The 144,179-nt window shown below is 37.0% G+C and overlaps 3 protein-coding genes across 5 annotated transcripts; 2 read left to right on the top strand and 1 right to left on the bottom strand.

Moving 5' to 3' along the window:
• Positions 1-36,599: 36,599 nt before the first annotated feature.
• Positions 36,600-55,421, bottom strand: CUNH9orf85 (chromosome unknown C9orf85 homolog). Of its 2 annotated transcripts, none has more exons than XM_070935601.1 (4): positions 55,300-55,421; positions 42,673-42,779; positions 40,549-40,662; positions 36,600-38,028 (listed from the first exon to the last, which is right to left on the bottom strand). In XM_070935601.1, exons 1-4 carry the CDS (start codon positions 55,399-55,401, stop codon positions 37,887-37,889), a joined length of 465 nt encoding a protein of 154 aa, XP_070791702.1. In that variant the 5' UTR covers positions 55,402-55,421; the 3' UTR covers positions 36,600-37,886. The 2 variants fall into 2 exon arrangements, with proteins under 2 accessions (XP_070791702.1, XP_070791703.1); XM_070935602.1 differs by lacking the exon at positions 55,300-55,421 and adding an exon at positions 55,232-55,298.
• Positions 55,422-55,634: 213 nt separating this feature from the next.
• On the top strand, positions 55,635-75,725 carry ABHD17B (abhydrolase domain containing 17B, depalmitoylase). 2 transcript variants are annotated; one of them, XR_011599922.1, is made up of 6 exons: positions 55,635-56,040; positions 63,516-63,990; positions 68,965-69,144; positions 70,339-70,651; positions 74,978-75,045; positions 75,485-75,725. XR_011599922.1 is itself a non-coding variant. In XM_070935600.1 (4 exons), the coding sequence occupies exons 2-4, from the start codon at positions 63,524-63,526 to the stop codon at positions 70,556-70,558; spliced, it is 867 nt and encodes a 288-aa protein (XP_070791701.1). In that variant the 5' UTR covers positions 56,444-56,483; positions 63,516-63,523; the 3' UTR covers positions 70,559-70,742. The 2 variants fall into 2 exon arrangements, 1 of the variants encoding a protein (XP_070791701.1); XM_070935600.1 differs by lacking the exons at positions 55,635-56,040; positions 74,978-75,045; positions 75,485-75,725 and adding an exon at positions 56,444-56,483 and having other exon boundaries at positions 70,339-70,742.
• An 8,744-nt stretch (positions 75,726-84,469) lies between these two features.
• Positions 84,470-143,647, top strand: CEMIP2 (cell migration inducing hyaluronidase 2). The gene is made up of 24 exons (XM_070938637.1): positions 84,470-84,613; positions 89,301-89,640; positions 92,378-92,518; positions 95,858-96,419; positions 103,515-103,684; positions 105,095-105,283; positions 112,710-112,879; positions 114,610-114,819; positions 115,587-115,792; positions 116,479-116,548; positions 120,668-120,796; positions 123,652-123,740; positions 126,180-126,311; positions 126,670-126,705; positions 127,085-127,240; positions 128,534-128,711; positions 129,146-129,361; positions 130,584-130,792; positions 131,271-131,453; positions 132,016-132,235; positions 134,560-134,640; positions 136,307-136,455; positions 137,116-137,219; positions 143,302-143,647. The coding sequence occupies exons 2-24, from the start codon at positions 89,313-89,315 to the stop codon at positions 143,496-143,498; spliced, it is 4,125 nt and encodes a 1,374-aa protein (XP_070794738.1). The 5' UTR covers positions 84,470-84,613; positions 89,301-89,312; the 3' UTR covers positions 143,499-143,647.
• Positions 143,648-144,179: the final 532 nt, after the last annotated feature.

The raw sequence follows: 144,179 nt of genomic DNA, 5'->3' as shown, positions 1-144,179 counted from the left end.
GTTTTGTCTAGACTCTCTCAATATTTATTTGGCAAAAGTCTGATCCAGAATTTAATTTGTTTTCTAGACTGTTTATTGTTCTCTTTATATTTCACCACCTTTGTTCTACTATGGGACATAACCCCTATTTCCAGAACTACTGTCATCTATCCATCCATCCATTCAATTTATGTAGCCATCTATTTCATATATGTGACTTGGTGGCTTACAAAACTAAAAACACAAAACAATGCAACCCACCCCATAACCACAAAAACATTAAAACAATAAAACTTTACAAATATAATCAGCAAGGACAGTGCAGTCAATTCACTAAGAATATCATTACTTTATAGCTGGGATGGTGAACCTATGGCACGTGTGCCCGAAGTGGCCCATGGAGCCATGTTGCCTGGCACGCATGGCATCACCTGTTCCTCTTCTGGGTTTCTGGCATGCATGCGCGCGCACGACAATCAGCTGGCCTTTTTGCGTGTGGCAGTGCTGGAAACTGGAGGAGCTGGTCTTCCATTTTCCTGCGTGAGCATCAGTAGTGGTTTTCACTTATCTTCGCTACTGGTTTGGAACTGTGAGAGCGTGCGTGCACTCGCTTCACTCACACACAGTGCTTCTGTACATGCGCAGAACCTTCTGCACATGCGCAGAGCATCCATGATGATGTCCAGGTGGGTGGGTGGAGCCTCCCGCTGCCACCGCTACCGGTAGAAGTGCCATTTTTCCTCCTTCATAGCTGGTAGAAACCCACCTCTGGTGAAACATGTGCGCCAGCCAGCTGATCATTGTGAGCGCATGTGCGCCAGAAGACTAGCTGGCCGGCGCACATGCGAGCGCAGGAAACCAGAAGTTCATTTTTGGGTATGCCCATGCACCCTGGGTTGTGGCTCAGACGCGCACACTCCCTTTTCAGCACTCGGTGCCAAAAAGGCTCACCATCACTGCTTTATAGGCTCAACACCATCACTACCTGATCCCAAGGCCAGAAGGCAAAGCCATTGTTAAGTATGGGCTGAAAAGAAGGACTGGACACTCGGTTAGCAACAAATACTTTATTTAAGCCCGTAACTGCATTGGGGAATCCCAGTCGCGGCAGCTCCTTTTATAGCCCGGAGCTGTCCGCAGCTTCAGCCACTGACGCTTGCTTAAGTTTCCCGCTCTCAGGTCTCTTTCATTGATTGGCTCGTTTGAATCTGCCATTCAATACTCAACAGCCATGTCTTTTTTCATCCTCTTTCAAAAAGCCAACAAGGTTTAGGCCAATATGACAGCAGGGGGAATGTAGTTCCATAGGACCGGTGCCACAGAAAAGGCTCTCCTCCTGGGGCCCATCAGAGGAATTCTTCTATGGTAGACCAAAATAAATCCTTTTGGATTTTCGTCTTAAGCTCATTTAAGTTCTGACACGTAAAGATCCCAGTTTATAACTCTACCTCGTAAAATACCCAGGAAATTCTGATCTTTTTATGTACAGTTGTTATTAAATCAATACCAGTTAGTGTTCTTGAATGTAGCTAAATTTTGCTATACTATTTATAAAAGTAGATATGCCTTGATTGTCCACCAATGAAACCCACTACCAGTTGTAATGTTCTTACCCTGGTTTGCTTTATTTTATTTTTAATGTGGGATTTATTTATTTATAAAAATTTATCAGACTCCCATCTTATAACAAAGTAATTCTGGGTAGCTTATAATCATAAATGGTTTGTGACCATAATAACATTTTCCCCTTTCATTTTTTTTTCTTGATCTGGTGCCTATTTGCTTTTGGATCCAATTCAAAGTGTTGATGAATGCTTATAAATTCCTATAATAAGGGGAGGTCTTATTATTTGGGGGCATGTGGAGCAGGACGGGGTTCCACTTGCCATCTTACCTGATATCCAGCTCTGTCTCCCTAACCCTAACCAGAGGAAATGGCGGGGACCGGCTGCCCATGCCGTTAAATATTTTCAGGGAGGGCTTATTTTTGTGTGGGGGCTTATTTTAGCACTCAAAAGCCTGATTGGGATTATTATCAGGGGATGTCTTACAGGATATTTGACGTGATTCTTGTCAAGCCCCATCCAGATGGCAAAATCAAGGAAGCAAAAATGACATGAACGTCAGGAAGATATCTTTAATGCTAGTATAGGGTGTACAGAAACTTGAAAACTGTAAGAACTAATTCCCACACTTCTATTATATAATAATAGAATGTCTGACAGTGTTATTTATTTTGATTTCATGCTTTTATGGAAATGTTAACCTAACACTTAATTGCTGAAAATGCCAACAATTTCTTTGACTGCAGTGCAGAGTGTGTGAGAGAGAGATGATGCTACACAGACAGATGGACAGATAAACAGCTTAATCCTGATTCCTCTCTTAAACAAAGATTCCTCTCTTAAACAAAAAGCATATAAAAGTTTAAAAATATAATGTAACATCAAAATCAGTTTATCAATATAAATGACTGTAAAAGGAATTATAGCATTGTCAGTGTTCAGGACAACTGTGGAAAAAAACTCTTTTGTTATTCTATATTGCTATTGGATTTACTAAAGGACAGTGTTTTTCAGCCTTGGTGACTTTCAGATGTGTGGACTTCAACTCTCAGAATTCCCCAGCTAGCCATGTGGCCAAGGTGGAAAAACACTGCTATAGGATTTTTAATAGTATTATACTTGCTTTCTTTCATGTTCTATTTCAGGACACTGGGTGGTTTCTATTTACACTGTAGTATTTTTGCTGCTTGTAATTGGTCCTTATTTACAGAGTTATTTTGCACTTCTTTGTGTCTGTGATACTGCCTTCAGATGCATTCTGTTCTGTTCTTTTTCTAAGGATGTTACATGTCAGACCAGCCTGCTCCGAGGTAGCAATCTCCAAATTGATGAGACTGCCAAAGCTATTTCTCAGAATGTTTGATCACAGTATGGGCTAGAAATTCTGGAAATTGCAGTTCCCTACACATCTAGAGGATTACTGGCAGGAGACAATTTTTGTTTTCAAGAAATTATATCTTGCCTTTATTACAGGTAATCCTCAACTTACAATCGTTCATTTAGTGATTGTTTAAAGTTACAATGGCACTGAAAAAAGTGGCTTAGGACCATTTTTCATACTTATGATCATTGCAGCATCCCCATGATCACATGATCAAAATTCAGATGCTTGGCAACTGGTTCATATTTATGGCGGTTGCAGAGTCCCAGGGTCATGTGATCAGTTTTTGCAACCTTTTGACAAGCAAAGTCAATGGGGAAGCCAATTTCACCTAACAACCATGTTACTAACTTAACAATTGCAACGATTCATTTAAGAACAGTGGCAAGCAAAGTTGTAAAATGGGACAAAACTCATTTAAGAAATGTTTCCTTTAGCAACATAAATTTTGGGCTCAGTTGTGGTCGTAAGTCAAGGACTACCTGTTTTTTATAAGTAACTCGAGGAAGGTGGTGAATATATCTAATACTCCTTCCTCCTCCCATTTTTCCTACAACAACAAGCCTGTGAGGTGAGTTGGGCAAGACAGAATGACTATGCCAAAGTTACCCAGTCGGCTCTCATGCCTAAGGCGGGAATAGAACTCCTTGTTTCTAGCCTGGTGCCTTAACTACTAAACCAGTGTTTTCAACTTTAGCAACTTTAAGATGTCTGGACTTCAATTTCCAGTATTCTCCAACCACCAAGCTGGCTGAGGAATTGTGGGAGTTGAAATCTACACATCTTAAAAAGGAGCTCTGGTGGTGCAGTGGTTAAAGCAGGGGTGAAATCCAGCAGGTTCTGACAGGTTCTGGAGAACCAGTAGCTGAAATTTTGAGTAGCTCAGAGAACTGGCAAATACCACCTCTGGCTGGCCCCAGAGTGGGGTGAGAAGGGAGATTTTGCAATATCCTTCCCCCAGGAGTGGAGCGGGAATGGGGATTTTGCAGTATTCTTCTCCTGGAGTGGAGTGGGAATGGAGATTTTGCAGGATGCTTTCCCTGGAATGGGGTGGGAATGAAGATTTTGCAGGATCCTTCCCTTGCCACACCCACCAAGCCACACCACGCCCACCAAGCCACACCCACAGAACTGGTAGTAAAAAAATTGGATTTCACCACTGGGTTAAAGTGCAGGCAAACTCTGGAGTTTGATCCTGAAGGGGCTCAAGATTGATTCAGCCTTTCGGTGCAGCGGTCAGGGTGAAGGATTGGCATGGCGTGAGCTCCGTGGTGCCAATCTAATTTCTTGAAACTCCGCGGTGTTGTTTAGCCTCTTCCAACCCCGGAGAGGCAAGAGGAATAGAGGGGCTTCCTTCGGAGGCGAGGAGAGGGTGTGCGACCCCCTCGCTGCAACGAAACGTGAGCCCCGAGGATTCGGAGAGCAAGAAGAAGGCCGCGTATAAGCGGCCCCAAAGCCAATGACGCTGCGGTTTTGACGGGCTCGGGGAGGCAGGACAAAACGGGAAAGGAGAAGAAGACGGAAGAGAGACAGATTTGAGAATTGCAGGGCTGTGCAGCGACTGGAGAGAATAGCGGCAGCCCAGATAGGAAAGAGAAGGAAGTTTTTATTGACAAATTGTTTGGCGATCTCGCTGCTGAGAATATGGAGAGAACCGGAAGGGCGAGCGAACTGGATTAAATATTGGTGACTCTTGGAGCGAGTGAAGACTTCTAGCTGAGATAAGAACTAAAACTCAGTGGATTAAGGAACAATATATAGTGTTCATCATTATAAAGCCAAGGATGATTTGGGGGTGAATATCTATTCTCCGGACCCCCCCCTTCCCTACTAGGAACTTAGCGCGACAGTGAGCCCTTTCCTGTTTATATTAATTAGTTGGACAAACGGAAATAAGAATGGGGACTAAAGAAGCTCTCCTTTTCTCTTTGAAGACTTAATCAACTCTTAGTACAAGTGTATATACCAATTATGATCTAATAGCTTGAGCAATTAATTATTTACTAAGATTTATTTATTACTTAACATAAATTGATATAATAATTTGTATATATTGTCATATAGAGTTTACTTGTGTATTGTAATAGGAATGAAATAAGGGAGAAAGTGGATTGATTGTGTATATTTAAATAGATTTCATAATAATATTTAATATTTAATAATAATAATATGTAATAATAGTAGTGTATGATAATTTGGAAAAGTTTTCTTTGTTTAGCAAACATGTCAACCACAGTAACCGCCACCAAAGTAGTCAAAAAGTATACACCCTCTACAGCGGCATCCTCACCAATCACAACGCCTCCAGGCTTAAGGAAATCAGTGGAAAATTTACCAACAGCAGAGAAACCAATCACAATGCAAGGAATGCAGACAATGTTCCAAAATATTCAAGAGTTAATTGAAAAGTACCAAGAAGTTACATCTAAAAACTTCGAGGACCTGAAAACAGAAATGAGTGAATTACGAGGAGAGATGAAACAAATTAAAGAGACACTGGGAGAGATGAAATCAACTCTGATGAAACATGAGGAGAGATTGACTGAGGTTGAAAAATCTACCGAAAGAATTGAAACTCAAATAGACATTTGTGAAAGGAGATGTGCTCAAGCAATCGGGAAACTTGAAGAGGAAGTAGTATTTTTAGAGATGGAGAAGTCTGCTTTCTTCTTACGTTTGCAAAATGTGGCGGAGGACAGAGAAGAACGGTTAGAGGAAATTGTGGGAGAAGTGATTGCTGAAGCAGTGGGGAGGAACAAGGAAGAAGTTTGTGGCGAGATAGATGAGGCCTATCGTGTTTATACCAACTATGCGAGGCGGCATAATCTGCCTAGAGAAATACGTATAAGACTTACTAAAAAGGCGCTTAGAGACGAAACCCTTCATAAGGCCAGGGATCAGAATATTACATATAAGGGACGGCAAATCACATTTTTAAAGCAGATCCCTAGAAGGGTGCGAGAACAGAGACAAAGTTATCAGTTCATAACCTCGCAATTAAGAAAACACAATGTGCCTTATCGATGGTTATTGCCGGAAGGACTTTTGGTGACCTGGCAAGATTGAAAGATAAAAATCGAAAATATACAGGATGCACAGGACTTTTGTGAAAACTTTTTTGGACCCAATGAAGGGGAAAGAGAGAAAGAAATAGATAAAAAGAATCAGAAAGAGCAGAAAGAGGCGTGGAGAAATGAGAGAGGAATACAAGCATATCAAGGAAAGGGGAAACGAAATGGGGGGAAGGGGAAGGAAGGAGAAATAGAAGAATACGGGATTGAAACTCGCTCAGTAGCTAAAATTAAAGGGACCAATAAATAGGGATGGATCAAGGAGTGAGACTATTGACAGTTAATGTCAATGGCCTCAATGCTCCGGCTAAGAGGAGACGCATATTAACCAAAATTGTGAAAATTAATGTGGATATTGTTTGTATGCAAGAAACGCATATTAAATTGTCACAGGCTAACTTATTGAAATGTCCTAAAGCAGGGAAATTATTTGTAGCGGCCTCAGAGGAGAGAAAGAGAGGCGTTGCAATGTATGTAAAAGAGTATCTTTCCCCAAAACAACTTTTCGCAGATGAAGAGGGACGAATATTAATGTTAGAGGTGGAAATATCTCAGAGTAAAGTTTTACTGATAGGAATTTATGCTCCAAATTCTAAACATAAATTGTTCTTCCGAAAAATACAAAGAGAAATCCGTGACTTGGACTATGAGCAGGTATGTCTTCTGGGAGATTTCAATGCAGTTGTTAATAGGATACAGGATTATAAAGCTGGGGAAAATCAAAAAGGAAAAGGAGGACAAGATAGGATAATCTTACCAGTCATTTGCAATGAAATGAGAGAGGAATTAGGACTGAAAGGCACATGGCGTGAGCACAATCCGACCAAAAAACAATTTACTTATTACTCATCCAGACATAAATTGTGGTCCAGGCTGGATATGATTCGGTTGACACAAGAACTTAACTCCCTAATAACAGAGATTAGAATTATGCCGAATGACTGGGCAGATCATAATCCAGTACTAGTTACATTAAAGAAGGAAGAGAAAAATAGAAGAAGATGGATGATGAGGCCAGAGATTTTAAAAGAGACTGAGTTCATACAGAAGCTTAAAATAGAAATACCCCGGTTTTTCCAAGAGAATAAAACACCGGGAATGTCATTGCAAATAATATGGGATACCACTAAAGCCTTTATAAGAGGGATTAGTATCAAATATATGGCCAATAACCACAAAAAAGAAGAACAAGAAAGAGGTGAGCTCATAAGTAAATTAACAAAGGCGGAGGAAAAATTACAAGATAACCCACTCTCTGCAGGAGCAAAAGAACAAATAATTTTACTAAGACATCAGCTTAATCTCCTAGAATTGGATAAGATGAAAGATAAGATAAGGAGAGCAAAACAAAAACACTTTGAATCAGCCAATAAATTAGGAAGATGGCTGACATTTAGATTAAAAAAAGAAAAACAGAGTAGACGAATAGACCAATTGGAAGATAAGGAAGGGAATTTATTAAAAGACAAAAAAGGAAAGAAAAAAATTGTGGTGGACTTCTATAAAGAATTGTATAAAAGGGAGGAAATTTCATCTGATGCAATAAAAAATTACATAGAAAATTCGGATCTACTTAGGATATCTAATTTAACGAACGAGATACTAGAGGAGGAAATTACTTTAATGGAGATGGAAAAAGCAGTAAAGAAACAGGGGAATCTTAAAACCCCTGGCACAGATGGACTTCCAGCAGAACTATACAAGACAATGTTTGAGGTTATGGGAGAGCATATGAAGGATCTATTTAATGAAGTATTGGGAAAAGCGGAAATCCCCCATTCATGGAGAGAAGCAAATATTAGTTTGATTCCTAAGGAAGATCCCCCCCATCTGATATAAAAAATTATAGACCGATTTCCCTGTTGAATTCAGATTATAAAATTTTTACTACAATTTTGGCAAATAGATTAAAAGGGTTTCTGAATGAGTTTATTCACATGGATCAATGGATTTTTACCATCACGACAATTACGGGACAATATGAGAATTATGTTAAATATATTAGAATACTATGAAGAACACCCAGACAAACAGGTCGCACTAGTTTTTATAGATGCCATGAAGGCATTTGATAGAGTTAATTGGGATTTTATAATAGCACAACTAGAATATATGGGATTCGGGCAGAGGTTTATAAGAGAGAGCTACAGGTGGCAACTGGATTAAAAGTAGTCAATAAAGTTAAATATCTGGGAATTTGGCTAACCAATAGATGTTCGAGTATACAGGAGGATAATTACAATAAATAATTCAATTAATAATTCAAATTTAAAAAGATTTAGAGAGATGGGGTAAAATACAACTCTCACTACTTGGGCGAGTTACAACTGTGAAATCCTATGTCTTACCAAAGTTTAATTTTTTATTTCAGACTGCACCAGTGAGCTTAGCTAAGAAATTTTTTATAGAGCTGAATCAAATAATATTGAAATTTGTTTGGCAGGGGAAGAAACCATGGATTAAAAGAAAGATGATGCAAGAAGTAAAGGAAAGAGGAGGCTTAGGACTTCCATGTTGGGAGATGTATTATTCAGCTGCTTTATTAACCTGGGTAAAAGAGTGGATTACTTTATCCAATAATTGGCTCCTTAAGTTAGAAGGCTTTGATATACAACAGGGCTGGCATAAGGCGCTTTGGCATGAGAATATCCCATTGAGTAAATGGTTTACCCGACATTATCTAAGAAAGATCTTAATTCAAAATTGGGAAAAGATCAGTAAAAAATACTACGTTAAAACACCCGGTTGGTTAGCACCTTTAGAAGCAATGACATATCCCAATTTATATAATATGGCTAAAAAATTAACATACAAGGACCTACTGAATTCACAAGGGAAATTAAAATCCAAACAGGAATTATTCGCCCAAGGAGTGCAGATGGATTGGTGGAGTTATCTCCAGATCCAGTCTAAATATCAAAAGGATAGGGATGGAAGAGGGATTGATGGAGGATTACAAGAATTAGATAAAATTTTGATGGGTCAAGAAAAGGGTATGATCTCAAAATCTTATAAATTGCTTATGAAATTAGAGATAGGTGAAGAAATAGTCAAAGACTCTATGATTGCCTGGGGGAAGAATTTTGGATATCCAATATACCTAGATAAATGGCAAGAGATCTGGTGGGATAATATAAAACTTGTTGTATCTACGGCCTATAAAGAAAATATCTATAAAATGATCTATAGGTGACATTTACCGCCTAATAGACTAGCAAAAATGTTCCCAGGGCAATTGTTGGAAATGTGGAGGGGATCATGGTACTTACTATCACCAATGGTGGTCATGCCCAAAGGCAGTGATATTTTGGGGGAAAATCAAAAAATGGCTTAACGAAATATTAGTGTTAAAGATTGACTGGCGACCAGAGACATGCCTGCTCGGCTCCAAACCGGAAAACATAAAAAAGGACCTATGGTATTTGGCATTACATATCATTACAGCGGCGAGAATGATATATGCTCAATTTTGGAAGAACCAAGATATCCCAACAGAGGAGGCTATTATAAAAAAATTTTTGGAATGTGCGGAAGTGGATACGCTAACTAAAAAGTTACAGGATAGAGAGCAATCACAAGTAGGTTTAGTTTGGGACAAATTCTATAATTGGTTAGAAAAGAGGAATTTATAACCCACATTAGGTGAGGACTGAGATTGGAAGAGAAATATATACTATATAAGATAAGTGTGGTCGGATAGACCTAAGTGATGCATTAAGAGATATAAGATGTTCTGCCTTCTCTGGAATATAACTTAAAGTTATAGTACCAAATACGTGTGTATTAAGGTGCTATATGGAAGTCTATATATTTATTGTTGTATTGTTATGTTTGTCATTTTATGTTGTTTGTCTTTTCTTTTTAAATGAAATGTAAATAAAGACTATTTAAAAAAAAAAAAGATTGATTCAGCCTTTCATCCTTCCGAAGTTGGTAAAATAAGGACCCAGATTACTTACATTGCAAACAGCACAGAGAGTGCTATGAAGAATATTCATTAATAACTCACTATTTTCCAACAAGTTTAAAAAGTTTATGCCTACCTCAGTGTACCTAATTCAATCAGGTTCCTAAAGAAAATGTTTTCAGGATATTATAGAAAACAACATATTATAAATTTCTTTATTCTATAATTTTCACAGGCTGAAGTAAGGAAATGCCAATTACTTTGAAGAGATTGTTGTCAAAAAAATTTCAATGTGTTCCTGTAGTTTTATTTAACATACTATTGTAAAAGATTTAATATTATATTGTAATAATGTGTGTTTTAGAACATTTGATTATTTCTAATACTATTCCTAATATTCTGCTAGAGTTTTTCAACATGAGCTTTTGTATGTATACTTAGAAATAAGCAGTACTTAACTGTATTTTATTCCCAAATGATTATGCTTTGGATTGAAATGTTCAGGTATGAATCATACCTAAAAACCTCACTGCTTTTAACAGGAGTATTTTTTTCAGCAAAGAAAAAATATTTCTTTTCAGGAATGGGAAGATATATTTTGAAATTCACCAGAATTCCCTAGCTCAAATTACTTTCAGATAGGGAAAGAATCTATTTTAAACAGAGATGCAGAAAGTACCGTAATGATTACAAAGGGATCATTAAAATCATACAGAGAGGAACCTGAGCTTGGATGTCAGGAATAACGCATTGGCTTTCTATAACCAATTTGGGGTTGTTCCAATGCAATTAATTCTGTTTCTTTTTAATAGACTTCTCTACTTGCATTCCCTTAAACTGTGTAGTACTTCGATTTTCATACTTCTATCATCATAGTTACTGCCATTATGCAAATTGAAATCTAAAGGGAAACATGGGATTTATGAAAATTCAACTCTAAAGCATCTGGAGGGAACCTATCCATTAATACAGGTAGTCCTCGACTTATGATCACAATTGAGCCCAAAATTTCTTTTGTTAAGTGATTTTCCCCCATTTTACAACCTTTCTTGCCATAGTTGTTAAATAAATCACTGCAGTTGATAAGTTAGTAAGCCGGTTGTTAAGTGAATCTGGCTTCCCCATTGACTTTGCTTGTCAGAAGGTCGCAAAAGGGTGATCACATGACCTTGGGATACAGCAACAGTCACAAGTATGAACCAGTTGCCAAACATCTGAATTTTGATCACATGACCATGGGGATGCTGCAAAGGTCATAACTGTGAAAAAGGGTCATAAATCACTTTTTCACTGCCGTTGTAGCAATAGAAATAGCAATAGCACTTAGACTTATATACCGCTTCATAGTGTTTTTACAGCCTTCTCTAAGCGGTTTACAGAGTCAGCCTATTGCCCTCAACAGTCTGGGTCCTCATTTTACCCACCGGAAGGATGGAAGGCTAAGTCAACCCTGATCCGATGAGATCTGCCAAACTGCAGCTAGCAGTCAGCTGAAGTAGCCTGCAGTACTGCACTCTAACCACTGCACCACCTTCGCTCAGGGTTGACTCAGTTGTAACTTTGAACGGTCACTAAATGAACTGTTGTAAGTCGAGAACTGCCTATATTGAGGATGATTATCTAGAGCATAGTTTTCTTACATACTATGAACTGATGTATTTTACATACAGAAACTTAAACAGTGAAAAATACTCCTCACAAAGAGGGAAAATGAATGACTCCTAATTCTTCACTTATTGCTTTCTTGCCAGAATAGGCTGATAACTATTTTGGAAGGCAGATATAGTTAACAGTTCACTCTGTCAGCCCCTCACTCATCTCAATGCACCTTTTTCTTCTAAAGCATACTTTTCCATCTTACATTGCCTCAAGATTTTCTGTCCATTTCAGAAAGTGCACTTCAATTCGTTGCAGCCAACCCCAATAGTGGATTAGCAACTTCACTGAGGCAGGGACAGTTTTTCAATAGGTACCATGAGTTATTTGGGACCTCAGGTGACTGGAAACAATGAAATGATACATCGTTGGACATTTAAAAAGAGGGAAAAATAGATAGCCTGGGTAAGAAAAAAGTTTTTAAAAGCCAGTTCAGACCATCAACTTTTTATTAACAAGGCAATGGCTCTAAACAAGAAATTATTACAACATTCCTGATAAAGCTCTCAAAGTCATTACAGACCAGCAAGTAATTTGGAAGGAATATTTATTTTAAAGCTCATTGTGCCTGTAAGTAATACATATTTTGATGCTTTGATTTTCTGTACATAAATTCATTTTAACTTTTTGTATGTAAAGTATATGCATACCGGTCCAGCAGCACCTATCTATATATTACTAAAACTCTTATGTCTATTTGTTTGTAATCTTCAATTGGGAGAAATTGGAAGGTAGAGGGCATCAGTTATTAAACCAAAAATGGGCTGACTTACAGAATGCCAGAACACATGACTTCCATGGTAATAAAATTTGGGAATTTTATTTGCCTGCTTCAGTGCCCCTGCTGTGGTACCATGGTCAGTTCTGGTCAAGTGGTCCTCATTTCCAAGGCTCCCTGACACTTTCCCACAAGGAAACTCAATGGTAAATCCAATAAGAAGTTGGAATTTGCTCTCACTCTCACTGATTTTTTTGACTGCCCATTTAGATAAGGAAATATGAACAATGACCCAGTGGTTCATGGTTTGTCTAGTATTTTGATGAAATTAATCTTACATTTAATTGTCCTGTTTGTTTAGGGTCTCTTGATCTACTGTATATTGGATGCATCTATTCATATGTGCTGTAAACAGATGTCTCCAACAAACAGTAGAAACAGCTGAGCAGTAAAAATCACTTATTCTGTTTCTATGGGAGCAGAGGATTTATTTTATATAGTTTTTTTTTCTCTGAGTAATTGCAGTATGAAAAGGAGAGGTGTGGCAGCTGAGAAAATACTTTAATGTAATGAGCATTGATATTGATCACAATGTTGACTTGCTATTTAACCTAGGTAAAAATAAGATTATATGTAGATTACAAAATTGTATTAGTTTGAATGAATAGAATAATTTATTTAAATGGATTTTAGGTACTATTCTATTCAACAAACAGTTCCACATATACATACATACTTTATAACTTCAAATTATTCTATTTTATACTTTTACTAAATTAGTTTTAATATACAGAAGGAGAATTGTGCATTTTTAGAAATATTGTTATAGTTATGTTGCAAATCATTCCACTGTCCTTGCTTTTCTCTGTTTTTATAGGCACTTAAAAAGAAATAGATTTTCCAAAATACTGGCACTTGGGATTTATTTTTCCCTTTCTCTTTAATGAATACTGATAATCACTATTGGAGTTTGAGTGGGCTGTATCCTTCCTTTCTGAATGCAGTGGTTCTCAGTGCAGTGGCCTTTTCAATGGCTTGTCCCACTGACTGTCCAAAAATCGTAGTTGCCAAAATTTATTTCTGGCAGAATGTGACAAATAAAGTATTTGCCATATCTATTCTGGCAAGCCTTTTCTCATGTTTACAAAACTGAATTCTCCCTTTCTGCACTGTATGATAACTTAAAAGTTAGCCATTTAAAAGAAGAGTGTTTACCAAGATTAACTCCCATATGCTTTGCTTAATTTAAATATATTTCAATATGAAAGAAGAAATCAATTAATTATCTCAGTTGAAGAGCCGATGCCTGTTAACAGAATGAAGACCAGTTTGGACCATGTTCTGTCAACACTGTATATAGAAGTATTGCTGTATAGTCACTATGGTTACATACTCTGCAAACCCAATGTAGAGCTTCTGGAATAAAACATGGTCTGCCCACACAAGTTGCTTCACAGATTTTGTCTTAGATTTCTTTACTAGATTTATTTTAGACATCACAGATACACCAAGAAAAAAGTGAAAATGATGGAATAGCGGGATAGCGAGCATGAAAACCCATTTTTGGTACATATGAATATTCAGCATGTTTAAAAGGGATCAGTGGAAGTAGAGTTATACCATATCTCATTGAATCACTTGTAGCAACTAGGCACTGCCATCCTTTCTGACATATGTTTTGTTGCATTTTTAACACACAATCACAACCTTGTTCCAAGATGCTGAGAGTTACAAATTTTGTACACAAAACTCATAAGTAACAGAATAAAAGTATAACAGAGTTGGAAGGGACATTAGAGATCTTCTAGTCCAACCCCCTGCTTAAGTGGGACACCTACACTATTTCACTCTCCCTTCTCAGTAAAGTTCATCCCAGTTTGTTCGTCTATTCAGTTAAGACCACAAATTCAGTACTCAGACTCCAAATAGTCCATTTATATGTCTGCAGAAACTGATCAATCATTTAGCAATGCTTTCAAGCTAAAAGCTCCCCGCCACCATTAAATACAGATTATATATCTATTTTACAGGAAAAAGGAGTCTCAAATTACAAATAATGTATTGGTTGCAAACTAGGTTACAAGCATTCTGTTCTCAGAAACAGATAAAAGTAAGATAAACATGGATATTAGAAAAATATTACATTAAGCACTCTTTAATTATTCTGTGTTTTGTGCTAAGCTGTACAGCTGTACAGCTGTAGCAAGTGAACAAATTTATTCACCTACAATATGCAATATATCTTCACAACAAGCCTGTGAGCAGAGATAGGCTGAGAAATAGTAATCTGCTCAAGCTCACCCAGGGATTTTCCTATATGAAGAATACCCTGAACATTTGCAGTATCTGACATACTAATCAATATGTCAGAATTTTACCAGAATTAGCATTGTCAGGTTCTGGTACTCTTGAATTGAAGACTTTTTGACCCATATACTTAATCCAGCTTTGGTAGGTTGAACCATCTTACCCACCAAGCCTCCTGTGATGTCTCTTGATCCTATTTTTAACTTCTTTTGCAGAAGAAAGATGAGGAATGAGTAAAGCCTTCCCTGAAATCATAAGAAAAAAAAACTTTTCTGACTTTCCCTCAAATACATGCATACTATGATTTTCAGCCCAAATGCAGGATGAAAGTTTTTCCATTGATGGTATGGATCTAATCTATTAAAAGGTAAAGGTTCCCTTGCACATATGTGCTAGTTATTCCCGACTCTAGGGGGCGGTGCTCATCTCCGTTTCAAAACCGAAGAGCCAACGTTGTCTGAAGACGTCTCCGTGGTCATGTGGCCAGCATGACTAAATGCCAAAGGTGCACAGAACGCTGTTACCTTCCCACCAAAGGTGGTCCCTATTTTTCTACTTGCATTTTTTATATGATTTCGAACTGCTAGGTTGGCAGAAGCTGGGACAAGTAACGGGAGCTCATTCCATCATGCGGCACTAGGGATTTGAACCGCTGAACCGCTGACCTTTCAATCAACAAGCTCAGCATCTGAGCCACCGCGTCCCTTTCTAACCAGATCCAATTACAAGTTGGTAGATGTTTTCCATCTTCTCAGTCCAGAGCTGAAAGAGATGAATGACCCAAAGTCACACACACCAGCTTCTAAGCCTAAGGGCAGACGAGAACCTGGTACTTCCCGCTCCTAGTTCATTCCTTTACTACCCACAGCACGTTGGCTCTTGGGCTCAGAGAGACTGACTGACTTGAAATCCTTCATGGTTGAAGGGGATCTCAAGCCAGAGTCCGAGTCTGACTAGTCCAGGAATCTGCAACCTTAAACACTCAAAGAGCCATTAGGACTCGTTTCCCACAGAACAGAAAATACCGAGAGCCACAAAACCTGGGTGGGCATGGCCAACTCGATGTCAATCACTCCCACCCAGTCACATGACACCCCCCCCAGCAACAGGTATCTCTTTTGCTCTGTGTCTCTCTCTTTCTCTTTCTTTCTCTCTCTCTCTCATCTCTCTCTCTTGTGTGTGTGTGTGTGTATTCCCTCTTGGACCATATCCAAAAACAGGTGAGAGTCTGTTGTTGTTTTGTTGATGTTGTTCTTTCTTCTTTGGGTGCTTTTTACTATATGATTTAAATCAAGAGTCATTTCAGGTTCCCAGATAAATGAAGCTCTTTTGTCCCCCTGCTGTGGCTCTCTGTCGCTGGCTGGCCACGCCCCTTGCCCTCTCCTCCCAGTCACTCCTCTCCTGGCCTGAGAAGGTAAGGGCGACAACGGGGGATGGAGACTCGCTCCATATTCCAGAGCGGGAAAATAGCTTAACGGCAACAGCTTGTAAGAATGGTATGCAAAGTAAAAGCATGATCAGGTAATCTTATCTTCCTAGGACAGCAGGAAATTCTAACCGAAGCAATGGAAACTAAATTTGTGGTTATAAAGTGCTACATCTGCAAAAATTAACCAGGGGGCCATGCTATAAAAAGGAATAAATAAATAAGGGTTGGGGGCACTTAAAGCATGGTAGTGGGAGATGTAAACAGGAGTGGAGATTCACGTGGGATTGTTAGGCATTTCAGATAGTACTGCAAACCTTGTAGTACTCAGCCAATGGGGAGACAAGGGAGAAATCATGCAGACGGGGGGGAGGCATAAAAAGTTGGATCTTTTCAATGCTTGGGTGTGCCTGCTTGTCGGTCACTTGCTCTTGCAAGGGCGCATTTTACAATAAATTGTTTGCTGCTTCACTTTATGTCTCTGTCAAATTTCTGAATGATGAGTGTGTTTCTCAGAGTTATTTATGCTAATTAGTATATTGATAAACTGAAATAAGGCTATACAGTATTAGAAACTTTTTGATTAAAATAGAAATTGTTGACTTTGTAAATGTGAAGTTTGTGAAAAGAAGCTTCTAGGCCTCATAGAAACTTCACAAAGCACAGACAGTTTTACTTTAGGCATCACAATTTCAGCACATCAAAACAGAAGTAGATACAAGCAGAACTTAGTTTTTGTCATACTTGCTGCCAGTAAAGAAATATTCTAGATTTAGTTTCCTGCTGAATTTACTATTTTGACATCTGGCTCTGAAATAAGGCTTTAAAATGATTTTATGAAACTAATCATATATGCACACACATATAGATATTGCTAAATAAGTAGTGTTTGTGACATCATGTTGGTGATTGCTCTAGTAGTATTTGAGAGTGAGCATTTTTATGTTATTCTGGACTATAGGACAAACTGAGACTCTTGATGGAGTACTGTTCTCCTTAGTGTCCAGCAGTGGGTCTATCTCAGTTCTTGGATCTCATGATGACACTGGTGATGGAGCTCAGGATTTCATGGCCAATATGGCAACCATAGGCTTTTCCCAGGTTATATCACTTCTGTTGTGGCCTGTCGGTCACCAGCCCCTCCAGAATGAACAGCCCTCAGGTCTGGAGGTGGCTGATGAGGAAGAGGAGGAACAGTGGGGTCCAGTGCCTGACACATGGATGTGCAGAAGGTAGAGGAGAGAAGTGGAAATCCGTGGGCCAATCCTTGGGAAGGAAGAGCCATCGCTGCTAGCGAAGCCTCACCTGGGAATAAAAGGCAGGAGGCGGAGATGAATAGATGTGGCAGACAACTATTCACTTCCGGCCGCCTGGACTTGTTAGTCTGCATTGAGAGAGAAACTTTTTGCCGGGGCTGCTGGCACTCCTAATAAAGGAATCTTTGAGTTAACTTCAGAGGGTTTGTCATGTTTGGGTAACTGGGTCAGAACAACTTCTATCCCATGTTTGACCTTGGTATTTTCTTTGGTGCAAACAGCATGTGATCTAAAAAGCCAGGACATTGTCCTCAGTCCTTTGTTGCATTCAGGTCTCTTTATGGCCAAGCTGAATATCACTGTCATCCCCAATCTGTACAGAGGTGGGTGTCCTATTTGAATGGTCCACTTCGGGTGCATCTTGGCTCCAGATGGTGCTACAGGAGCGTGGTGAGCAGTTCAACAACACATCTAGTTATCCTCTGTGAACTTGAAGTTACAAAGGGCAATGGTTAAAATTGCTCACCAATCCTGGGCTGATGATAAATTCTGAGATATGATGCAAGTAAAAAGAAGACCAAAGTTATGGTAGTCAAAGACCAAAGTAGAAATGCAGGATCACAAATAGCTGCCCATGTTTGAACCTATGTGATAATAAGACCAATGAATCATATTGTTGTGCCTGCTGACTTATGTCCAACAATCTGCTTGGGATAACCTGTTCCCCACTGAAAATTAACAGATGGGACAATGCTCCAACCGGCTGTTGTGTTATGTTTATGAATTTCTTTGCTCATATTTTTTTGGAGTTAGATGCTATTTGGAGATGATCTAATGTGATAATGATGGCAATGCCCTTCCACTGTTATCTGGGATTTGTTTGACCTTGTGGAAACCAGCACAGATATAAGAGTCTGTGTAGGTAAACTCTATCACCTGTGAGCCAAACCCATGCTCCTCTTGATTCACTTGGCCAGGAAAGGCTGAGAGACTAGAATGAAAAATAGTAAATCCTTCCATTCCCCACCATCCAGTCAGAGCAAAAGAAGCTTCTTGGATGAGAAGCAAAATGTCTTCAAAGAAAAACAAGAAAGTCCAGTGGTCTCTAGAAAAAGCACCTTTGGGAAAGGTTCATGGATTCCTTATCTGATCTATTTTTCCACAAAGGACAAAAGGCAAAATATTAATTGTGTGCACCTCTCAGAAATTGAAACATATTGATAAGAACCGGTTCCTTCATAAAATGATTTTTCTTTTCTTCTCTGGAATGTTGATAAGAAAGTAAACCTCAGAACCACTCCCAATCCTGTCACCTGAAACAGGGCTGGTTGGATGGCATCCACAGTTGCAATAACAAGGGAGAAAGCATTTTGCCATTCTTAGCAGCCACAATGAAGACCATGGAGTTAATTTATCCCAACACTGACATTTTGGACAGTTTTTAGTGGAGGTTAGGGCTTTACAATGAAGCATTCCAACATAGGCTTTTGTTGGAACCAGTGACAGATAGGTTCTATAGCTTTTTTCTTGAAGGAAAAAAGCATTACATTTACTTTGGAAAGAACCGTACTGCACACATGTACATCACAGCTTCTAGCAAGATCAACTTTCTTTACATTGCAATCACAGAAATGGCATGGCAGTCTTGACAGTTGGTAATCTAGTGCCAGAGGGCTGTGCTGGTTTGGATAGGTAAATACATAGTCTAATAAAAAATATTTTGTTTAACTGGCAACATGGCCTGGTGATAGCTAGATAGCCGCTGGAATAGCTGGTGGAATTCATGTTAAGAGGCACTTTCATCCAGTTTAAGCTTGTGCACATTGTATCCCTATTTGGACCCTGAAGCTGTGCAATTATATTTCACATGCTCATCACCACATGACTGGATTGTAATTCATTTTGTATGGGACAACCTTAGAAAAATACCAAAATTTAAAATAGATGCAAATTGCACGTCAAGACCAGCAGGTGCAAACAATTATTGCTAGCTTAATCACCTGTTTTTCATGTTGTAAATTTTTACTAAACAACCTGTGTCCTACTGTATTATCCTTTCCTTGAGACATTTCCTTACCTAAGCAGAGAAACAGAATCACCACAGGTAGCCAAAAAAAGCAGTGTGAGCAGGAGTGACTTCTAGCTTTCTGCCTGCTTGGCCACATCTGACCACCTTGGGGTGAGACCAATATACTGAACTAAGGTAGTAGTGTGGCAGCACAGCAGCACTGAAGCAATATATTTGCCAAATTTCTATCCCACAGGTGTCACAGGCCCTCAATTTTGGACATGTTAGTCCATTTCAGCTATGGTGGTTCAGAAACTGTTGCCGTATGATGCATTGCTTTGCCCAGTTAAAGATTATAGACACAAGAGTTTCAGTAGTACATAGATATGGCTTCATTCCAAAGTTCCTCAGTATATGTAGGTGATATACAAGATGGCCTTGAAGGAAGATCCGTTACCTAGGCAACAAAGAGATAAATATGAATTAAGCCCATATAAAGATAGAAATATACAAAAACACCAAAGCAGGTGCCTCCTTAATTCACATGAAGGCAAAAAGCACAACCAGACTTGCAAGATTCTGTCAGTATTGGCCATTCCAGTAAAAGTAGTTTTAGGCCTACATGATATCTGTTCCTTGACCTGATCTACCTTGCAGGTCTATGAGTGTGGTTCAGTGGTGAAATCCAGATTTTTTTACTACCGGTTCTGTGGGCATGGCTTGATGGGCGTGGCTTGGGTGTAGCAGGGAAAGGATACTGCAAAATCCCCATTCCCACCCCAATTGAGTAGTTTGGAGAACTGGCTGGCCCTAGATTGGGGTGGGAATGGGGATTTTGCAGTATCCTTCCCCTGCCACGCCACCAAGCCACATCACACCCACCAAGCCATGCCAACAGAACCGGTAGAAAAAAAATTTGGATTTCACCACTGAATATTATATATGTATAAGTCAACTTTGTTGATTACATAGGAAAATGCTGGACATCCTAATCTGTCTATAGTGATAATCTGTGATTATTTCAGGACATTTCACTTATTCTATCAATCTTATGGATCATCTTTCCTTCCACTTCACTCAGTCTTGTCAACCATAGTCATTTTTAGTCCATCATTCTTCTCCCAAAGTATATTAATTTTTGACTGCTGATAATCATCCTGAGAGATCATTTGGGACCAGATGGGTTGATTGCTTCTTCCTACATTTTTCTTGAAGTCTATGGTAGTCTTAATAACTATTTACAGTGCATCATTTGGAAAAAGTCTTACATATTTCTCTCATTCTTAACATCCGGGTTTTACAACTTTACCTTACAATATTTTTTAAAGTTCCATGTTCCTCTAGTTCTTTAACTTTGGTATTGGCGGTACTACTAATATAGTAGTATGAACTTAGTAGTTTGGCATAGAATTGTTCAACATCTTCAGTATCTACTATAATACCTTAACTGCATTCACTTGTACAGTATTGAAGTACATGAGATATCCAGTAACTCTAATAGACATAATCTGTTATTTACTGGGTTATAGTCAAACACATAGTTAACCACAATCTTCTTTGTATCATTGCTACTCCATTTCTTCCTATAGTTTCATGCATTGAAAGCTATATCACATAATCATCTGATTTATTTATTTCAGTCCCCTAATTTATTATTGCTAAAGCATCCAACCTAGTATGCTCCATGTTCATTTTCATGGTTTCAGTTTACCTTTATTCATGCTTTTTATATTCCATGTTTCAATACTATGCCTTTTTGTAAGAAAACAACCCTTGGTTTAATGCTTGCACCATCAGACTTCCATGAGTAAGCATACTTCCCTGAAACATTGGTCTGGCATTGTCATCATTTTCACATTTCCCATAACAGTTTGCCTAGGAACCGGACGTGTGATCCTGGCTTGGCAATTTCATTGTCTTAATATTCAAATTCATTTATATATTAGTCATGTCTATATAATTTTCTCAGCAACAATGCAGAAGTGGTTTACTGTTGCCTTCTTCTACGTTCAGTTTCAACTTTTTTGGGGGGCGATGTGTTTTTTTGAAGATGTGTGTAATTTCCCTTGTGACTTCAGAGCCAAACCTGTACTCAAATTGTGAATTATCATAGCTTCATCTCGCCTCTTTTGACCCTATGACAGATGCCATATCAATCAATCCTTTATTATGGTCATAGACCAGTCCCTATCAAGGAATTTGTGTTCCTACCAGCATTGCTGTTCATTTATGTGAAGAAAAATGCAAACATAACCTTGTTGAAGATATGCAGGAGCCATTAGGGAAGGATATACAAATACACACAAACACACACACACAGAGAGACCATCTTAATTCTGGAAAAGGAAAATGCATGAGAAAGTACCCCGAAACAACACTGCCTCGATTCTGTTTGTTGTAAGAAAGGACAGAGAGAAACTCTGCCAGGCTTTCAAAATTATCCCAGTTAGTCACCATTTTATATTTTACATATCGAGTTGTTCTGTTTTAATGTTATCTGTTATTTTCTTTGTTATTGGTTTTGTTTTGTTTTGTTTTGTTTTTTTGTATATTAGCCAACAGTTTGCCAGCCCAGGGGTGAAATGCTCTCAGTTTGGACCAGATCACCCAATCCAGTAGCGATGGCGGCAGGTGGTTCGGAGAACCGGTAGCAAAAATCCCTGCGCGCCCCCCCCCCATTCCCAACTGAGCCGCGCGATCATCAGAGGCTGTTTTCTTTACTTTTAAAAGCATTTTTTCTACAACCTCTTCGGCCGAAAAAATGCTTGTAAAAGTAAAAAAAAAAGCCTCTGATGATCGCGCGGCTCAGCTGGGATCATCAGAGGCTTTTAAAAACATTTTTTTTTGCAACCTCTTCAGCCGAAGAGGTTGTAGAAAAAAATGCTATTAAAAGCCTCTGACAATCCCAGCTGAGTTGCCTGATTGTCAGAGGCTTTTAAAAGCATTTTTTTCTGCAACTTCTTCAGCCGAAGAGGTTGTAGAAAAAATGCTTTTAAAAGTTAAAAAAAAAAAGGTTAGCCACGCCCACCCAGTCATATTACACCCCCCCACCAAGCCATGCCCACAGAACCAGTAGTAACAAATTTTACATTTCACCACTGTGACAGCCCCATACAGTATTTATCCATTAAATAATTGAATTTCTGCAATTATGCCCTACAAAAGGGCTGTCAAACTCCCAGCCCACAGGCCGTCATGCGCTGGCCATGCTCACGCCGGTTTAGTGAAGGGGGAAAAAGCCCTGATATGTCACGTGACACCACCGTGACAACGTGAGTTTGAGATCCCTGCTCTATAACAATAATGTAGTATTTCTGTTGTCTTGTGGCCATTTTTTATCTTCTATTGTCCATTTCTAGTCTGGCCTACCTCAAATGGCTGACAAAGGCTCATCAGGGGTGGATAATTCTAGAAATGGTGAACAGCTTGTATTTATAAGAAACTATTAGTCAACTGATGGAGTTAGTCTTAAGCAATCTCATGAAGTTGCCTTTTCCTAATTTTGGGTTTTTTGGTCTCGGAAATGTTAATTCCTGTTTTTTGATTACAAAAAGTTCTGGTTTTCTCTTTCCTCTTTTGTTAAGTTACACATTAAATCTTGCTTTAATAACTGTTTTCTTTTGTGAATTTGCCTTAATGAAACTGGGCAGGAGTCATGGCTATGCTGATGTAACACCTGTATCCTAGCCTTGAATCCTGGACCAGATCTATACTGGTCTAGGGAAGGTAGAAGACATACATAGAGTAGACCTGGGCATTTTACGGCTCTCGGGCCACATCTGGTCCTTTGGCTGTCCCTGCTCAACCCATGTAAGGTAAATCAGAAATTATAGATCAAATGTAAATTAGTGTACACCATGCACACAATACAACTGCACTGGCTCCTTATTGGTCTCCGGGCACAATTCAAGGTGTTGGTTATTACCTTTAAAGCCCTACATGGCTCAGGGCCAGGCTATCTTCGAGACCACCTTCTACCGCATAGCCCCCAGCGACCGGTAAGATCCCACAGAGTTGGTCTCCTCCGGGTCCCGTCAGTTAAACAATGCCGGCTGGCGGGCCCGCGAGGGAGGGCCTTCTCTGTGGCTGCCCCAGATCTCTGGAACCAGTTACCTCCTGAGATCCGGACTACCCCCACCCTATTGGCCTTCCGGAAAGCGGTGAAGACCTGGCTTTTCCGGCAGGCCTGGGGCCGTTGATCTCGCTGTTGCAATCTTGCGAGATCCGGTCATGAATGGTGTGCATGGGCTTTTAATGTTTTAAAAATGTTTTTATAATGTTTTTAAATAATTTTTCTATGTTCATTGTTCGCATTATTTTTGCTGTAAGCCACCCAGAGTCCCTTGGCAGTTGGGCGGCATAGAAATGCGATAAATTAAATTAAATTAAATTAAATTAAATTAAACTACATTGCTTTTATTTTGAAGGCAAACACTTTTTTCAATTTATGCATGTGCATTCATGCATGCCTGTGCACCTTCATAGCACTTTTGGTTTGACCCTCCACAGCAGTCCCAGTTTCTCATATGGGCCTTTGGAATAATTAATTGCCAACCTTTGACATGGAGTATTATCCTATCTCCACCTGTTGGATATATAATCCAATACAGGTAATCCTGGACTTGCATCCAAAAACGAGACCAGAATTTCCATTGCTAAGCAAGGCAGTTAATTAAATAAGTCACACCTAATCTTACAACTTTTTTTGCTATGGTTGTTAAGCAAATCATTGCAGTTGTTATCATACAATCATTAAACAAATCTAGCTTCCCTATTGACTTTGCTTGTCAAAAGCAAAGATGGGGAAAGTAGCAAATGGTGATCACATGACCTTGGGATGCTACAGTTCTCATAAATACATGCCGGATGCCAGTTGCCAAATTTTGATCATGTGATTGTGGGAATACTGCAACAGTTATAAGCGTGAGGATATGCTGTCCCACTTGCACATACACATAACAATGTTTTATTAATATTCCCCAGCAATTCCCTTCACCAAAAATCCAGAACTGTCCCAATTAAATCCAGTCAAAAGCAGATCAACACTAGTCAACAGAGCAATGGCCAATGAGTCACAAGGCACTTGAAAGTTTCCCAAACAAGACAAATCCACCAGGAAAAATTAAATCCACAACACAAGAGAATTCATGAGGCAAGAATATTCCAGAGTTAGATACAGATTAACAGAGTTGGAAGGGACCTTGTAGGTCATCTAGTCCAGCTCTCTGCCCAAGCAGACCCTACACCATTTCTGACTGTTGGCAGTCCAGTCTCTTCTGGAAAGCTTCCAGTGATGAAGCTCCCACAACTTCTGAAGGCAAGCTGTTCCATTGGTTGATTGCTCTCACTATCAGAAAATTTCTCCTTATTTCCAGGTTGAATCTCTCCTTATTCAGTTTCCATCCATTATTCCTTGTCTGGCCTCCAGTCCCCTAAACATCTTTGTTGCTCTTCTGTGCACTCTTTCTAGAATATCAACATCTTTTTTATAGTGTAGTGATCAAAAATGGATGCAGTACTCTAGGTGTGGTCTTACTAAGGCTTTATAGATGGTATTAGTACCTCACGTGTTCTTGATTGTATCGCTCTCTTAATGCAATTTAGGATTGCATTGGCTTTTTTGGCTGCCGCCACAGACTGTTGGCTCATATTTAATTGGTTGTCCACTAAGATTCCAAGATCCCTCTCACAGTTACTGCTTTTAAGCCTGGTTTCACCCAGTCTATGTGTGTACTTTTGGTTTCTCTTGCCTAAGTGTAAGACTTTACTTTTCTCTATACTGAATTTCATTTTGTTGGATAGGGCCCAGTGTTCAAGTCTGTCAAGAACCATCTGGATCTTCAGCATATCATCTAAGGTGTCAGCTATTCCTGCCAGCTTAGTATCATCCCCAAATTTGGTAAATTCCCCTTCTATTCCCTCATCCAAGTCATTTATGAAGATATTGAAGAGTACTGGGCCTAAGACGGAACCTTGTAGTATCCCACTGCTTACTTCCCTCTATGTTCATAAGGCACAATCTAAAGTCAAAGCAGGAATCACAACTACCAGGAAACATGCAGCTAAGGAATACACTGTTTAAATAGCCAGCTTCTGGTGCAGCCCGTCGAGAGGGATGAGGCTGCCTGCTCTTGAATAGTCAGACTGATCTTCACTGTTCCTGCCTTTTCTCTGGCCTACATGTTCTCGGATCAGGGGCAGAAGGCAGTTCCTCTGCCTCATCGCTGACTGGCTGCAGCTGTGTGCTTTTCCACCTGAAGCCTCCGGGTTGTCCTGCTGTAGCTGTGCTTCAGCGAAATCACTCTCAGCTGGCTGCTTGGAGCCATTGATCAAATCCCCTCCTGAGTGCCTGGGACTGATTCATCCTGTTTAGAATTAACATCTGAAAAGTGTCTGGGAGGGAGTCATTTTTTTCAATGCTGTTGTAACTTTGAACCATTACTAAACTAAGGGTTGTAAGTCAAGGATTACCTGTACCTCTGGACAAGAAGCTGTCCAGAAAATGTTGTACCATGAGATTCCTTTCATTGGGCAGATTGGCTCTAAACTGTTTCCCTTTAGTTTCTGTTTGTGAGTGGCCAAACAGGATATGTCTATAATTAGTTAAGGATCTCTTTCAGCTTAGAATGGCAAAATAAAACATATTATGAAAAACAACAAGTATTTTCTTATATCTCACTTATACCATTCATTTGTATGAAATAGGACAATTGTAAATAGGAGCATTGTCATATATTACATAGTCTATACCAGAGGTGGGTTTCAGCAGGTTCTGACCAGTTCTGGAGAATTGGAAGTGGAAATTTTGAATAGTTCGGAGAGCCGGTAGTAAAAATTCTGACTGGCCCAACCCCCATCTCTGCCTCCCAAGTCCCAGCTGATTGGGAGGAAATGGGGATTTTGCAGTAACCTTCCCCTGGATTGGGGAGGGAATAGAGATTTTACAGTATCCTTCCCCTGCCACGCCCATCAAGCCATGCCCACCAAGCCATGCCATGCCCACCAATCCACACCCACAGAACCGGTAGTAAAAAAGTTTGAAACCCACCACTGGCCTATACATTTTGTTTTTATGTGGGGGGGGGCAGGAGAGAAATATTTGTGTTAGTGAGGACATATATAGTGCTTCACCATTTAGGCATTATCATACCAGTTTTCACAAAATAACACATAGTTCAAAGGAATTCTGACTGTCTTGAGTCTGTCATTAATCTTGAAATTAATGAATTTTTACAGTTAGACAGTCTTAAGCATAAGTTTTCTTGCCTTTTAGTGACATCTAGTGTCCCAAATGAAATTCTGCACAATATATAGAAGAAAAAGGAAGGTGGGATGGGGTGGGAGGAGAAAACATGAATTTCATAAGACAGGGGGACGGGAAGCCATATAATGTGAAATGTTGGATCAAGACAATAGGTAGACTAAACCTGCAAACAAATAAACAAAAAACAGTTTTCTCTAGAAACTATATTTTTATTTTATTATTATTAAATTTATATGCCGCCCCTCTTGTTTTGAAGTAACTCTAGAAGCTATATAAAGAAATGGATATTTATTAAATGCATCAGTTAAGCTTTTCACATGCAAGAAATACATGTCTAGTTTTCCCAATCCTTAATTATTCATCAACTATGCAAAAGGAAAGAGTAATTATTTTATATCTGCTTGTACCAAACGTTTTTATTTTACTCAGTAATGAATTGCTCATTTTCCACTTGAAGGAAGCAGTTCAGGGAACAAATGAGATGAAAGCCACAGAGATTGCAAGCCAGTACCATTGAACAATCACAATTAATTAGAGATTTATCAGAGGTTGATTAAACTGCAACTCCAACTAGCATGACCCAAAGTGAGGGCTCCTGGGCATTTTAGTTCAGAAATATTTGGAGGACGATGTCTGATTCATCCAATGTAGGTTAATCAAGCTAGTCCTGAATTGGATTAGTTTATGGCAAAAAGAGACTGAGTGGGCCCTGATTTTATATGAAGCTATGGTTTATTTGACTATTACTTAAATAATGTAAAAGACAGATTTTCTTGATATGAGATAAAGATGGATGCAGCAAGCTGCATTTCTTCAAAGGATGGTTTCTTTCTCAGTGCACATCACAGGAACACAAGAAGTAGTTGCAAGGGAAAAATTAGTATTTTCATCCATCTGCAATTTATTTAAAGAGCAGAATAAAGGAAGAAAGTTGATAGAGAGGGTAATTGTATGAGACCCCACTGTAGGCTGCATTTAGCTAATTGACAAGAACTTCTATTGCCTCTGTTCAAATTATTTGGCTTCTCGTAATATTGAGACACTGAAACACAGTTTTTCTCTAGTGTAGAAACACACTTGCCTGATACAAAAAGATCATTTTTAAACTCCCATGGTATAGATATCTACAATATTTATCTAGTTTCTAGGGAAAATGGATTGTTGTTCATTTTTTTCTAACTATTGCCCTAATTGTCTCTATACAATAAATGCTCTTCTCTCCCTATCACCCCCATTGTTTTTCTTAATCAATACTGAATTGGATGGGGGAAATACAGTAATAGATGTTGTTGTATCCTTATAATCTCTCTCTCCCCCCCCCTCTCGTGTTTGTGTGTGTGTGTGTACTGCTTTATACCAAACTCAATCTCTTTCAGACTATGTTCAATAACCTACTTGCAGCATTTGCTGTGTTATTCTTAACTTTGTCAGAGTAAGCACATACCAAAAGTAGCTGCTAGGGCTTATTATAACACTGTATAACCCATATAAATGCCATGCAAGAGATTGGTCACTGAGTGGAAACCTTTAAAAACAAGAGTTCAGTACTAAATGTCTACTAGAACTGGCACAGGACTGAACCAAGAAAATGTGCTTAAGACTTCTGATTCAATTACAAATGCTTCAGCAATAAATATTATTTTCTCCTCATGTACTATTCAATAGTATATCACCCATAATACAATCACCCAGTCTTTTACAGAATACAAAAGCCAATATAATATAAGAAATGGGACAATGTAAAAACGGAAAGCTGGCATGACACATACCATAATATTATAAAAGAAACAGATTCTGTGGAAATTCACAATATATTCCCCCTTCTCTAAACAGTTTTGGGGAAGAATGTAATTATTTAGTAACAACTGTCCAAGTGCATATATATATATATATATATATATATATATATATATATATATATATATATATATATATATATATATAAATATAAAATATGTGCAGAAGCAAGAATAGTGCTAAGATTTATATATTTGTTCTTGTATTTTCTAAAAAGGTAACTATTGGATAAAATGATATTTTTTCCTCAGAGATCAGGAAAAGTGATCAAGTGACAAATAATTGAGGTTCAATATCTATTTTAAATAAGGGCATCAATAAATGTCTCAAAGGTGCTTTTTTCTTCAAAAGGTTTTTTCTTTGAGGAAGAAAAATCCTTCCATTCCCACCCCCCCAATCTTATTAGAATCTATCTTTTCTCCCCATCATCCAATCTCATCTGTCAGTACCTATCCTTCCATCTCTCTGCCATCAGAACTGATGAAGCTTCTTGGATGAGAAGTAAAATGTTTTCTTCTTCCTCCTCAAAGAAAAAACAGCCCAGTTTTTAAAGTAAAAAGCACCTTTGAGATAACTATGGCCTGGATGACAGAGGATTTCCACAGACATTTGGCATCAATAAATATTTCTTCAATTCACCAAATTGTTCAAAATATCAGCAAACAATTAAAAACAAGAAATGGTGATATCAGTCAAAGCCCTTTTAAACAAGTTTGTTTAATAATTTCCTAAAACTAAGAAGAACTGATAAGATTATAGGGAGCAGGAATTTCTATAAACTTGCCCTGTCAAAGAGAAACAGTTTGCAATCTCTGTCCTCTTAATTTCACAACAATATGAAACTATAATAAATTATCCTGGGAGCTAAATAGAGACACATCAGAACTGGATGGGGCACATGGTCATGGGGGATACCTACAGCTAAACCATGTAGGGCTTTAAGGGTGTCCCAGTTGAAGCTGGGCAAAGACAATCCTGGCCATAGCCTCTACACCACTGGTGGGTTCCAACCGGTGTTACCACTGGTTCTCCTCACGCATGCGCTTTATGCGCGATCGCCGCGCAATGCTCTCTGCGCTCGCACGCATGCCAAACTTGTGCTACACGCAAACACGTTAGGTTTCTGCCCAGCTGAGGTGCAGCAATCCATTCTGCCGTGCCTATCAACTGGGCTAAAAACCAAGAAATAAAGGTAGGAATAAAGCGGGGGTGGGCGGAAGGGCCCAGCTCCCAGTCACAAGAACCGGTTCGGTGACGTCACATCGTCACCACTACTGGCTTGGCCGAACCGGGCCGAACCGGGAGCAACCCACCACTGCTCTACACCTATCCATTCAGCAGGAGCTGTGAGTTCAGAAAGATCAATTCCTAAATTTGTTTCTTCAGGAAGTGCTACCCTATCAAGAGACACTACTGAAGCCATGAGGAATAAACAAACAATAATTCTGTCTTGTCATGTTTCAGCCCCAGCCTTTTCTTTCTTACCCCAGCCTCCAAATGCTGGGGTAAGATATTAACAGAATCACCTGAGCAGCCCAAACTAAGTCAGGCCCTGGTCACTTCCAGAACTGTAATCCACACTACATGGGGCTGCCCTTGAAGAGCATCTAGAAGCTTGCAAACGAATGCAGAATGTGGTTGCATGGACAGTTATGTGTGTCCATGGTCAGGTTAGGGTGGTCAGCATTTTACTTCCATTCCACAAGCCTCATTGGTTGCCAATTTGCTACTTGGTGCAATTCAAGGTGCTGGTTTTAATCTTTAAACCCCTTCATGACATGGGAGCAGGTTATTTGAGGGACCTTCTATTCCTATAGTAGTTACATCTACCCATCCCATCAGATCTAGCAGAAGAGGTATGTCCTGGGTCTTGTGTATTAAGGAATTCCATCTAGTGTGACCTGGCAGATGTGCCTTTTCTACTTTTCTCCACCCTCTGGAACACCACTCCACCCCAAGATGAAGTTAACCTAATCTCTGTTAGCCTTCTGGAAGGCCTTGAAAAATAGTTCTTCCATCAACCTGAGGATCTGATGGCAAGCTGCAGAGGGGTTAAGTGAGGCTGAATGAGGGCTGTCCTGCTATCTTGAGTTTTTTATGTTTTTACTCCTTTATGCGTTTTTTATATTGTGATATGATTTTGTTATTTTGCTTGTAAGTAGCCCCAAGTGACTTTTTGTGAGATTGGCAGCTATATAAATTTGCCAAATAAATAAAAAAATAAATGCATAACATTAGTCTATTGTTAATATGCTAAATCAGCTTTTCCAATGTTTCAAATAGATTTTAAAGATTATGGGAGAGACCAAGTCTTGTGACACTTCACAAACAGGTGGCTGTTTGGACCACCACTTATTTCCCACAATTTGCCAATTGAGCAAAGGAGTGCAATGCAATGCCTCCAATTCCAACATGGATAAGGATAACATGGACTATGTTCAATTGTATTAGAACTATTTCCCCCCGCCCCCATCCCACCTAAACCTGCATCCTAACCAGAAAAACTACAAATAATCCACTTCCTCTAGATGCTCTGTACCTAAACTGAGACTCACTTCAATAGGCTTTCTCTGAAAGGAAGATTAGAGACTGGGTGATAATTATCTGTAGGTAGTATGCAATAGTCTCAGGATTAAAGAGTTTTTTTGTGGGACCAAAATCAGGCTTAGAGGCTTGAGGGTTGATTAAAAGACCTAAATGCAGGCATGCTTGACTTCTTCTATCTGTAAACATGCACAAGCAGACTCCATTAAATAGAGAAGGAGGAAGAGGTTTATGAGCATTCCTAGAGTTGTTTTTGTATAGTGTGGTCTGGGGAGATAGCGTGTATCAAGGAATAACCCAGAAGTGAAACCACAGAAAGAAGTGAAACAGAAGAGACGGGGGGGTGGGGGGACACGTCAGTTTGAAATTGTCTGTGTAATACTGAGCAGGCAGTTTGTTAAGCTAAGGCTGTTTGTATATAGTAGAGCAGGGGTGTGTAACCTTGGCAACTTTAAGAGTTGTGGATTTCAACTCCCAGAATTCTCCAGCCTTTCTTTCTCACTTGTCCTACTGTTCGTTAAACTGAAAAAAAGAGAATTTCATCATCTCTTGTTGTGTAGATATAAATAACGATTCTCTGTCATCCTGTATTTTCTAATCAAGCCACTTTTTATTCCAAATATAACTTTCTAATGCTGGCCACTGATAGCCTTGGATACTCTTTATCCAAGACGGCAATATTATGAATATTTATTTTTAAATGGGACAATCTGATACTGAATTAATATTTTAACTCTGTTGCTTACAATTCAGAGAAATCCCTTTAAGAAGGGCTCCTGTATTCAAATCTCTATCAGCTGCCTCTTAAACTGTATGTGATTGTTATCTTAAATGGTTGTGTGTGTGTGTGATGAGGTTTCAGCATCATGAAATCCATATTGTGATTGGCTTTCCCATTGGAGAGGTAGAATATGAGGTTAAATTACTTAAGGTCAATATAAACAAGTGGTCATGTTCAGTTGTTTGTATGTTGAGTTGTCTACCCATTTGTTGCTTAAATGGACCACAGAAAAATTTTGAAAAACTGGAAGAGCTGGAAATCATTCAGTTAAGGATGAGCAACCTCTGCAAACAGGCAGAACATGGTCTCCGTCTCTGTTCATGATTGTAGATAATCCTCACTTAATGTCTGCTGTGTTTAATGACCAAAGTTATAACAGTTGAAAAAAAGAATAGCTTTGCATTTGCAATCAATCCTCCCATTTATGCCACTGCAGGGTTTCTGTAGTTACACATGATGAAGATTCAGGCACTTCATAACTGGGGGATATTTACAATCATTACTGCATCCCATAGTCATGTGATCACCATCTGCGCACTTCACAACCAGCTTCTGTCAATGGAGAAATTGGCAATAAAATTGCAAGTTGTGGTCATGTGATGTTTTGCTTAACAACTAAAGTGATTCACTTAACAACAGAGGCAGAAATGTTGTAAGTCTGGGATGGTCAAATGGTTTTCTTGCTTAGTGACAAAGTTGACAGTCCCAATTGTGATTGGCAAGCGAGGACTAACTGTTTGAAGAAAGGCTAACCATATCATTGTAAACATAAAAATAGGGCTGTGATAATGCAGTTGGAATGAGCTGAACTGAACAATTCCCGCTGTTTCCCTCTTAATGACTATAAAAAAAGCTGCTTGAACATTTTGAACTGGCCTTATGCTATATGTCACGTGCGGCTTCCCCAGTCAACAATGGTGGAAACAAGAAACAACTTTTAATGGAAAGTTTGTGCCGGACATAGGTAAGGGATGACAAAAATGTCACACCACAGGAAGAAGAAAAATCATTATTCTTCCCCTCCCAATTCCTGTTTTGTCCTGCTTGGTGTGCCATCTGCTTGCTCTGCTTTGCCATCTGAACTATTAAGTTTAGTCACTCGTATTGTAGCAAAAGCTGCCCTTTATTTCTCAGAGATTGCTTGCTCTGTGACATATTTTTCTGACCTTGTCAGGATTTCCTTTCACCTTTAGTGTATTAGACCACGTCTTTAGCCATTTTTTCCAGCAGTATCACTGCTTGTTAGGAGGAAGTTTGTCAAATGTATATGAGCCTCTAGAATAAACATCACTGCATAGAACAGTAAAGACTAGTTTCTCAGCTTGTCAACATTTCTAGTTAGATGTGCTTGTTCTCTATTAATACCTGACATAAAGATGGTGAAGAGATAAGTTTCCACCCTTGTTTTCAATGTCTAAAGAGGCCCAAGGGGAAAAAAAAATAATTGACCTTATTCTTTAAGGGCAGTTTTCCAATATTCCCTTTTTATTTAGCCAGATATCCAAGCAATAAACTACTAGCATTGTCTTATTTAAAAAAATAATTCTGAAAACGATTGAAAAAAGTATTTTAACTTGATTGTGTCCCAGCTGCTATTACTCTGGTTCAACATGGCTTTGCATAGTGGAATATTTTTAGCTGTGATTCTAGAATTTTTGCCTAATTGAACATTGGAATTAGCAAATATTGTAATTTCATGGATTTCTATGGTGCTTTGTAAGAGGCTGGTACAAAGCTCTCCTTAGACCTTTAAGGCTAAAAACTATTGTCAATAACACTCCTTTTTAGTTACAATGCTTGAGTAGGTGGGTGGTGTTTCAGACTTGCCACTTCTGAAGGCTGACTGAAAATGATCCAGAAAATTCTTTTTCAGACTTCAGGCCAGGATTTGGCCCAGAAAATGCCTCAGTCAGTGTAATAGATATCCTAAGCCACGAGAAGAGGAGCGATTCTCCTGGTGGCATCTGGTACCAGCAGCTAAATTATATCCTGGGTAGGCTGGCAGGCTCCCACTGAGAGCACTTTGTAATGCTCCAAGGATTGTTGATTTCACAGCTCATGTTCTTTTTGGGGAAGGAATGTCTGCATCTGTTAGTTTCATAGCATTTATCTCATTCCCATGATGATAACATCCAGTTCTATTTTGTCTTAGATAAAAAAGAACCGGAGCACTGGAAATGCTTTACTCATGCCTGCCATTAGTAATGAGCTAGGTAGTTTAATCAGCCAAACCTTAGTGAATCCAGGGAAGACAAAGGCTGGTGGTTAAGAGATCCATATTTCTGACTAGTGTAGGTTATGTTTGTTCTCCTTGGGTTAAAGGTGGTTAAAATATAGTTTTGCCTCTGGAGATTCAAATCTATATCTCTATATATTAAGTAGCTTATCCTGGAGTGTCAGCTGTAACAATAGCACAAAAATCCCAATAGCTTACTCCCATTAAGCTAATGAGATACATAAGACTGCAACAACATGGTTCAAACTTTCAAATTATGAATTATAACATAGCCGTGATCAAATTAAACATGATTAAGAAACAAAACCTGGCGTTATTTTGTATTTTCCTATTACTAATATTTCTATGCCGCTTCATCTTGCAGACTCTGAGTGGCATTCAATCATTACAAAAATGTTTTTACACTCCTTTTAAAATTGCAACCACATAAACAGAAGCAAGCAAGCAACCATCATCTACCAGCAAGCCAGATCTTAGCAAAAACCCCAAAGATCTTGTCATAACCCAGCAAAAAACCCAGCAAGAGATAACCAATGTTTGTGAGTTATTTCTGATCCTTGGCTCATTTCCAGGTACAAATCAAGTGGTGTTGCTACTTATCTGTAAAGGCAGGGATAAGAAGCTAAAAGCCAGATATAATCTGTCCCTTCAGTAAGGTTTCTATTTAAAAATCTCCTAGGAAGCAGAGAGATAACTGGGGTGGCCTAAACATGGAAAGCAAAACACTAAGCATGTATCTGCATAGATACTAAAGTGTAAGAATGAGAAATACACTGACTTACATTCCTTCAAATAATCACCTCTGCATTCATATCTGGTTGATAGATCTTCACAAAGCCTTGAGAACTTTGCAAGACAGAAGGCTGGTAGGAAAAGTGCCTCTTGAGTGCTCACACCACTTGATATGGATCCCTTGTTCCTTCTATCCCCAAGATTGATAGCCAATATTTCCTGCCCCGTTTATTTCTTCTGTTCCTCCTTATATCCAGCAAAAGCTACAACTATGTGTTGGAATGTTTCCATATGTCCCTTGGTATGCTGATTTCCTATTTCATGAGGCCTATAGCAAGTGATAGCAAGTTGCCTCCTACAGACATAAATTCCCTTGGTCTCCTTTGTGTGGGAGAATGAGGATTGCACAGGAGAAAGATCTTTCAGCCACAGGACGATCTCCATCAGTTACTGGTCTGACTGCAGTGCCAATCATTCAAGGACGTTTGAGATTATGGCACAACTTCCATCCGCCTAGCTTCTGGCTCCAAGTTATATCAAGTCACTACCAAAATCGATTCCTTTGGCTCTGTAGTGCTGGCTATGGAGTATAGAAGCATCTGGATGCTGCTGCTTTAAGGTTGTATTTCTTTTTTAAGAATTCCAAGCTACACTGGAAATTATTTCAAGAGTGGAATATAAATATTTAATAAATTGAGATAGTACAACAGCAAAATGCAATTGATTTTGTTGCTGCATTTTTAATAGTAGGGTTGTAAATGCCTCAAAAATGACTCGGCAGAAAAAAGACTATCTCCTACATGAACACAGCAACTGTCTTCTATTCATTAACGTGCCATCACCTTTTTCAGTCATGAGGTCCTAATAATTTTTTAAAAAGTTTGAGATATGGATAACCCTATTAAACAGTTCCGCATAAGGAATGACGCCTTGCTAATTAGGACTTAGATAATTTTTGTAAGAGTTAAGAAATGTTCTTTCTCACTTTGGAAGGAGACAATCTAATAGAAATAAGAATGCATGAGTCAAATGTTGACCCACTCCATGAAGTGTGTTGCTCAGGTGGAAGAAGGTGATCATTTGTCAATTCTTTTTCTTTCTCCCCACATCTCTCAGGGGAAGAAAATGTTTCTTCAGACATTTGTAGAATTTAATTTTTGTAGAATTAATTTTGTAGAATTGTAGACATTTGTAGAATTAATTTTTATTTGTTCAATTTCTATAGTCACCCAACTCAACCAAGTGACTCTCCAGCTGAAAAAAGAGAGGTCACAAAATGATCATAGAAGGTACTTTGGAGGTGGTCTAGTCCAATCCTCTGCATTTGGATTGCAGAAGTCCAAATACCATCCTGGACCAATGGCTGCCCAATCTTTTCTTGAAAACCTCCAGTGATGGGGCTTCCATAAGGGGGCAGGCTCTTTCAATCTTAGATAACTCTTATTAGGAAATTCCTCCCTAGTTCAGATTTGGATCATCCTCCATAAAGCTTTCATCCATTATTTCTTGTCTTAATCTTGAATATTGTAAAAAATAAATCTGTACCCTCTTCCCTATGACTGACATCTCTTCATGGGAAGACTATTATCATGCCTTTCCCCCTATTGTGGAACTCAGACATAAATGCTTGATACCCCAGCATAACATTCATTTCCTACTTCTTTTGTCAAATTAGATTTTCAGAGTGGAGATTGGCAGCAATTATGGTTCTGTAAATGTATTTGCGTACCAATAAGAATGTTTTGCTTCAGGAAATCACCCTGATCATCATCAAGGCCATGTTCATTTATTAAACTAGAACAAATACATAAATAAGCAATATCAAAATATAAGCCTATCTTCCAGTTGTCTGCTGTGGTGATGGGCAAGCAAGGCATAAAACTGTCATCATACGTATTATATTTACATGTTAAGCAGGTAACATCATTGCTACTTTTAAACTCATCACAATAAATACAATCCAAACTGCTCTTATAATATTATAATTTCTTTAATTTTCTCCAAACCAAGGGTAGGAATGATACAAAACGTATTTCTTGTAAAGCACTTGGTTTCTTTTTCTCATCTGACAATTCATTTTCCAAATGAAAGTAATTACAGTTTAAAAAGGATCTGTTACTTGTCTTGATAATGTTTTTTATCTTTATCAGTATGACCACTATATCTTAGCAAAAGTAATAGCACTTAGACTTATATACCATCCCATAGTAGTTTACAGCACATTCTGGGCAGTTTACAATGTCAGCATATTGTCCCCAACAATCTGTGTCATTTTAGCTACCTGGAAGGCTAAAAGGATGAAAGGCTGAGTCAAGCTTGAGCCCCATCAGGATCGAAATCCAGGCTGTAGGCAGAGTTTACCTGCAATACTGCATTTTAACCACTGAACCACCAGGGATCCTGGCACTTAGGCACTGTGCAAAGGGTTTGCAGTAAAGGGGCTAGATTCTTTCATGTTCTGGGTATAGGATTCACAGAATGGATCTGACTGGCCTCTGCTTATTATGTGTTTTATTCCGTGTGTTACAAAGTGCTCTTACAATGCTTTACAAGATCAGTGGTGTTAAAGTAAGGCTGAGGGAGAAACAATTTAATGGCAGAAGAGGCAAGAAGAAAAGCAGACAAAAAGAAGAAGAAGAAGCAGTTTAAGTTCCTCCAATGTTCTATTATGATTCCTTATAACAAGAGGAGAAACAATAGCATGAGTGGCCATTGAAGATGGTGAAGCCCTTTTTCCCTTAGCCAAGGAGATGGACCAGCTCTGCTTTCCCTCTAATATGATAGGCTTCTAGGCCAAATCGTTAGTGATTTTGTGATGCTGTTACCTCATTAAAGACAATAATTTGGCAGAGGAAGTACTACACATGCAGAAATAAATGTAAAAGATGAAACAACAATTGCTGAAGAAAAAAAAAATTGAAGTGGGAAGTTACTTGCCTTATAAACAAAAGGAATAAGGTGATTGAAAGAAAGCACAGGAGTCAGGAAAAGAATGAGAAACAACAAATACATTGAAGTCAGATATAGGATACCATACCTGTTGCTATTTAACTTATTAAATTAACAACAGAACGCTTAAGCAAATTTGAAGAAAACAGAATCATAAGATTTGTGAAAACTATTTCCAGATGCCATGAACTCCACACACAGCAAAAATGTCCAACAAATCATTTAGGAAGAAATGAAACGATGCCTAAAAGCTTTGTTTTGAAGAAATCGTTTAGATCCCTGTAGTCGTCAGTTTAAGTTTTTAATCTGCTATGTGAGTAAATCCAGATCTTCATCTTCCAAGCCACTTAAATTTGTTTCATCATCTTTCTCAAATACATCCTTTCTGTTACTCTGTCTTTGATGGTTTTGGGAAGGCATTTGTTCAGTATGCTGCAGATTTGTCTGAATTCTATGAAAAAAAGAAAGACAGGTTTCATTACTGGTAGGAAAGGAAAATGATTTTTTATGTATTCCCCCATGCGGCACAAATCTAATGTAAGAATGGACAGACAGTAACCTGGAGCTTGGTGAGGCAGACAGAGCAAAGTAATGCCTCAGGTTGGCTAAGGAGACATGCCAGTACAGGCATAACATTTTTCTACCTAGAGTGTTCATTTACAATGCAGCACTTCACCAGTGACACAAGGGATACCATCTGCTTCCATAATGACACACTGCCAAAATCTAAAACCATTTAATGTTCCACATTGCAAAACCGTCCATAATTTTAGCTGTAGGCTATTGGTAGAAATACACCATATATTTTTGTGAATATGTGTATATCTTACCAAAGGAAAGAAAATATTATTAAATACTATTTTAAATGTTTAAAATTCTAAATGATAAAATGCTGATTATTTAACGGTTTAGAGAAACAATACTTAACAATATTCATCTCAAACTGGAAATGAGAATGATCTGAAGAATTACAGAGACAATGAAGGGGAGCTACAACAGATCTGGGCAAGGAACCCCAGGAAAAGGTAAATGTCACAGGCCTGGGGGATAAAAGGAAAAAAAAAAAACCTCTTTGTACTCAGCTACTGACCTTTCTATTTGCTCTTCTCTTGAACATACAGTCCAGTTCATTAAACTTGTTCTTAAATTAAGTCATCTAGAACTGGATACAGTATTTCAAATTTGACCTAATGTTGAATGGAATGGAATTGTTACTTTTGGTAACCCATCAAACTTCCTTTAATTTTCTTTTTTTCTTTTTTTAGTAGCTGTTGTTTCACAATGATTTTACAGTCAATTAAAATACCCTGATCCTGTTTTACCATATCATTCCCAAGCCAGATCTCCTAATCTGATACTTACGTCTATATTTTCCTAACCTGAACACAACATTTTAATTTACATACCTCTCTTCTTATTAATTTCAGTCCCATATCCTAGCCCAGCGATGGCAAACCTTTTCGGCACCAAGTGCCCAAACCGGAACATGCATGCGCACGACAGCCAGCTGCTCTTCAGGTGTGCCAGAATGCCAGAAACCCGAAGATCAGGTAGCCAGCGCGCACATGCGCGCTGGCCAGCTAGTCTTCAGTTTCCGGGGCTCCGGCACACACAAAGATCAGCTGGCCGGCATGCATATGCACACCGGAAACCAGAAAAGCAGCTGGCGACGGCATACCTGCCCACAGAGAGGGCTCTGCGTGCCACCTCTGGCATGTGTGCCATAGGTTCACCATCATGGTCCTAGCCTCTTAGAATTCTTTTTTTTTTTTTTTTTGGCTTTAATTTATATGCCGCCCTTCTCCGGAGACTCAGGGCGGCTTACAGTGCGTTAAGCAATAGCCTTCATACTTTTGTATATTTATACAAAGTCAGCTTATTGCCCCCACAACTGGGTCCTCATTTCACCTACCTTTGAAAGGATGGAAGGCTGAGTCAACCTTGAGCCTGGTGAGATTTGAACTTGCAGTAATTGCAAGCAGCAATTGTTAATAACAGTGTTTTAGTCCACTGTACTACAGGCCCTTGTTATCAATATTCTTTTGAATATTGATTCTGCCTTCTCTGGTGTCAACTACTATTCTGAGCTTTGAATTTTATGAAATCTCTTTATATTCACAGCTAGATCATATAGAATTGTGAACCTTATCTTAGAGATATAACATAACAAAATATGCTGAAGATCACAAAGTGAAAGTAAAAGTCTCATGGCATTCTATCTTAAGCCTACTTCCATATGCTCACGTACAGCCATTCATGATTATATTTGCTTAAAAAAGTAACATCGAAACAATATTTTGCCATCTTGTTTTTAAGGCCATCGTGTTTTCACAGCATCAGATGTAAGGTTGGTCAACATAATTTTTAATATAGGTATGTACATACAGAATGTATGTGTAAAATATATTTTATCAAAATCATAGATTATAAAGTTCAAATCAAAACAATATCATATACTCAACTTCCACTGCATTTGCACTTGCCTCTACTTCCCCTCCAAGCAGAAGGGTAAATCCCAGGTGTAGGAGTACATACCCAGTTTCCAAGGGGTTTCGTTCCTCAGCTTGAACAAAAAAGGTATGCAACCCAGATCAAATGACTCTGGCAGTGTACAACACAGTACAGCACGTCCTTGCTTAACTGTAAGAATTGGGACTGAAATTTCCATTACTAAGTGATGTGGTGGTGTCATGTGGTCAGATTGTTTAACAATAGTAATCCCAGCATTCCTTGTTTCTATAGTTAAGTGAGAATCATGGGTCATTAAGCGAGGACCTTGCATAATGACTTGTGACTTCCTGCCAGTTCCCACAGATGAAATGTCCTGGCTTCTAACCCCATGTCCCCCCTCACCTTGTCTGGTGACAAAATCTTAAACAGGCAATCTCTTAATGACCTCATAGACAGGCAGAATTATTAGGTATCATAAGGTAATCATTAAATAATTTTATGGAGTTACAGGAAATCTTACGGAATCGTGATGTCTTCCCTCTTTCCACATTTAGCACACAGCTCTAGTTCGCAGGCACATGACTTGCAGATAATATGGTAAGAATCTTTTACAGTCTTTTGCAGACATTTTGTGCTATTAAGAGAAAAAGAATTAAAGCTGAATTAAAATATTTCATATGGCTATTTGACACAAAACATTATAAATTAGCAACCTGTGAAATCATAAATAGAATTTTTCCAAGTATCATATACTTAAAAAAAAAGATATTATTTGTAAAGACCCAGGTGATGGTAGGACAGGTTTTCTTGGGAAGAAAATGAAGTTTGTAATGCCTAATTCCTTATGAATTCTCAGTTTCATAATGTTCGTGAACAAACTGTTAATTGTTCTTAAAATATGTTGTTTGAGTAGATACCAACTTAAATTTTAAAGTGGCAATAAAACAAATGTATCTTTGAGATAGTATGGCAATTTATTTCTGTTTATTCAGTTGGTAAAAACTGGTAGCACCTGATCATACTTTATCATATACATGTTTAAAGTAGCCAGTAATAATCTTTAACCATACATTCAATCTGTGCATAAAAATATCTATCTACAATTAATCTTCATTAGTTTTAAGTATTTTAAAAATCTCCAACAATTTGATCTTAAAACACAGAGATACACAAAATAAATGGCTAGGCCTTCAAATGAACTTATATCTATGCACACGTACAAACATTTAGTTCAATCTTTTTATTAAATAAATTTCATCATGCACTGTATTCTCGTATGGAGTAAATCCAATTCAAGAACAAAGAATTTGGAAATTACTTCCAAATGTGGATTAGATTGTGTAGACTTCACAATACCAGAGCATATTTGTTTTATATGCTAGTGCATCTTTCATTAAACTTTTTGTCCATTTCTCTGGCCATATTTACCATTTGATAGAAAAATAGTTAATTTTTCAAGTATCTAATGAAACTAAAACTGTAAACTGACAGATTTAAATATTTAATAGTAGTTGCCAACCAGTCTCTCCACGGTTTTTTAGCAACAACTATATCAGGCATATTCATAAACTGCCAGAGCTGATCATAGAGCTTTTCTTTTTCTGGCCAGGAGATAATCCTATTCATAAATGATTCTGTGTCTTGACTTAAAAGAATCCAAGGGAAGTGAGCAGTAAGAGGAACTTGAAGCCAATCTGTTTAAAGGCCTTGCCAAGCATGTTGCAGGAGGAATATGTGTAGCAAATACAGGTAGTCCCTGTCTTGCAAGATTTCTTTTTTAGCTTGCCAAGAACCATTAATGCAACTCTGAGTAATTTTCACACTACTTTGTTAGTAGTATTAAAAAAATATCCCTAATGAAGTGCAGACGGTTCTTAAAGCTATGTTCTTCTTTGTTCTATGTACAGGACTGAATTAAGACACAATGCTTGTTTTGAACACTTCCTTTCCACTGGAAAATAGAGACTTGAATAATACTGATAAGAAACATTTTAAACAGAGTTAAGCTCAAAGGTTATTTACAATTCCTTTGCATGAATCACTAGTGATGCACTTGGCAGAAATGCATGTTACAAAACCTAGATATGTTTTTTTAATAAAAAAAAAACACCTCCAAAAATCTTAGAACAGACAAGGGTCACAGAAAAGCTATCATTAAAGCTGCGCAAAATTGCTTCCTTTATTATCATGGAAAGGACTGATCACATCCCACTGTTTTTTTGGTTAAAATCATAGCCTCCTGAGGTTGCTTCTCAACTGCCCCTAAAAAATGGAAGAACCACTGTTACTTATTGATCAACTGTAGGCTTGAAAAAGCTTTTCATACTTAAAACTATTTACCTACTTTAGGTTAAGGAAGTCTTGTATGGCTCTGGCTTAATTACAGTTTTTAGTATGCAAGGAGGGTTTTATGCTAATCTTTCCTTGGTGTACCTTGTTATTTACTAATGAAGCTTCAGAAGTACATAACAATACATATTTCTAGTATAGTTGACTCTTAAAGTATTTTTGCTCCCTTTAAAAGGGGTGGTGGACTCTACACAGTCTGATCTACCCTCTCTTTGGCCACAATTGTTTAAAAGTTTCCATATCTGCTTGGACTGGCCACATGGCTTTTAATATATTACAATAACAATTTACTCACCATTTTTTAGCCTGTGTTAATGGCTTATACTTGTTGAATTTTACCCGCCATTCCAGGACCTCCTTACAGTGTTGACAAAGCCCTTCGTGGTGTTTTGCATTGATTTTCTATGACAAAAAGTTGAAAAATCAAATTTAGGGATATGCAGTCATCCTTCAAATCAGTAACAATTCAATTTTAGTTTGCCTGTTTTTTAAAAATACTTTTAGTAAAAGTTTTCTACTGCTAGATATAAATTACAAAACATGTATTTCCTACCCCACAATTTTTGATACAATGTATCAGCAGCCTGTCATTCCTGTGGAGCCTTCTTGTTAGGCATTAACTCATGGAAAGGACAGGCATGAGGAATTATGTTTAAATTCAGAGTTTGATTTTCCAGATTATTTTGAGAAAAGCTACCTAGTAAGATTTTAGAGCAAGAATTAATTTATCATTTGACTTTATCGTCTTTAGGCCAACATCATGAGAAACAAATTCAGTTTTATGATACTGTTAATAAAATAAAGTTACCGTATTTTCCGGCGTATAAGACGACTGGGCGTATAAGACGACCCCCGAATTTTCCTGTTAAAATATAGGGTTTGGGCTATACTCTCAGTATAAGACTACCCCTCTTCCAACGCACACCAAATAAAAATTAAAAAACATCAACTGGCTCACCCACAATGTAAAAGCAGCTGTGCTAGACCCAAAATGACCCCTGAAACAAACAGAAACCTCACACAGCTACAAAAAACCCAAAAACCCAACTTTCACACTTTACACACACAAAATTCCACATACAGCTTTGTGAGATTTTGTGTGTTTGTGGAGTTAGAGTGAAACACTACAAAAACATACTAAATCTCAGAAAGCTGCATAAATATTATTTTATTTTATTTTATTTTTATTTTTATATGAAAGCTAAATTTAAAACTTCCTAAACTTTAAATGGCTAGGTCTAAAAAAGAACGACTAAAAAAAACCCCAATTAACTATTTTTTTCAAAGATCCCAAAGGGGAAAAAAACTTACCCAATAGAACAGGGGTCTCCAACCTTGGCAACTTTAAGGCTTGTAGACTTCAACTCCCAGAATTCCTCAGCCAGCTTTGTTTTGCTGGCTGAGGAATTCTGGGAGTTGAAGTCCACAACTCCCTGCCTGCTTGATTGCAGGCAGGGAGTTGCTTGCTGATGGAATGGATTCAGGCAAGCGAAGCAAGGCAAGCAGCTAAGGTAAGCAAGCTGGAGGGGGAAAACTTTTTCCCTTCTCCATGGCTCTGGCGATCCCAACTGAGTTGCCTGATTAGCAGATCGTCAGGGCTTGGATCGTCAGAGCCATTTAAGGCTTGTCAGAGCCTTTCGGGCTGGTCTGCCTGGTTACAGGAGAACAACACCCGGCGTATAAGATGACCCCCGACTTTTGAGAAGATTTTCATGTGTTAAAAAGTCGTCTTATACGCCGGAAAATACGGTACTCTGAAACTGAGATTTCTCCCCCCCCCCCTTTGATATGGTTTCTTCCAAAAGCAAGCCTAAATATAATTGCTAGATGTACCTCAAGTAATTCTCTGGATTATAGCCAAAGGATTGGTTATTTCTGACTCAGAATTTCTGAGTCAGATTTCTGAGTTTTAGTCAGATTTCTGAGTTTAAACATACATGCTTATTTTATGCCATTTTACAGTCCATTTCTGGAAATCCCTCAGATTGAATTTAAAGGTCATATGGCATGGGAGATTACTCTTTAAAAAGCTTGAACATTCACGTTTGCCTTGAAAGCACAATATTAGGTCTAATTTTTTCCTGTATGGTACATAGAATTCTATTGATAATTAGCTTATTTGGTGCTTTACCTTTTTATAATAGCCCAATTCCACTGCATTATCAAAAGAGAGAGAGAGAGAGAGAGAGAGAGAGAGAGAGAGAGAGAGAGAGAGAGAGAGAGAGAGAGAGAGAGAGAGAGAGAGAGAGAGAGAGAGAGAGAGAAATTTGTACAATTCAGAACCTGGCAGCTATTCTAATCCTAAAATCAAGAGCTTTATACAAAAGCGTAAGCTTTCTTTGCCCAAAATCATTTTCAGTCAAGATTAACAGGTAATTTTTATATCATAGATGCTGAATTTGTTAGTAACTACCATGTATTTATTCAATATGTTTACTACAACACTATTTCAAAAAATCAAAAATCATCAAGCTGCCCTTGATGACCTAAACTATCTCAAATAGAACAAACCACACAGAGCAACACTCTTCCTATTGTCCTAAAATGATTTTTTAAATAGTACTATCTAATCAAACTTGTGAATCTATATCAAAAACATTCTTTTCAAAGCATTATGGCTTTCATTAGGATTTCTCTTTCATTTCCCCCCCTTTCACCATAGTTGTTCAAAATATTCTTTTTCTTTAAATTTTCCAGTCCTGTCTCTTGAAGATAATGTCAGTAATTCTGGTGATCAAGAACGTGTAATAAAAAAAAGAATGCTGATTTAGATATGATGTTAGACTGACAGCATGTTGTCTCCAAAGAAAGGCAGAGCTTTGCCCATCTTGGAGTCCAAGTGTCATCTCTACGATCAATACTACTTCTGAATTATTGAAACTTATAGCAATTAAGAATCTTCTGAGGATTGAAGCTCATATTTCAGGTACAGAAATACACATTATCTTCAATGGAAAATTAAAGTGTGGGGGTTGTTTGTGTTTAAAAATTCCTCTTATGATTTTTGTGGGCCATAAAACATACATTAAGTCTACTGCTGTATGCAAATGATAAAATCATATTATCCAATAGAGAGTGCCCCTTTTTCAGATACTAAAGAACTTTAGAGTCATTAGTACTAGTAAACCCAACCCACCTAATCATTGTGCATGTGACTGTGCATCACACAATAAAAAAACTACCTAATCTGGTGCCCTTCAGATTCTTGGCACTGTAATTCCTAGCATGCCTAGTCAGTATGGCTGAGGAAACCACCTCAGACCACTCCCCCTTCTCTCTTGGCTCTAAATAAGTTACTCTTATTGTTTTGCAGGAAGATATCAGATCATCACTTTGGCTCTACATCAGGGAAGGGCAATCAGTAGCTGTTGAGCCATCTAGTGCATTCAGCTTAATTTAATGCAGTCCTTGGCCTAATTTCAAAAGCTTTCTGTAAGACATCAGCCAACTCTCTTCCATTTAAGCATGAAGAAGGCAATGAAAAGAAAGACAGAAGTATAGGAAAATATATTACCTTATCCCTACCTCCACATAGCTACAACAGATTACCTGAAGAGAAATGTGTGTCTTAATGGATATCCCTTCCTGCTTTAACTTAAGAAAAAAGTGAAGGCAGTGGCAGAAGTGACAAAAAAATTCCTTACATTAACCATTAAATTATATAAATTGCTGAATGCATTGGTAATCCTATTGGTAATTTGTTGGCAGGCATTCTCAAGCCTGAAGTAGGATTTACTCTACTCAACTCCTTGTTTTGAGAGCCGAAGAGAAAAGGCCCAAGAGCAAATACTTTTCAGTTCTCCATGATACAAAAAGCACAGAACAAATGCAAAGGATATTAACTTGGATTCAAGGTATATGCTTATTTTATTGTATTTGTTACATTTATATATCTGCCATCTCACATATATAGCTCTGGGAAGCAAACATAATCACTATATTCTTAAGAGAAAAGGGACAAATTAAACTGCAGAACTGAAGCATGCATCCTGTTGTTCAGCATCTCAATTGTCTGCTCTCCTTACAACCGCCTTATTGATCTGTCCATCTTGCAGACAGGTAAGTACTTGTGAACTGAAACAAAAAATTCCTCCTCTTTTTTCATAATCTTTAAACCTTTCTCTACTCTGGGCCCAATAGTTTATTCCTGGGCAACAGACAGCTTTATGTGGCAGAAATAATAGTTTAACAATGTAGTTAGGAATATAACTTCTGCTCTGATATTTACATAAAAGAAAATTAAAGTTGAAGTTTATTTAGGAAACAGCATGATCACAGAAAAACCAGAAGAGCCAGTCTGGTGTAGTGGTTATAAACCAGGAGACAGTGAATTTTAGTCCCATCTTAGGCACAAAACCAGGAGGGTCCCTCTGTCTAAGCCCTAGGAAGAAAGCAATGGCAAGCCACTTGTGAAATCATCCTAAGAAAACTGCAGGGCCAGTTTATCCAGGCAGGAGGGAGGGGAGGAGGGAGGGGGGGGGGGGGAGGAAGGAAGGAAGGAAGGAAGGAAGGAAGGAAGGAAGGAAGGAAGGAAGGAAGGAAGGAAGGAAACCTTAAGTTCCTGAATTCTATCTACATCTAGGGGCCTATGGTGTGCTGTCCTCCATTATGGAGAGACAGCGAGACCAATGAGTCCCTGAACTGCATAAGTCTGAATTAGAAGAAAAAGGAGACTGAACTGAGTGAAGAAAGAAATTATGAAACTCCTGAGAATGAATAGGAGTTATGTTCCATAGGGATATGCAACATGAGTTTTTTAGGAAAGGAAAGCAGATAAAAATGCTTTAACAGTCCCTCTGTTAGCTATCTCTACATCTATTGATTATAACGCTCAATAGCTTTATACGTGCAGAAAGTCAGTGAATAACAGGTGAGCTGCTAAAAAACCAAAAGTGACATTTGAACATTTGTGGTCTGAATTCCACATTTGTTTCATCTGTGTACCTGTTATTATGAACCATAAGCTACGGCTGTGCAAAGCATTCGAAACACATGCTTTGCAAAGTGTAGTAGCATAGCAAAACACATCTATTCGACATCATAAAAGCACCCATGTCCTGTGGAAAGCTTTGAAATTTCTCATTTGTCTATGTACGTATGCATACATTTCTGCTAGCACTGCCAGAGAAGATGTTGTGCATATACATAGAAATGTGAACACAGCCAAATGTCCTTTAAGCCTTGTATTACTGCAGTAAACTCTCTTTCAGGTGGCCCTGGAAGACTAATTCAAAACTGCAATTGGTACAAAATGCATCAGTCCACCTGCTGATAGATACAGGATGATTCAACAATAACTATTTTGAGGGTGCTGCCCTGACTGCCCATAAATTCAATTCAAGATGCTGATTTCAATCTATTGAGCTTTATAGAGTAAAGTCCAAAGCTCTCTATTGTAGAGATAATTTGTATTGTTCTGTATAGTTGTTATATCCACATAGGGCACCGATTGACCCTGTGTGTATAGACAGAATAGTTTTAATTGCAAAATCATGTTTTCCATATATATGCACCTGCTACTACCTAGTGACACTATGTCTACAAAACATAGTGCATTTGCCTTGATTTTGGACTTTTTGTCAAAATAATTCCCATTTATCAGGGTAACTGAGAAGAGTGGCATCACTTGAATTTAACAGTCAGTTAAGAATTTCAACTAAGTCCAAACCCAACATCTTATTCAAGACAATTGACTGTGGTAAGAGAAACAGATGAAAAAATTAAGAAATGCATAGAATGTTTGTCTCTCATGTACTGTAGTATGATTAAGGTAATGAATATGCCCACATCATTTGGTTTGAAAGGCAGAAGTGGTAGTATTTTTATCCAAAATGTGAACTGCAGACATAAGTAACAGGGCCTCTTAAGTGCTTCAAGCCTTTGTCTCTCAAAGTTGACAATACTGAAATAAATTAAACACTGACAGCCTGACAGTTTCCCATGTTATTTCAAATACATCATTAGTATACAGAACTTAATCCTTTTTTGTGGGGGGATGACAAGCCAGTAAAATTTTAATGATACCATGTTTCCCTGAAAATAAGACTCTGTCTTATATTTTTTTGAACCTTGAAATAAGCACTTGGCCTTATTGCCATGCGCTCAAAAGCCCGATTGGGCTTATTATCAGGGGATGTCTTATTTTGGGGAAAACAGGGTAATAAAATCTAAAGTTATCTCTAGTAACCTGCAGCCATGATATCTGTCAAACATTTAAACAGCCTACATTAATTTAAGGAGTGCCATAGAAAATTAACAATTATTTATGAATCAAAAACAGAAAAACTATTTAAAAATGCTAGATGGCCCTAACCACGAGGTCCAGTCATAACTACCACTCATTCAGTACTGTTGTAAGTTTGAATGCATACTAAATAAATAATCCCTAAATGTGGACCATCAAAACCAGAATAGGTAATGATGGAGCAGTACAAAACTTACATTGATATGAAAAAGATTCAGGGTTTTCAACAAACATCAGTAATATTTATTCTCCACAGAGATATCTTATTTTCATTGAATATATATTAAAAATTAAGAAATCAGCTGACATGTTACTCCTGCTATAATTATGTGTTTTGTGATTTTTTAAAAAACTAACCAAGAAAATGTACATTCATCTTGACATCTGACTTTCCAAAATATATTCATATATCTACATATATTTTGATACAATAAATACTTTGGGATATTCACCATCACACTCTGTAAATCATGTGCCAGTTTGTACCTACCATATTCTGTTGGGTAAACATATTACTTTGCTTGAAATAAAGAATTGGCACCAGAGAGGCCCAGATTCAAGTCCATTCTCAACCATGCAAGCTCACTAGGTGTCTTTGAGTCAGACTTTCCTTCTTAGCTCCACCTACCACACCTGGTTATTGAGGAGTGGATAATGGGAGAAGGAGGGAGCACTATCTACACTATCCTAAACAAAGGTAGCTACACAAATTTGTGAATCTGTGAATGATTTAACTGATTTCCCCACTAACGGTTTCAGGATGAAGTCACCTACCCCTAATTTATTTAAAGAAGGCTGCTAGGAAAGACATGTGTGAGTGAACCTATAACCCTTCTTTCTCTAAAACGTGTTTTGTATTAATTTATGTATAAAAATAATAGTATACACTATTTTATATATTCCTGGGAGTACATTAGCATCATTGACAATTTTAATATTTCTGGGAGACAAACAGCAAGCTTCAAAAGACAGTTCAGGGCCAAGCATGAAATAAATCTATGATGCTCAGCAATGTTCTTTGGGAGAATAAAAACAGATCAAGCTTTCCTTTACTATCCCATTAATGGACTATAATGGACTATTATGAGCCGAGGAGGCGCAGTGGTTAGAGTGCAGTACTGCAGCTACTTCAGCTGACTGCTAGTTCAGCAGATCAGCAGATCAAATCTCACCGGCTCAAAGTTGACTCAGCCTTCCATCCTTCCGAGGTGGGTAAAATGAGGACCCAGATTGTTGGGGGCAATATGCTAATGCTAATGCAATATGCTAATATGCAATAACCTATATGCTAACTTTGTAAACCGCTTAGAGAGGGCTGTAAAGCACTATGAAGCGGTATAGAAGTCTAAATAATAAAAAATAAGATCACAATTGAAAAAGGAAATGTTTCTTGCTAAATAAAGAGAGTCAAGCCTGCAATATCTGAATGTATGGAATGCAAAAAGGCATGGCCAATGTGTGCAGTTCTAAACTGATTGTATACTTTTTCCAACAGCTATTTAAATATCAATCATGTAACTTGTCAAAACAAAATCTATAGAAAGGCCAAAGTGCATTATTTTAATAGCAAATAATAATAGCAAACAAAAAAAATATTGCAATTATAAAACAAAACCATGACTCAGACTGTAGATTTTCATGGCTGCTATTTATAGGATTTCCAGGCAGTGCCATGTGAGACAATGAATAAAAGCTGATGTTGCACTTGTTATGACTCGTTTCCTGTTTGACATTTACTTCCTATTCCAGTTTTGATTTACCTGTATCTGGAAGCTAGTTTTGGCACAAGTAGTCTTGACTTACACAACCATTCATTTAGTGACTGTTTGAAGTTACAGCACTGAAAAAAGTGACTTATCACTTTCCACACTTACGACCATTGCAGTATCCCTATGGTCATGTGATCAAAATTCAGGTGCTTGGCAACTGGTACTTATTTATGACAATTGCAATATCTCAGAGTCATGTAATCACCATCTGCAACCTTCCCAGCTGGTTTCTGATAAGCAAAGTCAATGGGGGAAGCCTGATCTGGCCCACGGGCCTTGAGTTTGACACCCCTGACTTAGGTGGAGCTACTGATTGCAAGATATGCTGCCAATGGATCTGTTTAAGAGTGCTGATATCTGCTCTCTTCCTTTGCTTTTCCAGCCTCTCAATCTGAATAGGTGAACCTATATTCACCCTGACAAAAGGATTAAGGTTGTTCTATTAATTACAACATCTTTATGTTGCCCTTTGAAAAATAACCCTTTGCCTATACACATATGCAAAGGAGATGCCATGATTTGACTGACACTCCAAAGGAAAAAAAATCTATATCAAAATATGTGAAGCCACCAGCCAAATTCCTATTTTTTTTCTAAAAGTCAATAATAGTGTAAGAAGTTAACATCTGCATCAGGCTATTTTCAAAACATCTGACTATCACATGAGCATCCAACAGAAGTCATACTCTGGTTCCTTAGGAGGACAGAAAGGATAATATCCAAGTCATGCTTTTATTTATGAAAGTAATTTTTCCAATGGAATTTGAAGAAGCATTTCTTTCTCCCAAGTAGTTTCCCATTCATTCCCAAAATATATCCTGAAGTGTTACCATGTCTCAAAAGCAGACCTAGAGGGATATAGAAATAAGGGAAATGAAAACCCACTGGGAAACAAAATCAACTAATATGATACAGGTTTCACCCAAAGTCCAGTTTAAGATACATGAGACAGGAATTCAAGGTAGTGTACTACATTATATATACTATAATCTTAACTAATTATTTGTATTATTACCAGTTTGGTCTGATCAAGTTTGGTTTGGAAACACTAAACAGACATGAAAATTATTTCTACACAAATACATCCATAGTATCAGATCAATATTTTACTATTCTCCTGTTCTGTTCCCTGTACAGTAGACCTCAAGAGTAAAAGTGACACAAATTTGGACTGAGTTGAAATGGTTTAACCACTAAAATATGCAAACATGTGAAGAAACAGACTAATTAAGGACTTAAATAATCACACATCAGTTTGTTTTTCTAACACTGTATCATTTAGCACACATCAGTTTTGAACAACAGATGGTCAGGACTTTTTAAAATATAGCCCTAATTCTTGCCAAGCCATAACCTTCTTGAACTATTATTTACAACTATTTGCCACAGGAAAACAACCCACTGCAAATACATGAGGAAAAATATGTGAATTCTATCATTAGAAAGATGCATGAACAAAAATTTTAAAAGTAAGCAGGCCATAGTTGTGCCATATCACTGACTCATAGGAGGAAACTGAAATTTAAATAGGCCAACTGTGGCATATAAAGTATATTTCACAATGACTCTCCTATTTATCTTTTAAAATGTTTGTTCCGTATCAGTGACTATATTTTCTTTGAGATTTATAGATGGGTTTCACTGCCTTTCTATAATTATACAAAGTAAAAACAACACAAGCATTTCCTTTAAATACTTCCAGTGCACAAATCAGACTGAATATCCAATGCAATAAAGGTGAATAAGAAATTATTTATACATTAGCTTACAGCTATCTTTGAATTGTGCTTAGGTATACATTTGTTCTGTAATTAAACTACCTATTTTATTTGCCATAGGTTATGACACTCCACCTTTGTTACTTGTTAAACACAAAGCTAAAACTGGCTCTTCCAGTATTAATACTGTTTAGGAGTATGACCAAACTGGGCTATTGTTTCCAGTACACAAATATTTGTTTCTCTAAAGTGCAGTGATCATGCCATCTGTAAGCAGTAGTGGACAATGAATAATAAACAGAAAAAACCCCCCACATTATTATTGGCTACAACATTCTTGTTCAAATAAAGCATTTTTGGAAAAAGCGACAGATCTTTTAATGGACTTTAACATACATTCAAAACCAGCAAATTACGTAAACGTGGGCATCAATAACATAACACCTATATTCTTCTATCATTTGCAGAATATGATAAAGCTTTATAAATTATACAAAATGAAGATACAATGACATCATTTTTGCTATTGCAGTATAAATATCTGACTTTAGAATCCAGGGAAGCTGAATGATGTCAGATGTAGGCTAGATAAACATATACGGTACTTCTGACATCACATAATTGAAACTGCCTATCAAAAAATAAAGCAGCTTTAAAATGATTAGACTGACTCACCAAAGTTTACAGAAATAATATTTACGGCTTTCAAAATCAAAAGCACGTGGTGTATTCTAGTTATTATGGATCAGCAGCAGAGGATTCTTGAACTCATAACTTGTTTTCAGACTTCCTATAGGCATCTAATATATAGGAAATGGAAAGCAGAATTTAGTAATAGGCAGGTGTTTGCCCTGATGGAAAAAGCAGTTAATTTGCAACAAAAAAGCCAATTTTCATCTAATAGCTACAGTTATATTGCACAATATTTTAAGGGAATGTGTAACAGATATAGCAGTTGTACACATCCTAGTTATGCACGCCCTCATTCATCTACCTCAGTTAACCATTTTCATTCTAAATACAGAACAGACCAATCCAATTAGGCTTTAAAAAGTCCTCTGCCAAGGACAGCAGGATGGGAAAGCAAACAAACAAACTTTATTTCTAGTTGGAACAAAAGCAATTGTACATGTTTATATACTGATATAGAACACACATGCATATATATGTGCTTTATGGCACCTATATTCTAATTCTCCTGAATCCATTTTGTTTCCTTTAACAGTGATATATGTATTGTAAGGGTGCTTATTAACAAATACGAAGGCTGGGTTCACAGCCATACTTCTTTGTGTAACCATCTTGAAGATGACTTTACTATCTAATCTAACCTCACATTATATTTTCAGCCTCTTATCATACAACAGGTAATGATGCTCTTGAGCTGAGCCCAACTCCTCGCAGTTCTACAAACACAAAACATAACTGCCTTGCAACAGAAGCAATTTACCTTTTTTTCCAGGATACTCTTTCTACTTCCTACTCTAGCCAAGAGCCCACATATTTCCTATCATTTCTTATACAAGTAAGAACCAGTCATGATTTCTCTGCCCAAATAAGGTCATCCAAATGTTGCTACCTGCTATTTTAGTCATTTTTATTCTTCCACTTCTATTGAAAATCAGTAAGATTTAAAAAAAGATTGACACTCCAACCTCATTTCTGGTTAAAATTCAGTGTGTCTAAGAATTGCATTAATTCACAAGACTGTCAATGATAGGGAAGTTATATTTCTCAGGCCTAATACATAAAGTAAAAATATTTATCGAAATTGCCTAGAATTAGATGCTAGTAAGAAATATGTAGTAAGTAGTCATTGGCTTTGAGAGATTTAATTTGAAAATAGCTAATACTTGCAAATGAACTTAGGTATTCCAAAGTTTAATGGTTTACATTTGTACAGATTCTATAGTCATATTTGTTTTTTTCACAAATGTTATTAATTACTTAGAAAAGTAACATTTTTATGACTGAAATTTTAGGCACTTAAGATGCCTCCTGGTCACGATCAGGGGCTTTTTTGAACACATTCTTCTACCATCCCGAAAACATCTCTAGGATTTGAAGAGAACTTTTTTTACTTGATATTCTTCCTAATATAAACTTTCTTACTGTTCCAGGCTTCTGCAGGCCATTCAATTTCAATTCGATATTTATTGTATTTGTACTGTTCTGCATTATGAGTTTATATTGGATCAGATCCAAATTATATCCACTGAATCTATGTCCTTTCGAATGCACCAGGGGTTAAATTATTAGTGTGCTTTTGATTTTAATACTGCTTAAATCCAACTAATCCAGACTGAACCTGACACTGTTTTTATCCCTTTAGCATTATAGTAAGTTGCTCTGATTTGTTAAACAAAAACATAGATTTTACAATTATGATTTTGCAAAGGTGGTTATTTTGTTGATATGTACTTATTTAGTATGTTTTGATTCTTTTCTAAAGGATGGCCAATTACTGGCTTAAGTAAGAGAATAATTTAATTTTTAAGTGAAACAACTTCCTCCCATTCTCTGCATACTATAAATTAGTAAGGGTATCTACCAAGCACACCCAATTTCTATCTTAAGCTTGATTTAATGCAACATCTTTAACTCTAGCATATTACCGTAAGTGGTGGTTACAGTAATGAGTATTTAAAGTGTATTTTTTAAAAAAACGCTGCTTTCTCAACCTTAAGCTGGTCATTTTATGTTTGTCTGCTTTAGCCAGACCATTTTAATGAAGGTACGTGCATGTGTGCTCTAAAACAGACAAACATTAAAATGACCAGGTGCGATCAAAGATTTCTAGCAGCTGCTCAAGGCACACACATTCTCACTCTTAAATATCTGCACGAAAACCTCCTAATTATTTTCCAAAAGTGCTGAAACTCCAAGTTCTTTTCCAGGCCGCCCCCATAGAGAGGGAGGAAACCCCCTTACTGTTTAAACTACTTTTGGACAGGGGTGGGCAACTATGACAACGTTACGCCCTGTAACGTTCATGCCGGCGCAGGAATTCTGGGAGTTGAAGTCCAGAAAGTTGCCACAGCTGCCCTTCCCTGAGTTTGGGGGTTTGCGCATCTAAATTAAAAAAAAAAACTAGTCGGGATCCAAGAGATTTGATCGACTCACGAAGAGATCTGCCGCTCTGAGGCGAAAGGAGGGTGAGGAGGGTGGACTCCTGAAACCCGGCCTCATACCTTACGTTGGGCGCTGGAGTCATACTTGTCATTCCGGAAGCCTTGAGCGTTCTGGTGCCGTTGAGCTCGCGTCCGGGATACGTTCCCTCTCTGCGAGCTCATCTTCCATGCTTTCTCTCCTCGTCCGGAAGCAAACCGGCTCCTCACTTCCGGCGAAGAGGTTTGTTGAAGCGCCTCAGGTTACCTCGAGCGGCAGAGCGGCTGCGATTGGCTTCAATGAAGAAGATCCCGCCTTCCTGACAGGAAATCTGACAAGAGCACGCAGCCGAGAGGCGTAATTTTATTGGTCGGCTCTGGAGGGCTACCGGTCAGAGAGGCTTTAAGTCCCGCCCCTCGCCTCGCTTGGCAGGGCTCTATACCTCAGCTTCTCCTTCTCGCCTGTTTTCTGTTTAGTTCCCCGTGAGGCGGGTTGGAATTTTTTTCTCCCACGGAAAGCGCACCGGAGCTTCTGACGCGCTCTAGCTTCGGTTGCTGTTGCTTTTTTCCCCCCGAGGTTGGGCGCCGCTGAGGAGAGGAAGGGAGGAACTCGAGCCGGCGCTTTAGGCCGTCGCCCGGCGTTGGAGCCTCGGCGGTTGCTCGGTTTAACTGAATCCTTCGGCTTTCGAACGGCGCCGCTTCAAGAGCCTGGGCCGGAACGGGCCGAACGCTGTGCGCGAGCCGGGAGCGAGCGCCGAAGCGCGCCCGCCGCTCAGCTAGGCAGTTGGACCCGGCCGTGTGGTCTCTGCGGACGCGAGTCCGGAGGTAAGCCCCCTCTTTGTCGCCTCCTCGGTTTAAGGAATGGGGAGGGGGGGGCCGGCCGAAGGTAGTGGCCTCGGTGTCTCTCCAGCAGTCATGACCAAAGTAAGAGGTGGGGAAGGGCTGCTTGTCTGAGGTATAATTAAAGCCGACTGCGGTCCCGGGAGGATCAGGACGAGGACGCCGGGAGAGCTCTGGGAACCGGAGACCCCGCTCTGCTGGGTCCCCAAAATGTGTCCCGCGTGAAGTGGGTAGCGCTCTCCTCCGTATGCGCGCGCAATTGCCCTCCATCTCTCTCCCCCCCCCCCTCCTCCCGGTGCTTCATCTCTCTCTCCTCTGCAATACGCCGGCTTTCCAGTGCGGCGCCAGGACTGGAGTCCTTGATTTCGCCTTCGGCTGCTCGCGAAGTTTCGGGGTGCCGTGGAAAGAGCTTCGTCTCGTCTCCCGGTGTGAGCAGTGTCACGGCCTATATAACGGGGGGGGGGGGGGTTGCTCGTCTGGCCGTGTTGAGGAGGCCGAGAAATCGAGGCGAGCTCGGGGGTTGTTAAATAATGTGTGTGTGTGTGTGTGTGCGCTCTGGAGGGGTGAGAGGGTGGGGGGAAACTCTGGGTCTTGGTGGAGAGAATGACCTGCGCTGTGCTCGTCCTTCTTTTGTATGCGAGGCAGCTTTGGGAGGGAGAGAGGATGAAAGGCATACTGTTCTAGGGGATAGAAAAGCGCCAAGTAGTGCTGGCTGTGTTTCTGAACAAAGCTTTTCTTCCCACGAGCCTCGCCCCACTCCTGCGACCCTGTTTGGATTTTCGTAAGATCTGAAGACGTCTTTTTGGATGAGAATTTCTTTGGAGCATTATACTGTACTCTGTTCTTTTAAAGACTTTTTGTTGGAGGCTTATACTCCTGGCTTAAACGAATATAAACGAGTGGGTTTCTGATTCTTATTGAGATGCTAAAGATTTCCTAACCCTTAGCCTTTTGAAGGTGTAAAGAGACCAGTTTGGAATGACTAACATACCTTACAAGATGGGGTTTCCGTTGTTATGAACGGGTAGATTGTGCTTCTCTCTTTATCAGTGCTGTCATGTGTTTCTTTTACATGTTTAGTTGAAATTCTTTAAGTTATTCTACTATTTAAACTTTTTTGGGGGAAGGGTCTATTGGTTAAAAATTCAAGCAAATCAAGCCTCTATGTAGATTTACATTTTGTCAGGGTAATAATGTAGTCTAGCTTCTTATGTCTTCTGATAGCTTATCCCATGTGTTCGATAGCATATAATCATCCAAACACACATACTTTTAAATATATTGCATAGCATGTCTAAAACTATTCTTGCTCAAATAAAAAATGTGTACATTACCAACTCCACACTTGGAACAAATTCATATTTTACCTCTAGTTTATTTTAAATGCATATTCTTGTTAATCTGTATGCCATGACCCTAACATTCCATATTGATGACGTGTTCATTGCATTCTAAGGAAGAATGGCTAAGAGGAAATAGTGCAAAATATTCAAGTTAGCTATGCTAGCTTTATTATTTATTAAAGGATTTTCAACATGCCCAGGTTCTGGTACATTGTTTGTAGAAAAATATTTGTGAGAAAAAAATGAAAAATACAATATCAAGATATTTCTCTTCCACAACATACTATGCCAAAAAAGTACTTCTTTCCCACAAATAAGGTTTTCAAAAACAAAAAAATTGGTCCTGACTAAACCTAGTTTCATGAGAGTTCCCTGAAGCTTAACTAAGAAAAGCAATTCAAAGTATTATCTACAACAGACCTGGGCATTTTACGGCCTTGGGCCAATCTTTTGGCTGTCCCTATCTAGCCGATGTGAGGTTAATTGGAAATTAGAAATCAAATGTAAATTAAGTGTATGCCATGCTCACAATACAACTGCATTGCTTTTATTTTGAAGACAATTGCTTTTTTTTTTCCAATTCATGTATGTGCATACATGCGTGCCTATACACCTTCACAGCCCTATTTGGATCAGCCCTCCACAACAGTCCCAGTTTCTTACGTGGCCCCTTGGGAAAATTAATTATCTACCCTTGACTACACAGTGTTATCTGGGTCTGGCTATCTATGAAATTGCTTTTCTCTAAATTTCCTTTCCCATCCAATAGGTTCTGACTAAGTAGGTAGGTTCAGATCCTTTCAGTAAAACAATGACATCCTGTAGGATCCAGTTGTGTACCTTCTCTGTTGTTGCTCCTCCTAAATATTTGGCACAAAGCTGGCTCTACATTAAAAGGCGCAAAAAAGTGACTTTGATCAGGCCATAGGATGAAGTGTTTGTGATGCTTTTATGGTGATTGAAACTTTTTTTATGTATTTCCCAATGGTGTCATTTAATTTTTTAAATACCTTTTGCATTCTGGTTGTTTTCATTGAGTTTTTAATGTAAGCTACTTTGAGTCTTTCCAGTTTGGCAGACATATAAGTGTAATAAATATTCAGTGTGCAGAAGCTTTCATTAAATGCGATATACTCATTATATAGTTTAATTAAAAGTATGTTTCACAAGCTAAATAGAATAAGCTAACGAGTTGATTGCCACTAGACAGACTTATTTTTGAGTGGAAATATGAAAAAGTGTTAAATATAGGCAAACTGGCAAATAAGCCACAAAAGTGCAACTCAGCATTCTTCATTATTATAATGGACATTGCAGTGAGGAATAGTGGAGTTACTGCAACTTGAAGATAAAGATATATACTGCTTCTGTTTCACAATATTGTTAAAATGGAATTGTGTGGCTATACAGTACCCTCATTCTTTGCAAATAAAATAAACGTCTTTCCTGTGTCTTGTTGAAAGATTGGTAAAATATTGGTGTTAAAATTAGGGATACATTTGTTACAACAGCACTGAAAAAGTGACTTATGACTGGTTTTCATACTTATGACCATTGCAGGATCTCCCCGGTCAAAATTTGGGTGGTTGGCAACTGGCATGTATTTATGACAGTTGCACTGTCCTGGGGTAATGTCACCATTTGTAACCTTTCCAGCTGGCTTTCAACAAGCCAGATTCACTAATGACCATAATGATCACTTAACAACTGCAGTGATTCACATAACTGTGGCAAAAAGGTCATAAAATGGAGCAAAACTCACTCAAATGCCTTGCCTGGCAATGGAAATGTTGGGCTCAATTGTGGTCATAGGTTGATGACTACCTGTACTTTTTGTTTTGCACCACTTAGCCTTTGTGATAACTTGATTGTTTCACTCATAGGGTGAAGTCATATCACATGACTAAGGGAAAAGGTTGGAGTTGTCGGCATAATATGTCACAGTAAGGTCAGGGCCTTTGTGTATACTCGTTTCTCATTCTCTTTGATTCATGACATAGGTCTGTTTAGAAGTTGAATAAAATTTAAGCAAACATTTTGTAATTTCAAAGCAAGAACTAGTCTTTCATTACTGTGGCTGGAATATCAGAGAACATTATCTGCTATTTGAAGGCTGAAAAATCTAGAATGAGTTCTCTTTTTTTTTGAATGCACCTAAAATCATGAAAGATCCATCTGTTATAATCTTATGCACACATTGGAATAAACTCTGTTGAACTAAAAAGAATGTAATTTTTGAGAATTCATTGGGTTGCAAGATTGATCTATAATCTTTCCATTTACTATTTGTTCAGGTTCTATCAAACATTCAAATGGAAGTCACTCTTATAAATGGATGGGGCTGTGAGAAAAGATGTATTTAATGAAATAGTCTTTTTTCATTTAATCAGTAGTACAGAAATATCTCTGAATTCTGTATTGAAAATATTAGCTTCTATTTTTAAGCATGCACATTGCTGAGCTAACTGCATAGTGAAAATGTGTCACAGTATAGCTTGCTTTAATATATCTTCTTAGTCACACTTCTAAAGGAAGTAGTATTAGCATCATGGGTGCTGCTATCAGATTGCTTGTTATGCAAAGGTGTTACACCAGCTCATATTTAATACAGCATATAATGCACATGTGTTAAATTTGTAAGTAGCTCAATAAAGAAAAACACATTTAATATCTAAGTTATTTAGCAATCTAGTATAGCAAGAATTGCTAGAATACAACTGTACCAAGCAGCAATTCCATGGGTTTTATTGTTCAAAATAGTTATGGAACATAACATACATTTAGAAAGTATCATTTTTACCATTTTTCAGTAAAATATAACTTGAATTATGTTGGTTAAAATTCATTTGTCTAAAACTAAATGAATTCCTTTGCCAAAAATGAAAGTTCCTGTTTCTATCTAAATTTCTCCTTTGTCTGTAAATTTGTTTTGGAGTCTTGTGATATATTTTGTGTGACATTTGCTACTGTATAAGTACCATTGCTAGTTCTGTAATAAAATGTCCTTTGACTTCTGAGAAATAGATTTATTGTGCATCCAATTTACTTTTTCAAAGAAACTAGACAGAAGAACTGCAGACACTTCAGTTATGTTCAGATTTGTTTAATTCCTGAGGTTCTTCTTTTTCAAGGGGGAGGAATAAATGCACAGCATATATACATATACATATACATATACATATACATATACATATACATATACATATATATGCTTAATCAAAAGCTTTATTATTAAGGAAGATAATAGCATTCTTGGTACAATGTGTTCTGTTTAGAATAGGGTGTTCGATGCAGTGATGTATTTTAAGATACCAACGCTATTAATAAATAAGGTTTTTTAAACTTTACTACAAGAACAACAATAAAAATACAACAGAAGTTACAATCCCATAGTTGAAGCAGAATCAAACTAAAGCCAATTAAATGCCAAACAAAATGAAGAATCCACTCTGGTCCCCAAAGTTATGTGTGAAGCCAGACATTTTGAAAACAATAAGTAGTCAGTATTCAGATATAAAACAGACAAAAGTGTTTGAATTCGGCATAGCAACCCTGATGGTTCCTGTCTGTGACTGCTCCTTTTGCTGGTGTCTCATGATTGCTGCATGGATTCAGGAAAATTAGATATTAAAAAGTATGGTTCAAGCATGGTAACCATGATTAATACTGTGATTTAAAGTTACAATTTAGTTTGTTTAAAATGTTTGCATGATGTACTAGTAAAAAGTAAACAAATAGATGTGGTGTGCTGTTGGAATTATAAAATACTTGGCTTCTAGATTTTGGCATATTTTTCACCTAGTATCTTAGCAACATTTGTATTACTTAGTCAAACAGCATTTCCTTAGGTGGAGATAGCGGCTTAAAAACTCTTGGTGGCTCAATCAAGGTTATCATTGGGTAATCGATATTAGACAAAAAGCCAGGTTCTTTTTCCTGCCCACTATGGCTTTTTGTCTGCACACATGCAGGGGGCTCGCAGTCACTTATGCCTTAGTCATCACCCATCTTGACTATTACAGCACATTCTACATGGGGCTGCCCTTGAAAAGTATCTGGAAGGTCCAGTTGGTTCAAAATGAGACAGCCTGCGTGGTTTTGTGCAGACTCAGATGTATGTATGTGTCACACCTCCTGCAGGAGCTTTATTGGCTGCTGACTTGCTTTTGGATACAATTCAATAGCAGTAGCACTTATATACTGCTTCACAGTGCTTTACAGCCCTCTCTAAGCAGTTTAGAATCAGCCTATTGCCCCCAACAATCTGGGTCCTCGTTTTACCAATCTCAGAAGGATGGAAGGCTGAGTCAACCTTGAGCCTGGTGAGATTCGAACTGCCAAACTGCTGGCAGCCAGTGATCAGCAGAAGTAGCCTGCAATACTGCATTCTAACCACTGTGCCACTGCAGCTCAAGGTGCTGATTGCCACTTTTAAAGCCCTACATGGTTTGGGACCAGGCTATCTGAAAGACGATATTTTCAGAGAGAGGGTGAAGCAGGGAATGTTGTGGGTCCCCTTTCCTAAGGAGATACATCTGATGGAATCCAGAAGAAGGGCCTTCCCCATGGTGGTTCCCTTCCTTTGGGACATCATCCCTGGGGAGATTAGATTGTTCTCCATTTTGAAACTTTCATAAAGCCCTGAACCCCTGGTTTCGCTAATGGGCCTGGGGAACCCAGAGTGGGATGGACCCCATCAAGTGACTTATCTGTTTGATTGATGTTGCCAGGGTATCTGTGTGGGAATATTGTTTTTACTGTGTTTATATTTTTATAAGCCACTCAGAGTCACTGAGAGACAGTGGGTGGCCATATAAATTCAAACAAACAAACAAACAAACAAACAAACAAATAAATAAATAAATAAATAAATAAATAAATAAATAAATAGTCCTCTATTAATGACCATAATTGGGATAATGAACTTGGTCACTAAACATGTAAAGTTGAAAATCATGTGACCACAACAATCTATGACAGCAGTTCCAGTTGTGGTTCTTAAGAAAATTGTGCAGCCTTTTTAAGCACAATGTGACTGTGAGGTGTGACTTCTGCCAACTTCCCAATTGTTTTTGCTTGTTAGAAGCCAGCAGTGAAAGTTGCAAATGGTGATCATGAGGTGCTACAACTGTTGTAATTGTGCATTGGTAGCCAAATACTCAAATTGCAAGCATGTTACCCACCACAGGAACACTGCAATGGCTGCAACTTTGAGGACTAGCCATAAGTCTCTGTGCTCAGTGTTTTTGTAACTTAGACCAGTAGCTGAATAAATGGTCATTAACAAATGAATACCTGTATATATCCTTTTTATCTGTCACATTTTGTAAATGGGTGTATTAATTTGTAGTGGCATTAGAAGAATTGTTTTGCTAGTAGCAGTTATATACCAAAATCCTCACTAGAATCTTTTTGTCAAGTATTATTTTGAAATAAGTCATTTTTCCCTGTTTGAACTTATTAAAGAATTAACATAAAGACTTTAAAGGGGTTAAATTAAAAATAAAATCATTAGTCTCATTGAGGCAAATGAAAACCATTTCTTCTCCTAAATCAAAAGACCTCTTCAAATCGGTATTTCAGCTTGTGGACTATTCTGTGCATAAGGTGTCTTTTACCAGAGTTGCTCTATTATTTGCTGTCTGACCATTGTTATATTTTGTAAATCTTTTTGTAAGCTTTGCAATATATTGGCAGTTTATGAAAAAAAATACACTTAAAATTTCAGTTTATTATGAATGTCACATCTGCATTAATCATTGCTTTGTCATACCTAAGTTGGTTGCAACTTACAAATGGTTTCTAAATAGTGTTGTGTTGATTTATAACTGAGCTATTAAGTGGAAAGCTGAATAACATTCCTAATGGTATTATTTAATGTTCCACTTCAGAAACAAAAGGTAACGAGTTTACCATTAGTAAAGCTTTTTTCTTAGAACACTAATTCCTTCTTAATCAAAATTTTGATTTGAAAGTCCTATGGTGGCTGTTTTAGCAATAATTACTTATATAATATTGGTATTATATGTAAAAGTTCAATATTTTACTGAAAATGTGTAACGAATTATTATTATTAAATTCCTACTAGAAGGTAACATCCTTTCCTTCTTATTTCAGATTGGAGGATGAACAATCTTTCATTTAGTGAACTCTGCTGCCTATTCTGTTGCCCACCATGTCCAGGAAAAATAGCTTCCAAACTGGCATTTTTGCCCCCAGACCCCACCTATACACTCATGTGTGATGAAAGTGGGAGTCGTTGGACTTTACATCTTTCTGATCGAGCAGACTGGCAATACTCTTCTAGAGAAAAAGATGCTATTGAATGTTTCATGACTAGAACCAGCAAAGGTAACAGGATTGCCTGTATGTTTGTGCGTTGTTCCCCTAGCGCCAAATATACTTTACTTTTCTCGCATGGAAATGCTGTTGATTTAGGCCAGATGAGCAGTTTTTACATAGGACTTGGTTCACGGATTAATTGCAACATATTTTCATATGATTATTCTGGATATGGAGCAAGTTCTGGAAAACCAACAGAGAAGAATTTGTATGCTGACATCGATGCTGCTTGGGTAGCTCTTAGAACAAGGTAAATAGAATTATATTATTTTACAAAGTTAGTAGAATTTTTGTTTATTCTCATAGTGAATTTGACTGTGTGCATAATACAGAAGCCGTCCTGAAAATGTTTATCTGAGCATTGGGAAAAGTCTGCAGAATGGACCAATTGTGGTATGGGGACTGAGGGGAAAGGTAGAGTTAGTGGCTGTGTGCTACAGTGATTGTAGCTGCGCTCACATTTTTTCCCTAACAGTGTTATTCAGATTTTTTCAATCGTCAGGAAAGTTTTATTAGAGACTTGTAAGAAATAAGATGTGAGTAAATTGGACTGTACTTGCCTGGTTTGCCCAGCCCTTTGAGAGATTTTACATTAAAAATCTGTTCATATTGTCTTTTTTTAATTCACTAAGTGAAGTAAGGGACATGTTATTAATTCATGAGAAATAATGCTTTTGTTTACATTGTGACAGTGGAGTTTGGATCAATAAAGTATAAAGTGTAGGTTAGTAAAATATTAATATTTATTTATTTTCCATTGACAAGGAAAATCAAATGAGAGGTGCTACATTGAATCAGTATTTCAGATTAATTCATATCTTCAGAAAATAAATTATTGGAATCAAGCTGACTTAGTGTGGTAGGGATTCTACATTGAATGCTTTCTTAAAGCATCATTGTTTAAGTTTCCATCATTCTAAATCAGCGGTTCTCAACCTGGGGTTTGCAGCCCCTTTGGGGGTCGAACGGCCATTTCACATGGGTCACCAAAGCCCTCTCCCCCCCGCCTTCACTCACCCTCACTCTCTGCTCTGTTGGATCGCCGGCCGTTCGCTTACCCCGCCCACTCCCAATCTATTGCTGCCTCCTGAGTCCCAGCTGATGGCTAGATGAAAAAAAACTGTTTAAATTCTTGCCGCGGGGCTTCAAAGGGCCGCCCTATAGCCAGTGGTGGGATTCTGCCGGTTCTAGGGGGTTCGGCCGAGCCGTTTGTTAAATTGCTGGCTCGCCCTGCCCCTCCGCACCACTATTTATTGCCAATAAATAGTGGTGGGCGAGGGGCGGGCGAGCCAGCAATTTAACAAACGGTTCGGTGTTTTTTTGTAATTTTATTGGCCCGCGGAGCTTCAGCATAGGCTAATTAGCCCTTGATTAGATCAGCTCCCGACTCTCAGCTGATTTGCTCTTAGCTGTTTTGCTCAGGGCTCTGCTGCTTGCTGGAGCAGATTTTTTTTCCCCTAGCTAAGCTGAAAAACAAAACTGAAAGTAAAGCAGGCTGTTGGCTTTGCTGTTGCTGCAACGTTGGAAAATTAGGCAGGCAGATTTCTTTTTCCTCACCAAAAAAGATAGGTGCAAACAATGGGAAATTTAGGGGGAAAGAGGAGAGTTCAAGATTTTAAAACACAAAAGAAAAAAAGCTCTATTTAACTAGGGAATTGTAATAATTGAGATACTATTAATTGTATATTGTGTTGAAAGCAGAAATAGTTAAGTTGTGGTTTGGAGGAATATATGGGGGAAATTATTTGGTTTATTATTATTGGTAAATATAATTGATTTGTAAAAAATTGGATTGCATGGAAATAATTGGAATATTCATGTTCATATTGATTAATATACAAAAAAGGTAGTTATATAACTAATTGATTTATATTAAAATGTTGAATTTATATTAAACAACTGTAACATTACATAATTAACCAATGTGAGGATGGATATAAAAATAGATGACAATGGGAAGGGGTATAATATAGAATAGAAGGGAAAAATTGAATTTGATTAAGATTAGAGATGAGGATGAAGGGTAATATTGGTTTTTACAAAAATAGATGAGGAATAAATATGGCAAAAAGGAAATATAGAAATTGTAAATTTAATTGAAATGACTAAACACTGTTTAAATTTGTGAACCGGCCAAATACTCTGTTCAGAGAAAATACATTGTATGTTTGTATGTGTGTTTCTAATTATTGTTACTTATTCATATTTGTTCTCTTTTATTTTTTAAAGTTTAACCATTCTTTATCTTAATATCTTCATATTTGTTTGGGGTTGGCTTTCTTCCCTTTCATCTTTTTTATTGTACAACAATCTTTCTCCTCAAACCTACCACCTGTCTCTTTTCTTTCCTTCTTACTTTCTCTTCCTCCCCCTCTTCTTCTCCTCCCTACTTCCTCTTTCTTTCTCCTCCTCCTCCTCTCTTCCTCCCTCTCTTACCCTCACTCCTACTCTAATTTCCCTTCCCTTCCTTCATCCTCTCTATTGCTGTATCCTTTTATGCATATGGACTACTCAGAGGGCTGAAAAAGTTATTTTTGACTGGTCCTCGCACTTTTGACCAGTCCTCGAACTTATGACTGTCCTCACATTTTACGTTTTTGCCTATCTTGTCACCATGGTGAAGAGAAGCAGTTGTGAAATGAGTGACACGCTTGTTAAGAATGCTACAATGGGCATAAATGATGACCAGTCATAAGTGTGAAGACCGGTCAAAAGTGCGAGAACCTGACAGAAATCACTTTTTTCAGCCCTCTGGGTAATCCTTTTGTGCACATGGACTACTCAGAGGGCTGAAAAAGTTATTTTTGACTGGTCCTCGCACTTTTGACCAGTCCTCGAACTTACAACTGTCCTCACATTTTACGTTTTTGCCCTATCTTGTCACCATGGTGAAGAGAAGCAGTTGTGAAATGAGTGACACGGTTGTTAAGAATGCTACAATGGGCATAAATGATGACCAGTCAAAAGTGCGAGGACCTGTCAGAAATGACTTTTTTCAACCCTCTGACTAAGTCCCTATACACATAGCCATGGCCACCCGGTCACATGACCAGCTAGCCACGCCCACTCAGTCACATGACCTCCAAGCCACGCCCACAAAATAAGCCACGCCCACAGAACAAGTAGTAAAAAAAAATTAGAACCCACCCCTGGTTGGGGGTCACCACAACATGAGGAACTGTATTAAAGGGTCACGGCATTAGGAAGGTTGAGAACCACTGTTCTAAGTCATCATGTAGTTTATTTATATTTAGCACTGTATTACAGAAATCCATTCTGATTTGTACACCATGTTACACGGCTTGTTATATGTGAACCAGGGCAACAATTTAAAATAATGGCTTAGTATTAACCTACCTATTGTGGCTCTTCTGTGGCTTGAACATTAAAAATAAAAGTTTTATGCAGCCATCTGATATGCATATTTAAGGATTTTTTTTTTGACATTTTTAAAAAAATCTGGCTATCTCACAGAGAGCTAAGACTTCCTATCTTTTTGCTCTGTCCATTTTTATGTTGAAAAGAGACATTCCAAATTTTTATTAATTCCTTTACTTTCCTACATCCTTCACAACAGCACCTGTGCCATTCTTTCCTCACTGATTATAGTAGAAACAGCAGCTGTTGCTGTTTTTAACTCAGTGTGTGTACTACTTACATGAATATTTCTGGTTAAACCACGCATGCAGTTTCAGCAATATCTTAGTGGATGGTTGCACTGTATTTTTCATTCTTCTTGTAGGTGGAGAGGAAAAATATTTGTGAACAAGCTGTTGTCATGCTTCTGTTTATCGAGAGCAGTTACTGTTTGCTCCAGTTAGTAGCAGGTTACCTTTTATTGTTGTTACTAGGCATGATGGGGTTTTTTTCAAACTAATTTCTTAGCCTCAATTAGATTACATATTTTTTAAAGGCTAACTGATGTTTCCAACACATTTCTGTCTTCTTCATTCCTATGGTTTTCAAAAATATTTTAGCATTGTAAGGCAGTCACTCTTTATGTTTTAATATTTTAATTACTTAGAAATGGATATAGAAAGAGAGATTTGTTTTATTTGTCCTTAAAAACTTGCATGTGTTAACTAAATAACCCCTTTGATTTTATTGACTGTACAGGATTCTAGGTAAGTCTTGAGTCTTAAGAATTATTGGGACCTCTAGTTTGAAACAAGATAAACTAGATCCTTGCCTAAATACTTATAAATTAGTAGGTCAGTGTTTGTTGTAATTTTATGGTGGAGTAGGGATAAATAATAATTTAAATAGCTTTAAAGTTTGACCATACCTTGTATACTTATTTGTTTTTAAAGCAGCAGATGTTAGTAACAGCAAATCCATTTTAAATGGCCTTTTAGTCAGGTGACATTGAAGTTGAGAACTGATGATCTCTAGGACCTTTTATACTTTTGAGTAGTTCCTTGATCAGAATACTTCCTGATACTTCTTAATTAGAAATTGTGCAGTTACTAGTATACTTTTTGCAGATCTTCTAAGATAGGGGTGAGGGGGTTGCTGATGCTGTAAATCAGTGTGCCTGAATTGAACTGAAATTTCCAGGTGTATAAACTTCACATCACAGAATTACTCAGGCAGATGACAGCTGATGAGAATTCTGGTAGTTGCTCCACACATGTAGAAGTTGCCAACTTTGGAAAACACTGCTCTAAATATTGATGTATTGCTTGCCTCATTGCTTGTTTGGCTTCCTGACTGGCATTCTAGTTGGCATAAAACGGAAGTTGTCATTCAGCAAAAAAGGAGCATCATACATTCCTCTCACCAGAAAGAATGAGGTGTGATTCTGTCTGTGTATGTAAAACCAGTTTAGAAAAATGTAATTGGATTATTAAACTCTATGCGCTATGTGTTTCAGAAAGCAATATAGACATGGAACAGCCATCTGAGATGACAAATATCTGTCAAACGTTGAATGCCATTTTTATAAACTTGTCTTTAGACATTACTTAAAAAACATACTAATAACTATTTTTTAGTCTTAAAAATATAATACTCTTGGTACATTCACTTAAAAGTATTTGCCTGAATACCGGTATAATTTTTTGTACTTATGAAACTTTTTTACCCTTCATGAAAGGGATAAAATGATTTATTTTTTTACATTCTGTAAGAAACATAATTTTACTATTTTATGTGCACTTGAATATTTACTTTATTGATAGCATATTTCATCACTTTGAAATTACATAAAACACTACTTTTTCAGATACGGAATTCGCCCTGAAAATGTGATTATATATGGCCAGAGCATAGGAACTGTGCCATCTGTGGATCTTGCTGCTCGTTATGAAAGTGCTGCTGTAATTCTACATTCTCCTCTGACCTCAGGAATGCGAGTAGCTTTTCCTGATATAAAGAAGACATACTGCTTTGATGCATTCCCAAAGTAAGTTACATGTTTGTTTTTAAAATGCAGTTAGAAATTAGTTATCTCATCCATATGCTCTTTTGCTTGAACGTCAAAAGAAAAATCATTAAATGAGAAACTTGTTTAGAGTAACTGGACTTTTTTTCTTTCATGCTGCTATATATCAGACAGTTAAAACACATTAAACCAAATCTGTGGGTTGCAATAAGGCCTACCCATCTGCATACCGGTAGTCCTTGACTTACAGTCATTTGTTTAGTGACCTTACAATGACACAGATGTAAATGATTACAACTGGTCCTCACACTTACAACTGTCGCAGCTTTCCCCCATGTGACATCATTCCGAGTAATGGACTCAAGGCAGTCAAGACTGACAGTTTGCTCAGGTTCAAGAAGCCCTTTATTGTGTACATTGTATCAGCATTTAGAAAAGTGAAGCTAGCTCTAAAGGGTTTCCGCACTCAGGAATAGTTAAAAGAATAGAAATTCCCCATCCCCCTGTGTCTTTTAGATCACATGGGCCAATCAATTCAGCCACGGGTTCCAGCTCCAACAAGTGTCTGTTGACATGGCCTTGGTTCACACGCCGGCTGGTAGATGTTTTGACTAGCAGCTGAGGCACCACATTCCTAAGCTCCCCCATCATCTCTTCCCACCCCCCACATCCCCCCGCCCCCCCCGTGAATGGCAACCAAGAAATGAAGCGAGAGTAAGCATGAGAAAGAAATTCTGATTCCAGTTATGGTTGTATGTTGAGGACTACCTATATTCAAGTTTTTACCTTTTGCAGAAAGAAGTGGGTTACATGAAAGAGTGGCCAGCAACTTTTTCCAGTGCTTCCATCTTCCTCACGTCTTCAGCATAATTAATGTATTGCTGCAAAATGTCGTCTTATTCTTTGAAAGATGGAGATGGTGTTGGGAGCCTAAGAGGAAGTTAGAGAAAACACTCACTTTATACTGTTTTTCAGTTAACAGTAGAATTCTGCTGTATATTGTATACAGCAGGGTGCTAATCCTGTATTTTTTTTTCCAAAAGTTAATTTCTACATGAATTTGTGCGACCTGGTTTTGAAAATCTCCACCAAATAAACTCTCTAATGGCACACTGTCAATAAAGTATAGTAAATATTCGTTTTAACCATATATGCATGTAAGACATCTGTGGAATTTTCTGCTATGTGTGTTATTTTTCTTCTGTGTTTCTGTAGTATTGACAAGATATCTAAAATAACTTCGCCGGTGTTAATAATCCATGGGACTGAAGATGAAGTGATTGACTTTTCACATGGCCTAGCATTATTTGAGCGTTGCCAAAGACCTGTGGAACCATTGTGGCTTGAAGGGGCAGGACATAATGATGTGGAACTTTACGTACAGTATCTTGAAAGATTAAAACAGTTTGTATCACAGGAACTGGTGAATTTGTAAACCGCTTTGTTTAGTTCCTTGTTGAATTTCATTGCTGAACTCCAGATCTTAATAGCCACAACATGAAACCTGATGGTTTTGTTTTCAAATCAGGTCAGTTGCCTTCATAAATGTACAGGTAAAATGATTTGTAAACATAATTAATGAAGGTTTTAATGCCAGTATTAACTGGAATTGTAGATGATGGAACAAAACCTGTGTAGTTTATATATTTTGTGCAAGTTTTCTTATATACTTAAGTCAATTTGCAAATCTTTTTAAGATGTACAAAAATCTTAGAAGGAAGTACAATTTTAATTATGTAAACACTGATGCTGTAAACGTGTTGCCAAATGCTTTAGCATATCCCAAACAAGTTTATATACAATATTTTTAAAACATCTCAAAATGTACTGTGACATGTTCTGTTGCACAGGTATAATTGAAGCAGTTATAAAATACAAATAGCCATTGCATTTGAAGGAATAAAAAAGAATGAAGACAACCACTTGAATTTTACAGGCCTTATTATAGGGAGCAAATCAAAATAAGTATTTTATTACTTTGTCTTCTTCTCAGTGTTTTCGTTCTTCTTTTCCTAACTGATTAATGGCCAAAAATGCTGTTTTCAAAGCACTACTCTATTAACAAGGCCAATAGAAACACAACAAAATACGGAACCAATATCTCCTTGATATCGGCAAGTAATGTAAGGAACTTTATATACAGCTATTTTAAAATAATCATGTAAAAATCTTCCAAAAAATCTAATATTGATTTGATTTTTTTATATTGACAAACATACGAACTTACAGACTTAGTTGACACTTTGATTTGAATGTTTTACAATATAGAATTGTTTCAATTATTATGAAAAGTTTACTAATGTACTCCTATATAGTAAAACAAATGTTGACAACTCATCATAAAATAAGATGCCTTTCCCTATAATACATTTTTGCTTGAATAAAATTAAAAATATAGCCTGACTTGTAAGCAAAATAATATTCAAATACACACTGTGCTTCTAATTTTAAAGCCTTATGTAGTTAACCTGTTCTGCTTATTCTTGTGATTGTCTGAGAATATTGTATGATGTATTGTAAATGCTTAGATTCTGATGTGTTTAACTCTTAAGAAAAATTCTACAATTCTGAAGTGTTTGTGCAAACATAAACTGCTCCTGATTAGTTCTTTCTCTGTGAATACAGTAAGAGAGCACAATTTCTGATGTGACTAAAACATTTTGCTAAACTCTAGTGATTCCTAAAATCTAGATCGATTTCTTGTTGCCAGCGGTTTTACTACTTATAGCATCCACTTTTTAGGGGATAGAAGACATTTGACAAGTGTATGCTGACATTTTGAGCAAGCCATTGTGGCTTTTAATTAAATTGTTTTTTTGATTTCATAAATGAAGGACTTAATACATTAAATATATAAGGCAAACTGTGAGTTGTCACAATAGCTAGCAAATGTTTGTCAGTTACAGTGTTAGATCTAGGAAAAGTAATGATTCAATCCATACCATTTAAAAATATTTCAATTAGTTTTAATATGTTTAATATGCCTAAGCCAACCTTCATGAACTATTTGTATCCCATGGCAATTTGATCACGCAGAGATTGAATCCAAGAAAATTAGCAACCAGTTCTTTGCTTGAGATGCTGTTTTACCAGTATAGTTTAAAGGATATCTTTTAGTAGTATATTTAAAAATACATACCTTCTCCAGTTAGAGTGATGCACTAGCGATTGGATTCAGTTTTAGTTATTAGTCCCAAAAAAGTAATGACTTCAGTGGGTGTATTCCAAAATCAATAAAATCTCAATGCTTGGAGCTTGAACATTGATCCTAAAAATAGTTTTGATTTGAATGAAATACTGAGAAAATTGATTACATTTTGGTAATTTTAACTTTTTGAGTTTCAGATTAAATATACTACATCCTTTCTCTAAAATCCTTAATAATTCAAATTAAAAGTTGCTCCAGTAAAGTTCAGTTTAATATCAATATTGTTTCATATATCTTTTCTTAGAACAGTGGAATAAATAGCGACAAAAGTGACCATCTACTAGCCAAAAGATGTAGATTGGGATTGATGAATATATGAATTACTGTTGTGTGCTGCTGCAAGCAACTTGCCATTTTACAATAGGGTATTTGCAATTGTATGTATCAGTAGCAAGCTCATTTATATTATGATTAGATTGCCCTACATTTCAGATTGTATTTAAAAAGAATGTAGAATTTGCCACTCTGTATGATTTGGTTGTTAGGCAATGAGTTTTCCCCTAGTGGCTATTGTCAACAGTAATTTACAACTACAGCTGCTTTGTCTCTCAATCATCTGCATACATATAGGAGAAGTATATGGGTAAAGTTGCGCATTTATTTACTAGCAGTAAAGAGATAAGTACATGTCTTGGGATGTAGCAACTTAATATAAAAGATGTAAACGCTATACTTCCGTCCATTCCATCCATATTAAATAAGCATGATATGTTTTACTTTACCAAAACAAATCAGTGATGATTTTTAAGTAATCTGAATTATGTACTTTTGATGCGTACTGGCTCTTATGGGGTGGGAGAAATATGATTCCATCTAATAGGACAGAAGCATACTGTTAAGAAATAACATTATTTCAATTTTACTTGCTAGTAAAATTGTATTCCTAAAATACATTTTGTACAGTAATTTTTAGAAGAGGAGGAAAAAGGTGGCAAATTGCTTCCCTCCATCCACCCAAGAGATTTTAAGAATTTGGCAGGTGTTTAAGGCAATACTGACAGTTCCAGATCAAATTTGTTTCTGGTTCTTCATTATTACTGTCTCAGTCATGGTAATTTCAGCAGAACCCAGAGATAAAAGCCATTAGTGAAAAAAGTCTTGCTATCTTTATTATGGAATTGGTGGTTTTAAAAAATTCTTTACCCTAATAAATATATTCACTTTTGTGCTGTGTCAAGCTGGGTAATGATCACTGATATGCTGCCCAATTGGATGCTATAGTTTGCAAGTAAATGGATGTAATTGTCTGGTTTAATACTGCACACTACCTCAAACTGACCCTATTACTCTTGGGTAGTTGAGCCTCCACTTTGGAAAAGTGGATACAAGGTAATGACAGATATATACATAATTCCAGAAAATAAAATAAACAATTTAAAGAAGTCGTGTAAGTGGAAACTATTTAGATTAAGTTAAATCTTGAATGTTAATCTTTACTATGTTTGCTTGTGTTTGTCCTTTTGTTTAACATTGGATTAATTCAGTGTCAAGCCTGGCCCTAAGCTTTACTCTGGAATTATTTCTGTTTTAAAAATCCTGCTAATCATTGTACATTCAGACAGCTCAAATAAAACCTAGCTTTTGATTACAGTGTTTCAATTTTTTTATATAAATGGTAATGGAATCCTGTTTTCAGTATTGTTTTATAATTCTCACCATTATGTAATTTTGGTCATCTTTCAGAAGATAGCTGGAACAGAGTATGTCCTAAATTTATGAGATATTGATTATGGAACTTTTTTTGGGGGGGGGGGGTTGGGGGGGCAATGCAATTGAAATTGTTGAAGTGGAAATAATTAAATTTCTCAAATGTATGCTGAAGTTGGCTGGTTGACTATTAGCAGTTTAAAAAACTTTTAATCAGTGGGCACTTTCTTTGTGAAGTGTAAAATTGAACCTAATTCTGGGAACCAGTATACTGCTATAGTAATAAATCCATGTACAGACAGCTGCCGGTGTGCAAAACTTCAGGACTGAGGCTAGGGCAAGGGGAAAAAACCCAATTTAAATTTATTAACATGATCCTCACATATTTAATGTCTCCTTTCCAGCCCATTAAAAATCAGTTTGGTGATATTTTATAGGCTACATCAAAAGTTTGGTGTTAGAGAGGCTGAATCCTCTGTATTCGTTATATATTTCCTTTTAAGCAAAATTATCTTTATGCCTATCTTGTAGTAATTGTAAAATATTTTTTCCACTGTTAAAAATTTGGTAGAGGAATCATAACTCCAACTCTTCCCTAGCTTCATTATTAATCTTCATGCTACCAAACCAGAGTTTTATATTCAGTTTCAGAGTGCGTGTATGAGATGAACTTTCAGGACTGAATATTGCAATAAATTGTGTGAACTGAAAAATAAAAAACCATTGAAAATGTGATTTAATTAAGGCTTTCAGTCTAGTTTCTAAGTAAACCCTTAATCCCATGAATGACTCTGTTAAGAGAAAATTTGGTATATTTGTTGAAGATTCATCCATTCTGGTTCACATTTATACTTGCATACAAAAATTTACTCACCCCCAAATAACATTGTATGTTTCACTGAATTTCCAAGCAACAGAAAATAACACAAACTTTACATGATACAAATTTAAACATTATCTCTTTCTGCAAATCAAAATAAGCATACTATTTATTTGCAGATTCAAAATATAAGTTTGAAGAGGACTGCCTAAACTTTTTGCATGGAACTGTATATGATCAGCAAGAGGTTTGTGAAAATGCTATACATTCTATATGCTATAAATGCTATATATTCATTTAGCAAAGAGACATTCAAAAGGCAGAGTGGCCCATTAATAATGAAGAAAAATGGAAATTCATCACCAAAAAAGATCCAGTACAGAATATTTTTTATATACAAGTATGCAATTATTAGAAAAAATGTCTTAATGGAATTTTAAAGGGGAAATACTGTACATCTCAGTAGAATGGAAAAATGTGATTTATCAAGAGGCTGATAATAGGCATATTTAAATTTCTCATACTTCTTCCAGAACTAAAGTTAGAATTGAACAAATAGTATTGAAAAGCATAATTGAATTAAAGCCTGAAAATGTATATTATGATAAATCATCAGTATTTAAGATAATTCATCATTACAATTTTTGCCATAACACACCAATTTTCTTTATTCAAACTATTTTTAGGAGTATGTAAAAAGCATCTTGCTCAGTGGCTCAATGACTAAGATGCTGAGAAGGTCAGCAGTTCAGCGGTTCGAATCCCTAGCGCCACATAATGGAGTGAGGTCCTGTTACTTGTCCCAGCTTCTGCCAACCTAGCAGTTCATGCAAGTAGAAAAATAGGGATCACTTTGGTGGGAAGGTAACAGTGCTCCATGCACCTTCGGTTATGCCGGCCACATGACCACGGAGACGTCTTCGGACAGTACTGGCCCTTCATCTTAGAAACGGAGATGAGCACCATCCCTAGAGCCGGAAACGACTAGCACACATGTGCGAGGGAACCTTTACCTTTAAAGAGCATATTCACTTTGTGTTTTGTGCAACAGAAACAAAATATCTTAATCTTTTGCTCGGCAGTATGTTTTTCACAAAAGCCAGTTTGATGAAACAAGCTGAAATGAGACAGACCACAACACCGCTTTGCTTCAAGGAGACGAGTCAACTCAAAACTAACAAAAAGAAATTTTTTGCAAAGCTTGGACATCTGTGGCCAGGTGGCACTGACATACATTAAAATAAGACTGCAAGACTTCTGAAATAATGAAGAGTAGAATTCCTCTGTTTAACATTTCACTTTTTAGAGAAAGATAATTTGTCTTGTTCATGGCTTTGCTATCTGAGACAGTAAGAGCTTAGATTTTTATACTTCAGTAGGCTTTATTAGAATATTTTAGTGGTAGTTTAGAATGAATGTATGCCCTCTACTGACACAAACTTATATTGCTTAGATGGTTGATATTTGCCAGTATTTAATCTGTTGCTTTACAAGATAAATAAAAAATGCTATCTTAAACTGATGTTAATTACACTTATATATTTAAAACAATGCATTCTAGAATATTCTAAACTACATTATATTTCAATAGTAGAAGTCTCATATTGTCATGGTTTTTAAAAGAGCAAAGTTTAATTTTTTCAAGGAGCTGTATTTCACAAAACAGCATCTTCAGTTGCCTTCACTACTAGGCTATCATTTTCCTCTACTAAAACATATCTCTTAATTATTAAATTATAATATAATTTAGAAATGTATTGTTCTTAAGTTCTACAAAGAGTACTTTTCTAAAATTACCATTTCCATAACCAACAAAGATTTAAAGACTGGAATGTGAGTGCTTGGTTAGTCCCACTAACCAAGAGGATGTAGAATTTTTAAACTTGATTCTGGATTCTGCCAAATGGCAAAAAAGTGCTCATATATCAACTGTTCACAAAAACAAACCAGCTCTTTCCTTATTTATTTATTTATTTATTTTATTTATTTGATTTGTATACCGCCCTACTCCCGAAGGACTCAGGGCGGTGAACAGCCAAGCAATAAGATACATAAATACAAAAATTTAAAAACCAGTTAAAATCGAATTAAATCATTTTTTGGCCCAGACAAATTAAAACACCCCAATAATTTAAGAACAGATTTAAAATTTATGTATTAAAAGAGGGAGGAGATTAGGCCAAGCCTGCTTGATGGAATAAAAGAGTCTTCACAGCGCGGCGGAAGGTGCGCAGATCCGGGATCCTCCGTATCTCTGGGGGGAGCTCATTCCAGACGGTAGGTGCCCCCACAGAGAAGGCTCTCCCCCTAGGGGTCGCCAGCCGACATTGTTTGGCTGACGGCACCCGGAGGAGTCCCTCTCTATGAGAGCGTACTGGCCGGTGGGAGGCTATTGGTGGTAGTAGGCGGTCCCGTAAATAACCAGGTCCTAAGCCATGGAGCGCTTTAAAGGTGGTAACCAAAACCTTGAAGCGCACCCGGAAGACCACCGGGAGCCAGTGCAGCTCGCGCAGGAGAGGTGTCACATGGGAGCGCCATGACGCTCCCATTACCACCCGCGCGGCCGCACTCTGCGCCAGTTGGAGCCTCCGGGTGCTCCTCAAGGGGAGCCCCATGTAGAGAGCATTACAATAGTCCAGGCGGGAGGTGACGAGGGCATGAGTGACTGTGCGTAACGAGTCCTGATCCAGAAAGGGACGCAACTGACGAATCAGGCGAACCTGATAAAAAATCCTCCCGGTCACGGCCGTCAAGTGCTCTTCTAAAGACAGCCGTGAATCCAGGAGGACGCCCAAGTTGCGAGCCCTCTCCGTGGGGGCCAGTGATTCGCCCCCAATAGTCAGAGATGGCGTCAACTGACTATACCGGGACGTCGGAAACCACAGCCACTCGGTCTTGGATGGGTTGAGCCTGAGCCTGTTCCTCCCCATCCAGATCCTTAAAGTATTACTTGTTTCTAAATTATTTTTCTGTATTGTTTAGACTAGGGTTGTTGAGGGATTTTTGGCTAATAACAATAGCCAATGGAATACCATACTTTCATGAGTATTTTTTAAAAACTAGTTTCCTACCTTTCAAGGAGTTATATATTTTTTCTTGGCCTCATTAGTGGGATCTGGCCTTCATATGGTTTCCTAGATAACAGCTAGCAACTTCACATATATTAATGTTATGTGTTGTAATGTAACTGTTTCTGCAAAAACAAATTTTTGAATGACAAGCATTCTGAATGGGAGTGCTAAATAGCACCCTGTGTAATACATATACTGAAGTGGATGATTCTTACTCCAGTCTATGTTGATTGCAGAAGCAGCAGTATTTCAAAATGAGTATGATGAAATGCCAGATTGGTAACAGATCACTTTACTTCCTGTTTTTGTGCTACATTTGCTAATAGGAATGATGCACGAGTTTCCAGTAGTCCATTCAGTTAAGTGACAGTTGTGTCCAACAGAATAAAGGGCACACAATGGTACAATGACTATAGAAAACAACACTATTACTAAGTCTCATATGAGTGGCACAGGTAAACCTCAACAGGAAATTTTAATAGAAAATGTGTGTTCCTTCAATGCTAAACTATACCAGCAGCCACAAACAATCATTTTTCATTTTTATACTTAGGGCAAGGGACATTACAGAAGAATTAATTAAATACGCCTGTTTTGAGTCTGGCCCATGTAATTTGTTTAGTCACAAAGAGTTACATGTTTTAATTGAAATATTCCACTAAATTTTCCACATAACTATTTTAAGCAATCATTCTCCCATATTATCTGATCCTATTAAATTCAATATTATGAACCACAGGATTCTAGTTCCAAACTACATCCTTTGTTGAAGGATTAAATGTCCTATCTGCAGATACAGATTATTTTGCAATTGACTTCTGCTTTTTTTTAAAAAAATATATATATACCATATACCATTAGCAGCATTTGTACTTTATAAATTTTGTATTCTAAAATCCATTTTCTATAATATAGGTAGCCATATATATTAATTGTATGCAAAGGGTCTTTAAGGACTGTGAATAATAGACATTTTAGCATTAGCTTTACAAAAATTGTTGCAATGGTTAACAGTGGGTATGCATAAAAGTATTTCAGATAATGTATTTTATTTGCCGCATTTTCCCTACTTCTGAACAGGATATATTGTCTCACAAAGTACCTCACAATCATAAAAACAGACACAAGAGAAAACATATAAATTGTGGTGTCCCTTTGCAGTGAAGCACAGCCCAAACCAAAGTCTTGCAAAATGAGCAGTTATATAGAAAAAGGAGGGAAAGCAACAAGGAAAAATAGACCAGGGCCCAGCCACTTAGCAAATATACTGAGTCATAATAGTACACTGAACTCCGTTGAAGGAACATGACACTATATGATAGGAGGCAATGCAAGGTCAGAAGTAAAGGAGGCATATGTTGGCATTTATGTACAATCATTCAGGTTCACCTGAGTTTTATTGTCATGAAAAGTGCAATTTGTGCCTTTTTGTTCCTTTAGCCATTGGTTAGCACAGGATATGCTGCCTTTCCAATGATTATTCTGCCAGTTTTCAATTGGAAATTTAAAAATAGTTTCAAATGTTTTGCTAGAATCTACATCCATAGATTAGTGGAATTATAAATACAATATATAGGTTATGTATTTATTTTCAGCTGAAAAGGTCAAGAGTGTCTCCATGTCATTAACATCTTTGAGATTCCTGCTACTTAAATGCATTTTATTGCTGTGTCTTACAATATATGGGCAAGCAATGCAGAAGAATGACTTTAAAATATAGCTCTTTATCCAAAGAATATTTCCAGGAAAAAAAAACATGTATTATCATGTTCTATAAACTCCAATACAGAAGACACTGGATGTTATAGTGTGGTACCATGTCTTATAAAGAACTATGATGAAGATAAAAATGTGGTAAATTATTTGACACACGAATTTATGAAACTAGAATAATTCAGAATATGGGTTTTTCTGGTCACACTACTTTAACATTCATTTAGATAAAGCTTCTACAACAGTAAATTTTCTGATACTGAAAGCAATGTTGGCTTTAGATTATTTTAAAGCATACCGTTGCTTTATTCTATGGGTAACAAACTTGTGGCATCATATTGCTGTCACATGACATAGCACGATGTTTTTTCACTGAGCTGGGGTGGGCGTGGCCTGCATGTGATACATTCAGGCCACCGGCCGCCAGTTTAACACCTGCTTTATATCAGAAGAGAAATTCCATTATCTCTTCCCCCCCAACCCTCCCCACCCCCTGTGGGGTGACTATTTATTTATACAGAAAACTAGATTTTGCATATGGGTCTACCCATGAGTGAGGGGGGCCTTGATGCTCTCTGAGCTTGGTTTTCTTGCAGACATTTAATTATCCAAACTAGGTTAACATCACCAGTGCTGAATGTGAATAAGCTCTATGTAACTCAGTGGGACTCTGAATAGAAGTGCATTAAATTATGCTGTTAAGTCACTTAACCTTGAAAAGTAAAATTAGCAAAGGTAGAAATGCTCGTGACTCTAATGGTTGAAAAATCACAATTTTTGGCTCACAACAGGGTGTCACATGAGAGAATTCCTGTTTTTCTAAGTCAGAAAAAAGAGCTTGGCATGACATCCTGAACACAGAATCAGAGAGATAATGCTCTTCCTGTACCAGTGTCAAGCCTGGATATTTATTCTCTGAAAGCAAGGAGGATCATTTGCTCCATTGTTGACCACCCATATAGAGACAAACAACTAAAAGGCTGCCTCAGCTCCCTGCATTCTCCTTATTTCATATATACATGCTGTCATCAAAGAGGTAAGCATTAAAATACTTTGTACTACAATGTACTTTAAATTTAAGTCTATTTAAATCATGCAGTCTTGATTTTCACAATGACCAGAATATATATGATTCTGGTAACAGCTTTTTTAATAAAGTCATTTTGTCTCAGAGGCTGCTTCTAACATTCACAGCAGTTTGTATTCTTGTGACTTTCCCTGGGTATTCTTTTTTCTTCATGTACGTAACCTTATTTGCCTTTAAAAATATTTTCAGAGGAACAATACTGCTCATAGAACAGAACTGTATTTAACTACCTGCTGAGCCTAGATTTCCCTCTAACTTATAGCAAAGGTGCTTCTCATCCAACTTCTCTGTTGCCTCCTGAAAAAGCACATTTGGGACAATCATGACCCAGATGACTGAGAATCTCTACAGCCTCCCTCTAACTTTTGATAGCTCTAATTTAACAAACAAATCATATATCATTTAAGGGTACATATTATGATACGTTGAATGTGGAAATATATTAAAATATGTTTTAAAAACTCACAACTGTCTGAAATGCAGCATTCCTGTCCACTATATAATAGGTTAATGCACCTTCTATTTCACTGTTAAAGAACAACTCTTTGTATTGTTGTATCTATAAGTCTATTATTATAACATTTATTATGACCTCAATTCAAACTGAAACTGACATTTTTTATATGCTGTTAAGGAAAAATGCCTCTTGTACTGCTGCTTATTTAAAGGAGAACAATACATTTATTTGTCTAAATTTAACATAATTAGGCTAAATAATTCACATTATTTAGAATTATGAATATCATTTCAAAGGAAAATAGATTCTTGGAAAATATATAAATTTTTCTGCTCAGCATCATTGTGGAATATCATCAAGAGCAAACAAGAAAATGGTGAGCAAATGGCAAAGGATAAATGGATTTTTTAATCATCCTCGATCATATATGCTAACATTCTCTTTAATGAACAAGAAAACCCATATTATTTCTTCACTTCAGTTATTGTACTGCAGAGGTATCTACCAACTTCACCCACTCATGGTCTTTAGGTATAATAAATACATTGTTAGTTCAGGTAAATTGACTTATGGCGGTTTTCTGTAAAAACAACTGTGATCAAGTCAAGAATACAACTTCATGTTTCCAAGAAGTCATTTGATTTCTGTCCTCCAGAAAGTAGGCATGAACTAGTAGTGCTTTGCTACACTAAAGACTGTGTTTTACATTTTTCAGAGACTGCATGGGGATTTTACCTTAGAATGCTTATCAAGGAGTCCTAGGACAGCAACTGATGCTGTTTACATTCTACACTGTAAACTAGAAAAGGAAAAACCAATTTTATCCCTACCACTGGCAAACAATGATCTGAGGCAGCAGGAGACCAAAGGGTGTCTTGAGCTAACATGGGGCCTTCCATTCACATGAGGCTATTCTATGAGCAGTCCTCAAGAGACTGAAGTATGTAATACTGGCAAAGTGTATGGAGCTGTTTCACAATAAGTATGCAATATGTGCAGTTGATCTTTATTAAACTAAATAATTCATAAAGGAATAACTCAGAAAATAAATGAAAAAATATATTTTATAGGATGATTGCCACTAGCAATAGAACAGAAGGAACAGAACATTAGTCTAATGCAGGTCTATTCAGTTGTAATTTTTTTTTAACTTTTACAATTGAAGTACTTGATTTAAAAGAATAGAATAGAATAGAATAGGAATAGAACAGAACAGAACAGAACAGAACAGAACAGAACAGAACAGAACAACAGAATAGAATAGAATAGAATAGAATAGAATAGAATAGAATAGAATAGAATAGAATAGAATAGAATTCTTTATTGGCCAAGTGTGATTGGACACAGAAGGAATTTGTCTTGGTGCATACGCTCTCGGTGTACATAAAAGGATACAATCGTCAAGAATCATAAAGTACAACACTTAATGATAGTCATAGGGAAACAGTCAATATAAATCTTAAGGATACCAGCAACAAGGTTACAGTCATACAGTCATAAGTGGGAGGAGATGGGTGATAGGAACGGTGAGAAGATTAATAGTATTGCAGACTTAGTAAATAGTTTGACAGTGTTGAGGGAATTATTTGTTTAGCAGTGATGGCATTTGGGAAAAACTGTTCTTGTCTAGTTCTGGTGTGCAGTGCTCTATAGCGTCGCTTTGAGGGTAGGAGTTGAAGCAGGATTGGAGGGGTCTAGCTAGTTTAAAAACCTGATTATGAGCTTGTTAACAATTTGCATTAATTCCTGTGGAGCCATTCACTATTGCAGGGTTGGGATAGTTAGGAGATAAAGTGATTCCATGAGTATCCCTAAACACAGAGAAGTCCTGCATTCTGTAGTGGCTGTAAAGCTGCCAAGATCTGAATTTCCTAACAGAACTTGTTCTTTGTTACAGTTTCTTTGTAGAAACTCAGGAAAACCGCCTCGGTTTGGTGGCAGTTCCTCCACTTGACAGCTGGAGGTGATTGAGGGGGCCACGGGCTTCCAGGGGTAACCGCAAAAAGGGCAGGAAAAACAACCGGTAGCGCCTGACAAGGTTATCTTCCCGTTTTCCCGAGCCCAGTTGTGGGAGGAAAGGCCCGCGTCTGTGACCTACTGAACCCTTGCACTAACCGAAAATTTCATCACAACTAGCAGTCGCCTCCATCTGTCAGAATGAAAGGACAATAGCAGTCCTGCTAACTGGCTCCTGGCGCAACCTCCAATTGCTTCATGTATAAATCAAAGGAGCGGGTGGCGTTCGAGGAATAAACCCTTCGGTCGGGAAGTGAGGAAATACTTTGCAAAACGGGCTCGCTTTCTTCATCGCGACAGGGTGAGGGGAGGGGAGAAACAAAAGTAATTAGTGGAAGACCGGTAGGTGTTTTGTTAACTGTGGAGTAGATTCAAGATTAGCCAGGTCTTTTGCGCACTTGAGAGCTCTGGAAGGCGACAGCCACAATCGTGAGCGCATTGGCTTGCAAGTAAGCCAAGTATTAAATTCAATGTGTTTGCTTCTGATTAAATCGGGCAAAGGGGTCACTTTAATTTCAATTTATTCCCGCCCGGCCGCTTCCAGTCTAAGGAGCCCCGCAACTCAGGCGTTGACGAGAAAACCGACGGCGGTATTTGTAAGCGGACTTAAATGAGTCCATTGTGCCTGGCCGTTGCCCAGAAAGGCGTCAGGTGTTGTTTGGTTAGAAGCGAGGTTGTCTTCCGATTTTTAATCACACCATCGCCTCAGCAGTAAGCCGCTGCAAAAGACTCTGCCTTGTTCAAAAGCCCGGCAAATCTAGTTTCGCCACAGGCGAAACAGCAGCAACAAAAACAACAATGCGCGTGGGCGGCGGGGCAAAAGCCGGCCGAGCCTTTTGGTTTGGTTAAGGATTTCCGAATCGGCCGTGCATCCTTCGCGCTTGTTGCAATGCTACCGAAATACGCCGAGCGCTTCCGAGTTGGAAACTCGAGAAGTCGGAGTGGGGTGGGTGGGTGGTTGTGTTGAAGTCCTTCCCGAAGCCCACCGCGATTCCCCCTCGCGCAAATAACCTCCGCGCGCTGCCCGCGTCGGCTCCTTTCCAGGGCCCTTGCCGGAGAAGGGGGCGCGAAGCCTCCCCGGGCGCCGCTTTCCTCTGTTCCTTCCCCACGCCCCACAACAGCCGGGGTGGGACTTCGCGGAAGGCTCCACCCCGCCAAGCTGAGGGGAAGAAAGGAAGGCTGGTAGAGTCCCGCCGGGGAGACGCGGGCAAATGCTGTTGGGGGCGGTGTGGGGGGGAGAGGGCGAAGGAGGCGCTTGCAGCCGACTGGGCGGAGCGGCGCTGCGTCGGGCAGGGCTGTTTCCCCGCCAGCGGGGCGCGAAGGGGGTTCGGTGCCATTGGGAGAAGAAGCGGCTGCGGTGTACGACCGAAAGAGCGAGAGAGGACACCATGCCTCAGCCACCTCCACCCTGAGCTTCTTCCCACCGTCTCCTCCTCCTCCTCCTCTTCCTCCCGCCGTCCTCGAGGCCCCGGTAAGTGCCGCCTTCCTCCTTCCCGCCTGGGGCGCAGCAGGCAGGCGCTTTCCCTCCGGGATCTTTTGGAAAGGAGCCCCGCGCCCCGCATTCCTGGCGAGCGCTTCAGGGTTCCGTTCCCCTCCCCAACAACTGGACTTCCCGCTCTGCCTCCTTCCCCCTCCGGCTCTTTCTGTCTTCCCCGGGATCTTTTCGCTGATGCCTTTTTGTTTTTTTGTTCTTCGCTCGCTGCCTGCCTCTGGCCCTTCTCCCTTCTCGGCTGCAGAGGCGCCTGCTTGGTATCCCGCGAGCTTTCTTTCAAATGCAGAGCAGCTGCCCCTGCCTCCTTGCAAACTCCGAAGGAAGCAAATAAAAAAAAGTTTCTCCAGCCCCAAAGAATGGGGCCACCTTCTCTCCCTTTTCGCTGAAGACCAAAATATGCCTGTTGTAGCAAGCGATAGCCGTGAACTGTACAGGTAGTCCTCGACTTAAAACAGTTCATTTAATGACAGTTCACAGTCATTAAATCACGGGGGGTGGGGGGGAAGTGATTTATGACCGTTTTTCACAGTTACGACCTTTCCCGGCATCATCATGATGCTGTGATCAAAATTCAGATGCTTGACAACTGGTTCCTATTTATGAGCAGTGCAGTGTCTCAAGATCATGTGATCCCCTTTTGCAACCAACTGACAAGCAAAGTCAATGGGGAAGCCAGGTTCACTTAACAACCGGGTTATCTGACTTATCAACTGCAGTGATTCACTTAACAACTGAGGCAAAAAAAGTCATAAAATGAGGCAAAATTCACTTTAAAATGTCTCGCTTAACCAAAATGTTGGGCTCAATTGTCGTAAGTCGAGGACTACATGTACTTCTCTCCCAGGACTGTTTTGTTAAGCTAACTCAACAGTCCACCCAACTCTCTTCGAGTGCAGTCTTTTCACCCCATTTTCTAGTTGGTGGTTGGTGACTGGCTTCTTAAAAACAGCTGCTCATACTGTTTAGCTGAGAGAAAAATATTTCAGAATTCACTTTTTTTTTTTTAAGAAAGTGGAATAGAAACGTGAACCCATTTCTTTGCCCCCTTTTCTTTTGTTTAGAAATTCTCCACCTCAGTTAGGAGCTTTTTGTGGTCTACAGCTTCCACATTCCTTACCGGTGGCTTACCTCAGGCAGCTGTGGCCACTGGTTGATTGATTATGTGCCATCAAGCCTGTATCAGCTCTTGGCAGCATTTAGATTTTCTCCATGATGTGTGTCTCTAACCTGACCTTTCAGATCTTCCAATGGTGCAGTTATCATCACTGAAACTGATCCCTTTCCCCCCTTCTTCCTTTCCCAGTATTGGGTAGAAATGCCTTTTAAACTTAAAGTTTAAAAATTGAGCTGAAACTTAAACTCTTGTTGGTTTTTCATCCAAAGATATCAGGATTTTGTACTCCTAGAAGGTCAGTTAAGTGCTCCCACCTAATTGAGCTAATTGAACAATGCCGGTTTATAACACCTTCAAATTCTGTGTATATACTTGGTCACTGAACTCAAGGATATTGCAAATATAAGAAGAGTGCTGAAATTGGCAAGCAAAATTATTAGAAAATTAAAATACATAGACTAGAATTGGCAGCTTTTACTTGAGAGAGAAAACATACGGTATGGAAAGTGTGGAAAGAATTCTTTGTCTTCTCTCAATGTTAAATCTTGGTGTCATCTACTATGAGATTCAAGATAAATCATAGAAAGTCCTTCTTTTAAATCTGTCACAATTAATTTCACCATCTTAGGTGGTTTTAAAAGGGGTCTACCCAAGTTCATGGAGGATTAACTTCTGGCCTTGATGATTGTAACTTGTAACTCAATCTTCTCTATACTCTATAAGATTGTATAGACCAGGGCTTCCCAATCTTGGCAACTTTAAGACATGAGGAGTTCAACTCCCAGAATTCTCCAGCCAGGTATGCTGATTGGGAACACCTGGTATAGACTATTGCCAATGGTAATTCCACTCACCATTGATTATTGACTGTACACAGTGGGGTTGATGGAACTTGTAATCCAACATCAGAAGAATTCCAGGTTGATCCTGGATTGGACTCAGTAATTTCTCAAGGATCTCTAGGAAAGGAACTCAATATTAAAACACACAAACACAACGTATTTTGTTGTTTCTGTCAGAAAGGAGGCATTTCAGTGAAAAGCTACAGAGGAGAAAAAATGCTAATTGGCACAATATACATACACAAACACACATATACATGTTCTCTGTGTTGTATTCAGTCCATCTATTGAAGATGATATCCTGTTCAAACTGACAAATGGGATGTGGTCCACAGATTGGTCCCCTCAATGACGTATTGTCACAGGGCCAAAACTGCTAGCATTCCCTCAGCTCTGCTACCTACTTTCTAGGAAAGAATTGCTATGGAGCAATGGGAGCACTTGGAAATCACTGACCTGGCAGCATTTAGAAGATCCCCAAATAGAGTGCCTCGAAACAAGCTCTTGTTTGACGTTAGCTCCCCTACACTCTTGGTTTTAGGAAAAGTGGAAGATAGCCAAAACAAATGCATTTTCTAGCATCCTTTTGGGAAAAGCAAGAGATGGCCAAGGACAGATCTGTTCAAAATTCTATTGAACTGTATGTAGGTATATATGCACAGAACTGAACTGTATGAAATACAGAATTGTAACCAACAGACAGTGAAAGTTGCATATTAATAATTTCATGTGATAGTTCTAATGAGTCAAAAAGCTATGTCTTTTAAAAGCCTGTTAATACATCTTGAATTCTTTAATGGAAAGTACTACATTCCTTACCTGTGCCAAGATGGTGTGTGGGTATTTCTGGCATGTCCATTCTTGCTGAAACAAAATGGAAAATCTTCGTTTAGTGAGTTCCTAGCCAAAACCAAGTAAGAATACTCAGTGTAATAAAATTAGGCAAAAGGAAAACTTATTCTTACAGCCTTGGAGGTGTTCGCCTCATGTGGGAGTTCAAGCATTAGATATTAGCTCCTATCTAGTTTTAATAGTTAGCATGCTCAGTCAATTATAAAAGATAATACAGGCAGTAACGATGTAGAAATGAGTTTTACAGTGATCGTGTACTCTGCTGGCATTAACTATGACAATATAAAGCTAATTTGTACAAACGCTGTGGGTGAAGGCATAATTAAGACCATAGCCAAAGGCTAGTTTAAAAAGTATCTTTATTTGCACTCGGCATATGGCATAGTCAACATAGAATTTAATTATCTAAATAGATTACAAAGTTTCATTGATTAATTAAAACTTAATAGGGCTCCTTAATTCTTGAAACAATGCATTTTTAATACAAGTGCTTTAAACATTTACAGCCAGCTGATGTTGTCTGAACAAGGCTTCTCATTGGAAAGAAAGAAATTTGATTATGGGTAATTGAGCACAATTTGAGCCAGAATTTCTGTTGCTAAGCAAGGCAGTTGTTAAGTGAGTCACACTCAATTTATAACCTTTTTGCCAGGGTTGTTAAGTGAATCACTACAGTTCTTAAATTAATCATGTCATTAAGTGAATCTGGCTTTTCCGTCCTGTTGCCTACCATATGCTGATGTAAATTAGTAAAATGGAAAGGCCAACACATCTAGAAAGGACAAGCTTGGGCAAGATTGGTCTAGTAGATTTGCAGATGAACCCGAAAATTTAAGATCAGATAAAATCAAGGGAGCTATTTACTTCTTTCATTGTGTGCCAGTCTAAAAGAATTATTTTACACATTCAAGTGTATCTGCTTTACTTTTAAAACTATCATTAAGGCTGATATCAAGAGTGAAAGAATAGTAATATTTTAAGTTACGTTGTCATATATGATTAGCATATCTCAAGAAAAATGTACACTGTTGATACCAATAAGATAATTAGAATCTTATTTTTTTATGGCTTGGTAGTGAGCCAGACTATAGATTAGAATATGGTATTTGTTCCACGCTCGTATTTGTTCCATTCTCAGGCTATTCATCACTATTTCACAGATGTGGGGAATATTTTTTTTGCCTTCAAGAAAAATATTCAGTAAACTGGTTGATATAGGCAAATCATTTACATATTCTGATATTTATTCATGAGGTGGGCCAAGATACCTTCTTAGATTAGCAGTGCAAGTGAAAGAAAATTTACATATAAAAATTGTGATTTCATTTACTAATCTTCTGTTCTGACCTTCACTGACTAAAATGACTGCCATACTTACTGTATATACACAATCATAATCCATATTTATGATCTTTTCTCATATCCCAAACCCAATTTTTATAAGCATGTTTAATTATTCCAATTTTGAGCATAATTGAAAATTTGTTGAATTGTTTTTGTATGCCTAGATTTAAAAACACTACAATGACCTAGAAGCATATCCCAATAGTTTGTCATATTGTATTACTGAATACAGTGATTGAAGTCCTTTAAACGTTGGTGAAATTTCCAAGCGTGTTTCCTCAAACGTATGTGTTCATTTGTTTGACAAATCCCTGTATAAAAATAAATTGTAGTCAAGCTCGACTTAAATTGGAAAATCGGTTTCATGTTTTTTTGGTATATTATGCAAAAGATGGGCCTCCTTTCATTCTAAGTAATTTTAAATTTTTCTTTAAAAAATCATTCATTTATCCATTCTTTCGTCTTTGTATTAAGTTTGGGGCTGCTGGAATAATCTTTTTTATTCTTGTTCTAGTGATTGTATAACATGCACACCGTTGGTCCCAGGGGAAGTTCTCCTTCCTTCCTTCAGGCACAGAATGGAAGCAGCTATAAGTCTGGTTACGTCCCAGGAAGAGTTGTCCCACTTCGTCCTCCACCACCTCCAAATAATCAAGCTTCAGCCAAATTTTCCTGTGCAAGACAGGAAGCTCGTGCCACAGTAGCCTCTTCAGGTGATCCACAACGCTGTCAAGCAGAAGCAAGCAGAAAAAATAGGCACAAAAATACATTTATTTGCTTTGCCATATCCAGCTTTTCATTTTTTATTGCACTTGGAATTATATTGGGCATAGCATCAAAGTATGCTCCTGATGGTAAGTTTCAGTAAGTTGCACTCTTTATTGAATATTGCTACCGATTGGGGGAAAACCCCCCTCCCCATGCTGCTGTTACGTAAGAAAACTATTCAGATTTTAAGTGCAGTGATTTTATCTATGATAATTAAAGCACAAATAATTATCTTTAATTGGAAATTGGCTATTGGAAATTGGCTGTTGGAAAAATAGCCATTTTTAATGGTGACAGTACTTTTAATAGATCTCATTTCTCTGATATTTGAAAAATCACAGAAGATATTGTAGTTGGCATAGGAGTTGGTTAGTGTGCATATAGTTCTGAAGTTGGTTTTGGTCTTTTTCCTGAAAATATATTTGATGCACTCTCATCAACACCTAAAGTCTCTCTCCAAAGTACAAAACTGCATTTTATACTGTACAATACATCACATTTTCCACAAAAGCACAAGAAATACAAGCTTCACCTTTTTTTCCAAAGCTGTTTAATTAAAGAGTCTGGAACTCAAGACAGCCTCGGAAGTGCCACCGAAAGTGGCGGCCGAATTATGTCATTAAATAATTGGGAAGATAATTTATATTTAAAACAATTAATGTTAATTAGATGATAATGTAAGTTAAATTTAATTTCCATGCTTCTGTAACCTGGACTTGACCTGTTTTGTACCTGACTTTTTTCATATAGGCCAAATGTCATTGGATATCTCCAGTGTAGGAAGTGACTCTGATACTCGGGGTTTTTTTAAAATGTTAATACACACACATATCTATACACATAGGTATATAAATATGCTTACAGATATATCCATACATATATTTGAAAAGTAAAGGCTGTTAATTTCAAACTAACCTTATCTGTCAGGCAGTGTAGGAGCTCTTTGGAAGTGTGGGAGTGGAACATACATCTGTCTATGATTCATTAAAGCAGCCATATCTCTTTGCAGGATTGCATGGCTGCTATAGGGAGGCCTCCACTTTCTGGGTAAACCACAGTGTTTGGTTTGAGGGTTAGCTTAATCTGTAAACTCTGTATTTACTTAGTTGTTTGAAGATTGGTCACCTAACATGCCAGGTGATTTGCATCTTAAGAGCTTAGTATTGCATAGGAACCAAGCCACTGTGGCCTTACTCAGTCAACTTTGTTTTTAAAAAACATGATTTTAAAACGTTGATGCTGAGATTCAACATGCCTGTACAAATGAAATGCCTCTGCATTTTCAAATGCACTCTGAAAGCTCAAATGTATTCTGATCAGCATGACTAAAGCATATCAATACCGTGCAACCTACCCCAAAACGTAGCAAGCCATATCGACATACCTTTTAACAAAATTTTCTGTGCTTATGGGTTGCCTTGGTTTGGTTGGCTGCTTGAAAAACCCATTCTGGGTTGTTGTTGGGGGTTTTTTTTTGTTTTTTTTGAGTGTATTTGAAAAAGTAAAAGGAATAACTGGCTAGTTTGATAAATGTTTAGAATTTATATGATGGCTCTTCAGCCCTCTTTTTTTTTAAAGAAACTTTGGAGTGCACTTAAAAGTGAAAAAACAAAACCCTATTTTGATTTGTAAACTTAAAGGGTGTGATGATATCTATATTATGCACTTGTCCATAGTGGATGCAATCCTTGTTAGTTTGCTGCAAAGATTCATTTGAAGTTTTTCTATCCCTTTCACATTTTAGCTGCAAAGGAAGGAGTTACAGTACATTGCTGAGTAAGGATGTACCCATGATTAGGAGAGATTCCTTTGTTTTGCCTGCTACTAAGCAATGCAAACACAGGCAGTCTACCAGGAAAGGATTTTTTTTGTGTTTTCCAGGTGGAGATTCTTTCCTGGCCATAGCAGCACAGCAGCTAACAATTCTTTCTATAATGTTCCATTCTGCCAGGCAAAAATTGCAACACTTGAGGGATCTATTTATGACTAGCCTATCAATGAGAATTATTTTTGTTGGGGGGGGGGAACAGGACATGATAGCTGTCTTTTAGTACTTGAGGTGCTGTCACAAAGAAGTGGGAGTGACTTATTACTTAGGGCACCAGCAAGCAGGACAAGAAGTAATGGGTGGAAGTTTGTCAAAGAGAGATACAACCTAGGGGACATTTTCTGACAATGAGAGCAACCAATCTTTAAGTGACTTTAGTAGTGGTTAAATTTGTTTGTCTAGAAACATTTCCTAACTGCTAAAGTTGTCAAAAAATGAAATTATTTTTAAAAACAAATGAGTTATTCTATTTGCTGGTGAAAAAGTAAGAGAGGACCTTTTAATATTTTCCTCCCTAAATTAGAGGGGTCCTAACTTACTAGAATTTGTTCTGGAAAGAAAGCTTTGGGTACATATCTACTTCAGTAAGACTTTCTCCAATCAGCACTTTCCCTACTTGTTGACTATGATCCTTGTCATCCCCAGTCAGGCCTTCAGCTACTTTTAATGACAGTGGTCACATCTATCAGTGGCTATGGCAACTGTTGATGATTGAGAATTTAGTCCAACATGTCTGGAGAAGACTGATCTAGAATATAGTTTGATTTCAGTACATAACTTGTGACAAAGGGTTAAGATAAGGTTTTATGGAATATTTAAAAATTAATGGATTATAACATTAAAATATCCATTAGATCAATATCAATTTGTTTTCAATTGTGGGCATTTTATTTCGATTTAAAAATTAGCAGAGTGAGTGGTATATTATCATTGCTGTATTAATTTCCTGAATACTGTAGTACTTTAATTGTAATTATTATCCCATTGTGTTACAGAGAACTGTCCAGATCAAAATCCCCGCCTTAAAAACTGGAATCCAGGACATGATAGAGAAAAGAGAATTGTAATCCAAAAAGGAGATCTCTTCCGTCTGAATATGGATGCCACGGTGTATTCCATAGTTATACAGGATGGAGGTAGGCAAAGTAGTTCATAATGCTAAACTGAATGGGATGAGGGCAAGTTTTTTTTATCTATTCATGCATTAGCTGTAGTTACTTGCTGAACAGACTAGGCATCTGAAAAAAAAAACTGCATTGTGCATTAAAAGTTACTCAGGTGACAGAAGCATAGTTCCCACCCATCTTTCTTTACTCTATATCAGTGGCCCCAACCTTTTAGGCACCAGGAGCAGGTTCCGTGGAGACAGATTTTTCCGTGGATCGGAGGGGACATGGTTTTGCATGCTGCCAGCATCCCATGGATGGGGCTTCACTTGTTTGCATGCCCAGGTTCTAGCATGCCAGGTACTGGTCCATAGAGCCTGGGGACCTCTGCTCTATACAATCACTTTAAATATAATTTTCCCCAGCTTCATTCATTTTTTTCAAGAAAACTGGCCTTTTGTGATAAGATGGCTAAAGCCATACTCTTAATTTCTTTTACCAAAAATATATCCTCTTTACCCTAGTTTTATGTCTGAATTGGGCAGTCATTTATATAGTTAATGTATTTGTCTCCATTGTTAGACTTTGATCCTTGACATTGCCTTTATTTTATGCTAATAGTTGTGTGCAGCAGTACTGCTATTAACTGAAAGGATATGACTAGGGAGCAGCAAGAAAAATGAATAAATAATTTTCTGCCACAGTTTTATTACAATAAATAACATTCACTGGCACAAAGGTTCCATTTTTTTTATTGATTGATAATAATATCAATTTAAAAAAAAAAGGTTCCATTTTTCTCATTGTTATCCACAAAGAAACTTATCTGGCCAGAGAAACTGATAGTCTTATGACAGACTTAGCCATCATGTTGTACTTTAAAATCTGATATGATTAAAGAGACAGGGGGAATGTTCATTGAATGAAAGTAGTATGAATTGGCTCATTGCTGAGATGTTTTTCTCTACTTTGGGTAGTTATAGCAATTACCATGTTCAGTGTTATTTCATTTGACATCTTTTGAAAAATTGTATCGTTCAGGTTATTAATAGAGTTCCAAGAAATTACAGCTGTCATGCTGCCAATTACAAAAATCCACATGTGTCAGGATTGCTGTGCATCTTGGCAGTTATCCATATTTACTGCAAGTGATATCCCAAGAAGAAAAAACAGTTGAATAGCCACCCAAGTTTAGAACAGATATTTCAAATCATTTTATCGGAAGGAAGTTTCCTCCCAGTTCATTTCCTGTCCTTTGGAGAAGAACACACAGCTAGTGTGATAATATATAATGGTGGTTCACCAAGCTGTCTCCTAGATGGTTTGAGGCAAAAATGTCCCATGTTCCAAGCCAGTAGAAACAATTTAGAAAGGTTGCTCAAGAATATTTCTGGGAAGAAGCAAAGGGAGAAAATGCATACTAAATTACATGAGTAAACTCTATAAAGAATAATGTAGAAAACAATGACAAATTGTTTGCCTGAGAACACATTTTTTTCTTTTTTATACATATAAAAAATTACTAGGCACCCATTTTGTAGCTTTTTTTTGTTTCTGTCATAACTTCTTAGCAAGTAAGTTAAAACAGATACTTGCTACCACCAGTCTCATTCATTCTTGGGTCTCCAAATATCCAGATCATTTTTTTCCCTATATTTTTTACTTCCTGATATCCATTCACGTCACCTAATGGAATAATCTTTTCCCCTTTCACATTTATTCAGAATGTTACATAATTTCCCCCAAAACTTGTTTTTCCCCATTACTATTACTTACTGGAATTTAATAAACAGTGCTCATCTATCTTTGAACTCCTATTTTTGTATGGATCCACAACAAACGAGATAATATATTTTTTAGCATACGTTTTAACCTTTGCTTCTCTACATGTATTAATCAACCCTGCTCAGCAAGATCAGATCATCTTTCTTCAATTAGATTCTATCCTTTCCATTTCTATTACCTTCACCATCTGGAACATGTTTATTTTTCCATTCATTCATTATTTTTACTATATATTCTTCATGCTTTTCAAGTCATAGTCTGCCATACATTGACTGTCAACAGAAGATTCCTGAAGAACCACCATGAAGAAGGACTTTATCACCCATCTTTTGTTTAATAATGATTTTATGAAGAGTAGTTTTAGGTTTTTCAGCTTTACCATATCAATACCTCATTTGCATTTATGGCTAAGGAAAAGTAACCATTTGTTTTGGGGTGTTTTGGCAAATATGCTGCAAACATGTCAAAAGCCCCAGTATAACCCCAAATATACGCATGGTATTTTATGCAAACTGGGATCTCTAATCTAAAGGTTATGTGTATGGTGTTAATTGGAGTATACCATTGATTTGCAGTCTTCATTTAAAGGTGTGTGTGTGTGTGTGTGTGTGTGTGTGTGTGTGTGTGTGCATTTCTCTTTAGCCAGGTTCTTCCTACGTAAAGCAAGATTTTTATGCAGCCCTAGTTCAGTGAAATCACAATCTACTAGTTTCTAGGCTTTTTTCAGGCAGCCAGCAAGCACTCTGCTGCCCATTGGGAGAATCCATTGGGAGACTTAGTCTCCCAATTGGCATCAGGGTGCTTGCTGGCTGCCTGAAAAAAGCCTAGAAACTAGTGGATTGTGATTTCATTGAACTAGGGCTACATAAAAATCTTGGTTTACGTAGGAAGAACCTGGCTAAAGAGAAATACACATAAAGGCCTACGAAAAGAAAAGAAAACATACATACATACATACATACATACATACATACATACATACATACATATAAAATATTTTTATTCAACCGGGTATTTTCCTACGTAAACTTCTCAAACGCAATTTGAGAAACTGCAAGTTTCTCAAATTGCAGCCATAGCTCAGTGAAATCACATCCACTATCCTAGGCTTCTTCAGACAGCAAGCATGCATTTTGCTGCCTATTGGGAGACTAATATAGATCTATGTCTGACTCATTGGTTCTCATCAGTTAGCCACACCCTTACCATATGTTCCCTCCCCATAGAGGCTAAGTATTATATTTAGCTGATAAAGAAATAAAGGGAGACTAGTATAGATCTATTTCAAGCTATTTCAAGCTCTCATCAGCTAGCCATACCCTTACTTGGATTCGAATTTGGGCTGCCTGCATGTTAGGCAGTTGTATTAATCTCTGAGCCACAAGTTCTCCTCCCTTCATCAGCTTGAGCCAGGGGAGAGATTAAGTGTTTTTCTATCGAGACACCTGGCCTACCCCAGCATGTGGGAGGGAGCGTACTGCATCCCTTTCGCCTTTCAGCTCCAATCCAGGAGCCTTCAACATATATATATATTTGCTACTACATATTTAAGAATTGCTTACCTAACAATATTATTTCCTACAGGATTACTTGTCTTTGGGGATGATGAAAGTGGATCTAAAAATATTACCCTGAAAACACGTTTTATCCTAATAAAGGATGGTGGAATGCTTCATATTGGAGCAGAAAAATGTCGCTATAAGTCCAAAGCAACTATAATCTTATATGGCAAATTAAACGAAGGTGATTATGTGCCAACATTTGGTGAAAAATTTGTGGGCGTGGGCCCCGGTGGAACACTGGAATTGCATGGCTCTCAGAAATTATCATGGACGTCCCTGTCAAAGACTCTGTATTCTTCAGGACTGGCCTCTGGATCCTACACACATGAAAAGGAATTTTTCCGAGCTCTGAACGTGAGAGTGATTGACCAAGACACCGCAAAGGTTTTGGAAAAGGGGAAGTTTGATACTCACGAATCTCACAATGACAGCAAAAAACTTCAGGATTTTCTAAAGGCTCAGCCTTTTGGTCGCATTGTTGCTATTGCTGTAGCAGACTCAGCTGCTAAAAACCTACTAGAAGAAACGAAAAGAACCATTCAGGATCTTCTGGGAAGTAAGCTCGTCAAAGGACTGAGTTATAGGTAAAAAAAAAATGTTTTTGCAAAAAGCCTCTGTGCTCTTGGTTAAAAAATTATTTTAAAAAGGTGGTCCTTATAGTATTATTTGGGATCTCACCTCAGCTTATTTTAATGCATAAATATAAAGGCTAAACACATTTCCTTTTGAGTATGATTTGCAGAGCCGCATCAGGAAGTTCCATAACAATCATCAATGCTTCACAATTCTGATAATCCTTACAAAAGACATTAAACTACCCCTAACTCCAACCTAAGTGATAAATTTATTTTTTGATGTATATGGCTATCCACTTGCCATTCAATTCTGGGCAACTAATATCTAGTTGAAGCGAGCAAAATCAACAAAAATCAAAATTCGTCATGTCATATATTGAAATTTATACCCTTTAAAAACAGATTCGGCCAACTTACTTTCCTCCTTAGTGTCTAGGAAAAAATCATATATTTCCTACCCCGACCCTAGGACACTTGATTATGGCGTTAAAAATAAGTAAAGCAATTCCATTTTCCAAATCCAGTTTCACAGTATATATTTAGACAAATGCTGTTTATTTTCTCTTCAATTTCACATCACTGTCCCCCCTCCCATTTAATGTTACTGCTTTTCATATCAAGCTGATCGTTGAGAAATGGTTAAGCAGAAATACCTCCATGTTGGTTTCTTCTGAAAAATTGAATGCATACCCATTATTATGCAGTATTGATCATTTGGTATAAAAATAAATTTCAAGGAAATATTGAACTATCCAGGACTTCTCCTTGATAGGCAGTAGAAATGTTCTTTGAAAGATGTGAGGCCTTATTGGGTAGAAATGATTGAAGAGATGGAACCCAAAGAGGAAAGAGACTGCAGAATAGTGGGCAAGGGATCCTCTGTATTTAGAGCAAAACATTCCTTTGCACAATTTTATTCAATATTTCCCATCCTATTTGGTACTTGCAGTTTTACTAGATTGCTCAACATCGTCTCTAAAATTCAAGAAAGCTGTTTCAGCTTTACTCAAAAAGGCAGGCAATAGAAGGATGGGACAAGAAAATTTCAGTTCCTCTGCTCTTATAGGTTAATGCCTAGATTTAATCCATAATATTTCAGTTACATGTAATAGGCTACTAACCTCCTCTGGCAGCAGACGAAGAAAACAAACCCTTGCCCTTCTATTTTTATTTATAGCAAACTGTTTTATAATCTCTGTGATTTGATTATACATTTTAATAGCAGTGTGAAAGTCAGTTCTTCTCTTCATAATAATACAAGGCAACCAGATTTCTTGGCTTTGACAATTGGGAAATTAGTGACTCTGTATGTACATCTAAAGTAGGTGTCAAGCCTGAATTTAATTGGGGTGTGGGATTGTTTATATCCTTGGGTACTCTGACATGAATTCAGTTTGACACAGTTTGGAATTGAAGGGGGAAGAGCTGAGGAGGATAGTCTTCAGCCAAAACAACATAGATAGCCGATGATTCAAGTACATTCCAACGGCTGGCCAGCCACAGGAGTAGGAGAGAAGTCGCCAAGCAACCAGCTCTCATCTTGGTTGGACAATGTGACAGATTGTTTTGGAAAATTGAGAAACTATTACTTATATTGGGGTGGAAAGCGTGGGAACTTTCAGTACTGGCTTTCCACCAGTTGTGCCAAGGTGATGTATCTAAATAAATTTGTTCTTTGAGGAAACGAAATGCCTTGGAGTTCGATTTGTAATGAGTGCATTACTTGGAACCTGACGGTAGGCATGCAAGGATTTGTTAAGAGCGGCATTTTACATATTTATACAATCTTAAGTATGTATTTATTGCCTACTCAAGTATATGTATTCTGACAAATCATGTAAAGACATCGGCCTGATTTTGAAAGTATTCTTTTAATGAAATGTAGAATAAGAGTACCTCTTATACTAACTTCCTTAATATTCTGAAACAGTGCCCCCCAACATTTTGGGCACCAGGGACCAGTTCCATGGAGAGAGGTTTTTTCATGGACCGGAGGGCGCATGGTTTTATGTGCTGCCTGCATTCTGTGGATGGGGCTTTGTTTGTTTGCCATGGCCCAGTTTCTGGCATTCCGTTGACCAGTGCCTGTCCATAGAGCAGGGGTTGGAAACACCTGTTCTAAAAGAGAGTAAAGGAAGGGATTATGAGAAGATAAAAGATTGGGAACCAAGCGTCATGGTGAAATCACATGTTATGTCATGACTATATTTATCTTCTATAGTCCTTAAAGCAAATTAAAAATCATCAGAAAAGCTTGGTTTGAGTGTCATGGGTCATAGGTACTGCTTCTGTCTGTCCGCAATAGGGAGACTACACAGAAGGAATTTCCTCCCTCCCCACGTCCCCATGGGGGAATGGGACAACTTGCTGCGGCCAACTCACTACAGGACAACCCATTGCAGGACAATTTAACCATTCTATTTAATTATTTACAATAAATAAAAATTATTTACATTTTTGCCATTCACATTTCATTCTGCCGCTCCTTTTGCATCCTTTCTTTAATGATTCTATTCCATCATTTCTTTGATATTAGTGTAACTCTGTTGTGTAGTGAGTTGTCCCTTAGCGAGATGGCCGTGGTGAGTTGTCCTCTAGTGAGTAGGCCAGGGCAAGTTGGTGGCAGTGAGTTGGCTGTGGCGAGTAGACCATGGTGAGTTATCATAGTGCCAATTCTGTTCTGGAAGGTTAATGGAACATAACATGCTGTAGTTAAGCATTCAGCATTGAGCTATATGGAAGAATGTCCAACTTGAATATTTTGTACATATTATTATAATAAACTCTGCTCCTTAATATTCATTAATGCATCAATATTTACAAACAACAATCCATATACACCCCACTAAAATGACTGCACAGGAGAAAAGAGCAGCTTTAAACTATTTGTTTGTATAAAAAGGGGGGAGCCAGCCAGCCTTTGGCAAAATGCCTAAAACCATAAACTTTCTTTCAAAAGCTGTGGTGTTCTTTAATAAACTCTTGGGTAAATTTTCTTAGTATCTAGGAAACCTGGTATTTCAGGAATAGATATTGCTGCTTTATTTTAGTATGGCTCCATCTTTGGATGCGTTTCTTGTAAGCTGTTGGATCCTTGCAAAGGAAAAGTTAAGAGTTTTAGCATGTAGAGAGGTAAGGATGTAGTTAGATATACAGCTGTGTAAAAGCTTGATGTCCAAATCCATCAGTTTGAATTGCATGCCTAAATTTTCAAGGCTGCCATTTATCTGCCTAACTAAGGACCTGTATCTTTTGCATAAGACTATAAACGGATATTAACTGTTTTTTTCCTTCAAATTGAGAGTAAAGTTGCTTATTAGTCCAAAAAGCTTAAGCATTGGAATAAACTGAGCAAATGCTGATTCTTTAGATTTTAAGTCCTCTCTCTTTTCTTTTCTCTTCTCCTTTGCAAATTATGTAAAATTTTGCTTTGATCAAGTATTGTGATGGTTGCAAAGCACACTCATTTCTTTTCACAACTTGATTGGTCCTAATATTGTCTTATAATGGATTTCTTCAAAAATTTCAGTGTGCTGTACAGGTAGTCCTTGTCTTATGATCACAGTTGAGCCCAAAATTTCTATTGCTAACCAAGACAGTTCTGTGAATTTTGCCCTATTTTACAACTTTTCTTGCCACAGTTAAGTGAATCACTGCAGCTGTTAAGTTGGTAACATAGTTGTTAAGTGAATCTGGCTTTTCTATTGACTTTGCTTGTCAGAAAGTGACAAAAGTGACTCAGGTGATCACATGACCCCGGGACCTTGGAACCGTCATAAATATAAATCAATTGCCAAGTGTCTGAATTTTGATCACATGATCTTGGGGATGCTGCAATAGTCATAAATATGAAAAATGGTCGTAAGTCACTTTATTTGAGTGCCATTGCAATTTTGAACAGTCACTAAATGAACTGTTGTAAATCCAGGACTACCTTTAATAAACTATTGTTTTCAGTAAAACATAATGGCGGTTAAAATAATCTTTCCCAAATCAGATATATTGAGTATAACTCCAAAATTTCTCAACAATGATTATACTAATTAGAGGATTCTGAAAATTGAAATGTAAATTTCTAGAGGGCTCCAACACTGGGGAAAGCTGAGTTAAAATGTGATGTTAATACAAGAAGCAATCTTTCAGTAGAAATGATAGAATTGTAATTATAATGATTATACAAGTGACTGAGTAACATTCAAGCAGTTATTTCTGATTGATTTGAGGGGGATTATTATATTTGCTACATTCCTCACTGGAGGAATTACTTCATAGCAACATTATTAGTCTTGACTGCTGTGGGATTTGCTGAGCTGTAGAGATGAGGCATCTGTTAAGTAGAATGAGTTTAGTGATTACTTAAGCAGCCTTTCCTACTAACTGTTTAAACATAAATTAATAATAATGCCTAACTTTGTAAAGAAACATGTTACAGTTTTGTGCTATATACAGAAAAATGCTTACATTCCATTGTTAAAAATAGTTGTGAATTGATCATGAGCCCTTTGTATTTTAATTAATCAAGCACGTGGACTGCCAACACAAGAGGGGGGGGGGGAGAGAGAGAAGAAAGCAGAGAAAAGATAGAGAAGGAGAAAGAAAACTGCAAATTCAAAAATGTTTTCAGGAGATTAGTATCACTTTAAGAATCTGTATCAGGTCATAGCTGAAGCAGGCAAGCAACAAAGTTTAGAAGAAATAAATCACAAATTGGGCCCCCAAAACATGGTTGTACAAATTGACAAGTCTGTTATTTTGGTAACATGGAAAGAACTATTCTGCACCTTGCTACTTAACCAATTTCTGTGCTTTACTAATGCTTTGAAATACTTGATTTACAGATAGCCCTAAAACAAAGAGAAACAATCTGGGCAGTGTGTTTTAACATACTTTATTTTATTTGGCTTATAGGCTGCTCAATTTGCAAATGACTCATAAAAATTCCCTGAACTAATTAGGATTTGATCATAAAAATCATCATGTTCAATGTATTAAATTTATTAGAGTACCAGTGGCATATTTCTGACAGTGAGAGCAGTTTCATTAATCCTCCTCTAGAAATTGAAACTATAAAGATGTGTTTATTCTGTTCTCAAAATTAGCCATGTTCTCAAAATTAGATTCAGAAAATTTCAGATTTCCAAAGCAGATTTGGAGGCGTGACAGAAAGAAATGTCATTGTGTTAGAGTCTATTAAAATTGAACTGAATTCCATCCACAGATGGATTTTTTTTTCTTTGACTGAACTGAATATTTTTTAATCCTTTGACTCAACTGAATATCCTTTACTTTTTTAGTTCCATGTGGTCAAAACAGATTAAGTCATATTGTTCTTCTTTACATCAATTTGCTGCCTGTCATCCTCTTGTCTTTGACCTGGAATTGAGGGTCTTGGAAAATGATGTTTCATTCTTGCTTTAAAGAAGCCTGTAACAGCTACACATTGATAAGCTACTGTACAAAGCTAGCAGAATTTTTTTAAGTTTAAGAGAAAAAGGCAGTAATTTAAAAGTGTGGGAAATTTTTACATCACAATAAAACAGTTGTATATTCAGACCTTGGCCTTTTCTCTTCTTAAATTTATTGTATTGTAAAATAATATTTTATAATTCATCCTATTTTTAATTAAATCCCTGAAATATTATTTCAATGTTTCTGTCCCAAATCTGCACATTTCTTGTATTTCCAGAACCAAAGTTGAAGTAGAAGGATTCTTTTTCTTATGGGTCTAAGAATGAATGAGTTTTTTAAAAAAGTTAATTGGATAGCATGCTTACCAATTTCAAAGACTCTTTTTTTTTTTTAATGTGAGCAGTTCCTTCCCCAACAGTTCTAGATGTTGTAAGTGAAATCATTGCTAGAAATGTTAATACCTGTTAGCACGCAATGAAGGGGGTGGGGGGAAAGGTGGAGAGAAAATGGGAATCTCTTGGTTCTGGTCTTATGAAATCAAAGGTGTCTTAGTGTAGACCCAGTATAGAAACCAGGAGCCACTGTAAAGGCAGAAACTTTCTGTCAAGAATATATAGATTTTCAGGAGATAGGGAGGAGTAGAGAAGCTGATCTTGGCTTACTTTCTAGCGAACAAGTAATTTATAGGGTATCTACAGCAAGGCCTTCACGCCAATGGACTAAGATGTTCAGCTGTAATGCTGAGACACACTGATTCATTTAGCAATAGCACTTAGACTTATATACCACTTTACAGTGCTTTTTACAGCCCTCTCTAAGCAGTTTACAGAGTCAGTATATTTCGCCGAACAATCTGGGTCCTCATTTTACCCACCTCGGAAAGATGGAAGGCTGAGTCAACCTTTCCTCCCCCTCCCCACCCCCCCAGCCCAGCAAACAAATATGATTTTTGTGAGTATTTATAATTTTTTCCTTATATAATCTCCCTTTTTGAGGAAGTGTCTTCAGTTCAAAGTTGTCTTCCTTTTGGGTAAACAAGCGTGCACAATGCTTATCTCCCTATGCTAAAAAAAAATCCTTGGCGCATACTGTCTCAGTATAAATCTGTAAAACCACTGGTGCTTTTTAAAGAAAAATTGTGTCCTTTACACTCTTACTAATTTTGTTTTATTATCATAGAAGATTCACATATACAGTAATGGGCTTTAGGTTAGAGTTTGGAAAGTGCTAATTTCCAAATTGTGAAATCATTTGAAATCGAATATTTCTCTGTAAGTAGTTCTTTCTTTAACTTAAGCTTTTATCTCTTTTGGTTTGCATATGAGTTTAGAAGTGTAAAGAATTAAGTTCAAGAGACTTCTGCAGTCCTTTCTTGGGAATTAATTCTTGAATACATCAAAACAAGCTTCTCCAGCCACGTGACAACCGGATACTTGTCATAATGAGAATATTATAATCCCCGTTAGTCCCAGGCAGTATGCCTGTGACGGGTTGGTATTCATATGACAACAATAACAACTGACGCTACTTTTCTGAAAAATGAAACTGAACAACTGGGAAATATTCCTTAATGCATCAAAGTGAAGAATATTTTATTTGGATTTTTTTAATTGATAATTTTCCATGTATTATTACTGTTTTTTAAAAGAAACCTTATTTAGGGTAAGTATTTAAAGTTGTGCTCTCTTCTTACAGGCAAGCCTGGGCTTTAGTGAGTGTAATTGGTGACGGAAATTCATCTTGTAATGAATCTGTGAGAGACTATGAAAATCACAGTACAGGAGGAAAAGCTCTTGCAGAAAAAGAATTTTTCACAGTGGATGGCCAGAAATTTATTGTGAGGGCTTTCAGTGAATGGATTGCTGGTAGGAATATGCTATTTTTAATTTTATTTTAGAAAACAAAATTTAGTTTGGTTATCTTGTGCAGCTAGGTTTGCTGTATTTAGAACGCATCTTTATTGCTATGTACCTTATGTTGATCATAAGTTGTAGTCTGTTTGGAGGCCAGAAGTAAAAAAAGAAAAATCTAAAGTTTAAAAATAATCAAAATGTCTCTTTTATGTCCTTGTTTTAATAAGCAGAAAAAAAATGGAACTTTGGGATAGATACACAAGACAAGTCTGCTGGCAAGAAAATTCAATATTGCTTTCTTGTTCCATTTTTTTGGGGGGAGGCACTGTTTTTTATGAAATGACAACCTTTCTAATATTTATAAAAGAATTGTTATTGGTAGCAAATAACATCTTTTGATTTAAAATGTTTACAAAAAAGCCATGGAAATCAATTAAAATGTTTTTCCCCATAATGCCATATGTCACCTTCATACTTTTAAATAGGGAAAAATAAATCATGGTTTTGGTAGCTCTTTAAAGCATGATGATTTATTAAATATTCTTAAATTAGAAATGTGCTTTGTTGAGATCTATCAAGTATGAAAGAAAAAATAGGTTCCTATATTCCTGTCCTGTTGCAGATAGGCAAAATTGGAAGGCTTATAGCTTATAGCAATCTAGATTTTAATTCAAATGCTTTGACTATATTAATAAATATTAGGCATTCTGCTGTTACCTAGGATTGAACTCTCAACCTTCTATGTGGGAGGCGAGTGTATTCACTATGTAACCACTAGGTTACATAGAGTACTGGCAAAATTTATTTATTGTAAAATAAAAATAATATGAACTTCGGAGTATTCTGCAGTTGCATCCTTGTTTTTCATCCAAGAAATCATTCTCTATGTTTTTTGTTTTTTGTTTTTATTTATATGCCGCCCTTCTCCGGAGACTCAGGGCGGCTTAAAATGCGTTAAGGAATAGCCTTCATACTTTTGTATATTTATACAAAGTCAGCTTATTGCCCCCACAAACTGGGTTCTCAATTTACCTACCTTAGAAAGAATGGAAGGCTGAATCAACCTTGAGCCTGGGGAGATTCGAACTTACAGTAATTGCAGGCAGCTGAATGTTAATAACAGGCTATTAGCCAGCTGCGCCACCAGGCCCGTGAGACAACCCTAACCCTAACTCCTTACAAATAGTGGTTCCTCATTCATAATCCACAAGAATATACTTAAAAATACTACTGCAATTATTTTTGGTAGATATTGGTGAAAAATCATAGGGAGTTTAACTGTAGCTCTGTACTACCTTTCGTCTTGCTGATTTGATTTGCATGTGCATTAAACTGTTTTGCTATAATACTATTTGAGCATTTGCAAAGGTGGCGACTTTTTTAAAAAATGAACCAAGAAAAGTGTTAATTTTTTGTTCCAAGGTGTTCCAAAGTGGGGTTTTCAGGTTAAAACTGTGCATGGAGTGATAATGGATTTGTCAGAAGATGTTAGCAGCTGGAAGCCTGGAGACCAGATTGTTGTGGCAAGCACTGATTACTCTATGTATCAAACAGAGGAATTCACACTCCTTCCTTGTCCAGAATGCAACAAATACCAAGTCAAAGTAAAAGGTAAGAGCTGAGAAGTAAAAATAAGTGTATCTAGCAAGCTTCCCCCCACCCCCCCAACCAAGGTATGGTTCTGTTATTTTACAGTCCTGGTGACTTTTTGCTTTGAGAATATTTTTCTAGCTGCTTAATATCCACCTGTCTAAAATCCTTAATTGACTGATGTGGGATGCATGGCATTGATTCTGTAGGCACAGTGCTTGTGAAAGGAAAGGCTGCTTTAAATTTATTTGTTCTAAGAGACGAATCAGTGAATTTGATTTGATCTGAGTTAATTAAACAGTTGTATCCACATACCTGTTTTTATAGCCCAAATGATGATTCTGTTCAACTAAAATTAGATCAATGCCAATTAAAAAATGTCTATTTCTGGTTATCTGTTTAAAAAATAACCTTCCCTTTTCTATTGTTCCTCCCTCCCATGCATTTTCCTTATTTGGGGTGACTGTCTTAAGCACTGAAGCATTCAGTATACCCTTGTTTCTTTCTGTAGTGTTTGTCTTATACCTGCTACAGAGATAAATGATTTCTCATGTTGGACAGTAATGTTATTAGGATAATTCACTCTCATATCAAGCAGAGCCTTGATGGTGCAGCGGACTAAGTGCTATTATGTAGCACTTAGCTGCCAGCTGCCTGCAATTAGTGTGAGTTCAAATCTCACCAGGCTCAAGGTTGACTCAGCCTTCCATCCTTCCGAGGTAGGTAAATTGAGGACCCGGATTGTGGGGGCAATAAGCTGACTTTGTAGAAACACCACTTATGGGGGGCCAAAAGCCCTAATAAGCAGGTATATACAAAAGAATGAAGGCTATTGCTATAAGTGCATTGTAAGCTGCCCTGAGTCTTCGGAGGAGGGCGGCATATAAATTGAACTAATAAATAAATAAATAAATAAAGCAGTAAAACTTTACTGCAAGTCTCTTCATTAAGAGATCGGAGTCATTTTCCCCCCTCTTCTCTGCCCTTCGCTTCCCTTGGATTTTCTAACACTTACCACCTATAACTACCAGAATTTGATGCAAATTTTTACTCAGAAAGATGGATGTGTTTCAGATATTACATTTCTTCATAGCCTAATGCTTCGGAGATGTTAAGAAATATAATGTTCTGGGAGACAAAAACCATGAAAGCAAAATAAACAATTTCTATGAAATTTGTGAAATGAGGTTGGAAAACAGTGATCTGTCCACTCTCAAAATCATATATAGTTATTGTTCTTAGAAGAAAGCATGGCTGCTTTAAAGTAATTCTTAAATGGTCTTAAATAATTGTATAGTTTTAAGGTGTTTTCGGATTAGGGGCATCCATTTAAGCTGGGTTATATTTGTAGTAATTATAATGCCCGAAACAGGTTAGTGTAAACTTTGAATTCTTTAAGTATAATACTAGTTAAAAACCACTATGAATATAATCATTTATCAAATTTCTATACTGCCCATCATGTTTGCATGATTAAATGAAAGATTCTATAATTATTTTGAAAATTCATGATTAATATTTATTGAAATCTAATTCTTAATTATGAATTGAGGATTTAATAGGAGCTTAGCTTCTAAGAGAAGAGCTAACTTTTAGTGAACTGCTTCTTGCCTTATTTCTAATTTGTCTTAAAGATTGCAAGAAGAATCTTAAATTACTGTAGTCTAGGAGATAATATATTTCTCCCAAATTCTATATACATATCCCCTTCAGAATTTCATTAGTTAAAAATTCACTGAAGATGAGTGGGAAGAACAATATATTTGGTAGCAGCTTCTGTTTTCCAGAACCATCTAGGTATAGTAAAATTATTAGTATATAATAATAAAATCGTAAGAGGAAAGTGTGTTTGGATATGTTTACTGCTTTGAGGTATGATACAAATAAATAAATCATGCATATATACATACAGGTAGCCCTTGCTTGAAATGGTAATTGGGACTAGCACCTTCATCGCTAATTGATGCATTTATAAAGTGTGATGTTCCATGACTGTGGCAGTTTACAACAGTATTTCACCAATCCCAGTTGCTGTTGTCAGACACATTTTGCATTGTCACAGAATTATGTGGTCACATGATTGCCCTTTGTGACTTCCCGCTAGCTTCCCCATTGACTTTGTTTGTTGGAAACTAGCAGTGAAGGTAACAAATGGCAACCACCTGATTGCTGGATGCGGCAACCATTGTAATTGTGAGCCAGTTGCCAAGCGCCCAAATAGTGATCATGTGTCCACGGGGATACTGCAATGGCCACAACTACAAAAACCCATTGTAAATCTCTCTTCTTCAGCACCATTGTAACTTTGAACATTCACTGAACAAGGGGCCGTTCAACAAGAACTTGAACGTGTTCAAGTTGAACGTGTTTAAAGGGTTAAGAACTGGTGGATGCATTGCTTCAGAAGTGATTTTGCAGTTGATTGAGTGTGTATTATTAAGGTTGTGAAGCCTGAATGTAAGAAGGCAGGAAAAGGTGATGTTACCCCAACCAGATTATTACTGTGGTGAAGAAGAGATTACGTACCTTAATTTAGATAATATTGAAGATAACAGGAATAACCCTAATATTCCAAGAATTGGTGATATTGAAATTTCTGTTTCCTCATTGCCTTTAATTTCACATGAGGTATTCTCAGGATAATTTTATCTTGCTTTAGTGAGCTGTCCCTTTGCTTGAAATATAGATCTCATCATCTTTCTAGTGAAATTTTATTCTTTGCTTCTCTTAGTCCTCAGACTTCAGCATCTGCAGAAAGCTTGTGCCAACTCTCTCACATGAATGAGGAAAGGCAAGCAAACTATTTCCATATGGAAGCAGTTCCTCGGCTTTCTATTCATTTAATATCCAGTTTCCTTCACTGTTCCAAAAATCTGTCAAGAGCTTCATCCCTTCCTACTTCGCAGGCATGTACAGTCCGGCTGAATTTTTTGTGCAAGAAATCAAGTTCACTTTACCTGTTAAACTTCCAGCACAGCCACTATACATAATTTTTTCTTTTTGTAACTATTGTTATTTTGCATTTTGGTATTCATTATTTCTGAATTAGATCTTTACATCATCTGGTTTGAAGAGTTTATGTCTGGACAAAAATTATATTCTACATTGAATTGTTACAAAAAAACCCCCATAATGCAGCGACCATAATGAAAAAGCCACAATAAAGCCAAAAGTCAACTTTTACAGATCTGCTATAATGAGATTAATATGATAAGATTCAATACGTTGGTCTCATTCAAAAATAAGATAAAATAGCATAGCTACTTCTTTATAGTGAATTATTTTTCCATAGCACAAGGTTCATCCAGTGCAAAGAGAATCTTACACTTTATAAGGAAACATGACAATTGTATTTTTAAGGAAGAAACTGCCATTTTTATGTGGAAACATTTGTTTTTAATATAGAAGGAATTCAGGAAAAAAAATAATTGGAGTGTTCATTACATATTTAAATATTTTGATAATCTAATACTGTTCAAAGAGCAATATACAAATGTTGTATAAAGCCATTTTGTCTCTTCAATTTCTGAAGCTGTTACTTGTGCATGTGTCCATTTGTGGGCACGCTTGTATGTGTGTATGCATGACGTGTATGCATGCATGCATTCTTTTCTAATACTAAGAGCAAAATTTAAGTTTTTACATAAATTTCAACTGCATAGAACTTGGAAGAAAGTAAATTTTTGGTGCCTCATCAGATTCTCATTTTCAGCTGGATTGTTCATATTTTAATTGTTTTTTTGGTGCAGACATATTAAAACTATTTTTTTCTGAGAAAAAATGGACTGCTATACAATTTTGATAGTCCTTGTCTTACAGCAATTTGTTTAACACTGTAAAATTATATCAGCATTGAAAAACGTAACTTACACCAGTACTCATAATTACTGCTGTTGCAGTGGTCCACACAGTCATGCAGGGACTTGGCAATCAGCATGTATGTACAATGGTTGCAGCGTCTTCGGGTCACATGATTGCCTTTGTGGCCTTCCAATAAGCAAGTCAGTGGGAGAAGATGGATTCATTTAACAACCATGATGATTCACTTAACAGCTATGCAAAAAAAAAGTTCATAAAATTGGGCGCAATTACTTAATGACTACATTGCTTAGGGACAGAAACTTTGGTTGTAAGTCAAGAATGACATGAAATATTATTATTATTCAACTCATAGAATGCACCTCTGCTGATTTTAATCCTTTTCACTATTCAGGCCCTTATTCTATGCCTAGACTGTCCTGTAGATTTACATAACATAATTAGAGTGATAGAAATGCTATGATGGGAAACAAAGTGAGGAGACTCTTGGCCAGTCTACTGTACTTGGCTCTAGCCCACCAAGGAACATCAATAAAATAGTGAAGTCTTGAATGATCTTTATTCAAAGTTTTAGATGAAGAATTGTGTGATCCTAATATTTCTCCTGAGAGCTCCCTGGAGAGTCCAAGAATGGGCTGACTCGTCTGTTCCTCCAGAGACCGAGCTTTCAACTTTGTGGCCATGCCTCCGTCCTCCTCCTCTCTGACACAGTTTCGGCTCAGTCTTAGCCTTGAAGAGACTTGTCAATTGGAATTCTTGAATTTTCAACGACAGGTTTTTCTTCGCGTTGTGGGGGTTTTTGGAGCTGCGGGTTTGCGAAGGAGCCGCAGCTTGTTGCCACACGCTCCAATTTCGCTCGTAGAGCCGCCGGCCTGTCATCCAAGCTTCGGTTCAAGCCAATAATCCATACATATCTACTTTGCATTATTGCCTTGCCTTCATATTTCACACATTCTCAAGCTGGAAAAATATATTCCATTCCATAACTCTGCTTTGCAGAATTTCTCAGTCAAAGGCAGGGTTAGTACCAGTACAATATGTACAGTCATTAGCTTTGTGCCTCTTCATAGGCTGTACACCGCCCTGAGTCCTTCGGGAGAAGGGCGGTATAGAAATAAAATTATTATTATTATTATTATTATTATTATTATTATTATTATTATTATTATTATTATTATTATTATTATTATTATTTACATCTACATGTGCCCCCAGTCTTATGTGGGCTGCTAAGCTTTTGGCAGATTGTCTGGCTTCTGTAGAATGCCTGTAGAAATCTAAGGAAATTGCTCAGTCAGCAAGTCTGAGAAGTATTGAAAGCTAAGAATTTGAGTGGTTAATCAAAAAGTTCTTGGTTATAATCTTGCTTTAGCCTTAAAGTGACTTTAGAAGTGTCATTTTCCTTATTCTCAGTCATTCTGTCTGCTACCCAGCACAAAATACTGACTTTGCAAGATTGTTTATAATGCTTAAAATTGGAAAATGCTTAAAGCGTTTCAGTGTGCTAGATTATTAGCTGCTACCATTAATTACAAATTATTTCTAATAATAATCTATTATTATCTATTTAAATACATTTAAAAGAGAAAATTTTGAGTAATACCAAAATAATGCTTCTAAGCTAATAGCAAATCTCCTATTGCACTTTGTATTTTTTTTTCTGTTACATTTGTTTATATATTATTTATACATACTGGGCAAAAGTCTTAGACCACCATTACATTTTTTGTTGTAGCAATGGTATATTGACCATATATAATTATTTCTCAGTCTCCTTATTAAATTACAACCAGAAAATACAGAAAATTTGTATGCAGTTTTCAAAAACAAAAAAGCAGAAAAAAATAGCTTCCATAGGTTAAAGTGCCAAGTATTTAATGTTACCTCCCCTTGCACTTGAGCAACAGCAGACACACTGGGTCCTGTAAACCATTGGTCCTGAACCTTTTTGGCACCAGGGACCAGTTTCATGGAAGACAATTTTTCCACAGGGGAAGGAGGCGGGGGGAGAGAAGCACACTACTTAGATCCCTCACATGTGCAATTTACAGTAGGATTTGCACTCCTATCAGAATCTAATGCCTGGTGACCTGAGGTGGAACTGATGTGAGTGATGATAGCACTGTGGAGCATCTGCAAATACAGATGAAACTTCGCTTGCTCGCCTGCCACTCACCTCCAGCTATGCAACCCGGTTCCATGGCCCAGGCTTTGGGGACCCCTGCTGTAAACCTAAATGGAATGGAACCAGGGGTGAAATGCTCCCAGTTTGGACCGGCTTGGGCGAGTAGGCGATGGTGGCGGGCAGTTCAGAGAACCGGTAGCAAAAATCCCTGCCCCCTCACCCCATGCCCAGCTGAGCCATGCGATCATCAGAGCCTTTTTTTTCTTTTAAATGTTTAATTTAAATGTTTGTACAAGACGTGCTTGAACATTACATACAGTACAGACACATGTTGCTTGAGTGCAATTCATTGGAAGCTTGCCAATAAGACCAACTTTCAGTCATATCATTCCAGTTAAAGTGCCAAAGATCATAGAATTGACAGACAAAAAATAATTTTATATCAGCAAGGCCACTCTCAAAGGGAAATCAACAAACTGAATATTCAAGATATGGCATTCAAGACCAAAAAATAATATGGATGGTCATTAAAACTTTGCTGAAACAACAAAGTGGATGGTGGCCTAAGGCTTTTGCACAGTACTGTATATTATTGTTCTAGGAAATCATTTAAAAGAAGTCTGTTGTTTTAAGAAATCAATCAGATTCTCCTGGGAGAACTTCTATTTCCGTAGTTGTCTTTCTTTTCTAGCAATCATCATCTATACATAGGATTAGAACTTTAGCATTGCTTTCATTGCCATTACAGAAACATTTTTCTAATGCTTGGAAGAACCTTTTAGCTGTATATTCACAAATAATATGGATAACAAAGAGATTCTAATTTTGCATAGCCTTGTCATAGCATGCCACAGTGTTTGCATTCCTGTTGCTCATTGCTGTCATCAGCTGGTGAATGGGACTTTGCAAGTTCTTGATGCTTCAAAATAAGGTATCAGTAAAGCTTTTGTTTCATTTTATTGAAAAATAATCCATTTTCCTAACTGGGAAAAAGTTTTAGAGTATACCATTAAGAGATGGTGTGATGTTTAGTCAAGAACAATTTTCTTACACAAGTAATCATGTTGAACACAACTATGTAAGCTGCAAAGAAAGCAGAAAAGGAAGCAGATATACGTATGAATGTTAACATATATAAATAAGCATATATCAAGTGACCTTTAAACATAGATTATGGGAATTATTCTAAGCCTGGTAAAAACAATTTCAAAGAACAAGAGTTCATGGAGGCAAATCCATTTCTTGTCCTATGCTAAATGAAAAAATGGTTAAAAAAACCTTTTCCTACTCTACTTTTGATGCATTGTATTTTCAGGCAGTGTTAAAAACCAAATCCTTGTAAACCAAATCTGATCTATTCAGAGGCAAGTCGCTGATGGTTTTTTTTTTTTAATGAAGCTAAAATAAGTATGATAACTGTACCAGCTGGCTACTTGTATTTATAGTAATAAAGGTGTGTCATTTTCATCCTTCTCTTCATTTGTTTTCTCTGTTTTGAACCAGAATTGCCTCAATTTCTGCATGTGGGAGAAATCCTTGATGGAGTGGATATGAGGGCAGAGGTTGGAGTTCTTACCAGAAATATCGTAATCAAAGGAGAGATGGAAGATTCCTGCTATACTGGCAAAGATTGCAGATTCTTCAATTATGATACTTTCGGTGGACATATCAAGGTATGGAAGGAAAAGTTTAATTTCACCGTATCAAGGCTCCAGCGGCTTTTGCTCTTGCAAATAGGACACAGTGGAGGGAACTCTATCCTGTTTCATACTATTTAATGACTGCTGCCTGTTAAGCATTAGGTTGAGCAGATGTGTAATATATTGATCATGCAGCTCCGGTATTTCTAGGTCCACTTATTAAATAGTGCTGTTTTTTATGTCACGACGAAGTGAAGCTGCCTTTGTTCAGAACCCAAATTTAGCCCACTAATTCTATTCTGCAAAAACTCAATTATAGTGATTCTTGATTTATTTACTGTTGAGATGATGCAGCTTATGATATTGATTATTAAAAATAGGAGCTTTTCACCTGTTCTTCTATATTTCATTTCATGGTTGGGTTACTTTAAATACTATGTTTGTGTTTAGATTAAATTAATACCGAATTGATTCTAAATCAATTAATTATTATTAGGCAACACTTAAAGCAAGGTGTGTAGCCACATCATTTAAAAGGAAAAGCTCCCCGTGTTATATAGAATTCTTACAGCAGGTACGAGTTCTCTTGAAAGTCTTTAAAAGTACAAGTAAGCCTTGCTTACTGAGTTCCTCATGCAACGACCATTCAAAGCTATAACAGTGCTAAAAAAAATAATTTTGCAACCAGTCTTTGCATTTATGATCATTGCAGTATGCCATTGTCACATCTTCACCATTTGTGTGAGATGCAACTGACTTGCAACAGGCAGAGTTAATAATACAAAAAGCAGAAGTAAAATTCTAAGTCTTAGTCATGTGTTGCTTCACCTAATGACAATAGGAGAAATAAGGTCATAAGCTCAGTTGTGCTCATGTGATTTTCTATTTAGTGACCGCAACACTTAGCAACCATTGCTGGTCTCAATTGTCGATCAGCAAGGACTATCTGTATAAGACAATCTGTCAGCTTAGAACTCTTTGCTATAAAATTCCCTTAAAGTCCAGATTATCAAAGCATAAATATTTGATTATAAAAATTCATAAATGGTACTAAAACTTCCTACAGTCAAAGTCAAAGGCTTTATAGATTATGCTGGAAGAACCATAATTAAGTTGATGTATGATTTCCTTTCCTGCATACTAAAATACACACACACACACACACACACACACACACACACACACACACACACTCATTTGATTGAGAAAATTGTAAACATTACAGAACTTACTTTGGTAATTAATTCTACTGATTTTATTGCCCATTTTATAAAATGGTACAGTGTGGGTAATTAAATTCATACTGCTAGGTTCTTCATTTATTATTAAATAAACATTGAAAAAATAAAATCTGGATCATTAATATTTAATAATGTAGGAATAGCCCTGGCTGAGAAAATTACCATAACAAAAAAGCGAACCCTGAAAATCTTTTAGTTTAGGAATTTTCTCTTATGAATGATCTCCTTTTTAGTAATAAGTTACTCTTTGTAATATTTAGTTAGCTATTTTTGGCTAATACAGTTAATCCTAGATTACTTGCATTAACCCAAAAGTTAAAAGAATTTAAAATGGAAATTTAAAATTTGATATTTTGCCCTAATCTCCCTCTTAAACTATAGTATGTTGGGATATTATGCTGCATATATTTTTAGTTTATTGATGGTACATTGTTTGTTTAAATATTTTTCTAAGATGTCCGAAGTATTTTCACTGAAGAAAATGTGGACAGTAAATTGGATTATTTTTGCATGTTCTTCCAGATTTTAAGGAATTTCACGTCTGTTCACCTCTCCTATGTGGAGCTGAAGCAGATGGGTCAGCAAGTACCTGGCAGTTACCCTGTTCACTTTCACCTTTGTGGTGATGTGGATGAGAAAGGAGGATATACTTATAGGACTTATGTAGAAGGGCTCTCAATTCATCATTGTTTCTCCAGATGTGTGTCAATTCATGCCACAAATGGTTTGCTGGTAAGAGCAATGAATAAATGAAAAGTTTGGAGACTAAATGGGCAAATGACCAAAATAAAACAGGTCTTTCAGTATTACTGATTTTGCTGCCAGCCTTGATTGCAGATGTACAGAAAGAAATGCTTTTCTTTTGTAACATCAATCCATTATGTTTATGGCATGGCTTTGCTAACCATGATTTCCTCCAAACCACAGATTATTTAGAAATGTAATTAGGATAACCTAGGCAGCACTATGTTTACAGTTCAAAAACAAAGCAAGAGAAAATGTATGTATGAGAAGGCTGCCCCATTCATAATATTCTATCTGTGACTTTTTCTAGATCAGATTCGAACCTTTAAGCCTTCTGATTCTTCAGCTTGCATTGATCCTGCAGATCTTGAACTGCAGGAATCATCACTGTCTATAGACAGATAGTTTCATTTTCTCCATCCCATAAAAGAGAGAGAATATGGGACAACTTTTTTGTCAAGAAGTATAAACATGATTGTCTAACACGTAGGGACATTTCATGTGTTAACCTGGCAGTGGCATAGCTGTTGGTGACTAATTATTTTGTGAAATTAAAAAGAATTGTCAGAAATTAACTTAGTAGAAACAGGTTCAAAGGCACCCTGAAGATTTGTTTGCCATGGATTTATTTGGGGACTTAGGAAAAAAAACATAATTGAACTGTAGTCTCCAAGGAGAGTTGTGTTCCCATAGTTATATTTCGAATTACTTATGAATACAGATATTTGATGAAACAATTTTTTTTATTACTGCAGATAAAAGACACTGTTGGATACAATACACTAGGCCATTGTTTTTTCATGGAGGATGGTATTGAGCAGAGGAATATATTGTTTCATAATCTAGGACTCGTCACCAAACCAGGCACCCTTCTTCCAACAGATAGAAATAGCACAATGTGCACAGCAATCAGGGATTATGTCTATGGAAACTATGAACCAGTACCAGCCACGGATTGCATGTGAGTAAATTAGAGAGATGTTTGAATGCTCCAATTACAGTCTTGATGGTCTCTCCATAAGACATTTTCTTTTTTTCTGACATAATTGGAAATAATGTGGATGGTATAATAAATAAATCTAGATTCAAATCACATGTAATGCATGAGGAGATTTTAGGCTAGTCTGAGAGTCAGAATCAGGTAATTAAATATATGTTACAGCCTGCAGTGTATACCTGAAGAAGAACCTAAATAGGGTGGTTCTTCCAGAATCAGAAGAACTCATTTCATTATCCATTGTTTTGGTGGAAGGTAGATCACCACTAGTCTACTTCTGCACTGATCCAGAAGATTCACCAAGGCTGAATTACAAATGTTGTAAGGCTGATTTACAACAAAAAACCTTCCCAATGTTCTGAACAACATTTTAATGTACTACTAATGTAATGGGGATGGTTCAAGATGGTGCATATCACAGATATGTGATATTTTCCAGAAAAAATCCATAGTCTTTTATTCTCAGCATTTAAAAGCAAGTATTTTTGTAAGAGCAACATAAAAATCTCACAATCTTTGCCAGAAAATCAAATTGCTGGAGATCTCTGTTTCTGAATACTAATGACTGTTGTTTACAGAACTGTATTTTTCTGTTATTAGACTTGAGTCTTATATCACTCTTTTAATCGTGTTTCACCAATTGTTTATAGGGCTGTATCAACATTTTGGATTGCTCATCCCAACAATAACCTTATAAACAATGTAGCTGCTGGCTCACAGGTGAGAGATCTGACATATTGTAGTAACTAACGTTTTTTTCTCTGGGGCACCAATATATTTATAAAATCAATTGCTTTCTTATGAATTTCATTTTGGTTAACTAGTTCTGTAGCATCCTAGATGTTAAGCAATCTTTCTTTTTTTAATATATTTTTTTAAATTTTGCATACAAATAATATAAACATAATACATATAATCCTAAATACAAAAAAAAAAAGAAAGAATTTTTTTTACAAATATTACAGTGCACAACCCCCCCCCCCCACCCACCCGGGAGACCTTTTTTTTTCCTTATATTTTTTCTTCTATAACGACTAAAAGATATACAATATATTCCAGTTGTGCCCTTATCCCCTCCAAAACAAATATTCTTGAGTAGGTTTATTCCCTTTGCCTTCCACCAACACTGTTTTTATAAAATCCCCCCCCCCATTTCATTATAATTGTTTACTTTAATCATCCCTTTTTAAAATTTAATTTCTGTTGTTAATTTATCATTTGTTGCCATACTCCAAATTTCATTATACCACTCATTTCTTTGAATATCCCAATTTCATCCCCAATATTTAGCCATCATTAATCTAGCCATTATCAAATTTATAATCAATTCCTTTTTTGTTTCATTTATATCCTGTTTTTCCATCAGCAACAATAATGCAATCCTCGGTGACATATCTTAAATTTACATTCAAAAGTGCTCTAATTTCCCTAAACACCATGTCCCATATTTTTTGTGCACTATCACAATCCCACCACATGTATTTATATGTTCCAACCTCTTTCTTGCACCTCCAACAAATATTTGTATATTTAACATCTATTTGATTTAATTTACGTAGTGTTAGATACCACCTCCATATTACTTTATATCCATTTTCCTTAACTCTAACTGACATATTCTTATATACTCTTCTGTTCCAAATATTTTTCCAATCATTATCATTTATTTCTCCTAAATCTGATTTCCAAATTAGTTTTAAACCTTTTGCCTGATCTTCTAATTCAGTTAATATTCTATATATTTTCCCAATTCTTCCTTTACTTATATATTCTTAATTCACCTCACATTCTTTGATAATCATTTCAAATTTTGTTAACTGTTTATCTTTCTCCTCGAATCTTTCTTCCATTTTTATCCATTTCTCTAATTATATTAAATTCAACCAATTTAATTTAATATCTGATAAAATGTTCTTTAGTTGTGTTATATTCTTTATCTTGTTCTTCCAGTCTTCCCATTTATATATCTGATTTTCTTTTAATTTATTAATCCATTCTTTCACTTCAATCTTAGGGAATGTCCCCATTTCCACCACCGGTGTTATAGGAGAAATTCCTGGCATTAACCCTTGTATCCATTTATTCCATAGTTCTATCAAATTTTTTAAAAAGGGATTTTGAATCCTCAGCAACTTTCTTAAACCTCTATGTTTCTATAGGATCACCTATTTCCCTTAATTCTTTCAACTCTATATCCCTCCATATTAAATCTCTAGTTAATGCTATAATATCTGGGACCACCTTTTAATTGATTAGCTACCCAATAATTTCTAACATTTGGAAGACCCAGCCCACCATTTTTTAATAGTTTATACCATAATGCTTTACTTATTCTTGCACTCTTACCTCCATTACAATACACCTCCAGCAACCTCTGTATTTGCTTTAATTCTTGATCCGAATCTTTCTTTAACTTTTCATAATTTATTTTCTCTAACTCTTGAATATTTTTGGGGATGGCAATACCTAAATATTTAATACAATCTACCAATTTTAATTTATATTTTGCTTTCAATACATCCACTTCTTCTTTACTGTAGTTATATAGCATCATTTCTGATTTTTCTCAGTTTATTTGTAATCCACTATATTTCCCAAATTCATTCAGGTATAAATATATCCTCTCTATAGTAAGTACTGGATTTTGAAATGTTAATAATGTATCATCTACAAATAAATTTATTTTACTTTTCTTATGTACACCAATTCCTTCAATCAATGAATCTTTCCTAATTGCATTTGCCAAAACCTCCATCAATAATGCAAATAAACTGGGGATAAAAGGCAACCCTGTCTCGTTCCCTGGCTTAAGGTTATTGTCTTTGTAACACCATCATTTATAACTATTCTCGCCTTATTCTCTGAGCAATCTTTCTTAGATGTAAAAAAAAAAAAGTTAAAATCTTGGTTTGCATCGCTAATCATATATTTTGTAGAACATTAATCACCATTTCCTGATATACAGAAATATATATCCATGTGTCTTTCATATCAGTGGAATTGTTTAGACAACACACTTGAAATGTTCTATTTCCAAAGAGAACAATTGTTTTAGTTAAAAGTGAAGGCTTCAAATTATTCATAATGTATGTGGAGTAAACTAGTTAAATACTTCAGACTTCCTGAATGTCATCCAAAAATGGACTGATTTGTTTTAAAACTTTTGACCTGTCATTAATTTATATTACTATAGATGAAACATGAACAAGCCTATTATTTGTAAGAAACAGTGAACTTTATATATAATTTTATTCTCAGTTGTATTATATTGTATTGTATACAGGTAGTCCTCAATTTACGACCACAATTGAGCTCAAAATTTATGTTGCTAAGTGAGAAATTTGTTAAGTGAGTTTTGTCCCATTTTATGAATTTTTTTGCCACGTTTGTCAAGGGAACCATGCAGTTGTTAAATTAGTAACATGGTTGTTAAGTGAATCTGGTTTCCCCATTGACTTTGCTTCTCTGATGGTTGCAAAAAGTGATCACATGACCCTGGGACGCTGCAACCATCATAAATGTGAGTTAGTTGTCAAGCATCCTAATGTAAATCATATGACCATGGAGATGCTGCAACATTCATAAGTGAAATATGGTCATAGGTCACTTTTTTCAGTGCCGTTGTAACTTCAAACAAACTGATATAAGTCAAGGACTACCTGTAGTATATTGTAAGACAGAGATCAATGAACTAAATGCTCTTTTTATGACCTTCCAAAATCTTCTAAGATTGTACCAAACTTTCCATTCATTTGTCAAAATAAAAAGTAAAACGAAGTCTTCCATAGACTTTTAATTTTAAAAATGGAGACAAGAAATGCACCCCCCCCACTCCAGTATAGTCCTAGCCTGCTTCAATATTAGACTGCATTAGTAGCCAACTCTGTGTAGCTAATCTATTGAAAGATTTCAATTTTTTCTCCTCAGCATGTAAGCAAGGCAGCAGTGTTAAACCCCCACTCCACACCTGTTCCAGATTATGAAATACCTCAACAGGAACAATTTTTTTTATTTTTTTTTTTGCCTTATGCCGGAGAAGGAAAGCAATTTTGGACCTCAATTTCCTCAGGAAGAGAAAATCAAAAGAGTCTATTACTAATAGTCTTGTAGCAGCTAGCTAACTTTGTCTAATTTTGAAAAGCTAAGCAGAGGCAGATCCAGTTAGTACTTGAATAAAATAACTACCAGGAAATTTCAATTCTAGGCTAGCCTGGGAAGTCAAATAAACATCCCAGAAGGAGTCAATGGCAAACCACTTCCATAATGTAGCCAAGAAAACTGTGTGCACATGTCCACAAAATCATCGTGAGCTCCGCTCCATTCAAAGAAGACTTTATCTTAAGAGCCAGAAAATTACCCAATAGAGAGAAACTTGCTGTTTTCTTTGGCCAGTGTAGAATACCAATTAGGTTTTTTTAAAAAAAGAAAAAGTATATAATTTTCAACTTTTTAAGGGAAGAACTGTGCTCAGTTAACTCTAGTCCAGTATTTAGATTATCATGGCAGCTAACCGCTACAGTTAATGACAATAAGCCTCGTGGAGCCAAACTGCAATTTGGTTTTAAAATGCAGAATGTTTTGGTTTTCTTACCCAAAGTTAAATGCAAGAGTCCCAAATGGCTTAGTACTCTAATGATGGAGGTGGAAAGAGATTTGAATCAGGGGTGAGCAACTATGGCAATTTTACGACTTGCAGACTTCATCTCCCAGAATTCCTGAGCCAATATGGATATAGGGAATGGCAATATTGTGTACATTACCTTGAACTCCTGGAGATAAAAATCTTAACCAAAAAAAAAATAGAATGGCACATCCCTGAAGTTCATTTTTTATTTCTAGGATGCTGGAATATGGTATATATTCCATAAATTTCCTACAGGAGATTCCCAAGGATTGTTCCTTGAAACAAAAGCTGAACTTACCCCCCTAGGAATTTTCTATAACAACAAAGTCCACTCCAATTTTAAGGTAACTGAACCTGTTAATGATTTATATGTTTATGAATGGATTGTGATCTAAATTAAACATAACTGGTTGTACTCACGCAAGACAAATCTCATAGTTTTAACCAAAGGCATTCTTTAATCTGGGAAGTCCTGCTGTTTCACTATTACGTGCTTGTAATAGTATGCTTAGAATTATAATTATCCTTAAACCGTTCTGTGTTTCATTACACTGATACATTTGTTCATTTTTAAATATTCATTATGTTTATTTATAAAATCAACCATATAATACAGAAATGTAAGTATGCATGCTGCTAAAATCTTTACAAAGATTTAGTATTTTTATATGCACATCTGATATGTTATTGTGTGCTGACAGCAAGCATTTTGTAGAATTTTTTTTCTTACTGATCCTTCAGGAGAGATTCCTAAAGAGCTTGAATTAAGTATTAATCTATATTGCATTATTAAACCTGTAGATTACATATATTAACACTAACATGTATTAATATATGTAACATATATTACATATATTAATACTAACTGCAACTTCATGGTTTCACTTGTAAGCAGTCATACTTCTTTTAAGATTAGTTCATCTAATTATTTGACTGAAAATATTGAGCAGGCACAAAAAAACCCCAAACAGAATCATTTGGTTAGTATTTATTGAAACTTGGTTACATACTTTTTTGGTGGCCAGGAATACTTATCTGATACATGCTTTGACAATGGAATGCCTTTATCTATAACTTAATCTGTTGTATAGCTTGTTTTTGAACTTCCAGCAACATTTTATTTTTATTTTTTATTTATTTATTATCTCTCCAAAGACTACTTTAATGTTTTACAGACATTAAATAAAATGCAGTATAAAACATTAAAACAATAAATAAGGTTCTTAAAATTCAATTAAAATAAAACTTTTAGTTTTAGTTTTTAGTTTTTTAGCTTTTAAATTGTCAATGGGTTTTAATTTGAATTGTTTTAAATTTGGGCCAAAGTTATGTAATTCTTTTAATAATTTTAAATTTTGTATTGGTATGTGTTTTAGTTCTGGCTGTGCACCGCCCTGAGTCCACTAGGAGAAGGGCAGTATACAAATTGAATAAAATAATAAATAAATAAATAAAATAAAATAAAATAAAATAAAACTAAGCAGGATGGAGAAAAAGAGGAAGCAAAGTGTGCGCAGGGAGAAGGTGTGTGTGTGTGGGTGTTATCTCCTCTATTAGCCACCTTCAAAATGCCACACCCCCATTGGGACGCCAGGCCAGTTAGCACAACCATGTCTTCAAGGCCTTTCAGTAGGCCAAAAGGGTGGACGTAGATCTACACCGGCAGAAAAGGCTCTTCTTCTGAACCCCGCCAGCTGAAACAGCTGGCTGAAAGGGTCCTCAGCATGTCCTTTCTGCCGGTGTAGGTGGGACGGGCTAATTGCATTGGAGTGAGCCAGTTTCTCAGATAGCTTTTGGGGGTCTTCCAACAACAGTCACCACAGAAAAAGGCTTCATATTATTTTTTGTTAGCATACTTAGATTTTTAATGTAGGAAAAATTCACAATGATCTTTCCTAATCATCTTCTTTCTCTTGGTTTGAAGTTTTAGTGAAGAATATATTTCTGAAATATCTCTTCTTTACTGAACTCATAAATGACTTTTTTGAGAATAAGACGATGGAAAGTGCATCAAATTCCTAGCTAACCTTTTTGAGGTATTATAATCAAAGATATTGTTTTTCTTCCAACACCATAAAAACCATTACTATTAAAACTATAGTATATACATTGCAATTGCAGCATAAATGGTTCTGTATAAAATACAGAATACTGTTTTAAAGCATGCACAGATTACATAGTTTAACTCATTTTGTTAACATCAACCCAAAGTCAGATATTGGTAAGTTTAAACAGTGATTAATTTTAAAATAGTATCAGTCATATCTTTGTTTTTTTATGCCTTTGCCACGTTTTTCCCCCAGTAATTTGAGAGAGGCTTTTTTAAAAAAAATAAAGAAAACAATAAACTACTCATATCCTCTATAATCCACAACTCATTATGTATACACATTTGTAAGTATGGCTTCCTTCCTTCCTTCCTGAACTATTTGCCACTGGTTTCGATGAACATAATAAAAGTTATGTATCCCTACTTAAAAGTAATCCCCATTGAATATAGTGAAACTGGTTCCTGAATAAATATCACAATGTGTATTCAGTATCAGGATATGAAGGAACGATCCGTAGTTGCCCTAACATTTTCAAATGATCAGAAAACCAGGATGGCCTCCTTGTCCCTACTCCTTCCCTCATGGGAATATTTGTCTGTTTCATTTACATCCTTTCAGTGAAATTATTCATAAGCTCTTTTTCTTTGAAAAAAAAAGGCATCTTAATTAGAAGATAATAAACTGGCATGTGATATTCTTCTCAAGCTCCCAAAAAAATGATTTACAATAATTTGAAACTACTTTGTAGGCATTTCCCTTTTGTTTGTATTAAAAAGAACAGATTAGTTGCTGAAAAGTTGCATCACTAAGATGTTGGTCAATTCAGATATGTTGAGTCTACATAAGTAACTGCCAATTATCTAGTTTTGGGAGGGGATGGAATGATCTAACTTTCAGATATTATACAAGTCATGTGTTCAGGCTTAAAAAGACGATCCATAATCTGCCTCTTGACTCCTTCACAAAGGGTCTTTCTGAAATATTTAGTGACCATTGTGGAATATAAGAGTGTTTTAATATATTTTAATATGAAGGATTCTCAACTACTTGGAAAACCTTGTTAGAGAATATCACTAAGATTTGCAACAATATCCACAGATTTTCAGTTGTGGAAAAGATTAATTTGTTGTTGTTTTTTCTTTATTGAGGCTGGCTTATTCATTGATAAAGGAGTAAAAACCACCAATGCAAGTGCTGCAGATAAAAGAGAATACCTGTCTTTGGACAATAATGCAAGGTAAAATGAAATTTGAGGATAGGATGCAGAATGGTTAAAGGTTGCATCTAAAAAATCTTGCCCAGAATTTTAATATCATAAGACAAAGGATTGTAAAATGCAAGAACTGGAATGGACCGTGAAGATTCTGCATCTGTGTAGAATTCAGGACAGTGTAGAATTCCATTACGAGTAGTCCTCGAGTTACGACCACAATTGAGCCTAAAATTTATGTTGCTAAGTGAAACATTTGTTAAGCAAGATTGCCACATTTTATGACTTTTCTTGCCACAGTTGTTAAGTGAATCATTGCATTTGTTAAATTAGTAATCTGGTTGTTAAGTGAATCTGGCTTCCCCCTTGACTTTGCTTGTCAGAAGGTCATAAGAGGGGAACACGTGACCCCCAGGTCTCTACAATGGTCATAAATATGAACTAGTTGCCAAGCCTCTGAATTTTGATCATGTGACCATGGGGATGCTGCAACGGTCGTATGTGTGAAAAATGGTCATAAGTCTCTTTTTTCAGTGCCATTGTAACTTTGGACAGTCACTAAATGAACTGTTGTAAGTCAAGGACTACCTCTATTATAGCAGCTCTGACAAATGGCCAGCCAGCTTCGGTTTAAATACCTCCAGAATAGAAGCAACCATCTCCCAAAACAGCCTGTTTCATTGTTGAATGGTTCTTAATATGGGGAGATGGGATATTCCCCGATGTCCACACTTGTAATTTAAACACACTGTTTCTTCTGGAGCAGCTACAATTACTTCTTTCCCATCGTCTTTATGACTGCCCTTCAAGTAATTGGAAACAACAATATTATCCCTGAAACTCTCTCTACTCAAGATTACAATACCTGCTACCTTCGACTGTCCCTGATAAATTTTCTTCTATGTTTGTCTTTTATATTCTTGGTTGTTGCCCTCCGGTTACTCCAGTTTATCAGTGCCTTCCTAAAATGCAGTATCATAACTTAAGTCTAACTAACACAGAATGACTTCTCTTGATCTTGACACTATTATTGATAAAAACCTAGGATTGCATTTGCTTTTTTTAGTAGCTGCATTACACTGTTCAGTTAGTAATTTATCAAGCCAGCTAGTTCCTTTTTGCAGGGTCTACTGTCTGGATGATTGTCCCTATCTTATACAATATTTATGCCACTGGCTTTTCTATTCAAATAAAGGAGTTTTCATATGCTCCTCTTGAAAGATTGCTTATTGTTCCAAATATGAAAATGCTCTTGAATCTTAATGCTGTTGTGTAAAGTATTTGTTGTCAAATACATTGTGCCATCCAGAAATCATATTTTTCACATGTCATTCAAGTTACTTATGAATACGTTGAATGATACGACGTCTAGAATAGAGCCTTTGATCTTCAACCAGTCAGTAATGTAGTCTAGTCCACATCTTGCTATCTTTTTTATTAGGGACATAATGGAAAACTTTTATACTGTGTCTACTGTATTCCACTGATCAACTAAAATTACTTTGCAAAAAGGGAAGTCATCTTCGTGTTGCATAACTTGTTATTTATAAGCCAGTATCAGTAGCTACGAAGCAATGCATTATTTTCTAAATATGCGATAAGTAGTGACATGGAATAAAAGCCCTTTCCGTTGCTTGAAATTTTGAATGTGAGCCCCAGTTCTTTTTACAAGTTAGCTTTTATGATTTTCTTTCTGCATATATTAGCTAAATATTGACTATTTGTCTGCTGATACCCATTACTAGTTAAATAATACAGTATTCCAGTTTTCATTTTTATTCTTGCCTCCTTGATGTCCTTGAATGCCTTCTCCTGCATCTCTGATTGCTGACTGCTATTATGAATAGATCTATTATTTCATTCCAATCAGATTTTTGTCTCATTTTCTCTGTTGAATTGCTAAGTTACTTAATGTCCTGGTGACCACAGTGTTACAGATTTATCCTCTTCATTGCAACATACCACATTATGCTATACTACACTATATTATGGATTGCATTAGAGGTATTCGAATCTGACCATTTGAGCTTTGTCTACAAAATAAGTGGTTGCTCATAACTTCAGTGCTTTCCTGCCTTCTTATGAAGAAATTGGGGAAACAAAGAATATAAGGAATGTGAAGTATGTAAATATTATAGTGCACTCTTTTTCTCCATTTCAGTGGGAGTTTACTTTGAGAAATTACACACTCCTTAAATGAGAGGGTAGAAGTAGACTGGTATTGGAAGATAACTCATGTTAGACTTAGCATGATAGTTTGCAGTTTAACCACTGTGGTGGCACAAAGATCTTCTGTCTCTGTTTCTGGGTCACACCAAAGCTAATCTTTGATTCTCTATTTCATTTCTTTGGATGTGTTTAATACTGGATCTAATCTTCTGTGTCAGCCAGTAGTTTTAATATTTTGGACATGTAGGCAGATTTGCTTATAGGCCAATACAATTCTGTCTGTCTTTCATTTCTAAGGTTTCGGCCTCATCAAGATGCAAATCCTGAGAAGCCCCGGGTTGCTGCTCTTATAGAAAGACTAATAGCTTATAAAAACAATGACCATGGGGCTTGGGTCAGAGGTGGAGACATCATCATTCAGAACTCAGGGTGAGTCCTCCAGAGCAAATGTGAACATGTTGCTAAAGTAAATAATTTTGAACAGGGCTGGCAGAGCTGACTACATTCATTAAATCTAGTTGTGTTATTTTCTTGGAAGGTAGCAGAAACATACTGGATTAGTATGCTTAAAAATATACAAACATATTTTTTTGCTGTTATCTTTTTAAGTTTGCTTTGAACCAACCGCTTGTATTTATGGAAAATGGGTTCAGCTGCCAAGCTCTGATTCAGCATCTTCTCCTTGTCTGGCTCAAGTTCTGAGCCACGTTTTGAAAATGTATTTATTTTAATGCTAATCAAAAGAAGCTGCTTTCTAAAACAAGTTCTTTTTTTCCCTCTATCATAGATTTGCTGACAATGGAATAGGCTTAACATTTGCAAGGTTAGTACTGTTTGGCTTTATTTTCAGTGGTTGCCATTTATTGGAGACCCACTGGACAGTGTACACACATATGAACTCATTTATTATATTTTATTTCTCCTCTTAAATAGGTCAGGGTAGCACACCCTCTTACTTTCTATTTTTATTTCCTAGCCCTGTTGCCAGATAGTGAGTTTCAATTTTTTTTTTAAATTTCACCAGATTTAATAGCCTATTTCTCTCATCAGGCCATCATATGGATGAGATGAAGCACAAAGACAAAACCATGGAAGAACACAGAATGATGGTCATTTATTCTGTTAAATGTGCACCAGCCTTGCTAGAATTGAATCTTGTACATCTGCTAAAAGTCACCTGTCTTTGGTTTTGGTTTTGATAGTGATGGAAGCTTTCCAAGTGATGAAGGGTCCAGCCAGGAAGTCTCAAACTCTCTGTTTGTTGGTGAAAGCAAGAATTATGGATATTTAGGAGGCCAGAACAAATATTGGGGGACTGGAGGGATAAACAATAGAACGCGCACATTGCCTAGAAACCGGTAAGTGTTTCATAGCCTTCAACTTGTTGTCTGGTTGATTTTGTGGCGGTGGCAAGGATAGCTTTTCATAGGCGCCATGACTTTATTACTTAGTTACTTTATTACCTAGTACAATTTAGCTTTGAATTTATACTGCAGAATCTTTAGAAACATATTGCGACTGTTTTGCAAAAGTGAGGTTCAAGGCAATTTTATCCATCAGAATGTTGTGGAAAACGCCGAGCCCAGTACATCTGACCACTTGTATGGGTTGTTTTTTTTTCCCATTCTTTAGAACAATGCAAAGAGGATGTCCAGTTTCTTTAGGAGATAATGCATCTTTTTTTTTCTTTACGAAAAGGGAAGTTTCTTTAAAAGAATTATCAGATAGTTCCCGAAGAAACTTAGCTTGCCCCTGGAAGATGTAAGCTGATGGATGGATATGAGCATAGATTTCTTGACAAGGAGTTAACATGGATGGTTGCCAGTCACTTTCAGTCATTCTTCTGTTACTCCTAAATACAGCAAAACATAGCCAAGAATAACAGATATGACCATATTATCCTCACTTCTTATCATCTCCACTTGTTCCCAGTTGTCAGAAAATGATTGCTATAGTTTTAACATGGTTTTAAACACATTTTGTATTTCATTCCTAGTATTTTTAAATAATACTTCTAAATTGCCCAGAGTATCTACTTAATTGAATATTTTTTAAAAAAAAACTTTGCAATAAATACATACATATACATACATCTTTTAACAGCCTATATATGTACTGCAGAAATCCAGCCCAGTCAGGATTCATGTAGAATTATAATGAGCTAACCTGTTTCTATAGTAATAAAAGTATTTTTCTTGATTATGTGCCATGAAGTCATTTTCTACTCCTAGTGACCACATAGGTAGATTTTCCCCATTATGATAATTTCCTAACTTGTTCTTTTAAGATTTCCACTACTGCACTCATAACCGAGAGTGCAAACTGAGAGATCAAATTCATTAACTGCAATTTTCATACTGAGAAGAGGACTTTGTCTAAAATATAAATACACAAATACATTTATATCATCCTGTCTGAAATTATTCCTTGGGCGTGGAAGGTCCAGTAAAATATGGCCCAGAATAAAAACTACATTTGAAAATACAAATATTTTCCTAAATTTTGCCATAATGTAAACCTTTTTCACTGAGTCTCTTTGTATTTAATAGCTTTTATTCCCTAATAACATGCCTAACTCTTACCTGCTTATTCTGTAAGTATTTATATCAGAAAGAAAAATAATGTTTCTAAACATTTTTCTGCTTTTACAGGACTTATCCAATCCGTGGATTTCAAATTTATGATGGACCTATTCGCCTCACCAAATGTACTTTCAATAATTTTGTGCCAACTACTGATAGATTCACTAGTGCAATTGGGTTCCTACTGAAAAATACCTGGCAAATTACACCTCAGAACAATATTTCCCTGGTGGCATTCGATGAAAATGTAAGGGTGTTTGTTTTTTTAATTAAAGTTGCTTTTTCCACATGAAAAAGGAAAGGAATTTGAAGACAATAATGGTAATTAGTAGCATTAGCCTAATGTCTCTGTGAGGTAAATGGACTGTTTATAAATAAAATAATAGCAATAACACTTAGAGTTATATACCGCTTCACAGTGCTTTACAGCCCTCTCTAAGTGGTTTACAGAATCAGCGTATTGCCCCCAACAGTCTGGGTCCTCATGTTACCGACCTCAGAAAGATGAAAGTCTGAGTCAACCTTGAGATGGTGCAATTCAAATAGCTGGTAGTCAGCAGAAGTAGCCTGCAGTATTGCATTCTAACCACTGTCTCACCACAATTCTTAAATAATTATAATATTATGATATGATTATATAATACAATATAATAAATATTAATGTACTTTTTGTTTTGTAAGGTTTCTTTAAAAGTCTTTTTTGGTAAACCTGGCCCGTGGTTTGAAGAAGCTGATTTGGACGGTGACAAGAATTCAATATTCCATGATGTTGATGGATCGGTGACAGGTTACAAGGACACTTATGTTGGTAGAATGGATAACTATCTGATTCAACATCCAGACTGTTCCAACTTTATCAAGTGGAATGGTGTAGTCTGCAGTGGAACTTTTGCTCAGGTTAAGAGAGAGATGTGAATGTTCTGTTGTATGCATGAAACATGAATAGCATGTCCAATTTCTAGAGGAAAAGATTGAATTGTTGATTTATATTTACATTTAAATTCAGCAGTTGGAATATTTTTTAGTTGAGTATGTATGTTCTATCTTTTTGTCTTCTCACCCACACCCATACAATGGCTGGGTTTGGATTATAGTCTAAACCACAAATTATCCTCCACTTTTTACCCTGTGGAACAGCTAGTTATGGTTCAGTGCAAACCCAGAAGATTAAGTTAATTCAGGAAATGAGAAATAGGTTAACATGAATAAAAATACAGCTACACAATGACTGTAGAGCCATTGACTAAGATGGATGGTTATATAGAACATAAATAAAAATTAAATAAATAAATGCATCATTCACTTGCCACCATCTCTATTTCTAATTATTTTTAATTAATTACATTAATTATATTACATTAATTAATGTAACAGACTAGCATGAAGAAAGCAAATATAGAGTCAGATATATGAAGAAAGTATAATTCCATTATATTGTTTTATCCATATCATATTCACAGTTTTTCCAATACTTGGGACACGAGAGAAGGAAGTATAAGTAACATGTTGGTGTGTCTGGGCTTGTTCTGTAATAAAATTGCTTTGTTTTAATAATGCACTTTTTAATGTGTCATTGTGTATAAAGATTAGAGTACAGCTATGACTTCACAAGGAAGAGATTATGATAAAACTAATCCTGTTCAAATGTAGCTTAGAGGGTTAGAAAAAAATATCTGACTCATAGGCTCTCTAGCATTTCTGACTCTGGTTTTCTTTCTGACTTTAGGGCTACCTAAATCTTAATTGTTCCTCCAGTCATGCAAGATTACCAGTCAAATCAGAAACAATTCAATCCATATCTTCTTCTTCTTTTTTATGGCAAAGTATTATTAGGGTTCACTATCAAAAAAGAGAAGATAACTGCCCATAAGGAGGATTTCCTAAGCCCCAAAACCCATATCCGCTGCATACTGTAGCTTTCATTGAATCATTCTTCTTATTGTTTTCCTTAGATCATACAATTCTTTGTAAAAGATAGTTTTCTTCATTCAGAGTTCTTATGTAATTGAGACTTACTCGTCTTACATCCAGGTCATTCACACTGCATGTGTTTTTGATATATCAGGTCTTTGTCATTTCATAAGACTTAGCATTTCCCTTCTTTGTTTTCTTGTTGTAGGTATACATCCAGACCCGGAACCCACAGAATCTAATGACTATGGTACGAGACGAGTATCCTTCCAACCCTATGATACTTCGAGGTATTAATAATCAGAAAGCTGACTTCCAGCAATACCAGCCAGTTGTAATGCTTCAAAAGGGCTATACAATACATTGGAATGGACAATCCCCACAAATAACTTTCTTGTACCTCATTAATTTCAACAAGTACGTTTGCATGTGATGTTCTTTTGTGATAGATTGCTATACTATTCAAACATGTAATAAATAGTATTTATGGAATTTTAAGTAGGTAAAACTCTTTATTGTGGTCAATCACCAGTCCATAAAACATACTTGTGTATATGCTGGTAATATTTGATAAACAGATCAACCGAAGTTACATATTACGCCACTAATTGTGACCGTACTTAAGCAAATAGAATCATTGGAATCTGAAAGTTAAGGCTTTAAATAAAACTCATAAGAGTGACCAGAATATTTAATTAGATGTTGGGTAACAACTCATGGCATGTGCCAGCATAAAACAAACGGCATAATGAAACTTGTTTATTGGTTTCAAAAGCTTTTTCACCAGATAGGCAAAGTCAGGAATTTTCAGCTCCCATAATCTTTTCTAAATAAGGTTAAATGCAACAAAGAGCAAATCATAAATGACAATGTTTTTCATCAATCCTTTTTTCAGAAATGACTGGATTCGAGTTGGCCTCTGTTACCCACCGGATGCCTCTTTTCAAGTCACCTTTGATGTATTCCAGAGACAGGCTTCTGCTTACTATAATATGGAGGATTATGTTGCCGTGTCTTCAATGGCTGAGCTGCAGAAGAGACGAACAGAGAAAATTTTCTATTTTGATGATAGCACTGGGTAGACATTTTCCATAAAAATTAAAAGTAGAGCTTTATATAGTGTCTAAAGATTGTTTGGTCTGGCTGTCTTAAGAGTTGAGAGATGTAGCATGGATACAGTTCTAAGAGAAATGTGGTTTGTGGTTATGAACAGATTTATGACTGAAGGGTCATTTTTCTAAAGATTAGCATAAGCTAGGCTGTTAAGAATGCCCATAAATTATTTTCCATTCGTCAATTTCATTATCTATCTTAGATCGTTCTATCCAGGACTGTATTGTCTCCATCAGCTTGAATGTGTTTACTTGCACAAACATTGTTTCTGTCATCTACACATACACGGCATGTTAGAAAGAAGGAGCTCTCGTTTCTAGCAAAATGGCTGTTATAAATGGCAAAATGAATAATGTAATTCAAAGTCTGAATGGGGAGTATTTGAACAACAACAACAAATGAAATTAATAACATTGATGGGAGAGGCATAAAGTAAGATGCACAAGTAAACAGTTGTGCCATTGTAGCATCCTTTGGAATGGCATGCGCTCTGCTTGATATTTTCCTACTTCTGTATTCCTCGGCAGGCTGTTGTTTCTGTTCCTGCAAGCCAAATATCACAGAGAAGGGCACAGTTACTGTTCATCTCAGGGATGTGAAAGAGTGAAAATACAGGCCAGCTTTCAGTCAAAGTCTTACAGTAACTGTTCAGCAAACGCTTACCCAAAGTACTTCCAGAAACCAGCTGCTGTGAAAAGAATGCCCACAAAAATAACTAATGCCTGTCAGAAATGCGGCTCAGACCAGGTGAGAAATTATTGTAGAGGTAAGATTATATGTACATATTGAATGGTTTATCCCATGGCTATCTGTCAGGTTGGCAGGTGAGTTGCAGAAAGAATTGAATATATTTCTCAAGGAAAATATGTGTGGGAACCTGTTGCTTGTGTTTAGTAGAACTGGCAAAAAAATATTTTCTCAATATGAAATTTATTTGCTGCCCATCCTGTATCAAATGACTCTGGGTGCTTTATAGTATAAAGACATTAAAAAACATTAAAATAATAAAACAAAGCAGATTAAAAACTATTCAAAAAAAAAAAAGATCTAAAGTTCTTACAATAGAACCTGGATGTTCTTTAGGAGCAGTGTTTACTATTTAGATCTTTCATTTTGAGGGAGCAGCTTTAAAATTCTGATAATAGCCCAAGTCAGACTAAGGATGCTTCAAAGTACTAGCTGATCCTAGCTTCCATCTGAGTTTGTATGGGTCGAAACAAGTTTAAGATTAAATCCCTGCAAGATGGATATGTTATTTGTCAGATTTCCACTATTTGGAAGTGGAAATGCCTTCCCGAGGTATTCCTAAATCTATATATAGAGCCCATGGCCGGGGGTGGGGGTGGGGGTGCACTGCCTGCTTTGGATGGCCAATTGCAGGAATTTGAGGACTGGGATGTGTTCCTATCATCTTGTTTACTTAACAGACTAAACATGGAGTGGCTTCTGAAAACAATTGAGACCTTCAACTGGAGCAAAGTATGGCAGCTGCTAATTAGGGTAATAGTTGCATTGGTCACCGTCTTGCTTCCAGGTCCAGTTCAAAATTGGTTATCTCTTTAAAGTCCTGCATGACTTGGTGCCAAGATCCCTATAAGATCATCTTACCCACCCAGATGTAGCTTCCTTGTGTGATCTTCAAGGAAAGGAATGCAGAGGTTGGTTTTTTTTTACCACGAGAGGTAGCAGAGCTAGGTGATGGGCCTTTTCAGCTGCTGCCCTGACCTTGGAATCTTTTGCCTTCTGGGGTGAAGGATATCAACAACATTTTGGTTTTCAAGAATCCCTTGAAAACTTTATTTTGTAGTGGTTATAGGTGTCATTGATACTAAGATTGCCATAGGTTATTCTTATTATGAGTTTTTTTTTTTACTTCAGTTGTAAACTGCCTCAAGCCCTAGGTGAACTTTTGTATGCAAAGGTAAATAATTCCCCAGATATTTGACACTATAATTTCTACAGTTCTTCTCAGGAATTTTGTTAATTTAGGCTTTGGAGTACAAAATCCAAAATAATGGATGATTAGTATAGATAGCTTCCCCTTATTTATCGCGATGGTTGTCAGAAAATAATGGTAGGTAATGTAGAAAGAAAGAAGCAGTTTAATTGCCAACAAAATAATTTATTGTTTGTAGAGACTCCTTTTCTATTTGTACTTTTTTACAGTATCATGACTGATTTTTTTCTGTATTGCTTCATTTCTGAGTTATCGTGCAAAAATATTTTCTTAGAAAAATTATAGTCCATTGATTTATATTATTTTTATAGTAGCCACCAGTTTAATGGACTAATGGTAAGAGTGGGTATCCAGAATATAATATTATCCATATATAAAATAACAAATGAGGTTTTATACATACCATATTTTTTGGAGTATAAGACACACCTTTTTCCACCCTAAAAGAGGCTGAAAATTTGGGCACGTTTTATACTCCAAATAAACTTTTTTTTCAGCCCTAACAAGGCACTAATGAGCGATCTTCCCAGCTTTGCCTGCTCCCTTGACACTCCTCTCTCCTGTGCTTTAACGAGGCACTAACGAGTCAAGCAATCTCCATGCTTTGCTCCGACTCTCAGCTGTTCTTTAGACGCTTTTTTTCAGTCCTAACTAGGCACTAGCTGAGTGAAGCGATCTCCCCCCGCCCCCCTCCGGTGCTTTGCCTGCTTTTCTCATTGCTGCTTCCTCTCAGCTGTGCCTTAGAAGCTGTTTTTTATCCCAAGCAGGGAATAAAAAACCAGCAAACTAATGTGCTGAAGCTAGCCAGATGAATACCTGGTAGGCAGATTTTTTTTCCCCTATTTTCCTTCCCAAAAACTAAGCTGCATCTTATAGTCCGAAAAATATGGTATATAAAATTGAACAGTATTTTACCAATGTGCAAATCTGTACAGGATCCAGTACACTCCAGGACCACTGTATCTTAATTCAGAGATGTTTTTTAACAACTTTCCTTTGATTCAACAAAAATGCATTCTTTCTCATTTTATCTTACATGGATGCTTGTACATGAACTATCAAATAATACTAAAAATTACTAGTTTTAAATATATATGTTATCCTTAACATTTAGGTTGTATTTACCAGCGATCCTCATCAAACTTACATCTTTGTGAAAATCCAAACTTCAGAATCACAAGAATATTCAGTCTCTGTAAGTATTCTTGTACTCTTCCTGGGCGTTACCTTCCTTTCAGTGTGAGAGGCGTATCTTTCAAACTTGTAGATATTCGACAGTAGATGGTTAGGGCAGAGATGAAGAACCTCACCCCTTCTATGGCGGGCATGAGTTATCTTTGCCTGCCTTCCAAGAAAAGCTGTGGCCGCAGACTACTTCCCCTTGTGAAAAGGGTGAGGCTGCCTATGAATCTGGCCAGCCCAGAGACTCATCTCCTGCTTGCTTCATGAACAGAACAAAGAAGATCTTGCTTAGTGAAACAAGGAAAGTGTTTGCTGTAAGCTAGCTGCCCACCCTGCCTGATACACAAAGAAAACAATAGATGAGAAGCAGACCAAGCAGCCTTTCTGAAGCATGGATTGAAGGAGCGCTCCCAGGCTTATCTCAGTTTGATGCACAGAAGATAAAATGGACACAAGCTAGTCTCTTGTCCTATAAGGAAGAGAGCTGGATTTCTCTCTCTCTCTCTCTCATACACATACACACACACTGGATCTCTTCCATTTCTAACTGCTTAATCGGCATCACACATTTTTGCAAACAGGAGAGAGAAAAAAAATAAGTGAGGGGATTGACATTTTCGGCATTCCTGTCGCTGAATTTTCAGAATGCCTTTGATGAATTTCTATGGGAGAATTTCTACATTAACACACAATAGCAATGTTTTAATACCCTTCATCCTTAGAAAAGCAATTGTTTTAAATGATGGGGGAGGGAGTGGAGGTAGCATTAATTTATCTCCTTCCATTTTTTCTACTTCTAAATACAGAACTTCAAAGTAAATCTTTCCGTTAACTAGTATTTATGTCCTAGAGCTTAATGCAAGCATTAACCCGATACTGTGATCAAAATTCAGGATTGAGGGGAAAGAAGTAGACTGAGGGTTTACTAGCGAGAGTTTTATTTAAATCACAAGGCAGTTGAAAGGAAGGCATTAACTGCAGACTGCAGTGATAGATCTACCATTAAAAATTCTAAGTAAAATCATCTATACAAGGCTGCAAACAAGTCTCTCTTCCAGGGTCCAACATGTGTCCTCTGGACACACTTGTGGTTGCCATAAAACACAGTTTTTAAAAGGAGGCCATTAGTAATTTCTTGCTGGGTCATCAATAGTAATTGTCCACAGCCAGAAATTCAGTACAAATAGTCCTCAACATATGATCACAGTTGGAATTGGAACTTCCATTGCTAAACAAAGTGGTTGTTAAGTGAGTCACATCGAATTTTACAATTATCTTTTGTGCAGTTGCTAAGTGAATCTCAGGGTCCTTAAGAAAACCTGGCTTGCTCATTGGCCGCTTGTCGACTGTGAAAGTTGCAAGTGGTTATTACGTGACCCTGGGACGCTGCAATCTTTGTAAATATACAGCAGTTGCCAAGCACCCAAAATTTGATCTGTAGGGACACTGCAATGGTCATAAGTGTATGGACCGATCATCGGTCGCTTTTTTCAGCATCATGGTAACTTCATAGAGTTGCTAAATGAATAGCTGTAACTTGAAGGCTACCTGTATTGCCATTTATAAGCCAAGGCATGGCAAATGCAAGAGCATTCTGTTAGTGGCAGAAGATTACTGTATTTACAAATGACTCTTAAAGGCATGGAAAAACTAATGATTTAAGAGGTTTTTCCTTTCAGGTCAATGGTGTCAAGTTTCCACTGAAAGAGGTGGGCCTTCTTGCCATAGTCATTGATGCCTGTGTGGGTAAAGTAACAAAAGAAACTTTCTTTCCTGAAGAGAAGATCAAGCTCGTAGAAAATTATATAAAAACTGGAATTCCCCAAAGGTAGGTCAATATAGTATAAATCCATCAGCTAACTAGTCGCCTAAGTGGACAGAGAAATGAAAATGTAGCATTTGTTTTTAAAATCCCCCCAAATGCTGTCAGAATAGTTATGATGCTTTTGTAAAGGAACAAAGACCTTTCTTTATTGCTGTGAACTGGTTGTTTCTTTAAAATTCAGAGTGCTGGAAGAATTATCGTGCTCTTTTATTAAAACTGCTTAGTCATGTGTAACTTGTGCTAGAAATAATTCTGCAGTTTGATCAGTTTTGAAAATTGAGCATATGCACACATTGTTCTGTAGATTTAGTTGCATTCAATAGATGGGAAATCTCAAGACAGACAGCATTAAACATTTCCAAAATCTTTTTTGTTTCTCCTTGGCTTCTTAAGACCTCATCACTTATTTTAATCATCTTTCTTTCTATTCACAAAAAGATCCCTTTTTTTTTTAAAGAAGAGAAAGAAAATAGAAATTCTAGTATTTTATAGAGAATGTGCCATATTAGCACAATGTGTAAAAGAGGTTATTATTTTCAAAGCATATTGAAATTATTTCTGCAGCTTTCAAAATCTCCCACTCATGACTCATATTTATTAGCTGCAGTAAATCATTGTTCGTCTCTGCTCTCCAAGTTTGTCTGATCAGCATTTTTCTCTTAGGTCTTTAGTTGTGTTAACCAGCAGAGGGAACATAACAGACCTAAACATTTCTCAAGCCTTAATGACCCTGGGAACAGCAAAACCACCAAATCTTCACAATGCAGGTTTGTTTATTTTTGTACATTTTTTCCCCACAACTTTTGAAATCAAATTTTAAGGAGCGTGCAAATTAGGATTGATGTGTATTTTATGAGAGTTGGGCATTTTTCAAATCTGCAGTGTTACCAGAAAAAGACTCTTTTTTTTAATGATATAATTTATCTGTTGAGAATAATTATGTCAAACATAGAGTTTACTTTATTGATTATCCCTTGGGTCATATCAAAGTGCAAAGTTCCTGACAAATATAATATGTCTGTTGCAATATTTTTAGGATCAGACTCAATAAAGATAATAGAAGTTAGAGATTTAAATATATTTCTCTTTAATCATAATAGGCATTCTATATTCGCTGAATATTCAAGATAGAAGCAAGGAAAATGGGGAGGATGGCTCCTTATATATACAAGGGGTGGAGCCAGGAATGGGAGTGGTAAATTATGAATACATTAAAGTCCAAAGAATAAGTTAACCCCTGATGTTCCATATATACATTATTTACACATTAGAGAATAAGGCATTTACATCTGACAAATCCCCCTCTAAATGCCGGTTCGTTATACAACACCAGTTACATTCAGATTCAGGACAATATAATACATATAATTTAGAAGTTAAATATTTGTGTTGTTTAGAAGGTAAGGGTTTTGTTAATATATCAGCTAATTGTTCAGAAGTATCACAATGTATTGCTTTGATGAATCCGTCTTGAGATAGTTGTCTCACGTGCTTAAATTTTATATCAATATGCCTGGACCTTTGTCCAATTGCATCGGATCTAGATATTTCAATGGCCGCTTTATTGTCTTCATGCATAATAAATGGTAAAGTAGGTTTCTTCCAAACATCTGTGATCAAATCATTGAACCATACAAGGTTATTTGCAGCTTTAGACAAGCAAACATATTCCGCTTCTGTGGTAGAAGTGGCTACCAGTTCTTGTTTACCAGTATACCAGTAAACTGGACAATCGTTCAATAGAAAAACATAACCAGAGGTACTCTTTCTGCATGATGTATCACCAGCCCAATCTGCATCAGCATAACAAGTAATTTTTGGTTCTTTGTCATTATTTGGTTCCAATATTAAACAAAAATCTAATGTACTTTTCAGATATCTTAAAATTCTTTTGACAGCTTCCCAATGATACAAGGTTGGTTTGCTAACATATCTTGACAATAAATTGAGAGGTAATGCAATATCTGGCCTAGTCCAATTAGATATATAAAGGAGTGAACCTATAACTGATCTGTAAAATGTGTTGTCTTTAAACTCAGGGGAAGATTCATCAGTGTTTCTAAGAAAATCAGTTTGCATAGGTGTGTCACATGTTTTGGCATTTAAGTTACATTTGTTTAGGAGTTCAATGATTTTATCTTTCTGAGTAAGTTTGAATCCCCTTTTAGTTTTGTTAATTTGTACACCAAGGTATTTATTCACTCTACCTAGTGATTTCAATGAGAAATGTTCGTTTAACTTATTTACAAAGATTTCCCTGCTCTCTTTATGCTTTCCAATATATAAAATATCATCCACATAAATTAATACAAATTCAATATGATCATTACTCTTTTTTACAAAGAAACAGTTATCAGCAGTGGTGGCGTTGAAATCCATGGTCTTAAGTACTTTTACCAAACAATCGTACCATCTTTTGCCAGATTGCTTCAATCCGTACAGACTCTTATTTAATAACCAAATTTCGTTCTTATTAGTGTATTGACTGTGTGGTGCTCTTACATATATTTCCTTATCTAATTTTGCGTGTAAGTATGCAGTCTGTATGTCATATTGAAACACGTCCAGATTGAGTGCAGATGCTACTACAAGAGCTGTTTTGACACTCTCTGTTCTCACTGTTGGTGAATAAGTGTCAGTATAGTCTTCTGGATATTTTTGTGCATAACCTTGTGCAACTAGTCTGGCCTTGTATAAGGTATTACCTCCTTCTAAATTCTTAATTTTATAAATCCACCTGGTACCTATAATTGTTTTATCCTTAGGTGCGATCGCAGGTGTGAATACATTTAATCCTTGTAAACTTTCCATCTCTTTTTCCATAGCTAGTTCCCATTTTTCTCTTTCTTCACGGGGAAGTTTCAATACTTCCTCATATGTATTAGGTGTTATTTGTTCTCCATCCATATGCATTATGTAATCTTTGTATTTATTTGGTATTTGGTTTCTATTGTTTCTAATATTTCTTTCAGGTTTGCTATGGTTGTCATGCAAATATCTGGCTTCCTTTTTTGTTAATGTGTCTGTCTTTATTTTATGCTGACTATTTGTCCAAGTTTTGGTTTTGTTCTTACTTTTGTTAATATTTTGATTTTCTGTTGTTCCTTCCTCGCAAGATATATTATCTTTGCTTTTATTAGGAAATATTTCATTAAGGTGCAATTTAGACCAATTGGCCTGCTCATGGAACACAGCTGTTCTGGATACTATAAATTTGTTATTATTATCAATGAATCTGTACCCTTTGGTTCCAGTTTCGTATCCCATGAATCTTAATCTCCTGGATACGTTTTCTCCCTTTCTCCTCAATTGTTTAGGTATGTGTACGTCTGCAGTAACTCCAAATATGTGCATGTGTGCTAATTTGGGTTTTCTATTGTACATCACCTCATATGGTGTCTTATTCACAATACTGGACCATGTTCTATTTTGAGTGTAATTTGAATAATGTAAGGCTTCTGACCAAAATTGTTTGCCTAAACCAGCATCCTCTAATGTGCATCTAATCATGGTTTGTAGTGTGGAATTCTTTCTCTCTGCAATCCCATTTTGAAATGCAGAAAATGGATTGGACGTGAAATGTAGCATCCCTCTATCCTTTAACCATTGGGAGAATTCTTTAGACATGAATTCACATCCCCTATCTGTCATAATTTGTTTTATTCTGATATTATGCTGTGTTTCTATGCGTTTGTAGAATTCCTTAAATTTCTGAAAGGTTTCATCCTTGTGCTTTAATGTGTAAACAAAACCATAGCGACTGTAATCATCCACTATTGTTAGGAAGTAACGTTTTCTATAGGTAATTGATGGAGTTAATGGACCAACTAAGTCCATATGTACCAAATCAAAAATATTGTTAGTTGATCTGTTAGATTTTTTTGGTCTGGGACTGGTTTTTAGTTTGGTGGATTTACATACTGAGCATTCCAAATAATTTTCACAATTTTTTATTTTGACACCTTCTGCGTGTTCAGTCATTTTTTGTACTACGGGAAAGCTTGCATGTCCTAACTTCCTATGTAAGATGTGAGCACACTCATCATGAATTGGCTTACCTATTTTTGGTTTCTTCTCATTGTGTGTATTTTTGTTATCATGAGTTATTTTACATTCATCATTGTCACTGTTACTGACATTTTCACCATCTGCTTCAATACAATCTTCCATATTTGAATCAATGTTATGTAACCATCTTTCTTTGGTTATCAGATAGGGTAGACCCCCTTTTATCATCACAGTACCTACATCTGTTTTGTTCTTTTCTATAGTTGCTTTCCCCTTTGAGAAAACTATATTGATGTCAGATTCTCTGCTTAGTTTTATAGCACTCAGTATGTTGTGAGGTATTTCTGGGATTAATAATACCCCCTCTATTTTCCCTAAACCAGGCAAGGTCACATTTCCTCTGCCTAATACTTGAACCTTTTCTTGATTAGCTACCTTTATCACAAACTTATCTTCTGTAAATGAAGATAATATACTTTTGTTGTTAGTGGTGTGATTTGTTGCACCAGAATCAATAAGCCAATTATTGTTCTCATCTTGTTGTGTTCTGGTGCTGTCTTGTTTATTTAGCCCATTTAGTGACCCAGATTTTCTCTCTTTTGAATTTTCTCTACCCCCTCTACTTTCTCTGTAATTTGGTGGACTTCTATATTTGTGTCTATCTGTGGAAGATTGTCTGTAATTGTATTTGCTCCTATATTCTGGCCTATGTCTCTCCCTTGGGACTTTGGGACAGTCTCTTCTACTGTGTTCCCTGGATCCACAATTGTGGCATCTAAAGGCCTCATTATATTTATCTTGAAAGACTACTTTCCTAAAAGATTTGTGTTCTGTTTGGTTACTGGAACGATTTTTTTCTTGAATTGTCTTCTGCTATCAATTTGTTAGATAGACTTTCTATTGATAAATATCCCAAATTAATGGTATCTAAGTGTGACATAAAGCTATCCCATGATGGATCAAGTGAATTGATAATAACACTTTTCATTGTTTGATCTGAAATCACTTCCCCCCTCAATTGCAGCTCAGCTCTTATTTTGTTTAGATTTATCAAATGCTCACTTATAGAAACCCCTGGTTTCACTCTAGAAGAAAAGAAATCCTTAGACATTCTTGTGGTTGTGGCTACGCTATCGCTGTGAAATAGATTAAACATGCATTGAATTATTTCTGATACAGTTAGGTTTGGTTTGATGCTATGATACATTGCAGGAGACACGCTAGAAATTATTATGAAAAATGCTCTATGATGTAAACAATCTATTTTTAAAGTCCAAGGTCTTCTTGGAGGACTAGTTATAAAGAATAGTAAATTTTCTTTCATGAAAATAACCTGAAGCTGTTGGTACCACTCTTGTAAATTAATGCCATCAACTCTAAGTTTTGGGAAGTCACTGGGTAAGTTCCCCACATTATTTTGTCCATTACTTACAACCTGAGGCAGTCCGTGGTCTCTCAAGTGCAGGAAATTACAGAACGGCATTGGGATGCTTGTAACGAGTCTGCGCGGTTCTCTGGCCAGTTCAAGTCTTTCGGGGCCGTCTACGTAGTTTTGCACATGCGCGTTGCTCATTTCTTCTTTGGCGCCGTTGTGGAAGGTTCTCTCCATTTCAGCTCTCTCGATCCGCTCCTCTTCAGATGAGTCGGTCTCTGGCTCGGTTTTTGGGGCTTTGGTGATGGCGACGGTTCTTCTCTTTCTCTTGTGTGCGCTGGCACTCGATTCTGTCTGCGGTGTAGGACGGAATCGGCATGGCTCTCTGGGCTCGGGTGTCGTCGTTTTCGAAGTCTGGATGGGAGCGTGCAGGTCTTGAGTTGTCGGTTTGATTTCTTGCTTCTTCGTTGATGTCTTGGAAATTTTCAATCTTGGCCCAAAAGCAGCAAAAAGCGTTTTCATTGCTGACTTTACTTGAGACTTTGTTAAATCGTCTTCACTTTCTGATTTTGGTTCATCTGAAGAGTTTGAGACTTCTTTTTCACTTTCTTCGTCTGATAGCGTTTTTCGCGCCAGAAATTTTGAACTGAGCGTTTTGATTGGCTCTGCTTCACTCTCTTTTGAAGTTCGTTGAAACCAAGATGGCTGCCATTCAAAATTTCGCGCGAGGTCACATCTTTTCTTTTTTACAACTATTTTCTCAGTAGTCATTTCACTCACAGTTTTTTGATCTTTGGGTTTTCTTTAATGACGTTTTTCTCTCTCGCTGCTCCGCTGTTCCTCAGCATCTCTTGGAGGTCCGCGATGAGGCTTTCATCATTCTTTTGGCTTTTTAGTATCTTTAATATCTCTGACCTGAGTTCGTTATTTTCTATCTCAATTTCTTCCTGGTCGTTATTTTCACTCATCAGTTCTTCTTCTTCAGTGGTGTATTCTTCGGATTCTCTCGAAATTGCATTAGTGGATTCGTTGATCATCTCTTGATCAGTTTCTATTTCTTTGCTGTAGGCCCTGGTGTTGGGCCTATCTTTCTTGGACATTTTTAATTACTTATTGAGTCAATTAACCATCCTCTGCTACCAGCTTGTTGCAATATTTTTAGGATCAGACTCAATAAAGATAATAGAAGTTAGAGATTTAAATATATTTCTCTTTAATCATAATAGGCATTCTATATTCGCTGAATATTCAAGATAGAAGCAAGGAAAATGGGGAGGATGGCTCCTTATATATACAAGGGGTGTAGCCAGGAATGGGAGTGGTAAATTATGAATACATTAAAGTCCAAAGAATAAGTTAACCCCTGATGTTCCATATATACATTATTTACACATTAGAGAATAAGGCATTTACATCTGACAATGTCAAATATAATTTAGACTTTTTTTTTTTCCTCTTGTCTGTTTCAGAGCACATTCGTTTTCTGGGATTCAGAGGGAACTTTAAGCCATCTTGGGTAAAGCTCTTTAAAAGTTCTGCCGAACAGGACTCACATGTGATTGAAAAGTACATCCCTTTGCAACTGGAGGAATACGGTTGTGCCAGAGTGAATACAAGCAAACGGAAAGATCTTGAACTCTTAAAGCAGGCTCTAAGAATGCCATAGAAATTAAAAGTGCTTAGGAGTACTGAAGACAATGTGAAATAATTTATTTATTTGTTGGGATTTTAAAATATATTATTATCCCATTTGCTGTTTTGATCTGGACATACGCCTAAACCAAATGCTTGAATGGCAGCCTGTGCACCTTTGGATTGTACAAAATATTAAAGAATTAAAAAAAATATTTGTTAAAAATATCAATCCTTTGGTAGGTATGCTTCTGTTATTATAACATATTTTCTTTTAAAAGCCTTTCTTTTGAGAAATGGCATTGTAGTCTCAAAAAAAAAAAGTATTGGAGAATTAGGATTGTTTACTTTGGCCTGCTTGATCTTAGCCCAAAGACATTTGAAAACCAGTTTTATTTCCAATGTTGGAAGTTATTTTCCTTTTTTAAAAAAAAATCTTATCCGTCTGGGTATGCACATGAATAGTGAACAATTCAGACAAAAATTGATATATTCTGGCAATAATTCTCTGGATGAGGGAAGTTATCTTTTTGAGGTTTCTCCAGTTATGAGATGCTGTTTCTAGGGCATTCTGTCATCTCATTGGGGTATCATTGGATACATTTATTTATTTATTTAGCGTATGGCTGGTCACGCACAATATTAAAACACTTCATTTTTACAGGTTAAAACAAAACAATTAAAAAAAGAGCAGTAAGAAAACCTAAGAGGAAAA

Source organism: Pituophis catenifer, unplaced genomic scaffold (assembly GCF_029215685.1).
Source record: "Pituophis catenifer annectens isolate HBS135680 unplaced genomic scaffold, rPitCat1.0.hap2 SCAF_2, whole genome shotgun sequence".
NCBI classification, from domain to species: Eukaryota; Metazoa; Chordata; class Lepidosauria; order Squamata; family Colubridae; genus Pituophis; species Pituophis catenifer.
Note: the sequence above shows the minus strand (reverse complement) of the source record. Positions and strands in the feature narration are given on the sequence as shown.

Excerpts from the sequence above, each read along its gene's own strand:
- CUNH9orf85 (XM_070935601.1), bottom strand. The coding sequence starts at position 55,401 with ATGAGCTCGCAGAGAGGGAACGTATCCCGGACGCGAGCTCAACGGCAC. Across the intron at positions 40,663-42,672 it reads TTAACACAGGCTAAAAAATG|CACAAAATGTCTGCAAAAGA; the intron begins GTGAGTAAATTG and ends TTCTCTTAATAG. Across the intron at positions 38,029-40,548 it reads AGGGAAGACATCACGATTCC|AATTCAGACAAATCTGCAGC; the intron begins GTAAGATTTCCT and ends TTTTTTTCATAG.
- ABHD17B (XM_070935600.1), top strand. The coding sequence starts at position 63,524 with ATGAACAATCTTTCATTTAGTGAACTCTGCTGCCTATTCTGTTGCCCA. Across the intron at positions 63,991-68,964 it reads TGGGTAGCTCTTAGAACAAG|ATACGGAATTCGCCCTGAAA; the intron begins GTAAATAGAATT and ends CTACTTTTTCAG. Across the intron at positions 69,145-70,338 it reads TGCTTTGATGCATTCCCAAA|TATTGACAAGATATCTAAAA; the intron begins GTAAGTTACATG and ends GTGTTTCTGTAG.
- CEMIP2 (XM_070938637.1), top strand. The coding sequence starts at position 89,313 with ATGCACACCGTTGGTCCCAGGGGAAGTTCTCCTTCCTTCCTTCAGGCA. Across the intron at positions 89,641-92,377 it reads ATCAAAGTATGCTCCTGATG|AGAACTGTCCAGATCAAAAT; the intron begins GTAAGTTTCAGT and ends ATTGTGTTACAG. Across the intron at positions 130,793-131,270 it reads TACCTCATTAATTTCAACAA|AAATGACTGGATTCGAGTTG; the intron begins GTACGTTTGCAT and ends TCCTTTTTTCAG.